We start from the raw sequence: 144179 nt of genomic DNA, 5'->3' as shown, positions 1-144179 counted from the left end.
CTCAGATTACAGTCTTGGACTAGATCTTCCCTGCTGATTTACAGTGGTATTGAAGTACACTGATAACTGTTGGGACACAATACACATTCCATTTACTGCTTTCATAGGGCATGTCTACACCATGCCTTACCCGGGGATCGCCCCAGGATCATCCCTGTGCGTCCACATGATACACAGGAGATCCCAGGGGCAGGGAGGGATGATCCCTCCATTTCCCCGGGATAACAGGGACGGCTTTAATCCTGACATTTCCCGCAGTCTCGGGATCGTCCCGAGACCATGGGAGGTGTGTGCGGACGTCATGGTTTCGTCCCGAATCCTTGCAAGTAAACGAGGAGTAAACCATGCTTATTGGGGGTGGGGTGGGGAAAGCAGAATTAATTTGTTTTTTAAAATAACAAATTAGTGTTGGAGTGTTCATACACTCATCTTCAATAATAATTAAAAAAACAAAAATGGCGGGCGCGACATCCCTCCCAGGATGTCGCGCACATCATCTGTCCAAAACAGAGGATCTTGTGAGCAGAATGCCACGAGATCCTCCCCCCTCCGTCCCGGAACGCTGGGAGGTCTAGACATGCCCTATGTGTCATTTCCTGCTTTTTAATTTCACATTATTCAAAATACTGCAATAAATACCATTGTGTGTCCTGTGAGGTATAAACGCGCAAGAGGGATATAGGGTTATCATGATGGGATTGTATTGATTTGACACCAGCTGTAGATCTGGCCTTGGTCAGCTTCTGACAACCTACCGTTAAGAGCCCTGCAACTAGTTCACCTAAAGATCCCTTTTAGGGATGCACAACAGTAGATGAGAAAGTTGTTGCGATTCTGACACTAGTCTATGGCACAGAACCTGAGAGGGTTTCTCAATCCTGCCCTCAGAGAGGGTGTTTTCTTAGAGACCTGGCTATATGACAGCAGGATTGCTTCTCATTTAATTTTAACCCAAATTTTAGTTGATTCGAATCTAGCTAACGAGCATCACACTGTAGCAACAACAGCGATTTATCTCTTGAATTATTATTTTTTGTAGTGCAGTTATTAATGCGCACGTGTGCACATATGCACATTTGCACATACGAGGCTATGGATTATAGACAAGACAAGCTATAAATTTTATCTGCAGAGCTCCGCAGATTCATAGAAGAGGAAAAGTGAGTGGGGAAAGGAACGTGGCAGCAGACGAGGATGCAAGCGGGGGACTGAACAGGTCTCCTCTCTCTCGCTGCCTGTTCACCCCTCTTTGTTTTCATTTGAAAAGCTCCATCTTAATTCAACATGAAAACGGCAGGAAGGAACGAGGCAGCCAGAGTGCACGATAGGTGGGAAGGCAGGAAATCAGCCAATCACTTTGTCCTGCCCTCAAAGTTACGCCCACCTGTCAAAATGCAATTTAACTCCCCTAAGGACACATAACTATGATGCGGTGCAAACTTGGACGTAGATCAAAAGTCGCAGTAAATCGCAAATGCAAATATGCGCATTAACGTGTTAAAAACCCAGCGCTGCGGTGAATGGACGGCTGTGACATGTGTCCTGAAACGCGAATATGCTCATTTAGGTCGGGGTAAACAAGCCGTATAGACAAGCCCCTGTTGTGATGGGCCAGCCTGCCACAACTCCTGGAATATAGGATTGTAACCTAAAATCTGTTTGTTTTGTTTTCATTTTCCAAATCTGCATTGCAATATGAACCCTACATTAGCTAGAATGTGAGTTCAGTTTGTAAGATGTCACAGCAGTTTTGATGTCTCGTAGACGGATCCTTCTCTGAGCTAACCTGGTTATTTTCTTCCCTAGTTTTTCCCATACATCCTTCTGCTAGTTGCAATCTTACTGTACCTGCCCTGTCTCTTCTGGCGCTTCACCGCAGCACCCCACCTTTGTTCAGACCTGAAATTTATTATGGAAGAACTCGACAAGGCCTATAACAGAGCAATCAAAGCCGCGAACAGCTGCCGTAATGGTGACATGAGGGACTCTGTCGGCTCAGTACCAGCTGTTAATGAGAACATAGCTCAGAGGTAATGTCTCATTCTTTTCCATTTTTCAGGTTCAAAACATACAAAAATTAAAATACACTTAAAGTGAAAAATATGTACACCACTCACATCCACATTACATAATAAGTAGAAAACCATGGCCAGATAGCTATTGAGCGGCAGGGCCTGTGTCAAAAGTAGGCATGGTTGGGCACCTGCTGAGGGCCCTCACCTCACCAGGGGCCACTGACAAGAGGGCCCTGTAGAAGCTCCTCCTCTTCACCATGGCAACCTGCTTGTTCACCTGCCTCTTGCTTTGGCCCAGACAAAGTTACTGAGAAGGAGCAGTAGATGCCACTGCCTACTTACTCCACTGGCTCCTGCCTGTCAATAAAGCAAGTAATGAAGAGGAGAGATACCCTCTTGTGACAATAGTGGTGAGAAGGTAGACTGAAGGAGGGGACCCATTGAGGTGTCTTGCCCAAGGGCCCTCAAAAGCCTGGAGCTGGCACTGATGAGAGTTGCAAACCTGTTTCCTCCAAAGTTATTAGGGATTTTAGTGGTTGTATTTTTGCATCGTTACTTTATCTTAATCTGTATAAACAACCTTGATTATACATACATACATACATACGTGTTTGTGTGTGTGTGTGTGTGTATAATCAATTATGCAATCACCTTGCCTCATTCACGGAATTTTATGGAAGGTCAAGATGATCTTGTCTTCCAGAACCCTCCCATACTTTTCCACCACTTCTTACATCATATTTTCTAATCACAAAACAATCCATTAAGAAGGGAAAGATGGAATAGACTCACAGTGCCTTCTGATTGGTAGCGTTAAGAGCCTTCCATCTGGAAGCACTCAGTGTTGAGCCATTTTATATGTCACAACTTCCTCCAAAAGAATGCTGGGAATTGTAGTTTGTTAAGGTGTTAATAATATTCTGTTAGAAGTCCGTAGTCCACCTGACAGAACTGTAATTCCCAGGGCTCCTTGGGAAGAAGGAAAGCAGTTTTAAGACTGTATGCTATGGGCATGCCACCACTACTCAGAGGTGAAGGGCAAAATGGGAGGTGCCCCCAGCTCTCTGCAGTGTAGGCAGGGTCAAACAATTACTGGTAGTCTGCCACCACCTCTTAATGTCCACCTCAGCCTGAACCAGGGGACCTTCAGACCTTACAGGACTCACCTAAGGCTTCAGAAATTGGGGGGCAAGCCAGCCCCCTCTATTGCGAACTCTAGGCCTAAAACTAGAGCAAAACCAAACAGAAGGCTTATGGAATTAGTGCTGAGGGTTTCCCTGAAAGAAAAACACACAGCTCTAAAGCCTGAGATTCAGTTTATTTATTTTTATTTATTTATTTATTACATTTCTATACCGTCCAATAGCCGAAGCTCTCTGGGCGGTTCACAAACATTAAAATCATAGTAAGATAACCAACAGGTTAAAAGCACAAATACACAATACAATATAAAAAGCACAACCAGAATAAAAACCACACAGCAAAATTGATATAAAATTAAAATATTTTATTTATTTATTACATTTTTATACCGCCCAATAGCCGAAGCTCTCTCTCAAGGAAATACAGAGTTAAAACAGTAAAATTTAAATTTAAGTTAAAATTAAGTGTTAAAATACTGAGAGAATAAAAAGGTCTTCAGCTGGCGACGAAAGGAGTACAGTGTAGGCGCCAGGCGGACCTCTCTGGGGAGCTCATTCCACAACCGGGGTGCCACAGCGGAGAAAGCCCTCCTCCTAGTAGCCACCTGCCTCACTTCCTTTGGCAGGGGCTCACGGAGAAGGGCCCCTGTAGATGATCTTAAGGTCCGGGCAGGTACATACGGGAGGAGGCGTTCCTTCAAATAACCAGGCCCCAAACCGTTTAGGGCTTTAAATGTCAATACCAGCACTTTGAATCGGGCCCGGGCCTGGACTGGCAGCCAATGAAGTTGTAAAAGGACTGGCGTAATGTGATCTCGCCGGCCAGTCCCTGTTAGTAAACGGGCTGCCCTATTTTGTACCAGCTGAAGCTTCCGGACCGTCTTCAAAGGCAGCCCCACGTATAACGCATTGCAGTAATCCAAACGAGAGGTTATCAGAGCATGGATAACTGTAGCTAGGCTATCTCTGTCCAGATAAGGGCGTAGTTGGTATATCAACCTAAGCTGATAAAAGGTGCTCTTTGCCACTGAGTTTACCTGTGCCTCCAGTGACAGTTCTGGATCCAAGAGCACCCCCAAACTACAGACCCGATCCTTTAGATAGAGTGCAGCCCCGTCCATTTACATAGGAGGAAGGGAAGGGGGTAAAATGTGTACAAATATCAGGGGGAGGGGGCAATAGAGAAACCCTCTGGAACAATGCTGCAGGCAAATATAACAAAGCAATACCTAAACCTATCCTATATTAAGTAAGGTTCTTCCAGTAGGACAGAGCCCAATCCAGGATGTAAGAAGTCCACAAGCTGGGAGGGAAGTTGGCACAGGTAGACCAAGACGACAATGAAGACCAGGACTGAAGACGAAAATGAAAATAAAGGGCAACTATAGTCCCCCTTGCTTTATATCCCCTTGTGAGGTGAGCCTCCATAGCCAATCTCTACCTGGCTGGACAATTTCTTTTGAGGTAACTCCCTGAGCCAATTGCTAGCTGGCAGCGTAGTCTGCTCAGAGACAAGCCTCCTTAGCTAGTCACTGTTGATTAGAAGAACCTCCTTGGCTTTCAGGAGGGTGTTGGGGGAATAAAAATCTCTCACCACAGCCCAACTGACATTGTTGACTAATTTAGCAAAAGTTCCATTCTGGCCTTGATGGGCCTGGAGTCTAGAAAAACACAGGTGGTTGAACAAGTGCATGCCAGCCCCTCTTCACGAAATGGAACCTGTTACAAGCGTCTCCGTCTCCGAACGAAAATGGATTTCTTGAAATCAGACCACTGTTAAGGATCAACTCACTTTCATTTTGGTATCTGTCCAAGTTAAGAATCTAGCAGTCACACTAAGCGTGTTTTCACCTGCTGTTTTCCTCTTCCTAAAATGATAGGAGGAGGGGCTAAACATTAAAGGCTACTAGAACTTGTAAAATTTTTTTGCATTGCCCAGAATTGCATGTTTTTAAAAAAGCCTAGCTAAAAAGACGGAATTGCTTACAGCAGGTATCAGCAGAGAGGGTAGACTTTTCAAAAGGCTACAGCTGAAAACCATAGAATTTCTTTCTGGATTCAATAAGGATTCCATTACTTCTATCCTCTGGGGATCAGACTTTAAAAATCAATTGACAAGTTCTTCATGCCAGTCAGGACCAGTAAAATTCTTCATACCAGTAAAAGCCTTTTGCATTACTTCTGTAAGAAAAAATGCCTTTAGTGCCATCACATAATACCGTTGTATGCATGCCTCTAGGATGCTGGCACCATTGTCATACGCCAGAAAGTACCAGATCTATCTAAAAATGTAATACTTCTTCTTGAGAATATTGCTGTATTCTCCATCTCTCCAGCAATCAATTAAAAATCCAGCTATGAATGTAGATAAACCCATCTACAACTTTGGACTTGTTGATTTGCATTTAGTTGAATAGATTGCCTCACAGATGGTATCTCTAATTTCATTACGTGTTCATTTTTTTTAAGCTCACTTTGCAAAACAGTCCTTCCTACCATTGTGCGTGTGTATGCTATATGCTTTTGATCAATGATCACTGAGGCAGCTGACAACAGAGAGTCCTTTCCCAATCTTCTGTCACGGGGCATTGAATTCTTTCTGATATGAGTGAGAAAAGAATTCCCTGCTTTCTAATATTCTCTTTGCTTTGGAGGGAGGAGGTGCAACCTCCCAGCCGCTATTGTTCCTCTGGCCTGTGGCCCAAACCAGTGTGTCCTTCCTCTCAGTTCTGCAGTTCCGCAGCAGTACATGTTGAAGAAGGACCGAGGGGACAGGAGCAGGCAGAAGTAACATCGGGGCCTGCTCCTGCTGGACTCTTCCCCCCCCCACACACACACAGGGCAAACTGCCATCTTGGCCCTGTGGGGAAGAAGAAGGACCGAGGGGACAGGAGCAGGCAGAAGTAACATCGGGGCCTGCTCCTGCTGGACTCTTCCCCCCCCCCCCACAGGGCAAACTGCCATCTTGGCCCTGTGGGGAAGAAGAAAGAGCAAGGGGACAGGAGCAGGCAGAAGTAACATCGGGGCCTGCTCCTCTTGGACTCTCCCCCCACCCCCACAGGGCAAACTGCCATCTTGGCCCTGTGGGGAAGAGGGAGGACCGAGGGGACAGGAGCAGGCAGAAGTAACATCGGGGCCTGCTCCTGCTGGACTCTTCCCCCCCCCCCCCCCACAGGGCAAACTGCCATCTTGGCCCTGTGGGGAAGAGGAAGGACCGAGGGGACAGGAGCAGGCAGAAGTAACATCGGGGCCTGCTCCTGCTGGACTCTTCCCCCCCCCCACAGGGCAAACTGCCATCTTGGCCCTGTGGGGAAGAGGAAAGAGCAAGGGGACAGGAGCAGGCAGAAGTAACATCGGGGCCTGCTCCTCTTGGACTCTTCCCTCACCCCCACAGGGCAAACTGCCATCTTGGCCCTGTGGGGAAGAAGAAGGACCGAGGGGACAGGAACAGGCAGAAGTAACATCGGGGCCTGCTCCTGCTGGACTCTTCCCCCCCCCCCCCACAGGGCAAACTGCCATCTTGGCCCTGTGGGGAAGAAGAAAGAGCAAGGGGACAGGAGCAGGCAGAAGTAACATCGGGGCCTGCTCCTGCTGGACTCTTCCCCCACCCCCACAGGGCAAACTGCCATCTTGGCCCTGTGGGGAAGAAGAAGGACCGAGGGGACAGGAGCAGGCCGAGGAAACATCGGGGCCTGCTCCTGTTGGACTCTCTCTCTCTCTCTCTCTCTCTCTCTCTCTCTCTCTCTCTCTCTCTCTCTCTCTCTCCCTCTCCTCCCTCCCTCCTTCCTTGACTCCTTTTCCTTGTGTGTCATGTCTTTATTAGATTGTAAGCCTGAGGGCTAAGTGTTGCTAAGTGTAAGCCGCTCTGAGAGCCTTTTTTGGCTGAGGAGCGGGGTATAAATATGATAAATAAATAAATAAATAAATAAATAAATAAATAAATAAATGTTGGGGCCAGAACTTTTCCTTGGGAATTCTGTTTGTGCTCAGAAACACAGCTTCACAATGCAGCTCTTACTTAGCAGAGTAAGTTTATTAGCTTCAGACTTCTTTACAGTTCCGTGTCATTGTGCAGAGTGACAAAAGCTATACACATATACATATATACACAGTTTTTTATCTATATTATATACAGCTGTGATTAGGCTAACCCAGCCTCAAGGATCTTTGGTATGTTCATATCATTAACACCATGATATCTTACAGAATCCTGGCAAGGTTCCCAGTACAGCTTCTATCTCATGGTAATTGCTCGTAGTCTTCCTCTGTTTAGCCTTGAGATAGCCACACACACAATTTTAATGACTACGCAAGCCTTTTACTTTCTTAAACTTAACAGTACACACACTCAAACACACCACCATTTTGGCTGTCCACATTCATTGAATGAAGGTAGGCCCTGTCCTACAAAAGTGCATGCCACTATAAAGGTGTTAGCATTTTGTTTGCACTGCAGCAGACTTAGCAGAGCTGCTGTTCCAAAATGTATCTCAAAGCATGACACTGATGCCTAGGAATTTTGAGCCATTTCCCAGTTTCCTCTGTGTGTGTGTTTGTGTGTGTGTGTGTGTGTGTGTGTGTGTGTGTGTGTCTTCTGCAGCATCTAAGACAAATGAAATCCTGATGTAATAGCTCTGGATATTGGCTTTTTGTTTTGTTTTGTTTTCCAGTTTTTGGGAGATATCTGACAGCTACTTTAAGTATCCTATTGTGGAACAGTACCTGAAAACAAAGAAAGGCTCCAAGAGCTTAATAATCAAGTATATTGTTTGCCGTTTGCTAACGCTGACCATCGTTCTGTTGGCTTGCCTCTACCTGGGCTATTATATCAGTCTTTCCTCAATGACCGATGAGTTTATCTGCAACATCAAAACCGGGATATTAAAGAATGACACAACTGTTCCAGAACGGTTTCAGTGCAAACTGATCGCCGTCGGTATCTTCCAGCTACTCAGTTATATCAACATTATCGTGTACTTGCTGCTCACGCCTCTCGTGATTTACGCGTTGCTGGTGCCGTTCAGGCAGAGCTCGGACATCCTGCAAGTGTACGAGCTTTTGCCAACCTTTGACGTTCTCAAAATCAAAACCAAGCGCTACGATGACTTGAGCCTCTACCTCCTCTTCCTTGAGGAAAATGTGAGCGAGCTCAAATCGTACAAGTGCCTCAAAGTTCTGGAGAACCTGAAAGGCAGCGGAGAGCGGTTTGATGCCTTGCAGCTGCTGATGAACCTGGGTTCAATTAAAATGGATGCTGTCGATGGCAGGTTGCCCCCAGTCAAACCGGACTGTGGAAAGAAAACTGAAGCTGAAGTGGCAAACAATGCAACAGAATTACAAGGTAAGGCTGCTTTGCTTTCATGGGACTTCATTTCACTTAGGGTGCAATCCTATACCATGTTTAGGCAGGAAAAAAAACCCTACAACTCACAGCATTCCCCAATCAACCATGGCTGGCGAACATTGGGAGTTGTAGGACTTCTTTCTGTCTAAACATGCATAGGATTGCATCCTTTAAAAATTACTAATATATCATAAAATCTATCACAGTGGTATACCAGTATCAGAGGCAGTAAACTTGTATACACCAGTTGTTGGGGAACATGGGTAGGAGGGTGCTGTTGCACTGTGTCCTGCTTGTGGTTTCCTGGTGGACAGCCGGTGGGCCACTGTGTGAACAGAGTGCTGGACTAGATGGATCCTTGGTCTGATCCAGCAGGGCTCTTCTGATATTCTTATACAAATTTTAAAATACTAAACTGGGATGTCGAATCTCTTTCAGTGCCAAATACAACTTCAGAAAAGCTCTCAGGAGGTGCATTGCAGTGGTGGACAAAAGGCAAAAGTGCAAAGCAAACATACAAAAATATATCAGAATATTTCATCTTAAAGCTCTTACTGCCAGTAACTAAGACCTGGGAGAGGCATTTTCACCTTTTGAATGGGGGTGGAAGGGAACACACACACACAAGCTGGCAAGGAAAGAGGGTGGGGCAAGGAAGGGGTGTGGACATCTGGGAAACCCTAGAAGGTCAGATTGGGACACCAGGCAGGCCAGTTTTGGCCCCTGGGACTGAAGTACCGCATCCCACAGGAGCATACAAAGGCAACACAGACTTCTGCATTTGCGTAGGGAAGTGTTTGGGAATGCATGCAAATTTTCCTAATCAATAGCCTGATCATTTGCACGTTCACTTGGAAGTAAGCCCTGCTGGATTCAATGAGACTGATTCTCAAGGAAATGGGCAAAGGATTTGCAACCCTAATGGGTGGATCCAGACTTAATAATACCTATTGAAATCAATGGGACTTAATTTAGTCATGACTGACTAAAGTCTCATTGATTTCAGTGGGTCTGTCCTAGATATGGCCAAGCCTAGATCCAACCTGACGTCTTTTAGTTTTAAATACCAACTCCTGTACAGAACACTATGGACAGTTACATAGTCCTTGTATACATCTGTCCTTTCTTTGTCTTGATTCACACATCCTAGTGCCCATCCTTATTGAGTATGTTCACATAGCTCTGATTTAGGGGATTGAAAGCACCACTCCCTGCCTGCATAAAAAAAACACCCCAAAACATATTTGGTCGCTGGGTTTCAGAGTAACAAGCCCCTTTCTTTGTGATTACACAAAAAGAATAAACAGTGTTTCCATTTGTCGTCGTCTGTTGGTCTTCAGATTTGGCAAAGCCCACATCGTCAGGCGAGGAAGCCAGAACCGTTCAAGAAGATGGCAAGCTTCGCCAGAGATTGCTGGATTCTTCTTGCTGATGGACCCAATTCGTGATTTATTGATTATGAGACACACTCCAGCGTAAGCCATATCGAACACGGGATGGTTGCCACCTTGTTGCATGGACCTCAGGGCAGATAATCGTTTACAAGCTTTTTATATACCTGTGTTTACATGCCTATGTAGCCTCCCATGTCTAAAGGAATGCCATTCTGGTGATGTGTATTCAGTCTGTTAGAGACAAGCTATAGAGAGGGAGAAAGGCTAAAGTCCATGGCATAAGTAGAACAAAGAGAGAAGTATACTGGAAGAAGTAAACAGACGTGAAAGGAAAAGGCGTAACACAAGAGAAACACTTGGAACCAATTTCGCACACGAGTGAATATCGATCTCTTAATTACTCCTTGTCACTCTGATCTGTTTGCTTGTTTACCTCTTTGCCCGGAACCTGCTCACAACATATCAGAAGGCCAGGAATAAATACAACGATAAAAAAAATACACAACAGGAACAATTGCAAATAGCCGTCCTGTAAATAAGCCAACGCATCATGAAAAAGTACTGATTGGTGTATAAAACAGCACAAATAAAGTGACCTGGTCGAAGTTTAATACTAAACAAGAGAGAGAATAAAGGTTAGCACGTGAAAATAAAATAATTTTAAAAAAATAACAGGAATAAAAAATTCACTGCCAACAAGTACAAATAGATCTGTATTGCACAAAGGTAACATGATGGTCATCATAATTAACCTCCACAAATTGGTTGAAAGATGCATCTCTTATTTGTTAGAATCATAGAATAGTAGAGTTGGAAGGGGCCTAAAAGGCCATCGAGTCCAACCCTCTGCTCAATGCAGGAATCCACCCTAAAGCATCCCTGACAGATGGTTGTCCAGCTGCCTCTTGAAGGCCTCTAGTGTGGGAGAGCCCACAACCTCACCAGGCAACTGATTCCATTGTCGTACTGCTCTAACAGTCAGGAAGTTTTTCCTGATGTCCAGCTGGAATCTGACTTCCTGTAACTTCAGCCTATTATTTCCCCCCAGCTCAACCTGGGCCTCTTCTCACAGTCCCTTCCCCCCCCCCCACACACACACCCCTCACCTGGGGAGGTAAAGAGTGCCACTTCTCTGCAGTAGAGGCTGGTGGCTCCGATGTCAGTGGGACAGTGAATCTGCTCCGGGTTTCAGTTGGAACTCTAAGCTACAGAAGCATTCTGGCTGGTTGTGACTGAAACCCGGGGGAGACTCCCCGCCCCATTGACATTGGAGCTACCAGCCTCTACTGCTTCTCCCGCAAAACCCACATACACTCTCAGATTTTGATATTACCCAGGCTCTCCCTCCACCAAGCAGCCCTCCCGGCATTGTCTTTAAGGGCAAGCAGGCTCTATTAGGCCCCAGTCAGGTGTGGTGGGGCTGGACAGGTCGAAACCCTAGTTTGTGTCTGGTTCTCACATGCATGTACACTTGGGTTTCTCTGCATTTAACTGCTGAAATCAAGCTGGCAAACCAGCACTTCAGTTACAACCGTTTCATTGGCTTTGATCAACACATGCAGAATGAACTGGCAGAATGTATAGTACAGGCGGAAGAGATTAGCTGTTCTGTAGTCTTGCGCTATAGTGCATGAACTTTGCACACACATGCACACACCCAAACCTTCGGGGACAGAGGTTGTCCTCTCAGTTGATTATTGAAACAAATATACACACCTGCTAAATATATACCTGCTACATCTTTTGCTACTGCCATGATTACATGGAGCTATGGGGGTGCTGTGAGCAGAAGGGGCACAGTGGTTCAGGTATTTCAGATAAACAGTTCTCCAGTTCTACCTGTACTCTGTGCTCAATTTTGGCTGTGATGTAACTGTTCAAGGTACATATATGCAAGAGATCCATCTGTTCAACCATCAAGGAATTTCCTGCAATCTTCTGTGCGGAGAATAGTTAGGTCTTCCACCAGCTCTCAGCATGCTTCTAGGGAGAGTTTCTTGCCATTCTCTCATCAAAGAATACAGTAAAGACAGCCGTAAAGCCTGTCCAAGACCGGTTTACTGTTTTGGGAAGGTATCAGATGCCAATCTGGGCCTCCTTTCCCCTGATGGCAGTTTGGCAGGGGCTGTTTCCCCATTTCTTTCCTTCAAAGAGCAAGCTTATTTCAGTGTCCAGATGTGCAAGGGCTCCAACACATGCACACTAATTCACACTCAGGCAGAAAAGCCCAAATCCATTTCAACAATCAATGAACATGCGACCAACACAGCAGCTGCCTTTCTGAGCACGTAAATTTGCGCTTGCACAGTCTGCATTCTTCAAAGTATGCACATGAGCTCGTAATGTTCTCAGTTTAAATCACAAGCAGAAGACCATACAGCTTCAGTAAAAAAACGTAATAAATAAATTTTCAGGGAAATGGGGGCAGCTCAACTTGAAAACATTGAAAAGCATTGCCAGCTGTGTAAATTAGGGCATGTCTAGAGGATGGCTTATCCCGGGTTTTGCCCCAGGATCATCCCTGTATGTCCACATGACGCACAGAGGATCCCGGGGGCAGGAAGGGAAGATCCCTGCATTTCCCCGGGATAACCAGGACGGCTTTAATCCCGACTTTTCCCATGGTCTCGGGATCGTCCTGAGACTGCTGGAGGTGTGGGCGGCCGTCCTGGTTTCGTCCCGGCTCCTCACGAGTAAGGGCGAGAAGCCGGGAACTGGGCATGGAGTTCCTCAAGTGCTCTGTGCCCATTGGGGGTGGGGAGCGGAATACTTTTTAAAAACAACAACTTACCTATATCATTGGAGCACTCGTGCTCTCATCTTCAATTAAAAAAAAATTGCGGGTGCAACATCCTTCTTCCTCTCAGGACATCTTGCGCTGCGTGTGGACTGAGGGGGAGGATCTCGCGATCAGCATATCGCAAGTTCCTCCCCTCCCCTGGTGTAGACATGCCCTTAGAATTCCGATCATGATATTTCCAAAGTTCAGCAACCTGGAAACCAAATCCTATAAGGAAGGGTATGAAACATTTGCTTTGTTTAGCCTGGAGAAGAGACGATGGCCATCTTCAAATACGATAATGGAGCAAATTTGTTTTCTCTGGCTCCAGTGGGTTCAAATTACAAGAACGGGGATTTTGAGTAAAAATAGGGAAGAACTTCCTGATGATACTAACTGTTCCAACAGGAACACACTACCTCAGAAGGTGGTGGACTGTCATTACAGTTTTTGAAAGCGGGGTGGGTAGGTAGACTTTATGACCTTTGAGATCCCTTCCCAACTCTAAGGGCTCATCTACACCAAGTAGGATATTCCACTATGAAAGCGGTATATAAAAGGCAAGAGCCACACTACTGCTTTATAGTGGTACTGAAGTGCACTGACAACTGTTGGGGCCCATGACACAGCTACACCAAGCAGGATATAACGCTATGAACATGGTATGTGTCTATGGGCCCCAACAGTTGTCAGTGCACTTCAATACCACTATAAAGCGGTAGTGTGGCTCCTGCCTTTTATATACCACTTTCATAGTGGAATATCCTGCTTGGTGTAGATGAGCCCTAAGACTTCATGAGAATTTGACAGAAATTTATGACAGGGCTAAAATTGGCCTTAACACTACCAATTGTTGCCTTCACCATTCAGTGGTGATAACCATTTTTAAATATATGTGCAACAATGTGGATATTAACTGTTTATAGAGAACATTTGGTAAAACCTTTGTATTTCTTAGCCCTTACATTTCTTCTTTTGTGTATGATATAGCGTGGGAGCATGACTCAGTGGTAGAGCACGTGCTTTGCATGGAGAAGATCTCAGGTTCAAGCTCCAGCATCGCTGGTAAAAGGATCTCAGCTCTCTGATTAAATAAGCTTCATGTGTTCATGTATGATATGATCATATTCAATTAGTATACTAGAATTGCATGGAATAGTTCCAGCAGAAGGAGTCAAGTGACGTTGTGAACCGCCCAGACAGCTTCAGCGGTTGGGCGGAATAGAACTGTAATAAATAAAATAAATGTGGGATATTGATAACTTCAAGTGCAAGAAGTATTACTGTGATGACATTTTAATAAAGTATACAAATGTGCTATGTGGCAATAGTAAAGCATTTCATGGTGTTAAATCTTCATTCCAAGTGGAATTGTATTGTATGAACTGTATTTAGTTCCTTCCAGTTTCATGGAAGCGGCCGTGGTTTTCAAACTTTCTACCTTGAGGAAAATTTGAGGGAGCTCAGCCTTGTTGGTTTAGGTCACAGCGGTAGGCAATCTGGTGCCTTCCACGTGTTTTATTTTATTTATTTATTTATTTTATTAGTAATACTTATATACTGCTTAATATAATATAATATCTAAGTGGTTCAAATATCGATATTAAAAAATCACCTTTAAATACATTTCCAACCACAGGAACAATACAATACAATACAAGGACCAGTAAGGTGGAGCAACATATGATTAATTGCAATTAATTACAAGCCAGAGAAAGCCTGGGTGAACAAGTGCATTTCCAGGTTCATTCCACATTTTCGACCTGCCGAATTGCACAGGAGTAGAGGGTGTTACAGAGAGCGGGCGCTACCACCAAGAAGACCTGCTTTTGAGATGTTAGGTGGCGACATTCTGCTGGTTGCAGAATGACCAGCATGGCCTCCTCTGAAGATCTTAAAAGTCAGTTTATTTATTTTATTTATTTTATTTATTTATTTATTACATTTTTATACCGCCCAATAGCCGAAGCTCTCTGGGCGGTTCACAAAAATTAAAATCATCATAAAACAACCAACAAGTTAAAAATACAAATACAAAATACAATATAAAAAGCACAACCAGGATAAAACCACGCAGCAAAATTGATATAAGGTTAAAATACAGAGTTAAAACAGTATAATTTAAATTTAAGTTAAAATTAAGTGTTAAAATACTGAGTGAATAAAAAGGTCTTCAGCTGGCGACGAAAGGAGTACAGTGTAGGCACCAGGCGGACCTCTCTGGGGAGCTCATTCCACAACCGGGGTGCCACAGCGGAGAAAGCCCTCCTCCTAGTAGCCACCTGCCTCACTTCCTTTGGCAGGGGCTCACGGAGAAGGGCCCCTGTAGATGATCTTAAGGTCCGGGTAGGTACATATGGGAGAAGGCGTTCCTTCAAATAACCTGGCCCCAAACCGTTTAGGGCTTTAAATGTCAATACCAGCACTTTGAATCGGGCCCGGACCTGGACTGGCAGCCAATGAAGTTGTAAAAGGACTGGCGTAATGTGATCTCGCCAGCCAGTCCCTGTTAGTAAACGGGCTGCCCTGTTTTGTACCAGCTGAAGCTTCCGGACCGTTTTCAAAGGCAGCCCCACGTATAACGCATTGCAGTAATCCAAACGAGAGGTTATCAGAGCATGGATAACTGTAGCTAGGCTATCACTGTCCAGATAAGGGCGCAGTTGGTATATCAGCCTAAGCTGATAAAAGGTGCTCTTTGCCACTGAGTTCACCTGTGCCTCAAGTGACAGTTCTGGATCGAAGAGCACCCCCAAACTACGGACCCGATCCTTTAGAGAGAGTGCAACCCCGTCCAGGACAGGGCAAACATCACCTCGCCGGACAAATGAACCACCCGCTAACAGTACCTCCGTCTTGTCTGGATTGAGTCTCAGTTTGTTAGCCCTCATCCAGTCCATTACCGTGCCCAGGCACTGGTTCAGAACAGTCACTGCCTCACCTGGGTTTGATGAAAAGGAAAGGTAGAGCTGGGTGTCATCCGCATATTGATGACACCTCAGTCCACATCTCCGGATAACCTCCCCCAGCGGCTTCATGTATATGTTAAACAGCATAGGGGATAAAATAGAGCCCTGCGGAACCCCATGGCTTAGGAGCCACGGCACAGAGCAATAATCCCCCAGCACCACCTTCTGGAATCGGCCATCCAAGTAGGAGCGGAACCACTGCAACGCAGTACCTCCAACTCCCAGCTCAGACAACCTATCCAGAAGGATACCATGGTCGATGGTATCGAAGGCCGCTGAGAGGTCCAGGAGAACCAACAGGGTCGCACTCCCCCTGTCTCTCTCCCGACAGAGGTCATCCCACAGGGCGACCAAGGCAGTTTCTGTTCCAAAACCAGGCCTGAAACCCGATTGAAATGGATCTAGATAATCCGTTTCATTCAAGAGTGCCTGGAGTTGTCCTGCAACCACCCGCTCAAGCACCTTGCCCAGGAAAGGGATATTAGCCACCGGCCTGTAGTTGTTAACATCTTCCGGGTCCAGATTAGGCTTCTTCAGGAGTGGTCTAATTACCGCCTCTTTTAAAGAGGCCGGCACCACTCCCTCTCTCAAGGAGGCATTTACAACCTCCTGGACCCAGCCGGCGATCTCCTCCTTATTTGATGTAATGAGCCACGAGGGGCAAGGGTCAAGCACACAGGTGGTCGACCGGACTTGGCCAAGCACCTTGTCCACATCCTCGGGCCTCAATAACTGAAACTCATCCAATAAAACTGAGCCGGACGGCGCTCTGAACGCCTCTACTAGTGGTGCTGCATTAAGTGTGGTGTCCAATTCATGACGAATCTGAGCGACTTTATCTTCAAAGTGCCGTGCAAACTCGTCACAGCGTGCTACCAAGGGTTCAACTATCTCACGCCCTGGCCCAGAGTGTAACAGGCCACGAACCACTCGGAAAAGCTCCGCCGGACGACACCGAGAAGACGCAATGCTGGTGGAAAAGAACTGCCTCTTTGCCACCCTCACCGCCACAGAGTAGGCTCGATAGTGAGCTCTAGCTCGTGTTCGATCAGACCCAGCACGAGTTTTCCTCCACCTGCGTTCTAGCCGTCTCCCCTCTTGGGTATATATAGGGGAAGAGAGTCTGTTGTTGGACTCAAGCTCCCATCAGCCACACTCAAAATGGCCAGTAGTCAGAAATAACGGGTGCTGTGGTCCAAGAAAGAGGGCCCGCAGTTCTCCACGCTTGCTCTAAACTATCCAAAACATCTGGAAGGAACCCCTGGTCCAGCAGGTAAATTGGAATCTACTGGGAAGTGGTGAGGAATCGGCAGCCTTCCAGATGTTGGACTACAACCCCCATCATCCCCAGTCATGGGTCATGCTGGCTGAGGCTGATAGGAGTTAAAATCCAACATTTGGAGGGCAGCATGTTACCCACCCTTGCATTTAGGGATAAAGGCTAGCAGCCACTGGCAGATGTGCCCTCTATACATATTTATTTATTTATTGCATTTCTATACCGCCCAATAGCTGAAGCTTTCTGGGCGGTTTACAAATTTTTTATCCATCTATACATCCATCTAATCTCCTCCTAAAAGCAATTTAACCCATTTGTCAGGGATGCTTTAAGGTGGATTCCTGCAATGAGCAGGGGGTTGGACTCGATGCCCTTGTAGGCCCCTTCCAACTCCGCTAGTCTATGATTTCACTGCTTTCTGTTTGTATATTCTGAATCCTGGATAACCTGGCATTCTGGCATTATGAGAATGGGAGAAGAATGTCTCTCCCCCCACACTTTTCTCACCTGCAGTTGCGGTTCTTTTCTAAACTAAAAAGCCTCCCATGTTTTGGCTCAGCTTTCCCCAACCCAGTGCCTCCTGGATCTGTTGCACTACAACTTCTATCATCCCCAGCTGGCAAGACACCCAGTAGGTGAGAGGCTGTTTGCACCTTTCCTCTGAGAGAAGCTGCTTCAATCCACTGATCCTTTTGGTTTCCCTTTTTTACATCATCATCATCATCATCATCATCATCATTATTATTATTATTATTATTATTATTAAATTATATACCCCATAGCTGAAGCTCTCTGGGCGGTTTACAAAGATTAAAACATTGAACCTTTAAGAAAACATATACAAAATTTAAAACTTGTAAAAACATAAAACAGATAATATACAAAGGCAATATCCATTTCTATGGCTATTGATCTAGGGTCAATTTAGAAAGCTCAACCTGTGCTGTTAAATGCCTGGGAGAAGAGAAAATCTTGACCTGGTGCCAAAAAAATAACAGTGTTCGCACCAGGCGAGCCTTGTTGGGGAGATCGTTCCATAATTGGCTCTAAGCCGCAGCTGACCCTGTTTTCAGACTCAAGTCCCTATTAGCCCCAGCCAGCATAGCTAATGGTCAGGGACAATGGGAGTTGTAGTGTAAGAATATCTGGCTGACTAAAGGTTCCCCTCCCTCCCCCTGCTCTAAAATATACTTTTTGAGAGAGGGACAACCAGAACTGTATTCCAAAAACTTAGGCACACCCAGGATTTCTATAAAGAACATGCTTTTTCACAGCTGCTGGGCATTGACTTCAAACTCGTACCTGTTTCATAAAACAACACAAATGAATACGAGCAACTAAGGACTTTTTAGAGTCATGTGTAAATCATCACTATATTTTTGATGTTCACGTTGTGAGTAATGTTGCTCAAGTAGCCAGAACTGCACCATCCAAGCACAAGAGGGAATTTATCAGCAGGCTCAGCAGAGATGTGGAGTTTCCAGAAATATCCCCCCCCCAAAAAAAAAAAAACTTTAGGAAAAAATAAAATGGGGGACACCCCAAAACAGACCAATGTAGACTGAACATGCTCCATGGGCATGGAATGCTGGCCCACTCTTGGAGGGGAGGAGGAACAGAAAACTGGGTGGGAAGTGGAATGGAATGGAGTATCTTTGAGGAGGGCATGGCTGTCTGTCTGGAACAATGAACAGAAACCACACTGCAATGTTTTTCATACAAGTGCTTTTCAGAAATGAATAAAGTATGGAGAAAGATTTAACAACTCAGGGCTCATTCATACTTGCATGAAAGCCTCCCAGTGCAGGACCAGCGTCAACAGGTGTCATGTCTAGCCCTGCACCCCCTGGGTTGGAAGAAGGTGTTTCAGGTGATCAATCAGAATCAGACTCTGAAGTAGAGGAGTCGGTGCCAGAAACAGGCCAGCCTGTACCAGTGGGGGAGAAAGCTTTCAAGAGCTCTTCACCAGCTGAGAGTGAACCCTCTTCAGAGCTTATGTTTTCAAGGACAAATAATACACAGTCAGTGGGAGGCCAACATTCTTCCAACGGGGAGAGCACGAAGAGTTTAGCTGCAGACCAAAACAGGCATAGCCAGAGAAAGTCAGCCCGGCTTGCAACCCGTCAGGAGCCGCCTCAGAACTAGTCTCTGAAGTTAATGTGTCTTGGGAAAATGCTTTCCCTGCTTCTTGAAAGGACAATTGTCTCGCTTAATTTGTATAGTTTTGCCTAAGGGAAAGTTCCTAGAGATTAGCCTCTCTTCAGGTGGGAAGAGATGTTTATTGCTTGAATAAAGCTTTGTGGATTACTTAGCAGGCCTCGTTATTGTCTCCCAAGAAGGCGGGAAGTTCTGAGAAACACATCAATGGGTTGGGCACCTGCTGAGAGCCCACACGCCTGAGGGGATCCACTGAGAAGAGCCGCCTGGGGCTGCTCTTCTTCACCATGGCAACCTGCTTGTTCACCTGCCCCTCTCTCTGGCCCAGACGAAGATGGGGGCGAGAAGGAGGAGCAGCAGATGCCACGGTCTCTTTGCTCCCTGCCTTTCTGTGTCAAGCCAGCAAGTGGCAGCCATAGTGAGAAGCAAGAGCTGCAGGTGACAATGATGATGAGAACGTAGACTCACTGCGGGAGAAGGTCCATTGAGGATATCTGACCCAGGGCCCCACAAAAACCTGGAGCCGGTACTGACCCAGAGCCACATAGGCTTTTGATCTGATTCAGCAGCATCATTCTTATGTTGTTAAGGATCTAGCTAGTGGGCGGCTGAGCTTCAAATGAACCAGGTAATATGAAAATAACCTGTAGTCATAGCTCTTTAAACGGCACCCTGTGTGTCTTTGACAATCATTTCAATTTATGCTTCTACCGCGGAGATATTTATTCTGCAGCATTAGCCAAATTGTTCTTTTCCACAGCTAATGTGCCAGAGAAAACCATCAGAAAGTTTCTGGAACTTATTCGAAAACGCTTTGAAGATGAAGGTGCACCGGAAAAATTACACAGAGGTCTGATCGCAGGGAATGAAAATCACAGAAATTAGAATGATTACAGCCCTGAGAACATTGCATATTCCGGCAAATGCATGGTAATTCCAGGGTCTCAAAGGCATCAATTCACCTGCAGCAGTTAAGGCAGATGCCAGCACTGATGACCTGGTGCCAAGACTCCCAGCTGATCCAGTCACAGGGTCAAGAGTAATGAGAACTATACCATTTCTTCTGACAGGCTACAAGCTGAATGTTTGAATGCTCCCTCATATAAAAGAAAAAGAAAAACACCTGGGAAACTTTCTCCCTGAAAAGCTGATTTTGTCTATACAGAGAGCGTTTTTTTATATGGGGAGGCAATCAAACTTCTGTAACACTAAATAAAATACGAACTCCTCCAGCTTCAGTCTGAAATGGTGTCGTCTATGATTTCCTAGGAAAGCCAGGTGTTCTTCTTTTTTCTTTTCTTTTTTCTTTTATGTATATATGGGGAACCTGGTGAAATTTCCTCTTCATCACAACAGTTAAAGCTGCAGGTGCCCTGCCCTCTTTTAAATCCGGTCATTCTAGTATAGCTCCTGCGCATTTAACTGTTGTGATGAAGAGGGAATTTCACCAGGTTCTCCATATATACGAATGACACCTGCTGAAATTCCCTTTTCTATGCAACTGTTAAAGATACAGGAGCCCTGTCCTCCTTTTCATATAGTCACCCTAATTTCGCTCTCTGGGTGGTTTGCAAAAATTAAACTTTACAGGGGACAGTCTGCCTTGGTTGTTGGTTTCTGGGAGCATCATCATAAACTGGCAATTGTGTGTGTGCCTGCAACGTGTTAAAAATTGCTTTCAATGGACAAGACTTTTGGTTTATTATTAACGCGAGACTGTGTTCTGTTTACACCAGGGGTGCAGAACCTCAGGTCTAGGGAGCCACGAACATTCCCCAGATATTCCCACCCCTTCCCATGGCCCCACCTCCTTTGGTCTGACTGCCAGCTTTTGTGTACTCCCCTCCCCATTCTAAAAGTTTGAAATACCTCTCCTAAATCTTAGCTATGGGTAGTAAGAGCTTTAAGCTAAAATACATGAGACTTTTTGGTATTTTAGTCATGCCCTTTTTGCTTTCAGCCCTGCCCACCACTGGAATGCAGTCCCTGAAATCTTCTCCAAAATGGAATTCGGCCCTCTGTCTGAATCAAGTTCGACATTCTTGGTGTACACTTATTAGAACCTGATGGGATTAATTAGTAATGATGCCTCTTGTTAGAAAGGCAATTAGTAGAGAGAGAAAAACAAAAAGACAAAACAAAATGTGTTTTTATCAGTCCCACATGCACACAGAACAATAAAAGAGATGGTAAGTAAAGGAAAGAAAACAGTTTTACTCACAAATATTCTTGCATATACAATGCAGGTACAGTGTAGAGTTTTTCAAAAGAGTTTGTTCAGTCCATTTTGTGTTCTAGTACACTGGTAGGAGCAAGAGAGTGAACACATGGGCTCAGCAATGGTCAGAGGGTGAAATGGTCAGAGGGTGGGGGAAAGGAAGGGGAAGAGCAAAAGGAAAAATCACAGGAAGACCATATTGTAGGCTATAAAAATCTTAAGGCTAGCTCTGGTCAAAATCCCCATGAATTAACATTCCCCCTTCCAATAACTTGCAGATGACCTTGCAATATTCACCCCATCCCAATCCATTCCAGAAGCTCTGGCATACAAATAAGGAGATCGAGGAGATGATGTAGTGGAGTTTAAGTGAAAATAACCAGGCCAGTATTGCAAAGTGTTGAAATTATGTGGACAGATTTAGACAATCTCTCCCGCAAGATATGTCTAGGGTGGCTAGTGACAAATTACAATTTTGAGCAATCACAGTAATGGAGAAAGCTGGACAAAATTATAAGAGCTATTGTGAATCCTTAAAGATTTCTAATGTGTCTTGAACAGGCCAAGAGACTTTTGAGTGAAAAGAAATTCAACAAAGCAGGAATTCATGAATTATATAATTTACTTATCAGTCACCACAATGACCCCATTAAATCAGAGCCACTGAGATGAAGTTTTTTTTATTTTTAAAGACAAGATAATGCTCTAATTTTGTCATGATCAATTCAGGCCTGTTCCCCCTAATGTGGGGGAAGGAGTTTCAAGCTATCAATCAGAATCAGATTCTGAACCAGAAGAAACAGGACTAGAAACGTCCCAGCCTACACAGGAAGTGGGGGAGGAGGTTCTTCTAAGCTCCTTACCAGCCAGGGATGAATCTTCACCAGATCTTATTAGTGAAAACGTTAACAGCTCACAATCTGTGGGAACTCAGCAGACTTCAGAGTTGTCCGATCCCAGAGTCCGTCGCAGATTCAAACAGGCAGAGCTAAAAGAAGGCAGCTCAGCTAACTTCTCGCCAAAGGCTTCTTCAGAAGAATCCTCTTTGAAGTTAAGGGACTCAGGGAAAAGACCATCCCTTTTGTTGAAAGGACAACTGTCTTGATTAGTTAGCCAAATTTTAGCCCAGAGGAAAGTTCCTAAACCCATTGGGTGACTTTGGGCCAGTCACAGACTCTCAGTCGAACCTACCTCACAGGCTTGTTGTTATGAGGATAAGATGGAGAGGAGGAGGATTATGTAGGCTGCCTTGGGTTCCTTGGAGGAAAAAAGGTGGGATATAAATGCAATAATAATAAAAAAAAAATGAGGAGGGAAGGCACCAAAACACCATGCAGACTGGAAGAGGAATCCGCCAAGTGCCTAAACACAATTGTTTAGCATTTATTCACAATTTATTTATTTATTTATTCACAATTGTGATGTAATTTATTCCCAGCCTGGCATGTTTACGGTATAAAAGAAAACTATCACAAGGGTACCTCTACAACAAAAACAAACACGATGTGTGCTAACTCCAGTATTCGAGACAGTAAGCCTGTGTGCACCAGTTGCTGGAGAACATGGGTGGGAGGGTGCTGTTGCACCATGTCCTGCTTTGTTGGTCCCTGGTCGACATCTGGTTGGCCACAGTGTGAACAGAGTGCTGGACTAGATGGACCCTTGGTTTGATCCAGCATGGCACTTCTTATGTTCTTATGAAATCCTGAATAACCCTTTGTATAATAATCAACACTCATTAAAACTTATTCCACAAAACCAAGCAGTGCAACAAAACACAATACAAAAGAGACAGATAATAAACAATATTCATATTTATCAAAACTCATACAGAAGTCTTTTAAATACAGAACCTTGGCCAAATCTACATACAGTCTTCGGGGTGCCCTGAAGGCGCTTCAGGGTGCCCCGAAACTCCTAGTGTAGCTACCTGTTCAGAAGAGACGGAGGAAGAGGCGGAGGCGGTGGCGAAAAGTTCCCAGGGCTTGGCGGCTTCGCAGGTGAGTCCTTGCCGCCGAGCCCAACTCCCCGCTGGCCTCCTGCTGCCGGCGAAAGAGCCACCTGGGTTGGAGAGCTAGGAGTTTCGGGGCGCCCTGAAGCGCCTTCAGGGCGCCCCGAAGACTGTGTGTAGATTTGCCCATAATTGAAAATAAACAACATACTCTAATGCAATAATGCAGCCTAAAGAGCCACAAAGAAAACAGATTCTTCTAAGGCTGGACTTGATAGGCCTTCTGTCAGATCCAGTATAGCTTTATTGTTTCCTTTTTTGTTGTTGTTATTTACAGTTTAGATATTTTTCATTTTCCATGCAATATAAACACTTAGCGCCCCTCTTTCGCCCATTGCCTACTCTTTAGGTTTACTTTCTTCATGCCATCCCGTGTTTAAGGAGTGAAGGTTTCACAGATCTCTTCAGCTACTTTGTATGTGACTACAGCTATGAGAATCAACTTTAAAATGCTAAAGTTTGCCAGCTGCTCTACCAAATCAACGTACTTATGCCGTTAATCGCTGCATTATATACAACATATGGCTCTGGGCGAATTCACACCCGACTGCCTACTGTTCTTCTGAAACCAAATCTAATACAGCTCACCTGGATTTTTCTCATTCTGCTGCTGTCTGGGTGGCTTCTATTGGGTGATATAGAAATGGAGCAAGTAAAGACATAGATTTAAACAAATAGGATTTGACATTTTAGGTTTGAACAATGGCTTTGCCTCTGTTCACCACTTAACAACCAAACAGTGTGGAAGGAAGAAGCAATATCTATTGTAATGGGCTAAAGTGAGACCTCTTGAACACGGCAATATGCCAGTTTGAGGGGTGGGGGGAGCCCTATTACATCCATTTATAGTGGCACAGTTCACATATAATATGTGCTTGTCAACATGAAAGAAGAATTTAGTCATCACAAAAATGAGTTAGTCACAACAAGATGCCTATTCTACTGGCTTTATACTTTAGCCCATTAAGTAGCATTCTAACAAACAATCAATATGGATCACTGTGAATAAAAGAAGCATCAACTTCTTTTATTCACAATATAGACGGTTACTTGCAAGTAACTCTCACAGTATTCAGTAGCGCTTAATCCCACCATGGACGTGTCTATAGGATTGCAGCCTGAATTCTCGTTCGTGTTCCGTTTTCTTCATCTAACTTCCTCTCCGCATTGGGAAGGGATACATTGTTATCGGCAGCTTCCCCCAACTGGGTGACCGCCGGACATATTGGACTACAGGCCCCAGTGTGTCTGGGGATGATGGGGTTGTAATCCAGGAAGCACATCTGGCGATTGCCCAGCTAAGGAACACTGTCTTAGAACAGACTGTAAAGGGTTCCTTTCTTCAGGAACGCAGCTCCACAAGCACTGATGGTTTTAGTTTAAATAATTGTGTCAATAGACACTAGGCAGAGGACAATAGGCACAGTCACCCTTCATGTACAGACTAGCGTGATTTTTTTTTCCTTTTAAAGCAATGAATCAGTGTCTTGTCCAGTGATTCGACTGGAAAAAATAAAGCAAATGTTTGTGTGTGTTCTTAAAAATCATCGTCATCATCATCATCAAACTTGAAGACCTTTTTATTCTCCCAGCATTTTAACAGTCTATAAATAAATTTTAACTTGGTGTTTTAAATTTGTAATTTTGCATTGCTGCTGTTTTTATCTGGTTGAGCTTTTATATTGTACTAGCTGTACCCTGCCACGCGTTGCTGTGGCTCAGTCTGGTTAAATTGAAAAGAAAGAAAAGACAAAGTGGATGTTTCTAATATGTTTAATTTCACAATGCTTGCGGATATACAATATTTTTAGTTGTTCCATTGTCTGTGTAGATATAGAGATTGTCTGGTTTGCCGACTCTAGAACACGCAACATATAATTGTCCATGTGAGAAGCAATCTGTGTCTAGATCTAAACCGCACAATTCTAAAGATTGGCCCTGAGCTTTGTTGATGGTGATTGCAAACGCCAATCGAATGGGGAATTGCAATCTCTTAAATTGAAATGGCATATCTGTTGGAATCATAGGAATGCGAGGAATGAGGACATCTTCACCTTTGAAAGGTCCTGTCAAGATTGTTCCTTCTATGACGTTGCTTAGTAATTTTTTTACTGCAAGCCACGTGCCATTGCAAAGTTTTGGCTGGTTGATATTTCGCAACATGATAATTGGCATGCCGATTTTCAATTGCAGTACGTGCGGTGGCATCCCTGGCATATCGAGTGGATTCAAAAATTCTGTTGGATAATTAACCGCTTCATCTGCTTCCACAACAGTGTCGATGGACTTGTATGTGACTGCCTCGCTTTGAATGTTAGATTGAATAATATTGTTAGATTGAATAATAATAAGTTCGTAGACGTTTTTGTTCTTGGCCGCAAGAATAGCTCGTTCACTCAGCCAATCGTGATTCTTATAATTGGTTTGAATATTTGGAAATACTTTTTCAACCAATTCTTCTTTTGACGTCACTAAATTACAGAAGTTATGAGGTAATAAAATTCGTCCTGAGGTCAGATCAACCGGCACCTTTCCGTTCCCAATTTCCAGCAATTGACGTGAGAATATCTCAGCTGATCGATCGTTTTACAGCTGGACACGCATATTTGTAGTTAATTTTAACGTCTTTACGTGTCGCCACAAAGTAGAGTATTTCAGGCAAGCATTTATTTCGTCCGCTGGTGTCGATCGAGGAATTACAGGTAATGTTTGCCTGAAATCTCCTGCAAGCAATATTAATGTGTTCCCAAATGGTCTGATGTTTCCACGCAAATCTTGCAATGATCTATCAAGAGCCTCGAGTGATTTTTTGTGTGCCGTGCATTCATCCCAAACAATAAGTTTGCATTTTTGTAATATTTTTCCCATGCCGGATGCTTTGGAAATGTTGCACTTGGGAGTTTCAATGAATTGTATGTTTAATGGCAATTTCAAAGCAGAATGAGCAGTTCTTCCACCAGGTAGCAATGTCACAGCTATTCCGGACGACGCAAGAGCTAAGGCTATGTCATTTTGGGATCGAATTGCTGCCAGAATCAATCTAATTAGGAACGTTTTACCAGTTCCTCCTGGCGCATCTAAGAAGAAGATTTCTCCAATCCCGTTATTGATGGTTTTCATTATTTGATCGTAAATGCGTTTTTGCTCAAGCGTTAGCTTAGGAATATTTGATTGCACATACGACAAAAGATCATCCGTGTTGTAATTTTGTTCACGATGCAATTCTACATCGAACGAAGCAGCAACGGTTCGATTCGGTGATGGCATTCCCAATTGATTGAGAACTTTGTTTGCGATATCTAAGCACAAATCTTCAATCATTATCAACGCTTCGTTGTAGATTTCTGGTGTGAAATCCATGTTTATATTTGAATTTTCTTTGCGTATTCGACGGAGAATATCTTCAGCCATGTCCGATTTATATTTCTCCCATAACTCTGTTGGAGATGAAGGAGAGCAGGCGGTCAATATGATTGCAAACAATGCACGAATTTGATTTGGATGTGACGTGTTGCACGCGTCATTAATGTATACATCCCAGTGTCGGTCGTTCTCCAATAAATTCAGAGCTTGACATGCACAGCGGAAAGTGGCATGTGTAACGCCGTTGACAATTCTCAATTGATGGAAAGACGTTGGACCGGGCACATTTACCAACAGCATGCGAAGAAAGAAGCATTCATCTTGATTGGGATGCACGGTGTACAGTCTGCCTATCGTTGTTTCTTTGAATATGCCAGGTTGTCCGTTGACTTGATCTGAAGCTGTAGAACGCGATTGCTGTGCTCGCAATCGTGCATCTTCAAGTCTGGCTGAACGTTGCTTGCCTGGTTCCTTGGCACGTATTTGAGGCATTCTTTTTCTTTTTTTCTCGTTTGCTGATGCCCGTTCTTCCTCAGTCTGATTTGCAATTTCTCGTCACAGTGCTTCCACTCTGCGAGTACGACGACCTAAGTGTGATCTTCTGTGAGGCATTATTTGGATGAAGTAAAGCAAATTGTTTGGTTTTTAAAAAAGGATGTTTTTACGGTGAGGAGGTTAGCGGAAACTCCTGGCAGTTACCTTTCTTCAGAATGTGTAACTGTCACAGGTGTGACATCTATATTCACTCAGCCAATTGTGAGAGAACATGCAAATAAGAGAGAAGGCAGAGGCAGTGGATTGGCCTACTGGTTGGCAATGTCACAGTGATCAGCAGGACTGGTTTTGAGGAGGCCTATTTCTTCGATTTTAAGACAAACTTTTGTCCCCATATAGAACATAGTTGCATATCAATGCTCACATATTCGAATGCAACGTTGTGTCAAAATTTCAAAGCAATCTGTGAAGAACTTTCGGAGATATAACGTCTGTTTCGAACGAACATTTACATTTTTATTTATATAGATTTTATAGTATGGTTTTATACTTTGAATGTTTTTAATTTTTGTGAACCGCCCAGAGAGCTCTGGCTATTGGGCGGTATAGAAATGTAATAAATAAATAAATAAATAAATAGTCATGCTTGGAGTGGACACAGTGAAATCCATAGGACTGAAGTTAATCACAAGTAATTTAAAGTATTTCCTTTTAAAGCCATCCAATCAGTAGCCATGACTCCATCTTGTGGTAGTGAATTCCATAGTTTAACTCTTGCACTGTGTGAAGAAGTCCTTCCTTCTCCCTGTCCACATTCTCTATAGCATGCATAATTTTGTACACCTCTATCATGTCTCCTCTTAGTCTCCTCTTCTCCAAGCTAAACAATCCCAGTTGATATAACCTTCCCTTGTAGGGGAGATGCTCCAGCCCCTTAATCATTTTAATTGCCCTTTTCTGCACTTTTTTTCAGCTCTATAATATCTTTGTACAACTCTATCATATCTCTCCCCTTACTCACCTTCTAAGCTAAACAAGCCCAGATGTTGCAACCTTTCCTCATTGGGGAATTGCTCCAGCCCCTTGATGATTTTCGTTACCCTTTTCCCAGCTCTACAATGTCCTTATGCATAATTCTTCCTTAATATCCTTTTTTTTTTAGGTTTGGTGACCAGAACGCTACACAATATTCCAAGTGGGATTGCACCATCTTGGCCATTTTAATTTCGATTCCTTTCCCAATTACGCCTAACATCGAGTTTGTCTTTCTCACAGTGGCTGTATGCTGGGTCAACATTTTCATTGAGCACCACAAGATTTCTTTCTTGTTCAGTCACCACTAGCTCAGGGCCTTTCTCTGCTGTTAGTCCGTAGCATTTAATATTCAGTGGTAGACTATCTTTGCACCTGGAAGTACCATTGAATAGAATTACCCTCCATGATTTGACTTCGTTTTTATTTATTTGGGGGAAGTCATCTAAGCTCACAGTGAATTTCATTAACTTGTGTGAAGAAGTTATTATCTTGTGTGAAGAAGTACTATCTTTTGTCTCTACAGTTTTACAGACCATCAGTTTAAGTGGGTGACTCAGTTACTGTATTATAAGAGGCGGCCGGGGGGGGGGACTTTCTCCCCAAGCTATTCATAAATGCCCCAAATTCATGACTTTGACTGTAATCCTATATACATTTATCTGAGAGAAAGACCTATTGAACTCCATAGGATTGCACTGTTATCATCATAAAAACACAGAGGTGGAAAGGAACTGAGTCATCTGATCAAGCCCCCTGTTGAAGCAGGAATATCCGCTGCTTATAATAGGCTCCTCTAAATGAACAATTTATTACATGCTCATCATTGGCCACTCATGGAAGGTTTGGGGTCGATTACATGATGTCATCATCGACCACAACTTCACCTGTAGTATCCCTGGAAATCCTGGTATGAAAAGTACCACTTTTAAAGTGGTAATAGCTGTCACTGATGGAACAGTCTCAGTAGAAGTGAAAGGAGGGGAAGTATTAAGTTCAAAGCATGTGGTTGCCTCTCTCCTCCCTTGTAGTGCAGCCCATAGCAATTGTGCCAAAGAACCAGAAAGCACAAAAGCACCAGGTAAACAACGTGATTTCCCTTAATGTAGAGACACTCAAGTTCTCTGAGACATGTTTAAAAAAAAAAAAAAAAAAAAAAAAGAAGAAGAAGAAGAAGAAGAAGAAGAAGAAGAAGGGTCTGCAGCCTCCCAAGGCAGTCTGTTGTTCTGTCAAACAGTTCATACCATTTGGAAATTCTTCCTACTGCTTAATCATTAAAAATAACACATATGGGGCCTGTTCAGACAACACACTAAGCCATGGTTAGGCTGGTTAGTGAGCTCTTTTAAACCATTGTTATGTAGCCACCATGGTTAGGAACGGTTCACATGACATGTTAAGCCATGGCTCACACGACATGCTAAGCCATAAAGTTTAGCTCAAACGCTTAATCACCATGGCTTATCATGTCATCTGAACAGGGTCATAGTGCCTTTTAAGCATGTGACTAACTTTGGGCCCTGTGTCTGTAAGGAACCATTTCCTCTCTCATGTCCACTCCAAACCTCTTAAAACCAACCAAGAGTGTTTCTTATGTACATTATCCATGGATTAACTTTGAATGACAAGGGCAGAACTATTGGTGGCGATTGCTGTCAAATTCTGTAACTTTTCCTCATATGTTTTCAAAGCCAAGCAGGAGCAAACTCAAAAGTTATCCTCAAATTATTTTTCTCCGAATTATTCCATCAGAAAGATTTGATATAACACAATCAGCATTTCTGTACCGCAAAATAATTGCTTTAGTATAGATTTGTGTAAGCAGGACTAACAATGTGGGTTGCCCTGAGGGAGTACAGGGCCAGAGTCTTGGACTTGTTAATAGGCAACCACTGTGTTCCCATGGCAACTTAAAGACCATATCGTTGTCCTCTGAAATACCTTTAAGGAAGGCATGATGTCCCCTGCATACACACACTCTCTCACTCTTTCTCTCTCTCTCATGGTAGGAGTGATGTGAACTAGGTTTCTGTGTGAGAAAAATAATGATGATAGACTGCTGGGCCTGTAGGGGGTGGGGGACCGCAGTGGTGTGGCATAGGGGGCTCAAGTTAAAGGAAGCCAGATTCCACCTGGACATGAGGTAAAACTTCTTGTTAGAGCAGTACGGCAATGAAACCAATTATCTGGGGAGGTTGTGGGCTCACTAGAGGCCTTCAAGGTGCAGCTGGACAGCCATCTGTCAAGTATGCTTTAAGGTGCATTCTTGCATTGAGCAGGGGGTTGGACTCGATGGCCTTATAGGCCCCTTGTTTGTTGTTTATTCGTTCAGTCGCTTCCAACTCTTCGTGACTACATGGACCAGCCCACGCCAGAGCTTTCTGTCGGCTGTTGCCACCCCTAGCTCCCACAAGGTCAAGTCTGTCACCTCCAGAATATCATCCATCCATCTCGCCCTTGGTCGGCCCCTCTTCCTTTTGCCTTCCACTTTCCCTAGCATCAGCCTCTTCTCCAGGGTGTCCTGTCTTCTCATTATATGGCCAGAGTACTTCAGTTTTGCCTTTAATACCATTCCCTCAAGTGAGCAGTCTGGCTTTATTTCCTGGAGTATGGACTGGTTTGATCTTCTTGCAGTCCAAGGCACTCTCAGCATTTTCCTCCAACACCACAGTTCAAAAGCATCTATCTTCCTTCGCTCAGCTTTCCTTATGGTCCAGCTCTCGCAGCCATAGGTTACTACGGGGAATACCATTGCTTTAACTATGCGGACCTTTGTTGTCAGTGTGGTGTCTCTGCTCTTAACTATTTTATCTAGATTTGTCATTGCTCTCCTCCCAAGAAGTAAACGTCTTCTAATTTCCTGGCTGCAGTCAGTGTCTGCAGTAATCTTTGCGCCCAGAAATACAAAGTCTGTCACTGCCTCCACGTTTTCTCCCTCTATTTGCCAGTTATCAATCAAGCTGGTTGCCATAATCTTGGTTTTTTTGAGGTTTAACTGTAACCCAGCTTTTGCACTTTCTTCTTTCACCTTTGTCATAAGGCTCCTCAGCTCCTCCTCGCTTTCAGCCATCAAAGTGGTGTCATCTGCATATCTGAGATTGTTAATGTTTCTTCCTGCAATTTTAACTCCAGCCTTGGATTCGTCAAGCCCAGCACGTCGCATAATGTGTTCTGCATACAAGTTGAATAGGTAAGGTGAAAGTATACAACCCTGCCGTACTCCTTTCCCAATCTTAAACCAGTCCGTTGTTCCGTGGTTTGTTCTTACTGTTGCTACTTGTTCGTTATACAGATTCCTCAGGAGGCAGACAAGATGACGTGGTATCCTCATACCACCAAGAACTTGCCACAGTTTGTTATGATCCACACAGTCAAAGGCTTTAGAATAGTCAATAAAACAGAAATAGATGTTTTTCTGGAACTCCCTGGCTTTCTCCATTATCCAGCGGATATTGGCAATTTGGTCTCTAGTTCCTCTGCCTTTTCTAAACACAGCTTGTACATCTGGCAATTCTCGCTCCATGAATTGCTGGAGTGATTCTATGATATCTTAAACCTGTAACATCACTGCTGCAGCAGCAACATCTGGATATCAAGGCAGCATTGAAACATATTGACTGTACTTGCAAAAAGATACTGTTTTCAACGACATTTTGGAAGCGGCTAAGAATCTGCCAGCCGAGAAGCACTATCCAAATTAGGGATGTACAGCATTTGTAAAATCAGTTCCGTCTGCATTTTGTGGATTGCCAGATACCCTTCATTCTATCATCTGTTCCTTTACGGAACAGGATTTTTCCAATTTTCTGAATTCGCACAAATCCCCACCACCACCACAAATGCACCTTTTCATGCTTTAGCCTATGGGGGAAATGCACATTTTTGGCCATTTTTTTTTCATTTTACTTATTTTCCTATAACTAAATTTTCATAAAATTCTGGAAAGTTTTAGAAAAACATTCCACAAGTACGCACAACTCAGGAAAAGCTGGTCCGCTGCGGAATCCATGGGTCAGATTAATAGAAATCCAAACTCTTTTGATTCCATTGCAGGTTTCTCTGACACCTCTAATCAAAACATCTTTGTAAACTCCTTAGACTTCTGGGAAACTAATTTTAATAAACTCAAGAGCACTTGTCATGAAATCCCACTCAGATAAGTGAGATTCCATGTCAAGAAAACCAAACAGGAAAAGGAGTTAAAGAGGTTTCTGGGATAGTATGTATTTGGCAAAAGTACCTGTAAAATGGATCTTGGGAGTTGTATAGATGACAGTGGGAGATGAGGCAGAGTATTTGAGGATGTGACACAAAGATGGGCATAGAAGAAGGCAAGTAGGGAGGCTGGGCAGCACCTGGTAATCTGGGGACATAAGGGCATAGCCCAGAGAGGCATGGGCGTTTTTATAAGGCCTACCTGGGCATGGGCCCCAGATTTTCTGAGCTGTGCCCTGGATCTTTAGAATCTCCCCAATTGCCAGCATATTACAAGCCTGCTTCTTCCATCTGAGCTCAGTAGCCTTGCAGTTACTAGGAGATCTTACTCCTTAGAAGACCAAATGCACTAGAGGGGAGACTGCCACCTTTCTTTCCACAATCTGCTCTTTCCCCCCCCCCCCTCACAGCCCCTACTTTTTTTTGCTCTTACAGGCCCCCTGCTGGGAGCTTGCTTGCAATGACATTTTGAAGAGGGAGAGGCAGGAGCAGGAACGGCTCCGTGTGAAATACTGACATTTCACATAGCATCTGATTTCACTGCCTCAGACTGGAACCTTTGTTTTCCACAGAAGTTCAGTAGCTTCAGCATTGCAAAGGAGTCAACCAGCCTCCACAAACTTCTTTCTCCCCCTCCGCTGTATTCCCCCCACCCCAAATAGAGCTGGACCATAAGGAAGGCTGAGCGAAGGAAGATAGATGCTTTTCACCGAGGCTCAGGTGACCTCGGTGGCATGGAGTGCCTTTTACAAACTCTGGTTGGTGGCTCAGCTACGCCCCTATCTGGACAGGGATAACCTAGCTTCAGTTGTCCATGCTCTGGTAACCTCCAAGTTAGATTACTGCAATGCACTCTACATAGGGCTGCCTTTGAAGACGGTTCGGAAGCTGCAGCTCGTGCAAAATGCAGTGGCCAGATTGATTTTGAGAACCAGAAGGTTTGATCATATAACACCTGCTCTGGTCACCTTGCACTGGCTGCATGTATGTTTCCGAGCCCAATTCAAGGTGCTGGTTTTGACCTTGGGACCACAATACCTGATGGAACGCTTCTCCCAACGTGAATATACCCGGTCACTACGTTCAACATCTAAGGTCCTCCTCCGGGTGCCTACTCCGAGAGAGGCTCGGAGTGTGGCAACAAAGGACAGGGCCTTTTCGGTGGTGGCCCCCAGACTATGGAACGATCTCCCTGACTAAGCTCACCTGGCACCAATGCTACTATCTTTCCGGCGCCAGGTTAAGACTTTCCTCTTTGCCCAGGCATATGGCGGCACATCCTAATTACCCACACATTTAGTTTTTAATCGGTTTTTAATGCTTTATGTGTGTATGTTCTGTGTTTTAAATTTTTAAATTTTGTATACTTGTTTTTATCTCAATTTTAGAATTTCTGTAAACTGCCCAGAGAGCTCTGGCTATGGGGGCACTATATAAGTGTAATAAATAAATAAATAAATAATTTTGAACTGTGGTGTTGGAGGAAAATGCTGAGAGTGCCTTGAACTGCAAGAAGATCAAACCAGTCCATACTCCAGGAAATAAAGCCAGACTGCTCACTTGAGGGAATGGTATTAAAGGCAAAACTGAAGTACTTTGGCCACATAATGAGAAGACAGGATACCTTGGAGAAGAGGCTGATGCTAGGGAAAGTGGAAGGCAAAAGGAAGAGGGGCCGACCAAGGGCAAGATGGATGGAGGATATTCTGGAGGTGACAGACTTGACCTTGGGGGAGCTGGGGGTGGCGACGACCGACAGAAAGCTCTGGCGTGGGCTGGTCCATGAAGTCACGAAGAGTCGGAAGCGACTGAACGAATAAACAACAACAAATAGCTAAAGGCCTCAGATTATAAGCTCCATCACACCTAGGAAGAAATGCTGGCTACCGTCACTTCTCCATCATCTCTCAGTGACTTCCTGACTGTTAGAGCAGTACAACAATGGAATCAGTTACCTAGGGAGGTTGTGGGCTCTCCTACACTAGAGGCATTCAAGAGGCAGCTGGACAACCATTTGTCAGGGATGCTTTAGGGTGGATTCCTGCATTGAGCAGGGGGTGGGACTCGATGGCCTTGTAGGCCCCTTCCAACTCTGCTATTCTACGATTCTATGACTTCCTGTTTGAAAACAGGAAGTAAACAAGGAGTACGAAGCCCATTCAGTTGGGCGTTGCAATCACACTGCTTCTCCCCCACACAGCAGGAGAAAGCAGAATCTTCCGGTTTAAAAAATATTTTGGAGTTTTTCTGGGTTTTCTTGCAGCGCAAGGAAGGCCAGAAGGGGCGGAAGGCTCGTGGGAGGCAGACGAAGTCTTCTGAGGGACCTCCGAGAAATCCATGAGTGCCCAGTAATGAGTGTGCAATAAAACGTTCATCTGATGGAACTCTATACCAAAAGGTGGATTAGGACTATGTGATTTCACGATCCAAGAAGTGCTGGGGCTTTTAAATACATTTTTCAATTTAAAAAGAATAAGGAAAAACCCTCAGCCACCTCACTTCATGAAGTTAATTTAAGTATGTGCAATCCTTTACAAACCCTCCACAGCCGCCTAAATCCCTCTCTCTGAAAAGACCCATTTCGCTTGGGGAATTTTCTCTCTCTCTCCACCACCCCTCCATTTCCAATCACCTTTCTTCTTCTTTCCCTCTTTCTTTCCATCCTGGTTCTTTTCTCTCTCTTCTTTATTTCACTCAAAGCATATCTTAGGGAAATTGTTTAGAGATGGTTCTTATTGGTGGGCAAGAGATGTTCTGAACTGTATTTGACTTTATACAAACAGGAAAGAGGGTTTGATTTTCTCCTTCTCCTCCTTACCCAGTTCTTTAAGAAAAGTGGGCTCACTTGGTTCCAGAGGAATGAACCTGGGCTATTTTGCTTGTCAGTTGCCATTATGAAGCCATAGGAAGGACCATAGCTCAGTGGTCAAATACATGCTTGCCATGCTGGAGGTCCCAGGTCTAATCCCCAGTATCTCAGTCAGGAAGTCTTCCCTGATGTCCAGCTGGAATCTGGCTTCCTGTAACTTGAGCCCATTATTCCAGGTCATAGAATCATAGAAAAGCAGAGTTGGAAGGGGCCTACAAGGCCATCGAGTCCAACCCCCTGCTCAATGCAGGAATCCACCCTAAAGCATCCCTGACAGATGGTTGTCCAGCTGCCTCTTGAATGTCTCTAGTGTGGGAGAGCCCACAACCTCTCTAGGTAACTGATTCCATTGTCGTATTGCTCTAACAGTCAGGAAGTTTTTCCTGATGTCCAGCTGGAATCTGGCTTCCTTTAACTTGAGCCCGTTATTCTGTGTCCTGCTCTCTGGGATGATGGAGAAGTGATCCTGGCCCTCCTTTGTGTGACAACCTTTCAAGTATTTGAAGAGTGCTATCATGTCTCCCCTCAATCTTCTCTTCTCCAGGCTAAACATGCCCAGTTGTTTCAGTCTCTCCTCATAGGGCTTTTTTTCCCCAGACCCCTGATCATCCTCATCCTGATCACCCTCCTCTGAACACGCTCTAGCTTGTCTGCATCCTTCTTGAAGTGTGGTGCCCAGAACTGGCGCAATACTCAAAATGAGGTCTAACCAGTGCTGAATAGAGGGGAACCAATACCTCGTGTGATTTGGAAGCTAGACTTCTATGAATGCAGCCCAAAATAGCATTTGGTTTTTTGTTTGTTTTTTGCAGCCATATCACACTGTTGGCTCATATTCCGTTTGTGATCTGCAACAATTCCAAGATCCTTCTTGTTTGTAGTATTGCTGAGCCAAGAATCCCCCCATCTTGCAACTGTGCATTTGATTTCTTTTTCCTATGTGTAGAACTTGACATTTATCCCTATTAAATATGGAGGAGCTCCATATTTCTCTTTGCTCTTCTGCTTCCCTGATACATGTTTCCCCCTCTCCCTATAGCAGTCTTCCCCAACCTGGTGCCCCCTGGATGCTTTGGATTTCCACTCCCATCAGCCCCAGCCAGTATGGATAATGGTTAGGAATCCTGGGAGTTGTAGCCGGAAACATCTGGAGTGCACCAGGCTGGGCACGGCTGCTCCATAAGATCTCCATCCCCGGCTCAGTGAAATGTAACGCTTCTCATTACAATAAGATACGTGTGGTGGGAGGATTCTTTTATTATTATTATTTTGTGTAACATGCTTGGATGGGTGCACACCAGCGATTCCAAGAACTACAGAGAAAATTACAGAACACTGATTCACTTATATATACACAAGTAGAAAAAGTGCCACAAACAGCAGCCCTTGGAAGCAAAAGCAAATGAAGTTCATCCAGGAAACCTAATGAGCAAGTGGTCCTCATGTGCAGCAGGGGAAATGGTCTCACTACTATTGCAAAATAACAATGGAGAGAGAGAAAAAAAACTGCCATGATCTAAATAGCAATTGTTCTTGCAAAGCCAAGTTTAGTTAGTAGGCCGTGGTTTTAATGTTCCAGTTAGGAGCTCAAGGATATCCAAGCCAACATCAAACATCTTTAGAAAGATTAACACAACTGAAATGTACAGTAAGTCTTCTAGCACTTGCTGGCTATTAGTTTAAAAGCCTTCCTTGGTCTCTAAATCCTATGGAGGCAGTACAGTGAAGTCACCAGACTAACTTAAAAGATACTGCTTCCCCCAGCCCTACCACTGCCTTTCTGGGGCTTTGTCCCACTGACAACACAGACTGGGTTCGGATGGCACAATAACCAATGACGGGTTAATTAAACAATGATGGCTTAATTAATCTATCAAGGGTTATCATGTCATATGGTGGGAGATTTTTTGACCCATGATGGCTTATTTGGCTAAAATAAGCCACTGTGGGTTATCTGTTGTGTGGTGGTCACGCTGGGTGATTTTGGCTGACTACAGAGCTGTGAGAACAGCTGCCGCTCTGCTCTTCCTTGGCTTACTGATTAGGAGCATGTTAAAGCAACCAAGCCAGCAGTGTAGAGGAGACAGGCTATGGGGTTTGGTCCTGATCCTGCAACCCCCTAAGGCGTTATAGGCAGCTCCCGTTTTTTGGTGCACCTGGGATTTTTGCTGCTTTCACAATTAGTGCTGGGGTTTTGTAGTGCATGGTGCGTCTCCTTAGTAGAGGAGACAGGGTATGAGGTTTGGTCCGAATCCTGCAACCCCCAAAGTGTTCTAGGATTCTCCCACTTATTGGTGCACTTGGGATTTCTTCTCCTCTTGAGTAAATGCACAGGGGTTTGATGGTGGATTGGATGCCTCCTGACTGGGGGAAGGCTGTGTATGAAGTTTTGTCCCAATTCAGTGCTTTAGAGATAAAACAGCACCACTGCTTGGCTGAGAGGACTGCAGCAGGACAGTGTGTGTGTGTGTGTGTGTGTGTGTGTGTGTGTGTGAGAGAGAGAGAGAGAGAGAGAGAGAGAGAGAGAGAGAGAGAGAGAGAGTAAGGTGACCATATGAAAAGGAGGACAGGGCTCTTGTATCTTTAAGAGTTGTATTGAAAAGGCAATTTCAGCAGGTGTCATTTGTATATATGGAGAAACTGGTGAATTTTTCTCTTCATCACAACAGTTAAAGCTGCAGGTGCCCTGCCTTCTTTTAAATCTGGTCACTCTAGTATAGCTCCTGCACTTTTAACTGTTGTGATGAAGAGGGAATTTCACCAGGTTCTCCATATATACTAATGACTCCTGCTGAAATTCCTTTTTCAATACAACTGCTAAAGATACAAGAGCCCTGTCCTCCTTTTCATATGGTCACCCTAAGAGAGAGAGAGAGTCAAATTACACACAATAGCTTAATAACCTACTCATAGGAGCTTATCAGCCCACTCATGTGGCAGGAAATCGTGGGCTATTTAAAAAATAAACTACTGTGTGTAGCTTATTAACCCATTGTGCCCCAAAGCAAGACCCTTTACATCAGTCATTCACAGATCTATCCAGACAATATCACTGTTTCAGAACCACAACACAGGAGAACAGACGGGTCTTCAGAAGAGTCAAGTGAGCGAGCCAAGCCACACACCAAAGGACAAGGCAGAACTTCCTCCAGAGATGGGGACCTGGAAGATAATAACAACTTTCACTAATAGGTCCACATGCAGCCCTGCCACAGACCACACAACGGGCCACTTTGCCACGTCGTTCAACGCACGGCAACCAGAGGCTCAACATAGGTTAAGTCAGTCTTGACTAACTGAAAATTGGAGGTCGTTGGGAGGCTGAGCGAGGCCTGCAAGCCCTTGCAGTCATCGTTTTTCGTCCAGGCTGTTCTGTAGGATAGAACTCCAGAAGACCGAAGCCTTTGCTCCCTTGAATCAGGAGTTTTCCGACACACGTTGAGAAAGGTCTTGAGTTCTGCCCTGAAATTCTCATTGAGCCAGCAGTAAATAAAAGGATTGTAACAGGTGCTGCTTATGGCAAGCCAGTGGAAAGCAAAATAGAGGCCGTTGTTGGTGCGGATGACTTGGCTGGAGAGAAGGATGACGTAGCAGTTTAAAGGGAACCAGCAGACGGCGAAGATCACCACCACAAGGAGCAGCATTTTAACGGTCATCCTTTTCTTCTTCTGCAGGGCGAAGTGCTGCTCTATTGTCACATCCCCAATGGCGTTCTGGAACCAGAGCTTCTTGGCAACAGTCATGTAGGTGACGGAGATAATGAGTAGGGGCAGAATGTAGAGTAAAATGAAGGTCACCAAGTCCAGGTACTTCCAAAATAAATCAGCTGGCTCGGGGAAATCGGGGAGGCACAAGGATCGGGTGACTTCTTCGCTGCAAATTAAGGGCAGGGACAAAATCAAGACAAGTTGAGATTCAGTTAGCGCAGTAAGAAAATGATGGAAACAGGTGTATTGGAGGACTAACCCCAAGGTCCACATCTCCTCTCTTTTGGCTCCAGCTGTGGGGAAAATGCTATGTCGTTTATCCTACAGCCTAGAGCTTCAGCTATGGGGTGGTATATAAATGAAATGAAATGAAATGAAATGAAAATAAATACATCATACAGCACTGAACAGGCTCCTGAGGGACTTTTCTGCAGCCCACTTTTGTTAGGTTAACTAAGAAACGACTACGATTCTAGCCCTCATGACTTCAGAGATGGGTTTTGGGCATTTATTTATTTAGTTAGTTAGTGATTTACAATATTTGTATGCTGATCCATATCTAACAGATTCCAGAGCGGTGAACACAAGAAGTACAATAGTAAAAAGAGAGAAATAGTAAAAAGAATTAAAACACTGTGTTAAAATGATTCAAAGCAGAATGACAATAAAAATCGTGGCTGGCCATTTAAGGAATGCTTCCTGGAACAGAGCTGTTTTTAGGAGGCGCCATAAGCAACACAGTGTTGGCCTGACCTCCAGGGACAAGGAGTTCCAAAGAAAAGGGGCCACTACGCTGAAGGCTCTTCTCCAGGTGGACTCCAATCAGGCCATAAACACTATGGAAGAACCAGAAAAAGAAGGAAGCGGATCCTTGTGTGTCTTCTTTTGCAATTTTGTAATAAATAAATTGTGTGATATGTTTCTTAGGTGCCCCTCAATTCAGATAATCGTATGGAAAGGAGGACAGGGCTCCTGTATATTCAGCAGGTGTCATTTGTATGCATGCAGCACTGGTGAAATTCCCTCTTCATACCAACAGTTAAAGCTTCAGGAACCTTGCCCTCTTTTGTATCTGGTCACTCAAGGATACAAGATTCAGGAGAAGCAGAAAGCAAATACAAGCAGTCATTTCACAAGTGCCCAGGAGTGAGAACTAATATATAGTAGTGGGGGTGTGATGTGACTTCCCCTGAGTGATGACGCTCTCTGTCAAAAGAAAGAAAGAAAGAAAGAAAGAAAGAAAGAAAGAAAGAAAGAAAGAAAGAAAGAAAGAAGAAATCATCCTCACCTATATTCAAAAGTGAATAATTTCTGATAGATAGCATGTGGAAGGGAGAAGCATGAGGCCATTAGCCATATGATGCAGATACACGTGAGACCTTGTGCAGTAGAAATCCGAGGCTTCAGAGGATGCAGTATCACCTATATGCAAACCATACCAACACAGTTATTTAATATAAAAAAACACAAACAGTTATTTTCACATTTTAGTTTTAAAATATAACAGAAAGCATCTTATTGATTGATTGCATATTTATACTGCCCAATAGCTGAGGCTCTCTGGGCAGTTCACAATTAAAACCACGAAATACAACAGATCAAAATATAGAAAGCTTTAAAAATGTAAATATACTATGCAAAACCAAAATAAACCCAGCAGTAGTTACAGCCCAGGGAAAGCCTGTGAGAAAAGGTGTATTTTCAGGAGATGTTTAAAGGATGTTACATTTTCCGCTTCCCAAACTGCATGAAAGAGGGTTTTCCAGGTGGTGGGTCTTCTACAGAGAAGGTCTTGTGGCACCTTTAAAGCTTAATAGGGCAGAATCCAATGGGGTCCCTGCTGATCACCAATTCCCATCTGCAACACCACTTCCAGAAGGGAGATTTAGCACTCCTGGAGGCACCTGAAAACAAGCAAAAATGCTCACTTCTGGAATAGGGCAGGTTAGCAGAATTCGTGTTAAGGAAGCTCCACCAACCTGTTCCAATCCAGAAATGAGTGTTTCAGCTCCTTTCGGGGCTTCCTCTGGGAAGCATTAAATCTTTGTTGCACAAATGGGAAGTCCCACTTACATAACGAAATTGTTAGTGCTCAAGAAATCAGAGGGGGGGGCATAAATGCCCTTCTACCCTTTAATCCGGCATCCTGTTTGCCACAATAGCCAAGCAGACATCCCTGGAAAACCCACAAGCAGGACATGAGGATAATAGCCCTCTCCCACAGTTGTTCTCCAGTGACTGGTATGGAGTATATAGACATCATGAGAAGTAGCCTTATCTTCGAAAAATTAGTCTAATTCCCTTTTAAAGGCAATTAACAAGACCACGTTAGGGTATAGGAAAACCACACAGCCAGTAATGGTTTTAATATATCCTAAGAGACTGTCCCCTGAGAGCCAATGTGGTGTAGTGGCTAAGGTGTTGGACTGGGAGTCAGGAGATCCGGGTTCTACTCCCCACTCTGCCATGGAAACCCACTGGGTGACTTTGGGTCAGTTACAGACTCTCAGCCCAACCTACCTCACAAGGTTGTTGTTGTGAGAATAAAATGGAGAGAAGTATTATGTATGTTGCCTTGGATTGCTTGGAGGAAAAAATATGGGATATAAATTACTGCATCTTTGGACACTTGCCAGGAAATATAGAATAGAGATCTACTTGTCCCACATTGCCACCAGTTAATTAGACAATAGTCTTTAAGGTGGTGCAGGGTGTCAGGCAAGTGGTGCTATCAGGGGTGTTGAACAAGTATTGTTGGTAGGGAAGACAACATGATCGTCAGGCCTTCTTTATTATACATATAGGCTTTTGGGGGGGGGCATAGTGTTTACTCGTCTTTAGAGACTCATTTCCCTAAGCAGAGATTTCAAGGGATACCTTTAAGCTCTGTCACCATCAGAAGTTGCATATTAATCGCTCTGCCTATATAGGCAATGGCTTCTGGGAAAATGGAATAGAACAAGGAGGGATGTTGGTGTTGAACTTCTTCCAGTCTGAGGGCAGCATTCCATTTCTAATCAGGAAGCCACATTCCAGTGCTGGACAGGGCCAGATACAAAAGCGGTGGAACCAAAAGCGAATGCGGTGAGGCCAGAAATACCAATATATTTCAGGTTAAACCTTGGGCTCCATCACACCGATTTTTTCCCCTCTGGTTTGTCTCTGTGTTTTTTACCTCCGTTCCATAAGCACATGAAGGGCTCCATCGCACACAGTCCCTTTCACGTGGGTTTTTATTGTTGGCCCACTCCACTCCACTCCGCCCCGCCCCTTCTCTTTCCTCCTCCCGTTCATTGGTTGTGGTACTCTGATGGGTGTGGGCTCTTCCCTACCCCCCTTGCTCTGGCTTTGTTATCTAGTCATTACTTTTAAGGTTTCATCTGGGCTCCGTTTCTGCGAGCAATGAGGGGTGTGTATGTGGAGCACTAAAAAGTCCATTCAACCAACTAACAAGTCCCTACAATGATGTGCTGGAGGAGGAAAACCACTCCGCCCTCCCCTTTCATCAGCAAGACTCCATCAGCAAGACTCCATCAACACATGCTCCAAACAAAGAAAAAAATGAGAGGGGAAAATTATCCAGACTTTCCCTGCACCAAAATAAAACACAACAAGGGGCGAAATGAGTGCAAAACCACATACCAGGAATGGCAAGTGTGCGATAAATCGCTGGTGTGATGGAGCTCCTTATTGCTAGTAACTAAGCCTTAGAGGAGGCATTTATCCTGGTTGTGCTTTTTATATTGTATTTTGTATTTGCGTTTTTAACTTGTTGGTTGTTTTATGATGGTTTTAATTTTTGTGAACCGCCCAGAGAGCTTCGGCTATTGGGCGGTATAAAAATGTAATAAATAAATAAATAAATTTCAACCTTTAGAACGGGAGGAAATGCACAAAAATCAGGAAACCACCTAATGATCAGTGGTTGGTGATGTGGCCATCTGGGAGAAACCCATAAGGATGGATTTGGCCCCGGGGCCCAAAGTTTTGCACCCCTGCCTTAAATGCTTTTAGAAGAAAAATAAATAATAATCCAAATTCACAAATTGCCGTTCACTGTAAGAAAGGACTCACCTGCCGTCTGTCCACAGCTATGGCTGTCAGGGTCAAGGCAGAGACATGGAGAGAGCAGTACTGTGCAAAACGGCTGACATGGCACATCTCTTTCCCGAATATCCACGTGCTGTTCACAAAGCGAGCCTGGGAGCAAAACAGATTTAGCTTTCAACAGTCACAATAGGTTTGCTTTGCTTTCTTCTCGTATAAAGGTAGGGTGACCATATAGAAAGGAGGACAGGGCTCCTGTATCTTTAACAGTCGTATTGAAAAGGGTATTTCAGCAGGTATCATTTTTATGTGTGCAGCACCTGGTGAAATTCCTTCTTCATCACAACCGTTACAGCTTCAGGAGTCCTGACCTCTTTTGCATGTGGTCACTCTAGTATAGCTCCAGCAGCTTTCACTGTTGTGATGAAGAGGGAATTTCACCTGGTGCTGCATGCATACAAATGACACCTGCTGAAATTCACTTTTCTTTACAACTGTTGAAGATACAGGAGCCCTGTCCTCCTTTCCATACGGTCATCCTAAATTAAAGGGGAGCATGTCCCATTAGCCCCCTTGCAGTGGCGGTTAGTTCTTCCAATCCAAATGGATTTTTGTCTTTCAATCTATTCCCCACTGCAAGACCCTTCTCTGCTCTTGTTTTCATTGTTCTTCATTGCAGTATTACTGAGAGCTGAGCAAGCTGCTCTCTCTCTCAGCCCACAATCTACAAGATGGGGAGAATAATACCTACCTTACAAGGGTGTTGTAAGACTTACAATGGGATAATCTATGCAAAGTGCTTGCTATACAAGTGCTACTATTTGTCAATGACAAATAATCATTTTATGAGTAACAGGATGCGTACATCATCATCATCATCATCATCATCATCATCATTTATATACTGCCCCATAGCTGAAGCTCTCTGGGCGGTTTGCAAAGATTATAGCTCTGTGTCCAGGAAATCAAAACTGGTTTGGGTTCAGCAAAGAAAGACTTCCATTGATTATTACATATTTCTTTCTATCTGGTTCAGGTTCAACTTGCTAATTGCAGGCACAACAGATAGAGTTTATTGGAATCCATGCCGAAAAAGCAGACTGAACTTAGATTTCAACCACTAAAGCCGAACAACCCATGCCAGTTTGACTCCTGAGTGCTATAGAAACGGTGAATAGTAATGCTGAAACAAACATGCCCCGCGTGGCATAATGAACAGAGTCTCTGGAAGCCAGGAGTTGATCAAACAGCATGAAGTTCCATTAAGCAGATGATAATTCATTCAGCAATTAGAAACTGTTTGTGAGGAGCAGCAAATTCAATGCATTCAGCTTGCTTGTTTCCAGATGAAGAAACCACTAAAGCCACTAACAAATCACAAAAGTATGTCACATATATGTTAGATATGTCTGCGGTGTATCTAGATAACATAATCTATTAACAGTGTGTTACTATGGGCTAAAAGCACTTTGCATCCATTATCTGAGTTATTTTTACACAATCTGGTAAAGTTCAGCTTTCATTTTTCTAGGGCAGGAGTAGAATGCATAAGATTTTACAGATGGATTGTACCTAGTGCTCCTGATACTCTGATGACAAAAAGTATTTAAAAAGTTTCAAATTGCCCATCTCAACCTGGTGCCCTCTAGACGTGCTTGGACTGCAACTCCCCCATCACCCCAGTCAGCACAATCACTGGTGGCCAGGAATGATGGGAGTTGTATTCCCAGCACAACTGGAGTGGCACAAACTTCTGGAATTCTGCTTTAGAACGTAGCAGGTTTATTACAGCATGAACATAACTTTCTTCTTCAATTTCACAAGACAGATATACATTGAATCTGTATGCTACAGGTTATCAACATCGATAAAAGTATCTAAACACTGAACAATTACCAGTTTTAAAATTATGGATTTGAAAGCTTAAAGCTTAAGAAAGTCCACTATTTAAAAAGAGAGAGGATTTTAGCAGGCATACTTGAAACTGACATATACCCATAAAGGGAGCGGAATAAGAAATCCAGATGCAAGCATGTGTTATTTAATCAGTCATCTCAGAAATAGACATTTGCCCAAAATTCTTACCAAAGTAAAGGGAGTGTTGAGAAAGGTGATCATTAGGTCTGCGACGGCAAGATTCGCAATGAACAGGCTGGTGGCAAAATGCATCCGTTTGTTTTTGATCACGACATGACATACTAGGACATTGCCAAAGAGTGAGAACACTATGATAAAGGAGTATGCTGCGATAAGAAGGGCTTTGACAATAAGATTTTGGGAACCTGTCCCGTATCTTCTCCCATCCAGTAAACTCTGCCAATCCGCAAGTGAATAGTTTGTCCAAGGAAAGAAAGTAGACATGTCTGGTATTTCAAACGATGCTTCTAAGCTTCCATTGACTGGAAACTTTTCCGATCTCTCAAAAGCGTTCGCCAAGTAAGCGAGGAAAAACCACATATAATGGGTAATCATTTCTGAGGGAGGAAATTCCACCCTTCTCTCTTTAGACTCAGAAATATCTCCTCTAAGAACAGCGTTGTGTGCTCAGTCAATGTGGGAGCAAAACATACTCTGTCTTTGTCAGGAGACAGCCTGTATGATTGTGAATAAAGTGAAGAAATTCTCTTGGCACAATACCAGTGGATGACCTAGATAATTGCTGTATCTTTGTAGGTCTCTCGTGCAATCAAGGCGCTTGCAGCTTGACAGTGTATTACCTCTTAGCAAGATGACTAACTAGACACTCCGTGCATTGATTTGCACAGTAGTTCTACCCTGACGTGCCCGTCTTTGTCTATGCTCGCTTCCCTCCGGAGTCTACTTTTTCTGCTCCATACTTCCTTTTTTTAAAAAGGAAAGAATTCTAGCATTTACAAAGCTGGCTTTCTTACGTCATTGTTACACAGCAGTAGCTCCTAGCTAGGTCCGTGTTTGCCATGCTGTGCTCTAGATGATACTCCCATTTCGAAGTGCATTTCCAAGTGAATTGTAGGCTAGTTTTAGCCTTGAGAAAGAACTCCAGCCTTCACAGCATTCACCAAGCCGAAGAGGATAAAACCCATGAAACAATTTCAGCAGCCTTCATCGGGAGCAGAAGTGGAGTAGTTTGTACTTCGTGTAAAACACTCAGCGTTGTAGAGTGCTCATTTATGCTTTTCATTAAAAAAACAATCTCAGGGAAAATTGTCCTCCACTCCCAATTAACAAAGGCAATGCCAACATTTTTAATTACGTTTAAATGTGTAGCCCTTGTTGCTTTCAATGGCATTTACTTATAAGCGTATGCACTTAGGAGTAGTGGGGGAGTTTAGGAGTAGGAAAAAAATAGTTCAAGGGCCAGGTTGCATTGAGTTCTGGACATCCAAGGGGCTGGGCTTGTTTCTTCTTAACAGCAGACTCTCAGGTCCATAGTAAACCCTTCTGAAGCTGAGAAGAGTTCCAAAAGATGGCACAGTGGTTTGCTGTTCAGAACCTCTGCAGGGGTGGAGGACCGATTAAGATGGTCCGCCCCAGGAGGCTGATAGATCCAAATGGTTTCCTGATGGCTCTTGGGGATTTTCCTGTTGCCTCGGCTGGTGATTCTGTCGAAGCCCTGGTCAATCTCTGGAATGGAGAAATGGCCAGGGCAGTGGACACGATTGCTCCTGAGCGTCCTCTCTCATGGACTGGAGCCACACCATCCCCCTGGTTTTCCAGGGAACTGATGGCAATGAAACAAGTGAGACAGAGACTATTGGCGGAAAACTCGGAGTGAATCCAGGCGAACATGGGCTAGAGCCTATCTGAAGGCCTACTCCGTGGCAATACGGGCAGCAAAAAACCTTTTTCTCTCTGCCACTATTGCATCTGCAAAGAGCCGTCCAGTGGAGCTGTTTCGGGTGGTCAGGGGCCTTTTACACACTGGCTCCCAAGAAGAGAATTTAGACCTTTCAACAGAGCACTGTGACCAATTTGCCCAGCACTTTGCATACAAAATTGCTCATATCTGCTCTGACTTGGATGCTATAGTGGATGTAACTCTAGCACCTGCTTGTCCAGTATTATGTGGACAGGATCCTTGGAGAGGTGAGAGCCACCATGTGTGTACTAGATCCTTGCCCTCCCTGGCTTATAAAAGCAGCTGGGGACGGACGGACTTGCTGAGTAGGTAAGTGGAGTGATCAATGCCTCCCTTCACCAAGGCAGGGTGCCAGCCTGCTTGAAGGAGGCAGTGGTAAGACCCACAATGAAAAAGCTTTCCTTGAACTGTATTGGATAACTACTGGCCAGTCTCCAACGTCCCATTTTTGGGCAAGGTATTTGAGTGTGTGGTGGCCTCCCAACTCCAGCGATTCCTGGATGAGATGGATTATCTAGATCCATTTCAATCTGGCTTCAGACCTGGTTATGGGACAGAAACGGCTTTCGTTGCCTTGGTGGATGACCTTTGCCAGGAATTGGACAGGGGGAGTGTGTCCCTGTTGGTTCTGCTGGACCTCTCAGTGGCCGCATTGCTGGGATGGGACTTGGAGGCACTGTTTTACAGTGGCTCCATTCCTTCCTGGAGGGGTGGACCCAGAAGGTGATGCTGGGGGATTCCTGTTCGACTCCTTGGCCGTCGGCCTGTGGTGTCCCTCAAGGTTCGGTTTTGTCCCCCATGCTATTCAACATATACATGAAACTGTTGGGAGAGGTTATCCAGAGTTTTGGGGTGTGGTGCCACCAGTATGCTGATGATGCCCAACTCTACTACTCCTTTCCACCCAATTGCAAGGAAGCTGTTCCTGCGCTAAATCGGTGTAAGTTGGCAGTAATGGACTGGATGAGGGCAAACAAATAGAAGCTTAATCCAGACAAGACAGAGTTGCCCCTGTAATTATTATTATTATTATTATTTATTTATAAAGCGCCATCAAGTTTTCATGGTGCTGTACAGAACAAACCTGGCCAGTCGAAAGGCAGATCTGGGAGTAGGGGTTCAGCTAGCTTGGGTGTACTTCTGGATTCAGCCCTGAGCTTGGATGCCCAGGTTTCGGCGGTGGCCAGGAGTGCATTTGCACAGTTAAAGGTAGTGCACCAGCTGTGCCCATTCCTAGGGATGTTGGACCTGGCCATGGTGACATGTCTTAGTTACATCCCGATTCGATTACTGTAACATGCTTTACATGGGTCTGCCTTTAAAGAGTGTTCAGAAACTTCAGCTGGTTCAAAGAGCTGCAGTGAGTGTTGACCGGGGCTAGTTACAGGGAGCACACAACTCCCCTGTTAAAACAGCTCCACTGGCTTCCAGTTTGTTTCTGGGCACAATTCAAAGTGCTGGTTATGACCGATAAAGCCCTATGAGGCTCGGGTCCAGGTTATCCAAAAGATCATGTTCTCCCTTACAAGTCTGCCCATGCTTTAAGATTTTCAGGGGAAGCCCTCTCAGTCCCACCACCATCACAGGCACACCTGGTGGAAACGCGGGAGAGGGCCTTTTTGGTGGCTGCTCCAGTGCTCTGGAACTCTCTTCCCAGGGAAACTAGACTGGCTCGCTCCTTGATGTGCTTTAGGAGGCAGGCAAAGACATTTTTGTTCTGGCAGGCCTTTGGCGAATAATCAGGACCTCTATCTGTGCTAAGGACTTTAAAAATTGTCATTTTAAATGTTTTAATATTGGAATATATTTAATATGTTTTTAACTTTGAATATTGTTATTTATAGGTTTTAAATGTATAGGTTTTAAATTTTGTAATGCCGCCTTGATGCCCAGCATTGGACAAAAGGCGAAATATAAATAAACATAAACATAATAATAATAATAATTAAAATATCCGGCAGACATAGGCAAGCCCTTGCATACCCCTAATGTAGCCCATTGAGATTTTGGCCAATCAATTACTACACTGACTGGGTTCAGGCAACACAATTACCAATGATGGTTTAGTTAATGGTTGGTTTTTTAACCAACGGTTGGTTATTTGGCTGAAATAACCAATGCAAATAAACAGCACTGCAGAGTTGACTATTTGAACCACCATTGGTTATTGCGTTGTGGGGAGGGTATCGTTGCTTATTTCCTTGGCCACCGTTGGTTACTTTGTCAGGCGCAGAGTCACAACGCAAGAGCGATCGAAGAGGTGGCTGTCACTCTAGTCCAGCCAGCAGGATAGATTTTTCGGCAGCAATGGCTGATGGGTAATTAGTGGGAGGACTGAGCAGGGAGAAAAAGTGGGGGATAAGTCAACTCAGCGACGACTAATAATCAACTCAACACTGATTCTGATCCACACCATGGTTGATTATCGTGTTGTGTGGGGAGTAACCCTTAGAGAAATATCTATGCAACTGAGATTGACAAGTATGCTCCATTAGGATAGGGGCATCCTAAAACACGGATTTAATTTCAAGAATAGATTTTATGCGTATTCATCAAAACAAGTCATAGTGTTGGGTTTTAATCATTTAGACCCTTTATTCATGAAAAAAACCCCACAACCGACAAACACTGTTGTCTTTAGGGTGAAAATACTCATTTTCAAATCACAGCTAGTAAACCATATCAGATCTGCTATGTCTGCAGACCCGTTTCCTCCTAGGCAAATGAATTTTTATATTGCTATGTGGAGAGAACAGATTTTCACTATACATCCATCCCCTTGGTAACATGGCACAGTCAAGACTCCTCAGCAATTGGTGCAAAACTGAGGTTTTCTACAACTATGCAGCCACTGCAACTAATACTTTCAGCATGCTTGTATGTTTCCATGTTTCTTTGGAAAAACATTTCATCAGCAAACACTATTGGCCTTGAGCTAGAGGTCATGTATGCTAATGCAACGTAATGTACATGTCTAAATTAAAACAAACCATAACTGTTTAGGGGAAGATGTTTCCTACCAAATCTATGAGTTGCCCTTTTTGAACTGATGGTGTTTCTACACCCATGACTTCTTTCTTCTGACTTCGTCAATATCAGCTGTAGTATCTAGACTAAATCAAGAAGGGGAGTCATATCTAGAGAAATTGGTTTTAGGCAATTAAAGGCCCACTGTTTTGTATTTGTTTACAAAAGACTTTGCATAGGTAATGGAACCCGACACCCAACTCCTTTCTATCAAGCTGGTGTGACAGTCAAGAAGACCAAAACAGGCTGAGATGCTCAGAGATTCTGAGGGTTCAAATCAGGAAAGTATCCCCACTAAAAAAAATAATCAAAGTAAAAGGGCACTGCAATGCAATCAATCCATGCATATATCATAGCTACCAGACCTTTCTTCTTATTGCAGCATAATCAAGAACCTCTATTTTGCTTCTGTCTTTAGTAAGATCAAACCAAATATCTAAATATTCTAAAAGAATAAATATGAACCCATTGGAGATCTTGATAAAATATACGGGAAAGAGAAAAACAGAATTTACGAAAAAGCCCATATTTAACAGTTCTGTATCATACACACAACATTCTTGGATCTCCAATATGATTCTCCATGACTATTTAAATATATATAAAAATATAATCACCAGATTGCATATAGACTTTCCATGTGAAAATACACTGCACTACTTAAAATTTACCAAGACCACATGGATCTTAAGAACTATGCCCATGAGCCATGAATTTATCCTCAAATACTCATTTTTGAACTAATTTTTCTGAATCATTGAAACAATGGATGTAATTTGGACAGAGATACAAAGCTAAGGAAAAAGAAAAACACGTAGTGTTGGACAGACCTTGACATCTTATTCATAAACTGCCTCAATTTACTATTTTCTATCCATATTAATAAAATTGATGCCAATTGTTCTAACAATTATATGCATCTAACTAGCATCAGCCATCTTTGGAATTCCTAGGAAAGCATTCTATGCACACAGTATAAGGTGTTATCGTAATGTAGTGGAAGCTTGTGACCCTCCAGAGGTTTTGGCCTACAACTTTCAACAGCCCTAGCCAGCATAGCCAATGGTGAGTGAGGAATGATGGGAATTGTAGGCCAAAACTACGTACATGTTCCCAAGGCCCCTTTTACTGAATCCTACTTTTAAGCTCGAGTTTCTGAATGATTCTGTATATCCAAGTCCTTAGCAGGCCCTTCTTACGCAAGCCAGTAACATTAAACCACTGATCTGGATTCAGGTTTCAATACTGAACATTGTCACCTCGGGGTCAGGTTTAAGTTATAGAGAATCCTCTCTTTGACTAAAGTGTAAGGCTTAAGAAATCTGTAGAGCAAGAGCAAAGTCTGTAGTCATTCTAATGTATTCTTCTGCAATACATAAAAACCGGAAATGGAGGGGGGGAAACCCTTTAAAAGTTTCTTAATAACAGGGGGGAAATATTTAGTTGTCGGGTGGGGGGGAATACTACACTATCTTCTTGAAAGTTTTCTTCTTTTTTTAAAGAGGAGAGAACATTTGGCTATTGAAACATTTCCATTAGGTTGGATTCAGGGTTCCCCTTCTGTCTGTGGAAGGGACTAAAATCCAGTAAACAGTTCTACTGGAGAGTAAGGAGAGCTGATTTTTTTGCAGATTCCCCACTCCAGACATTGTACTAGAACACACACACACACAGTTCTACAGAGAAGATTTCAGGAGATCCTGTGTAAGGGGAAGGAGGAATTGCAAAAATCCCCTCCACCCCTTTTTCGCAGGGACTCTTTATCCAATCTATTAAGTGTTCCCATTCATCTCCAGTGATATTGCATATACAGAGTAAGTAACAATTAATTCTCCATCAAGGAAACAAAGTGTTTCAAGGAAATGCATAATAAACAGTTAAATGATTTGGGGAAAGCTGCATACATCTTGAGGCAACTTCACAGAATTCTGGGGAACTTTTTTCATCTGAATTGTCAGTGAATCTATCGTCTGTTTCTTCTTGAAGTAGAAGTAGACTTGAATAAATCATCCTGTAAATTGATGACAAACATTTCATTAAGACATGAATAGTGTCACATTTTAAAGCAGTCCAATTTTAACAGATCAGTATCAATATACAACCATTTACAGTGAGATCTGTATTCATAAAAGAATTGAGTGTCATTGAGTTCAGGAATTAAGGTCTCTGCTTCATGAACATCCCTTTCAGAATCAATGAGCAAAACAAAAAACAAAAAACAACCAGATTAAACCTCAGAGAAGAAAGTTCTGAGAGATAATTTGTGGGATGATTTCCTTTCTTTTTACTATTCCTTTCAGCAATTGAGACATGCCTGAGAAATCTTATCATTTATCCTGACGACCCAAACAAACAAAAACGTCACTACATGGAAATATCTTTCATTTGTCAAGATGCGAGTCAACTAAGTGCCCTGAGACACTGCTGTCTGTGGTGGGTCAGCAATCCCTAGCAGAGGGACTTGCCAGCAGAGAACCTCTGCATATGTTCTAGTGGCAAGGACATAAAACATGAGAGGTGCAGACCAAGCAATCCCGTGTTCTAGATTGGCTGAGGTGTGCTTACTAAGAGTGTAAACCAGGGGTCCTCTGGGTTCCCCCATATGGCCCCGCCCCTTTCCTTGTCCCAGCCCCCTTCCTCCCAGCCCCCGACTGTTGGGTGTGGCTTCTCAGTTTTGGTACTGTGTTATCCCCATTCTAAAAGGTTGAAATGCCTCACTTTAGGCTCTGTTACCGGCAGTAAGAGCAAGGGGTTGGACCTGATGGCCTTATAGGCCCCTGTGATGTTCAGCTGCCTTAATATGCATTAAAAGTAAATATATGTGAAGTTAATGGGTTATATTATGCATAAAGTTCCAGGAAGTAAGTAGGCCTCAATGTACTTACAATTTCTATGCACAGGCTGAGTGTGAAAGTAGAAGGGGTGTGTGTGAATGCCTGAGTGCTGATTGGATAGTGGCAGGGAAGTGCTTGGATTGGCTGTGTGAGAGGTGGAGGAGCTGGAGAAATGTTGCTTTATATAGAGAGTCTGAGCTGACAGCAAGTAAGGGGTATGATGTGAGACAGAAGTGTAGGATCCTGTGGGAGAAGTGTATGATCATAACAGAGTGTGTGGGTTATGATTCTGTGAAGTGAAGGGTAGAAGTGGATGATTAGAAGAGAGTTAAAGTGTATGATTCTGTGAGAGGCAGATCCTGAATAGGAAGGTTTGGTGGGGGTTATTGTGCTTTAGAATAGATAGTAGTATTCTATAGTGGAACCTTTTAAAGAAAGAACTGATAGAAACCTTGTAAACGTACGCATTTGAACTGAGGAAACCAATAAGCTTATGTACACGCACTCACTCACGTTAATAAACTCAAATTACATGTAAACAACTTGTGTGGTCCGTGGAGGAGTGACTGAGGAGAGAACACTTAATGGTGGCAGCGGAATGGGAAACTGAGGGCTAGGTTGCTGGGCTGTGGAGCTGCGGGGCCTAAAGAATAAAGGCGAGACAAGAGCAGCAGCAGTAGGCCTAAACCCTTACACACGTCATCAGCACAGAGGGGATTGCGTGGTTCCGAGTGCTGGTGGCGTGGAGAGTCCTGTCAGCTAGTTTGTGGGCGTCTCAGGTGAAGCCAAGGCAACACAAGTGGGCAGGACATCACAGCCCCTTTCAACTCTACTATTCTATGATTCCAAACTCAAAGAATAGAGCTGTGCCTATGGGGCTGTATATAAATGCAATAAAATAATGAAATAAACTACAACAGTATTTTGGCCCTATCCCCTTTTAGCCTTTGGCCTCACGCACCACTGGAATGCGGTCCCCATCTGCTTCTTGGGAACTGAATTTGGCCCTTGGGCTGAAAGCCGTTCCAGCCATTAATTCAGCTGCTATGAGGCAGGTGGGAGCATGATGATCGAGTCATATAAGACCTATCCTACAACATTTACATGGTTACCAATTCATTTTGGGGCTCAATTTAAAACACTGGATTTCACCTTTAAAGCCTTAAATGGTCTGGGACCCAGTTATCAAACGACTGCTTGTTTCCCAACATGAACCAAACCAACATTTGGGATCATCTCAGGCCCTGCTCTCTGGTTCCTCTGAAAATCATATGGTGAATACCAGAGGCAGGGCCTTTTCTGTAACTGCACCAAGATAGTGGAATTTCCTCTCTGAAGAGATCTGGCAAGCCCCCTCACTTCCAGCTCGTAAGCATGCTTCGAAAGCATCCATATTCAGGAATATCTTTTATAATTATTTTAAAAATCTGCTTATATTTCATTGCTTTTATAAATCTTGTAGTCATCCTGTTTTTACTTGTATTTTATTGTTATTGATACTGTTATTGTTCATATTTTTATAAGTGCCTATTTTTTTTGTAAATGGCAACAATGGTAAAATATGTATAGATTTTGCAGATTTGCATCCTCAACCCCTATTATTATTATTATTATTAATTATTATATCCCGCCTTTTCCCCAGTATTGGGACTCAAGGCAGTTTACAAGATTAAAACGTATATAATCAAAACATATAAATTACAAAAGTTAAAATAGAATTAAACCTACGGTAAAATTAAAAACATGTTAAAAAATTTTAAAACTGTAACAGGTTAAAAAGGTGGGATCCAATACATTAACACAGGTCCAGTATAGTTCCAAAAGCCTGCTGAAACAAAAAAGTTTTTGCCTGCCTCCGAAACTGTAGCACAGAGCCTCCCTGGGAAGAGAGTTCCAGCATCTCTTGGAGTGAGAATATTAGATTTATTTTTATATAACAAGAGCCAGCCAGCCTGCCTACCTGCTCTCTGGTTACCCGATTTTTGCCAAGGACATGTTAACAGAAAATCAAGTTGCCTAGAGAATTACCTATTAACTTCATACTGAGTTCAGATCACAGTATTAGGAACCACAGAAGGACAGGGCGTGTAATAGCACAAACGTATATTTAATCTAGATTCTATGGATGTGAGGGCGTTAGCTTTTTCCTTTTTCTTGTAGGAGAAGTATGAGATGACTGTGTCTCAGATGAGAGCCTTAAGAGTACATGGTAGGTGACCAGGTTTTATTCCTGCAGATTAGTTTTAATTAATTGATTGATTTACAATATTTGTAGACCACTCCGCATCCAAAGGTTTTGAAGCAGTGAATGGCAAATGGACTCTGCAAATGTTAGGTTTGCCAGCCATCTCAGACAAGGACAGCTTTGGCCACAGCATCTATTGAATTAAGAATTAGGGAGATGGGGGCATGGTCAGAAACCTCTCCGGGTGTATTCTGTGTCTTGCTGAGGGGAAAACCCAGTCTAGAGACGGTCTTATGCACTGGATTTGTGTGATGAATGTGTCATCATGCTCAGATGGAGCAAATGCCGTACATCTCGGTTTCCCGAATCTTCCAGGAAGGGATGCAGCAGGTTTCTAGGTCTTTGATATGTTAAAGCCAAGGGCCTCTTATAAAAGAATGGATTCACTCAGTTAAATACACCCACACCACACTGCATAGCAATTATTGCCACTAGCAATTTGAGCCAATTCTACATGCAATGTACTGAAAAACAGGGATCATTTACATTAAGAACAGAGAAGTTCACCCACAAGTAATTGTCTGTCCCAAGGCATTACAGCAATCTAAAAAACATTTCCCAGAGAGATCAGTTATTTTTCCTTATCCACAGCTACTGCTTGTGGAAGAGCAAAATGGTCCAATTTCTGTAAACCGCCCAGAGAGCCCTGGCTATGGGAGCAGTATATAAGTGCAATAAATAAATAATAAATAAATAAATAAGAGTTGACAGTGGAGCAAATTTCGTATTTTTATTTTTATTTTTGGTTAATTGGACTATTTTCTCATACTGTTTCTTTAGAAATAATAAAATGCTTTTCAATTATTATTTTTTTTAAAAAATCACAAACAGAGAAAAATACCATCATATAATAAGGGGCTGCCCTTAAAGCTGTTCCGGAAGCTGGAGCTAATGCAGAATGCTGCAGCTCGGCTGTTGTCTGGAGCTGCTCATTTCCAGCATGTAACTCCTCTGCTGAGAGAACTGCACTGGCTGCCTATTCGCTACTGGGCCAGGTTTAAGGTTCTTGTACTAGTGTACAAAGCCCTAAACAACTTGAGACCAGGATACCTGAGAGAGCGCCTTCTCCCCCATCAACCTGCCTGGTCACCTGACAGCATGGCCCTGGTGGTTTCACATGGACCTATCAACTCATTGGAATCCACCAGGGAAGAGCCTTCAATGTGGTGGCCCCTATGGTGTGGATTCCCTACCTCCGGAGGCCAGGCAGGCACCAACTTTGTATTCCTTCTGGTGCCTCCTGAAAACGTCATTGTTCCAGGAAGCCTTCTCTTCATGACCAGCTGTGGTTTAATGTGCACATCATTTCTTTTAAATGTACTTTGGTGTTTTTATTCTTTTATTCTATTTGTCCACTGAAATTCTTGAATGGGGAGCGGTATATAAATATTGTAAATAAAAATAAATAAAACACAATCATATAATTTAAAAACTGGTAAAGCCATGATTAAATTCAACAATAAAAGATCCAGCAATTCATCTCACACAACAGAAGAAACAAACCCCCAAGGCTCAAAGTCTGAATGACTGCCTAAAAAGAAAGCTCTTAACGGCACACTTGAGCCGGCGAAAACTCCAGACCTGCCAAATCTTGGAATTCTAAAGGTGCCACTATGAAAAAGGCTCTACTAGCTATGGAGGACATTCTTACCTCCAGTGAAAGTGCCCTCTGCAGCAAGGTCAGGAAGACAGTCACACTACTGTGTTGCGCATTAGATAATCGGCACTAAATACTGGCTTCCTGTAGGAACTTATTAAATCCCCATTCCATCTATATTAGCCAGCATTGAATAAAGGGATAAATCTGAAAATGCAACCAAGGTGCTCTTTCATGAAGACTATTACACAGCAGTGGCAGGCAACTCATAAATTCTGGCAACACACCCAGTTGTCAGGTTTAGGCCAGCCCTGTCAGTAAGCGTGTGAGGAGCTGTCTAAAACTTACACCCAAACAAGAGTCATACGGAAATCTGGAGAAACAGAAACAGAGTAAGAGTGTTTTCTGGTGCCAGCTAGTATATTTTTAGGCAGTTATTTGCAACTCCCAGCATTCAAACCAATAATCAGCCACCATAATTTAAGTTCTTATCCTTCTAGAATTGTTTCTCATTTTACTTCTTTCTCTGCCTGGCCTGCAAGCAAGGGAAACCTTGGCTGAATTGGATTACTGGAAGGCAACATTGAGTCCTACTGGAACTGAAGCATGGACATTTAAGCACATCTTTCATATAGGGCTTCTCTCTACATTTTCTAGTAACTGCTATTGATCCTTTTCAGACACAGTGAACACAGAGCACCAGGAAGCTGGTACACAGCGCTTTAAAAAAAAGGAAGTTAGAGAACAAGTAGGATTGCTACTAAACAAATGTAAGGAAACGTAACACAAAACATTGTCCATTGATATTTTGCTTACAGATTAAAGGAAATATGGTGAAGAGAAGACTTATACCTCATCTGATTCAAAGTTTATTCCTCTTGGTGCCTGGCTCTGTGAGCAGCTTCTGCTAGATGCTGATGTGCTCGATAATCTAAGCATTATAAAAAGGATATGGTTGTCACCATCAATGAAAGACACTACAAATCATAGACCTTATACCGATTGTATTGGCTTCCAATTTGTTTCCAAGCCCAATTCAAGGTGTTGATTCTTACCTATATAGCCCTAAATGGTTTGGGCCCAGGATATCTGAAAGATCGCCTCTACTTCATATGAACCTGCCCGTAATTTATTATCTCCTTCAGAGAGTCTGTTGTCTGTCCTGCTACCAAGCTGATGGGTACACATGACCCATCACCCTGACTGTGGAATTCCCGCCTTATGACAGTTTGGCCCCATCTTTGCTTAGCTTTAGGCAGGCCCTTGTAAACACGTTTTTGTCCCATCTGGATTTCATTGGGTTTTAAAACTGGATTAATTTGCTCTTTGGTTTGTTTTAAAGATGGTTTTGTTTTGCTCTGTCTTTAATATTTAATTTGATTTGCATGGGACTGTTTAAAATATGTATATTGCCTTGGAAGCCCTGCTAAGCAGAAAGGCAATTAGCTAAGGGAAAGATTAGCCAGATTAGCTAAAGGGAAACCAGTTATTTCTAGGGATGGATGAATCCGTTTTGTTTCAGTTTCTACAACTTTGAAGTGCAAGTTTATTCTATCCCATATCTGCACCAGTCTGCAATTTTTTTACTGAAGTCCGTGTTAAAATTTTGTATGCATTTCTCCTAATGTATGCATTTTTTCATTGGAGAATGGCTTCGCAAAATTCAAAATGAAAAAATGCAAGAATAATTGCGTCCCAGATTGTGGATTAGTTCTGCAAGTGCGAATTAGAACAGTTTATATTAAAATACAAACTAAACAAATTTCTTTCCTTATCTCTACTTTATCTTTGGGCTAAAAAATAAAGCTGTTTTACATTTTGGTCTGAAACGCAAACCTCAAACTAATTCCATACACCCAAGAAGCTTTGGACTTTCTCAAACAACAGCATTTCAATACTACATGGCAAACCCTTTTTTGAAACTGAGAAGAGTTTCAAAAGTGGTTTTTGAAATGGCAATGCAGAAGGGTGGGTGAGAATATCCTCCTGTTTAAAGGAAAACGATAAAAAAATATCCACAGGGCATGCCTAACTCCTGGAAAACACTTGGGAACGATTGTTTGAAACTGGGCTTTTGTAAATACCCCACCAGGTCTCTGATAAAATACAAACCACAGATAATAGATTAGCATTGTATCTCAATCTTAACACAGTGAACATTAAGTTAAACTGATTAACCATTATTTCTGCGCACTTGGAGGCCACCTCCCCTTCTTCTCCCATACCTGGTGCATTCCCATTTTTCTTTTTCCTACACACTTTCCAAACAACCTGCAAGTTCACGGAAATGATTGCACCAACCTTAGATTTGCGGTGGAAGAGGGAGTAAAGGACCCTTCTTCCAAATCAGAGTCATCATCTTCAATTACCTAGAAGGGAGGAAAAGAATAATGGTATATATTGGTATTTCCAACACCTACCCACCCACCCTGGTTTTTTTTCCCCTTTTGTTGCCTGCTCACTTTGTTATCACCTTCTCTGCTTTTCAGACTGATTTTAAGATGGTTCTAGATAACATTCATTCTGCATTATGAGCCATCTACTGGTGGGAAAGCAAACTATACATGTTAAATACAAGGATCTATGGTTTTTGACTGGCTTTGCTGGCCAAGCCAAATATTGCCATTGCCAGTTTCCCATTCCACCAAGGCAAGCACCATTCTGCAAAGGAGCACTCTGGCTTGGGTGCTGCCACTTGAAGGTGCTCTAGCACCTTTCCATAGCAGTGTCTGAACCCCTCCCCTCTGGCCTTTTCCCAAGTGAAGGGCCAGTGAAGAGAGCATCCAGTTGGGCGCCATTCTCCTGCCAGCCTTTCCGGCCTAATGGTGCTTCTGAGCAGCGTCCAGCAGCAGTATCGGGCATTGTTGTCTGTCGGTTTGGCCAAGGCTCTCCAAGTGCCTTGTTTATGCATTATGCTAAACAGGCTTCCTTTGAACTTTGGAGCTGGAGACTAAGTGCGGAGTGCCAAGCAACTGCTGGGGAGATCTCTGCAGTTCCAAACAGCTGGCTGCCTCTCATGCCGGCACCATACTCGCCATGGTGAGAATTTTTCTGCGTTGCAGTGGTTCCGCTCCTACTTGGATGGCTGATTCCTGAAGGTGGTGCTGGGGGATTATTGCTCTGTGCCATGGCTCCTAAGCCATGGGGTTCCACAGGGCTCTATCTTATCCCCTATGCTGCTTAACATATACATGAAGCCGCTGGGGGAGGTTATCCGGAGATGTGGACTGAGGTGTCATCAATATGTGGATGATACCCAGCTCTACCTTTCCATCAAACCCAGGTAAGGCAGTGGCTGTTCTGAACCAGTGCCTGGGCACGGTAATGGACTGGATGAGGGCTAACAAACAGACTCAATCCAGACAAGACGGAGGTACTGTTAGCGGGTGGTTCATCTGTCCGGCGAGGTGATGTTTGCCCTGTCCTGTACGGGGTTGCACTCTCCCTAAAGGATCGGGTCTGTAGTTTGGGGATGCTCTTGGATCCAGAACTGTCACTTGAGGCACAGGCGAACTCAGTGCAAAGAGCACCTTTTATCAGCTTAGGTTGATATACCAACTATGCCCTTATCTGGACAGAGATAGCCTAGCTACAGTTATCCATGCTCTCATAACCTCTCGTTTGGATTACTGCAATGCATTATACGTGGGGCTGCCTTTGAAAACGGTCCGGAAGCTTCAGCTGATACAAAACAGGGCAGCCCATTTACTAACAGGGACTGGCCGGCAAGATCACATTATGCCAGTCCCTTTACAACTTCATTGGCTGCCAGACCAGGTCCGGGCCCGATTCAAAGTGCTGGTATTGACATTTAAAGCCCTAAATGGTTTGGGGCCAGGTTATTTGAAGGAACCCCTCCTCCCATATGTACCTGCCCAGACCTTAAGATCATCTACAGGGGCCCTTCTCCGTGAGCCCCTGCCAAAGGAAGTGAGGCAGGTGGCTACTAGGAGGAGGGCATTCTCCGCTGTGGCACCCCGGTTGTGGAATGAGCTCCCCAGAGAGGTCCGCCTGGTGCCTACACTGTACTCTTTTCGTTGCCAGCTGAAGACCTTTTTATTCTCTCAGTATTTTAACACTTAATTTTAACTTAAATTTTACTGTTTTAACTCTGTATTTTAATTTTATATCAGTTTTGCTGCGTGGTTTTTATCCTGGTTGTGCTTTTTATACTGTATTTTGTATTTGTGCTTTTAACCTGTTGGTTGTTTTATTATGGTTTTAATTTTTGTGAACCGCCCAGAGAGCTTCGGCTATTGGACGGTATAAAAATGTAATAAATAAATAAATAAAAATTATTGAAGCCTTGTTAAATACGTATGCCCAATATCTACTGTGCATCAGACAAAAAGGGAATTTTGCAATATGTAGATCAGTAAAGTAACTACTCACCTCCGAATAACTCTTGGCAGGCATATTTCGGGAAGGTTGCTGTCTCGACGATTTAAAAGCTAGAATAAATCAGAGTAAGAAGTATTATTGTAGGGTACCAATATGCACAAAGCTCTTCTGAAGAATTTGTTACATCCTAAAAAAAACCCGCAGACCGAAGTGGTTCAAAATGTCAATCATGTTTTGTAAAGTAAGTAATTGACATCAAAAAGCTTACAGACTTTGAAACACACTTCGTGCTACAAAGACTGGGATTCTGAAGGATTACCAAACAGACAACTTATTGATGTCTGACAATCACAGATCAGATGAAGAAGAAGCCCATGAAATACACAGTACGTGCGTGAAAAATAGGCAAGCGCTAATGAAGTTTCAACACTGTGCTAAATAAAATGGTGGGGGAATGTGTGATGTACAAATTTTTAAGGAAATGTCAAGAAGCATGATCATTCAAATTAGAGTAAAAAACAGTATATTTTAGCAGCATTATTTTGAAAAAGCTCTAAAGACACCCAATTCTTTTATGTACAATTACTTAACCATGGTTAAGGCATATGCTGACACCAGCCATAAACATGGTTAAGGCTAACCAATGTTTGATCTTAACCAGGATTTGAAGCTGGTTTTAAAACTCTGGTCAACACTGAATCCTAGTCAGATTTAGCCTTTTTGAGCTGGAACAGAGAAGGCGCTGGTGAGAATCAGCCCATTATCCCAGGGGCCCAATTCCAATCCCTTAACCATGGTTAAGGGTTCAGGAATGTTTAGATATGCACCAACCGCAGGTCAGAGAGCTACAGAAAAGTGCCTAACTATTATTATTATTATTATTATTATTATTATTATTATTATTATTATTATTATTATTTATATAGCACCATCAATGTACATGGTGCTGTACAGATTATACACAGTAAATAGCAAGACCCTGCCGCATAGGCTTACAATCTAATAAAGTTGTAGTAAACAATAAGGAGGGAAAGAGAATGCAAACAGGCACAGGGAAGTGTAAACAGGCAGTACAAGCTTTGCCTTCCTACCCATGCAGTTTTTCATTCTGTAACTTGGAATGGATGTAGGCACTCAACCATTTCCACGAAATATACTGAAACAACTGGCATAAACAATCTCCTCTTTATTAAGCTGTAATGGAAGGAGCGGCCATGAGATATTTTAATCAGCTTCCTTTAATTAAACCAATTTTTAAAAACGAGGCCATTTATTTTCAGCTACTTTCCCTTATTTGTGATGATTGTCCAGATGGCAGCCAAATTGCTGCTCTCCTCTTCAGAAGGATCATAATACAGGATCACCATCGGACAAACTGACCTTTTTAATAGATGGCCGTGCAGTATCAGGCAGTTGGGATTAATTTGTGGGCACTAAACATTCTTTTGAGGCAGTGCCCACATTTCAGAATTATGCAGCCCCACAAGAGAAGCAACAATGTGTTCTGAAACAGTAATTAGACCAAGCACAGGATTCAGTTCTCAAAGAGAATCTCAAAGAGAATACTTGAAGGCAGGCTTTATTTTCAAATCAAGTAGTAAATTCTGGCTGCATCTAAATACATGGAATGTACCTCAACCTCATCAGAAATTTTCTGCTTGCACACTTAGCTTCAACAATCCCAGTCATTTGATGCTGCCCCTACTCCCATTATGCATGCCCCATCCATTTCCTCTACCTTTTTTTTCACTCCATCTACATGGCTAATACTATTTATTTTATTTATTTAAGGATTTTTATGCCGCCATTCAGCCAAAAAAGGCTCTCACGGCGGCTTACAAAAGTATTTCTTGACAGTCCCTGCCCACAGGCTTACAATCTAAAAGACATGACACAAAAGGAAAGGGGATTGGGAGGGAGGAGGGGGAGGGGGAAAAGGAAAGCAAATTCAGGCACTACAATCTTAGTTGCAAAATTGTAACTTACTAGCCTTTTCCAACATGATGCTTCCCAGATGTTTTAGACTACAATTCCTGGCATTCCTGACTATTGGCCATGCTATCTGGGCCTTATGGGAGTTGAAGTCTAAAACATCTGGAGGACATCAGATTTGGGGAGGCTGGCTTATTCTATCCAATACAATAACTAGGGAGAATAGCTAGGGAGAATGCAACCACTTTGAAAGGAGAAGGAGGAAAAGCTAGAATTTCACTAATCTTCTAGAATTCTTTGAGAATATCAACAAACATGTAGACCAGGGTGATGTTTACTTGGACTTCCAAAAGGCTTTTGATAAAGTCCCTCACAAAGACTCCTGAACAAACTTAGCAGTCATGGAATAAGAGGAGAGGTCCTCTTATGGATTAGTAACTGGTGAACAGAAAACAGAGAGTAGGAATAAATGGTAAATTCTCCCAATGGAGGGAAGTAAATAGTGGGGCTCCACAGGGATCAGTATTGGGACCAATTCTTTTCAACCTCTTCAAAAATGATCTGGAATTCGGAGTGAGAAGTAAAGTGGCCAAGTTTGCCGATGACACCAAATTATTTAAAATTGTTAAAACAAAAAGGGATTTTGAGGAGCTCCAAAGGGATTTCGCCAAGCTGGGAGAGTGAGCATCCAAACGGCAGATGCGGTTCAATGTAAGCAAGTGTAAGGTGACACACGTTGGGGCAAAAAAACGCAACTTCAAGTATAACCTGATGAGATTTGAGCTGATGGTGACCGAACAAGAAAGAGATCTTGGGGCTGTGGTGGACAGATAAAAATGTCCACCCAGTGTGCGGCCGCTGTAAAGAAGGCAAACTCCAGGTTAGGCATTATTAGAAAGGATATTCTAGAGCTGAAAAAAAGTGCAGGAAAGGGCAACTGAAATGCTCAAGGGGCTGGAGCAGCTTCCCTATGAGGGAAGGTTACAACAGCTGGGATTGTTTAGCTTGGAAAAAAGGGAGCTGAGGGGAGACATGATAGAGGTGTACAAAATTATGCATGGTGTGGAGAATGTGGACAGGGAGACATTTTTCTCCTCCCATAATACTAGAAGCTGGGGTCATCCCATGAAGCTGATTGGTGGGAGATTCAGGACAAATAAAAAGAAGTACTCTTCACACAGTGCATAGTTTTCATGACTATGTAATGATGGCTACCGATTTGGATGGTTTTAAAACAGGGTTAGAGAAGAAGGCTATCCATGGCTTCTAGCCCTGATGGTTGTGTGCTATCTCTAGTATTCGAGGCAGTAGGCCTATATGCACCAGTTGCTGGGGAACATGGGGGGGGAGGGTGCTGTTGCACCGTGTCCTGCTTTGTTGGTCCATGACCAACAGCCGGTTGAACATTGTGTGAACAGAGTGCTGGACTAGATGGTCCCTCTGTCTGATCCAGCATCAGGACACTTCTTATGTTGTTAGAATTGTGACATAGATACGAGGACAACCTAAATAAAAAACTAGGAAAAAACGTAAACATATAACAAAAAAGGGTTGCAATTGTCTGCACACTTAGGTGAGTATAAGTTCTCACTGAAATCAGTGGGACTCATGAATAAACACAGACAGAAATCAGACATGATAGCACTCTTCAAATACTTAAAAGGTTGTCACACAGAGGAGGGCCAGGATCTCTTCTCGATCCTCCCAGAGTGCAGGACACGGAATAACGGGCTCAAGTTATAGGAAGCCAGATTCTGGCTGGACATCAGGGAAAACTTCCTGACTGTTAGAGCAGTACAACAATGGAATCAGTTACCTAGGGAGGTTGTGGACTCTCCCACACTAGAGGCATTCAAGAGGCACCTGGACAGCCACCTGTCAAGTATGCTGTAGGGTGGATTCCTGCATTGAGCAGGGGGGTGGACTCGTTGGCCTTTTAGGCCCCTTCCAACTCTACTATACTATGATTGGGCTGCACAGTTGAAATCTTACACACGCATATGGAAATAAGTTGCATGGAAATAGATAGCACTTAACGACCCTGTTCAGACAACACACTAAGCCACGGTGGTTAAGCATTCTGAGCTAAACAATATGGCTTAGCTTGTTGAGTGAACTATGACTTAGTGTGTCATGTGAACCATTACTAACTACAGTGGCTACATAACCACGGTTTAAACACATTCACTGACCATTCACTGCAAAAGGGTTATCGGCCTAACCATGGCTTAGCATGTTGTTGGGACAGGCCCACTTTTGTGTAAACATGGATAGCTTCAGGTTCTAAATTGACTTCTCTTTCTCCCTTCCTCTGCTTGCCCATTCCTTATGTGATGGAGATTGTAGGTCCTTTGAGGATAGTTACCCAAACTGAATTCTTTGGACGGAGTGGCCAAGGCAAAATATCTCATATCTCATTCTTCTTATATTAGGTTATCAGGAGAGTTCCTGCTCTCCTTATAACCCAATGAAGCCCCATAGGAAAAAATACTCGTCAATTAACTTAGCGACATCAGCCATGTTATTGATACCTCCACCAACGTCCTGTTATGGCTAACATAGGCCTGATTTCAAAGTAATGGTAACCAAGTTGAATTTCTTTTAAAACCTTGGGTTACCATGAATGAGCGAGTGACTCGATCGCCCCCCACTTAAGTTTCTCCTGCCAGAAGAAGAAGCTAAACAAGCCAGGGATGCATTACATCTGAACTTACAACTTTGGCTGGTCTCTGCCCTGTCAAATCAGAGTTTGAACCCAGGAACAAACCCTGTTTTCCAACTCTGGGGAGAGACCAGCCAGAGTGCAGGGTTCAGACACAATGCTACTAGGCTAACAGGAAAAGGGCTTTCTCCGCTGTGGCACCCCGGTTGTGGAATGAGCTCCCCAGAGAGGTCCGCCTGGCGCCTACACTGTACTCTTTTCGTCGTCAGCTGGACCTTTTTATTCTCTCAGTATTTTAACACTTAATTTTAACTTACGTAAATTTAAATTTTGCTGTTAAATTTTACTGTTCTAACTCTGTATTTTAATCTTATATCAATTTTGCTGCGTGGTTTTATACTGGTTGTGCTTTTTATCTTGTATTTTGTATTTGTGTTGGTTGTTTTATTATGGTTTTAATTTTTGTGAACCGCCCAGAGAGCTTTGGCTATTGGGCGGTGTGGTGGGACCTGAAAAATGTAATAAATAAATAAATGCTAACCAAGCCAGAGATGGAGCATCCCTGGCTTGTCTAGCCATTTCCAAGGGAAGGAGGAGCCAATCAGGAGCAAACAACAGCTGGTTTACTGTTGAGTGCCAACCAGGTCAATAGCTCTGGTCTCTTCTCTTATTCCAGTAGGGATGCAGAAGACAGAATCAATATTCTGGTATTTCCCTTTTCCCTTTCAACAACCTTGACAGAAAAGCAGCAAGTTCTACAATCAGTTTTCTTGATACCAAACAAAAGCCTCACCGTGAAACAGTTAGGAGAATTAAACATAAAATATGCTGTTCAAACTCAAAGGCAATGAAGACACCACGCTGGCTTACATACAATGACCTTCGCAGCTTAATAAGCAGACTTTTCACTCCAGAAAATTATTACAATACTCCACACGGTGCATTGTCAACTCCCTATTGTGCGCTTCCTTTGTTCTAGCGGCTCACACATCTCATCCATCGTAACCACCCGTAGGGGAACAACTGGAAGTGTTGAAGGGAACGTATCTCGTACTAGCTGCTGCTGCTGCATAAATATGCCTTTTATTTTACATAGAGAATTTGCACACAAGCCCATAAATCAGCAGATATAGAGGCAAACAGTAGGAACACACATTTTTGTGTAACAGCAGCTGGATATTTAACTCTCCTCCCCTTGCTATACAATGAAAGTTAACCTTTCAGAGGCTTTGGGTGACAGGCAAATCTTTGGCTATAGATACCCTCTTAATTTAAAAGTTACTCGTTATCATCAACAGGCTATCTAATAGAAACAAAAGCACAGGGACCAGACCCCGCAACAAACTCAGATGCCAACTCTGTCCCAACTGCTCAGGCGACAAGATTATAAGACCTAATAACATTAACCACAACATCAGTGGTTCTTTCACATTTATTTATTTACAACATTTCTATACCGCCCAATAGCTGAAGCTCTCTGAGTGGCTCACATGCTCTTCGTCCAACATGTTCGGCATTCTAATACAACAAATATGTTGTCCAAGCAAAAGAATAAATTGACAAAAATCTCATATCAGAAAATCTCATAATTAGAAATCAGTGGGAAAACGTTTTAACCTCCCAGAACACTCTCTTGCCTATATCGAAGTGCCTAATCCTGAACAAAGGAATTTCAAAGCGAGACTCCCCTGTGAAACCATTGAACAACAACTAATTTAAAAAGTTCAGCTTTATCACTTGTGGCCTGAATTGAGATAACGAGTTTCGATCCAATTGCAGGAGTTGCAATGGCTACTAGCCCTAATGGCTATGTGCTACCTCCTGTATCCGAGGCATTAAGCCTATATGTACCAGTGCTGGGGAACTTGGGTGGGAGAGAGCTGTTGCACCGTGTCCTGCTTTGTTCATCCTTGGCCGACAGCTGTTTGGCCACTACATGAACAGAGTGCTGGACTAGACAGACTCTCGGTCTGATCCAGCATGGTGCTTCTTATGTTCTTAATTAATTTAGCAATGCCACATTGCTTGTGTTATCATCAACACTGGTTTCGGAATGCTCACCATGCTTGTTTTACCTACATTTAATCTTTAACAGAAATGTTACAGAATGTATTTTGTGCATTTGATTTCCATCTGATCTCACTATTTTCATTTTTCTCTACACACACACACACACACACACTTGCCGATTAAGGATAAAATTTCATGCACTGAAGTGTACTGTAGTCCACAAACAATGATGCTGTAATACAATTGTTAGTCTTTAAGTTGTAACAAGACTCTTTGTTGTTTTCCATGCAACCGTAATGGCTATCTCACTGGAAATGGCCACTTATGACATTAATTGCACATCAAAAATATACCAAGAAGATTTTCTATACCAAGAAGTACCATGAAAACATACAATAATTTTAGACATGCATGACAGTGCTATATAGGATTCACTTGCATTCTGAACTTACAATCTAAGATAGACATATTCTTTGTAGGCGTGGGTACAGGCTTATACGTTCTACTGCTATTCATCTGGCCTTGGCCAATGCTTCCTGTAGGAATAGTAAGACAGATATTCAGATGATTACATTCTCCATCACTCCACTGTGATATAACAGATAGTGTGCTGTAAGTAAACAAGGAAAACCTGGTTTCAAATCTCCACTCAGTTGTAACTTTAGGTCAGTCACTACGGGTGCAATGCAATTCAAAAACCATGGTTTGTTTTAAAAGTCTAAACCTAAGCCTACCTGGAAACCAGCAAATATCCGAAACTACAGTTTGAAGCTGGTGTGCAAACCACAGTTTGCGCTTACTGCTTTTTTCCTATGTCAATTCATAATTATTGGCAAAACATAGTTAGAACCACTGGTCTACAGGACTAAACTGAAGAAGCTGAAACCTGAACAGATGGGAAAGAAAACCAGACGAGCAGCTCAAAATGATGGTTTGCCTGTTATACATCTGGGCACTCAAATTAAGCTATGGTTAGCATGAACAATTTTGTGCTGACGCTGTTCAGACAGCACACTATGCCACGGTGGTAAGCACATTGAGCTATCTGATTGATTCATTCACTGACTGCATTTCTATACTGCATCCCCCACCCACCCACCCAAAACACTCTGAAAAAGCAAGCTCTCAGCAGCAGAAATTGCTTCCTTGGATCATGGAAGCCACAGCTGTTATTTTAAAGAGCCAAGAGCAGTGGCCAGTGTGAGGCTTCTTGCAATCAAGAGAGACAGAGGTATTTGTCATTGGGGCCAGGGAGTCAAATTTTCTCACACAGGGCTGGGGGCGGGGGGGAGAGAAAAACCAGGTCAGAGGAGCAACCATTCCCTTAACATACCTGCTCTTGTTTCCAAGATACAAAGCTGCACGTCTGAAACTGACTGCAGAAAGGAAATATTCCTAAGGAATACCTCCAATTCGTTAAGGGTGCTCTCCATGGTCAAAAGAAACTTCCACCTACAAGGACACTTGAAGATCAATAAACTGCCCCCTTTCTCTCACAACACATTGTGAACATCTAAAGTCCTCCTCTGGGTGCCTACTCCGAGGGAAGCTCGGAGGATGGCAAAAAGAGAGAAGGCCTTCTCTGTGGTGGCCCCCGCAACTGTGGAACAATCTCCCTGGCGAGGCCCGCCTGGCGCCGACATTATCTTTTCGGCACCAGGTCAAGAGTTCTCTCTTCTCCCAGGCATTCAGCAATATGAAATGAATCTGGGCCTGTTTTTTTATGCTCATAGTTTTTAAAGTTGTTATAGTGGTTTTAAATGTATGTGTATATTGTATGTTATTGTGGCTTTTAATTTTTGTATATTGTTTTTAAGCGTCTTAATATTATGTAAACCGCCCAGAGAGCTTTGTCTACAGAGTGCAATAAATAATAATAAATATATGAAATCAATATCAGCTTTTTAGCAGTTGTAGTAGAGTATACGTCTACTGGCCTCCTTTTCCTCGTCGAGACCCTCCTCTGGCTGTGGCGTTCTGCCCTCTTCCTCCTCTTGCCCGAACTCTGCCTCTCCCCCGGCTGGGTGCTGAAGAATCATCTGAATCATTATTAGCTCTCAGATCCATGAGGTCGTCATCACTAGAAGCATGATCAGGTCCCTGAGATCGGTGGGCTTTGGCGCGGTTTATAGCCTGAGAGAAATGAAACGGCCCATATTAAAGACACGGGAATTGTCTTTAGTCATGGAGCAGAAATTAAAGCTTCATCTGCATCTGGCAAGATACTGGTTGGAAGACAAAAAGTAAACCTCGGGTGAACGGAGTTATTACTGAAGAAACAGGATGTCATCAACGAATATGAAAGGGGAAGATTATTGAAATGAAAGCCAAAAACATTGTAATATTCATTTTAGAAATAACAGGAGCTATCACCCCAGGATGATCAGGGGTCTGGAAACAAAGCCCTATGAAGACAGACTGAAACAACTGGGCATGCTTAGCCTGGAGAAGAAAAGATTGAGGGGAGACATGATAGCACTCTTCAAATACTTAAAAGGTTGTCACACAGAGGAGGGCCAGGATCTCTTCTCGATCCTCCCAGAGTGCAGGACACGGAATAACGGGCTCCAGTTAAAGGAAGCCAGATTCCAGCTGGACATCAGGAAAACCTTCCTGACTGTTAGAGCAGTACGACAATGGAATCAGTTACCTAGGGAGGTTGTGGGCTCTCCTACACTAGAGGCATTCAAGAGGAAGCTGGACAACCATCTGTCAGGGATGCTTTAGGGTGGATTCCTGCATTGAGCAGGGGGTTGGACTCGATGGCCTTGTAGGCTCCTTCCAACTCTGCTATTCTATGATTCTATGATATGCATGATGAATTTCTCTTTCTAAAGAAATTTAAGACAATAAGGTGAAATACATTGGCTTGTCCAATTAATCTCATTTTCTTTCCGTTTTTGAGCATACGGAAATTACCTCACGAACTTCCTCGTCCTCCTCCATGGTATTCTTTTTTCTTGACTCTCTAAAACGTTGCACCTGCATCAAAGTGGTAAAAAATAACGATGTAGCTTAATTTTAAAACATGAATTCTCTGGGCCAATCTTTTTCGGTCTATTTCCTCCAGACCTTCCTCCTACCTGCTCTCCCTTCCTTCTGTCTCGTATTTTTTATTAGACTGAAGGATGTATGCGGCAGCAACCAGCCTTTCATTATTAAAAATGATTACTTGTTTTTGTATCCACACATGAAAAATCATTTGCCTTATTATTTAAAAATAAGTGAGACTGAAAAAATTGTTTTGGAAGAAGTGCTAGTTAAGCACATAGCCGATAGCTCAGGCATAAAGGGTGAATTATACTTTGATTAGTTCAATGTTGGCAGTTTCATATAGGTAGTCAGAATAATGAATACATTATATACTTAATAACCACCTGTAATAACTTAGACCACAATCAGCTAATTTTCAAGCAGTCCTCTTCAAGATAATGGTGTTGGTCTAGAGTAAATGGACCATGGATTACAACCAAAACAAAACACCCGGACTGAAGCAACACAGCTGGATATTACACGAAAGGAGAATAAAAACGATATGCAATAGTGTATTTTCTTTCTAATTGATCTGACATACATAAAGACATGCACATCATGATTATTTAAGATAACATCGGATATTTTGGACCATTAAGAAAATGTCCATTCAGATTATCATATCTAGCTTAGTAAGACAGGATATGCATCTGTATTGTGCACCAGCATGAAACCTATTTGCATGAGTGGGGAAACAAGCCAGGAAGCCACGGTTAACTATACCTTCCAAGTATATGCAAATGACGACCTATGGCTAATGGTTTCCAAACATTGCAGAGGCCACCAGTGAGGGAGGAAGCAGCAGCCAGGCACCTCTCCACCGTGCCTGGGTCCAGCTCCAGCTCAGAGCCCCCTCCCTCCTGCTACCAACTGTCTCTGCAGAGGCCACCAGTGAGGGAGGAAGCAGCAGCCAGGCACCTCTCCACTGTGCCTGGGTCCAGCTCCAGCTGAGAGCCCCCTCCCTCCTGCTGTCACCTGTAACTGCTGAACTTTGCAACTAAGATTATAGTGCCTGAATTTGCTTTCCTTTCCCCCCTCCTCCTCCTCCCTCCCAATCCCCTTTCCTTTTGTGTCATGTCTTTTAGATTGTAAGCCTGTGGGCAGGGACTGTCAAGAAATACTTTTGTGAACCACTGTGAGAGCCTTTTTTGGCTGAATGGCGGCATAAAAATCCTTAAATAAATAAAATAAATAAAACAAGCTATGATTCAGAACTATGGCTTCTGAATCCTGGCTTGGTAGGAAGCCATTAACCAAAGTTTCCTGGCTCAGCCATAAAAGAAAACTATGGTTAACTGCAGCTTCCTGGCTTGTTTTCCAGCCAACACAAAGGGGCTTTGTGTGAATGCATGAAGTTCATGCATGCTCTGTCTTATTAAGCCAAGATTTGACCATCTGAACCAGGCCAAAGTCATCCTAAAGAAAAGTGGATGGAGGTGTTATATTGCCAGGTAACATTTGTGAAGTTCACTCCCTTTCTCTCTCTCCTAAGTGTTTACCCACTGACATTTCAAGGACAAGTGACTCAGTACAAACCTCCTCATCAATTTTGGCCTCCTCTGCATCGATATGCCGCTCCTTCAGAAACCGCTGTGTCTTTTCTAGCTGGAATTTTACCAACTCTTCAATAGCATCTTTCTCCTCTTTGTCCACAAACTCTTGCACTGCTTCTCCCATTCCCCTTTCAGTCAGGAGGGAAAGCTGCACTTTCTTGGGAGAGACAATGACAAGAGTATGGTATTAAAGACCCTCATATTTATTTAAAACAGGTGGCCTTAGTAGTGGCACTACTTAACTAAGGGAAAATACTAATAAGAAGAGCACAAACACAGAGATACTTAAAACTAAGATGCCATTTTTTATTGGGGGTGGGTGGGGGGCTTTGCAATTCTTGCCTACAAAAGCACATGCTATAAAAAGGTTTGCATTGGTTTAGATGTAATACAAAATCCATAGTTAGTGCAAACTCTAGTTTAGACTCCAAACAATTATTGTGTTCCAGATGGTTGCCAGACACCCAAATATTCTGCTGTTTATGACGTGGAAAGGAAGGCTTCGTTCCTGCTTGGGAAAGCACAGGAGAAGTCTGCAATCCTGAAAATAGCTTATTTATTTATTACATATTTATACTGCCCAACAGCCTAGGCTCTTTGGGCAGTTTACAACTAAAATTATGAGATCCAATTTAAAACTTTAAAAACACATAAAACCAGAATTCGTTACAGTCCAGGGAAGGCTTGTTTAAAGAGGTACATTTTTAGGAGGCGTTGAAAGATATTGCATTTTCCGCCTCCCAAACTGCACGAAGGAGGGTTTTCCAGAGGATGGGTGCCACTACAGAGAAGGCCCCGCGGTCGAGGTTCTTCATGACGACATTCTCTTCATATCGGAATGACGAGCAGGGCCTCCTCTGAAGATCGTAAATGTCGCCAGGATGTGTATAAAGGAGCTGCCTCTCTTTGCTCACAAGCTCAGCCACCAGCCTCCTTCCATTCCTCACATTCATCTGCCTCCTCCTTTCCCCCCACTACTAAGGCTTCTTTTTCTTATCCTCCCTGCTGCTAGTCAATCACACTAAACCATGCTTTTAATGTGTCTGCCTTAATAAGTAGACTCGGCCTTAATAATTAGAACTGTTCGTTTATATGAATAAATTAAACCCTATAAAATGCCTACTGCCTTAATCTGATCTTTTGAATGTATGTTTTAATTCCTCTCAAGAAATTACATCTGGGTCAAGCAGCTGTGTCTTTAACCACCAAATCCCTTTAACCCCTTAAGGTGCTAAGCTTTGGGAGTCCTCAGTTCTCAATGTTAAAAGATGCCCTTAAGTGTCAAGGTTGCATGTCTGAAAGTGCACACTGAGGCATACAAAAGGACACTTGATAACAGGATGTACAGGCCAACTATAGTTTATGCAGTTTTACTCTTCTCCCACCTCCCTCAAGAATTTCCAAATGCTATCAAAAACAGCACCCTCATATCACTGTTGGATAGTTTCATTGCAATGCCAAATGACAGTTTGCCCAAACAATGATTTGCAAATCAGTTTCAAATCATGGTTTGGTGGCCAAATGGTATTAGTTCAGGCAGCACAATAACTCATTGCTTGGTGTTATACAAAACCATCTCCTTGTTATCCTGGGTGCAAGATTTTTGCTGAAACAGATTAACACTACTATTCTTCTGATTACTGCTTTCCCTAGAAACAAATCAAAAGAAATCCACCAACCCCTGTAATTTCAATCCTCCAGGAATGAAGAACCAGTGGATATATGACTTTGAGGAACAGAATGTAACTGCAGTTGAGTTAGTAATTGGACCTAAAATACAACCTGAGATATCAAGAACAAAATGACACCTTAAATCCTGAAAAAGTTTACCTTCTCTGCTGTTTGGAAGTATTTTTTCACAAGATCCTCTACCCTTAAAGTTGTTCCCTCAGATGCAGGCTTGCGGACCAGCTTTCCAAAGTTAATCTCGTCTTCTAAAAAATTAGAAAGAAAACATTTTAAGAAAACATTTTTGCCCACAAATGACTATTACAATAAGACAAAATGCAGATCTGAATTCTTACAGTTCAGGCTCTATGTGTGTGGGTGTCTGCAAGTGTGCCAGGAACTAGCACAAGAAATAATTTGTTACGCTTTTAAAATATTACAAAATACTTCTTTTACATACACACACACAAAACTCTGACCTATTACCTATAGATCAGTTATAAAAGGATTTCATTTAAAGCTTCCACAACCTTAAACAAGGAGAAACATTTATTACAAATATTTCTGGCTTAAATTCCACTCAAATTAGCTGAAACAAATGAAGAAAATAGAAGTTTGTTAACTTTTATGGATGAAAGTAAGACAAGTTTTCAAGCAATTACATATTTTCATTTCAGAAACACGGAGAGCAAGGTTAGTTAAAAAGAGTTATTAGTTTATATGATTCCTATTGTGAAACTACTACATTCATCTACCCCTTAGATATTCACATACACAACCTTGCATAATATGGAGATCTTTCCTTAATTGCCTAAACCTTTTACAGTATCAAATAGTCTTCAGCTATATAGAGAACACAGATCAATGTGACCTCAAAGCTGAAGAATTTAATTTTCAGCTGGCATTTTTTTAAAGCCGTAGAAGCTGCTCAAAGAAGCAAAGATTTACACGTTAATGAGTTCTGACCTTTTAAAAACAAAAATATTTTGAGAAAAGCCATCCATAGCAACTTTAATTATGTTCTTGAACTACCATTCTTTTGGGAACAAGCCTCTTGGGTAAATTAAATTTCAGATTGTCAGGAGTATTTTAATAATCACGATGTGTTCTTGTGCATACTACATATTCATTAGTGTCCATGAAACATTTAATATAGAACATTTGCCAACAGTTATTAATCTACTCTTAAAAAATCTAGGCATACTTCTTAGTTTCATTTAAGAAGTGGCCATAATGAGACACGAGCATTTAATGGGAAAGATTTTGACTGATACATGCAGGACATGCATCAACTGCATGTGGTTTAAACCAATTATTGTTTTATAAGACTTTAAAAGGCAGATAATGGCATCTTTTCATGTTGCGCCTTAGTCAAACTACCCTTAAAATCAGCCTTCCTCAACCTGGGGCGCTCCAGATGTGTTGGACTACAATTCCCAGAATGCCCCAGCCAGCTCTGCTGGCTGGGGCATTCTGGGAGATGCAGTCCAACACATCTGGAGCGCCCCAGGTTGAGGAAGGCTGCTTAAAATGAAAGGCATGTAACAAGTTGTTTTCTGAAAATGGTTAGGGCCTCACAAGCCTGTTAAATAAAATAATTTCGTATTATTTAGTATAATAATTTTGCCTATGAGGCAACTTAATACAGCAGCATTTCTGATCAACCAGACTTAAAAAAAAACTTTGCATCTCTGAAGTGTGTGAGTGTGTACACATGAGAGGGAGAGCAAGAATGAATACAAAAAGAAGTGCAGCTTTCTCTATGCACCCAATGATGCAAGTTAATGGCAGGGAATGCTAGTGAGTGTTAACCGCACACAACTATTCCTAACTCCACCATCTATTTAAAGATTGATCCACCAGCTGAATGACACCCTACCAACTTCCCAGGGCTGATCCCAAGTCAGGAAGCACTGCTGACACCGCCTGTGCAAAGCTTTCCAAGGAGAATCCCATTACAGCCAGTGGGGTTAAAGTTCATGCAGTGCGATCTACTCCTCCTTCCCCACTAAGGACAGTAGCTGTCACGTTCTCTCCACTCCAGATTCTAATGCTGTTTCATCAACTGAAGGCAGGTAAAGAATGAAGATGTGCAAAAGAGTAATGTAGAAGGCATGCTCCTGTACTCTTGCACAGTGTTCCCTGTGGACTTGCTGCTAGAGGCATGAACTGGCCACGCCCTTGTTGCATTGACTGTTTCATCAGTATTATGTCAGCTCTTTCAGAGCTCTTGCAATCCTGCAGTACCTCCACACCCATCTTTTGAGATCTATGTTGTCTACCATAATCCTAGATAATTTGCCACAAAAGACAAGGAAATCTAGATACTTAAAATGATAGAGTTAAATAGAATTTAGAGACCCTAAAGGTTTTCAGAGTTTCCTCTATTAAGTGCCAAAACACAATAAAAAAACACACTTTTTCTATCAAAGTTTATTGTGTCTTAGCGAATTGCCATTATACACAAACACAGGGAGGAAAACAATACAATTTAGAAATCTACTAATAGACCATTAAGAGTTGAATAATTTCCCATACAGCCTTTAAACTTATGGCACGTATTTGTAGAGCGTGGACAAGAAATTTAGATGTTCTAAAAGATACATACTTCTCAACATCAGACAATAGGAAACAAACCTTAACAAGGGGTGGGCTTTCCTTTCAACGATCATAACAGTGGATGGATATATTTGGTTCTAAGTTCTTTATAAATAGAGCATTCTAGCAGTCCGTGAATAGTATCTTTTCTATCACCTACTTCTCACCCAGGGGTGCAGAAGCTCAGGCCCAGAGTCACAATCTAGCCCTCCAACGTTCTCCAGAAGGTAAATTCTCTGAAATGGAATTCAGCCCTCAGGCAGAATTAAGAGGCTCAACACTCCTGTTCTATTTATTCCCTGTTCTTGAAGTCCCATTTTTTGAGATCCCACTGCCTGAATGTACAGCTCTTAATATGCAACTTATGAAGATGGCAGTACTTAAGGGCATCCCCTGAAACCACTGCTTAGGAACATGAGTCTCTAAAGACAAGTAAACATTATGCTCCAAAGACGTTCTCTACAAATAACACCAAAAGCCTTTATCTAATGTTATTTTCCCTATGAACAATTCATGTTATTAACAATTCTCTGAAGAATCTACTCAGGTAAACATTGTGTTCACTATTATTATTTTTACCATTTTTCTCTTTTTGCTCTCGATGCCTGAAAAAATGTATGATATCTTTTGGATTAGCTATCCTATCCATGTACTTTTGGCTGAAACGAACAGCGCTGAATGGTTCGAAGCCTCCACTGTAATCTACCTTCAAAGAAAATAAAACAAAAGATGTTAAGATCTGCAACTAGGCATCTAATTTCTCCCCCAAAATCCATCAGTTTAATATAATGCAATTCTTAATATCTAAGTAGCCTGGTGTCAATATTACACCATACAGGACTCTGATTCTTAATAACTGATCAGGCTCTTATGTCTGGCACATCAGGAAACGTTTTCGACATCCACATTGATAACTGTACTTCTTCTGCTTTTTAAATAGCAAGTGGAGGGAACAATTCTAAGGGCATAGGATAATTCGGATTCCTGGATATGAGGATGGACACAGCGCTTCGACCACGGATCCAGACTCCCTGCCCCCTTGCAGCCAGCACAGAGAGAATCGTGCTGGCTTCCTCCTTCCCTGAGGTCACAAAGGTGACCTGGGGGAGGGGGGATGTTAAAAAGAGTGGGGAGGGGAGGTGTGGGGATGTATCCCGAGGCTTCCCCAGCCTCCTTCCCTCCTGCACCACTGTGCCCTAGCTAGACTGGTGAAAAAGCCCATCTAGCCAAAATGTAGAGTGGGAGCAACATGGAGGCAAAGGCTCTGCATAGGATGCCCATAAGCCTCCGAGTTCATCGCCATAGGACTGCACCCTAAGTGGATTTAAATCCATTATTAATGGCTTCAATCATAGAGATCCTCAATCCCCACTCCATGGCATGCACAAGCAAGTTCATCTACTGCCACTCCATGAAGCAAGACAAAAGCCCTAAAAGGTATGTCAAGAAATGATTTAAAAAAACAAAACAAAAAACACCTAACACTATATACTGCTTTTAACTAGATGTTTCCTATACAGATAAATAAAACTTTGAGTACAAGGCTTTAGATTTAAGGATTGCCATCTTACCCGTAGTCTTATTAAAGGCTTCTCTGGTTGTCGGGGATTTCCAAGACGTTCTCTTTCTGAGTTGTCCAGCATAGTTTCAACCTTTAAAAAAAGAAGGGACATAAGTGGCAAGATACAAAAGCTGCTATTTCATCCAATTGTTTACCATGAAGAAAATGTCATTTCCTGCTTTAACAGCTTCCCTCTCTTATCCCTTTCCTCTTTATTCCTAGTTATTATTATTATTAGCCTTTTCCTCTAATGAACTTTGGCTGGCACACCTGTCTATCCAGTGTGCATGCTGTGACCAAGGGAAAGGAAGGTCAAGCTCTGGGAGCTTGACCCCAGTCAAGCTCCCAGAGACCTGAGACCTGCCTGAAGATTGGCTGGGACCTTCTGGTGAGTCCCGATACACAGTTTAAGGAACATTGTGCAAAGAGATTCAAGAAAGCTCTCTGCATAAAACACTAGTCGAGTGTTTCCCCTAAGTGTCAAGTTGCACAATGTAACAGCCATTTATTTATTTATTACATTTCTAATCTCCCAATAGCTGACAAGGACCTCAAACGCCAGTTCCAAGATACCGTATACTACTAGCAAATGAACAAGCTGATGTGATTAAGTTTTTACCACGAATACCCTGCTCAGACAAAGGTTCAGTTCAGACAACACGTTTCTCAACGTGGTTTTAGAACTCCACAGCAGAGTTTTTACACCACCATTGAAAAACGTGTTGTCTGGTGGCAGAACACCACACAACGGTGGTTTTTTTTTTTGGAAAACACTCCATGCAGAATATCCACAGTGTGCAGAGGAGAGGTTCCTGCACAACCGTTGTGTTGCATGTTGTGTGAAGGACTCGGTGGAGTTTTCCGTTGATTTTCCCCACTGGCTACAGAGTTCCCTGGCAAGAGCAGCAAAAGGAGCCGGGATTCCCTGGACCAGGGAAGGATGGAGGAGGAACTGTCAATCTAACGTTGCAATGGATTTTACTCAACTCCACAGTAGCCCACAGACACACCGGTGGAGTTAGAACATGTTGTGTGAGGAGTACCCCCTAGAAACTCAACCGCTGAATGGAGTTTTCACACTGCATTGACTAATACATTATCTGAACTAAGCCCTTATGTTGCAGAAGGATGAAATACTGAGATATTTCCTGTGCTATATCGGAAACCAGACCAAGTAAAAAGTTACACTACAGTTAGGACAAGACCATCTCCTGCATGCTTCAATGTAAATCATATTTATTTTTTAAAATTACCTTCTCCATACAGAAAGCTTGTATTGCTTGTGTTACTTTAGGATTGTCATGGTTAAATATGTCTGGATGGTCAGCAAGAACAATGTCCTCAATGTAGAAAGGTCTTACTGTCTGAAGAGGAATCTTCTGCATATTCATTTTTTTGCCTTTGATACGCAGCAGGCCGACATGCCTGGAATGCATTGAGTAAATCTATTTAAGCCATGGGAGTGTGGTTAAAATCCCACAATATAAAACCAGAGCTCTTGCAACTGTTATGTTCACAGAAAGCAACAGAAAGCTATTATAACAACAGCAGCACAGCAACAAAAACATTTTTAGAGCCTTAACAGGTAGACAAGAAGTACAAGGCCTATGTTGATAAGGAATTGACATTCGTAACTATCAAAATGTTTCTGCCCCTCCTACAAATGTGTAGTGAATAGGGAAGATGTACAAAAATCTCTTTTGCTTACTCAAACTTAACTATACCAGACCATTGCAGCTAACAATGTTGCTTTCAACTTTTACTTAATAGAAGTTACCTGCCATCTGCAAGCCCTCCCACTCCAATGCTCTGTCGCCTTCCCATGCAACTTTTATCATCACACTGCATCTCCTGTGCCATTTGCTCTGATTAAAGTTTCTTCCCCAGGACAGAGGACCAAGCACTTCTCTTGAATTCACTATCACCACCATTATACGATAGGCCCTTCCCTCCTCAAGTAACTTAGCAGAGTAGCAAACAGCTTGAGGGGCACACAAGGAATCCGTTTTTAACACAAGTCTTCACACACACACACACACACACACACACACACACACACACAGAGAGAGGCCTATCGTACTATTTCTTAAGGAGAGGAGAAATGTGGCAGATTCTCCACTCCACACCTTGGAGACCAAAGATCTCCTCTGCACTTCTAAGTCTCTGAATGGACTGCTCCAGAACCATTCGGGTTAAGGGTTGCCAATCCTGATATACTTTCTGCCTATACACTAATAAATATAATAAAAAGCTCTATGTAAAAATTAAGAACTTACTTTTTGGCAGCTTCTCCTGGTGACAAAGAAGTAACCACTGAACTTCCTGGCTGGGAAACATAGAAAAGCTGTTGCTCATTTCGAGTTGGAGATATTTTACATTCGTGCTCATGACCCCAAATTACAAGATCAATAAAATCATCTAGAAACTGTTCTGGAATATAATTTGTGGCTCCATGTTTACTCCTGTGCCAAAGGAAACAAATACAGTTGCAGAAATGAAAATGATGTTTTGCACACACTGAAATTTATGTTAAAAGTAGTAAGTATTCCTGTATTATTTAATTCCACTGTCACTGCTGCAAAATATGGTATATCAGGAACAATTTTTAAAACTTAAGAAAAAGCTCCAACCACGGTCTCCTTTGGTGCAGAAAGAACCACATTGACTACGCTCCAAGACTGGGAACTCGACCTTGGAGCAGGAAAGAAGGGGGAATTCCGATGGGCAGGGCGGGGAGGAGACTGGAGATGCCAGGATACAAGCTGTCCTGAGGCCTCTCCAGCCTCCTTCCCTCCCCCTCTGAAGCGCTCCAGCTAGATAGGCGAAAAAAGCCCTTCTGGTGCAAAATGCAGGGTAGGAGGACAGGGAGGTTTTGACCACCTCCACCAGTCCTCCTACTCTGCATAGGATGACCATAAGCCTCCAAATTTGGAGGCATATGATCATTGCAAGAGGATTGCACCCTTAGTGAATTAACTTTAAAGAGGGGTGGGAAAAGAAGGGCCCACTGCCTTACTGAACAGCAGTAGTACCTGTTCTGGTGAATAACAAACAGATTAAACCAACTATCTTCATCTTCTTTTGGCCTCAGCATGGTTACTTGCTTATTCACAAACATTCGGTACAGCCTCTCATCTGGAATAGATCCTGGAACAGATGTAATTAAGAATGATCATGTAATGGCCTTTTAGTGAGCAAACATGCTGGAAAAATGCACAGGAGTGTAGCGAGATTGCCAAGGATCAGATAAGATTGAAAACCGCCTTGCAGTTTGCCTCCAGCATATTACCTGGAGCAAGAACAACAGTCCCTGGAGGAGAAGCTAAGTGATAAACTACACTTTCTTACAGTGTCACTATTGTCACCGCATGGGCTGCACTAAGTTCACTGTTCATAATTTTAAAAAAACCCAACTCAACACAGAACAGCCTTAGGGTGGCTGCACCCATGACTGACTGCTAGCATAAAAGAGAAGAGACAGGCAGCAACCAAAGCAGGGCAATGTGTCCTAGTAAGAGAAATGTAGTAAATTGTGCACCTGTGAGAGCAGTTGAGTGACCGTATGGGACAGGGACTTCTCTGCAGTGGCCCCACACCTTTGAACAAGTTACCATCGGAGGTCCATCATTTTAAGAAGGCCATGAAAACATTTGCCTTGGCCTTCTCGATATGATATCTGTTGTAGCTATTATTGCTGTTGTTGTTGTTTTTATTGTTGTTTTTATTGCTGTTGTATTGTCTTAATGTTTTTAATTGCATATTTTAGCTGTTTTTATGTATTTTGTTACTTATAGCAGTGCTATGGCATCCAGGAACAGGAGGCAGCTGACTGTTGCCAGAACACTTATGACCAAAGCTGACTAAAAACCTGGCTACTGATCCAAAGTGGAGTCGCGATCACAATTGCTACATTCCTCAATGGAAATAACCAACTTAAGGACATCTGCTAAAAGAAATGTAAGCACTGAACACAAGCAAAGCAGAGAAGCAAACTGACGATGGACTTGCAGGCCCAAGCAGATGCTACTTCTACTCCCAGGATCAGAAAACTAATCCTAAGAAATAAAATTCACTGTCTTTATTAAATTAATATTGAATGGATTTCTAGCCTGCCTTTTAGGGTGAATATCTTCCCTCTCTGGAAGGTCAGTCCAGTTGTACCTCCAAAGTATCATGCCTTGATTAAAGCCTTGCAAAAATTGTACCTAATCCATAGAGAGCAATTTTCGAATTGCCTTTCTGAAGCAAAACAGGACTAACATCTATCTTCTCTACAGAAGGTGACCGTCCAAAATGATTCAAAAGTCCTGCGCAACTCAAGATGTCCAAAGCACAAAGAGCATCTGCCTGTAAGATATATGGAGGAAGAGAGACAATCAGGGTTTGGTCATCAAAAGTTGAGGCTGGAAAGGCCTAGGGATACTTCTTAAGCTCGCCTCTCCAGTGTTGTCCCCATCCCTCCCCTCTCATGGGAAAGCCCCCCTCACCTCCTCTCCGAGTTCACTGTTGTGACCTCGGGGAGGCACCACGCCAGCTGCGAGGGGATGGGAAGCTTGGATTCCTGGGTCGGAGGTTGAAGTGCTGTCACAGAATCACAGAATAGCAGAGTTGGAAGGGGCCGACAAGGCCATCGAGTCCAACCCCCTGCTCAATGCAGGACTCCACCCTAAAGCATCCCTGACAGATGGTTGTCCAGCTGCCTCTTGAAGGCCTCTAGTGTGGGAGAGCCCACAACCTCCCTAGGCAACTGATTCCATTGTCGTACTGCTCTAACAGTCAGGAAGCTTTTCCTGATGTCCAGCTGGAATCTGGCTTTGATCTTGGATCCAGGAATCCGAATATCCTATGGCCCCTCAGATGCTGCCTAGAGGCCACAGGATTGCTCCCTAAACTAAATAAATTGCATGATAAATACACCTGTTGCCATTAGGAAATCATGATTTACCCTATGCTAATAAAGGAACTGAATTATATGGCTCCATCAAATGTATTTTCTATCTCATGTAATGAGTGTGTGCTTTCCTAGTAACCAAAAATCATTTAAAAATTTGAGTGCAGCTGTTTCTGATTAACAAAGTAATCCACCAAAGCCTTTTCATAAATGAAACAAGAGTGCAGTTTATCTAGAACACAATGCTACAAACACATACTCAATATCACTAAGCATCTACGTGTAAAAGTCTGCTAGATTCTGAGGGTTTATCAGCATATCTAATTAATACTAGCTGTACCTGGCGTAACATACGCCGTTGTAGCATATCTTAAAGTTTATTAATTAAATATCATCGCGGGGGTGCAGGCTGCTTGGAGGCTGCCGATACAGCGCCGTCTGGCAGACCAGGGGGGCAGGGAGGTCAGGGGGAGGGGGAGCAGGTGTCCCCCTCTCCCCAGGGTTCCTGTCAGCCTTGGGCTGCCTGCCCAGCTCACGAGATTAGGCCGGGGCCTCAGCTCGCAGCAGGCGAGCGGCTTCCCACCCGTGCCTCGCTCATGCTCCAGACCGTGGCGCTGCCCCCTTCGTGGGGAGGGGGGGGGGAAGTGAAGAGGCAGAAAGGGGGGTAGGAATACCTTGGAAAGCCCAAAGGAGTCAGGCCAGGGGCTTAGCAACCTGTATCAGCTGACGTTACATGTTGTTACTGTTGCTTAGCAACCTGTATCAGCTGAAGCCTTTACGGAAACATACCTAAGCGTTTTATATATATAGATAGCCAGTCCTCTTTTCTCCTATAACATCCTTACCCCTGTGGGATCATCATGGTTGCCATGAATACTGAAAACTGGAATAGAAATGTTGAGATTTCCATCTTGGTAGTTCACCCAGGGAAACCTGAACAGGAGAGCAAAGTTTAAGAACTCTATAGAAGTTATTGGTGGACAGAAATATGACGACTCATCACATTGTTTCCTACATGAAACTAAATCCTATATGAAAGACCATGGAAGTGTTCATATTCTATTTAAACACTATAGGTTGCATTCAGGATGCTCCCACTGGATGAAGGTGGAGAGGCAAGTTTAGCTGATTCCTCCTTTCCCTTGCAGCCTCCTAAAAAGCTGCTCCAGAGGGTTGGGGAACTGTTCAAATCATGTGGGCAGGGGAGATTGGCAAAAATAACTTTCCAGCATCCTTCCACCTGGAGCTTCAAAGGATCTCAGCCCTTTCCGCAAACAGAAGGAGCGCCTCCATTTGCAGACAGTGATGCCTTCACAGCAGGTGTCCACAAGCCCAGTCAGCAGAGCAAGCAGGAGGATCCCCAAATTTTGTAGTAATGCATCCTACCATCTAAAGAGAGAAGCTTTATTACACCATTACGTCCAGAATCTAGTATTACTATCTCCATGTCAGGCATTGTAAGAAAAGGAATTGGGAATAAAACGGCCAGTATCATACTGCCTTTATACAAATCTATGGTGCGACCACACTTAGAATACTGTGTACAGTTCTGGTCACCACACCTAAAAAAGGATATTATAGGGCAACTAAAATGATTAAGGGGCTGGAGTATCTCCCCTATGAAGGAAGGTTACATCAACGGGGATTGTTTAGCTTGGAAAAAAGGAGGCTAAGGGGAGACATGATAGAGGTGAACAAAATTATGAATGGTATGGAGAATATAGATAGGGAGACATTTTTCTCCTTCTCTCAAAATACTAGAATCCCAAGAAGCTGATTGGTGGGAGATCCTGGACACAGCGCATAGTTAAATTATGGAACTCACTACCACAAGATGTAGTGATGGGCACCAATTTGGATGGCTTTAAAAGGGGGTTGGATAAATTCCTGGAGGAGAAGGCTATCAATGGCTACTAGCCCTGTGTGCCATCTCCAGTATCCGAGGCAGTACGCCTGTGTGCACCAGTTGCTGGGGAACATGGGTGGGAGGGTGCTGTTGCACCATATCCGACTTTTCATCCCTGGCCGACAGCTGGTTGGCCGCTGTGTGAACAGAGTGTTGGACTAGATGGACCCTTGGTCTGATCCAGCATGGAACTTCTATGTTCTTAACTGCACCACTGTTGGTTGAAGGGTCATTTTAGATCCAACTCTATTAAAAAATGTTTTTATAAATAACACATTCAGCTTTACAGTAAAGATACTTACTTGCTAAAACCAAAGTTAACTGACTGGTCACTCAGAATCTCAAACTGTACAGGGTGGTCACCCATACAGTATTTCCTTAATAATTCTAAGCAAGTGTATAATGTTTTCCGGGAGGGCTTGTTTTCATGAAAGAGATCTCCTCCTAATAAAATAAAATCCACCTATAGAAAGAAAAGAAATGTCCCTTAAAATGGTCTTTTGTATTTAATGCTAAACATACACAACTCTCAGAAAGGCTTTAAATTACTTCCGAACAAAACCCAAGTGCTAAAAATTAACCTTGCTTTCCCAGTATTAAACAGTTTCGAGAAAGTCCTTTGATTGAGAACTTGGAAGTACAAATACAAATTTGATTCATGGCTACCCTAAATGGGTTTTAGCCGAACTGGAAGTACAAAGAACATAAAAGAAGGCACGTTTATCAAAGAATTTGCAGCTATCTTTTTTAAAGAAAGCATATTAAAGTGCCCAATGAGTACTATTCAATGTTGAAAAAATAAAATATAAGTACATGTTAAACTGAAACTTGAAAAAACTAAAGATGGGCCTTAATTATTTTGAACATTTGCAGCATTGCTGCACATCTCTGAAACCAATTAAATGATATCCAGAATGTGTAATCCTTCATGACTACCCCAATCTTCGCTAATACCAGAAGCCATTCAGGATGGTTCTGCCCACTCAACACTACATATGTCAACAAACCAGTAATCGATGTGAAACGCAAGAAGTTTTGTCAGCACACTAAAAATAGCCATTTCTAGGAAACATCTGGTATCATAATGCTAATTTTGCTAAGTGATATTAAACCAGCTTGCCTCATTATCTTGAGCAAGCTTCAAGATTTCATCGAAGGTTACGAATGTATCATTTCCGCGTGCAGCATCCTTTTCCAAATACCCAAGATGGATGTCAGTCGCAACTAAAATTTTAAATGTGTCGTTTTCTTCTTCATCCCTAAAGTGAACGGGGAGTGGGGTGGATTGAGAGAACATAGTAACTATATCATCTACGTTTTCAGCACTATTTTTCAGTCATAGCTTGCATTCCTTCAGCGCTACAAATATACAGCCTCATGCATTTCATGGGATTCACAAAATTCTATGCAAGCAAACATTAGCACGGTCTTCGTGCAAAGCACAAAAGGAGCTTAAAGTGGATAGAGCTATTCACAGCCCCTTCCACTATACTTCTGCAGGCCATGAACGCTGTCTTGTTCTACATCGCACCAATGTAATGTTCCACTGTGAAAAGTTGGGCATATACCGGGTTGTACAACTCAATCCTACGCATGCTTCCTTCGAAGGAAGTCCCAGTGAATTCAAGGAGATCTTACTCTCAAGAAAGCCCTAGAGCAGTGTACGTGGAATAGCAGTTAGAATGTCCTACTGAAAAACCCAGGTTCAAAGTACTACAAAGGATGACCTTGGGTGAGTAAAAGTCACTTTCCTTTGGCCTATCCTCCTATCTCACCAGAATTTTGTGAGCATAAAATGGGGCAGAAGCAGCATGAATGCTGTCCTGAGGTCTCTGGAGGAAGGGTAGAATATAAATGTAATAAAGAGATGTAGGCCTGGCCTTATACATGATCCAGAAGCTGCAGTTAATGCAGAATCCAGCATTGATGTATGATGTACCTAGGTACTTCCAAATAAATCTATTGTTGACAGAACAGCAACTGGTTGCCAATTTGCTATCCAGACAAGTTTAAGGTTTTGGTATTAACCTATAAAGCCCCAAAACAACTTGGGACCAGAATATCTGAGATGATGCCTTCTCCCATATAGACCTGCCAAACTGCTGTAGTTTTCATCACAGGCCCTCCTGGTTGTGTCACATACACAGACATTCATCTGGCAACAACGAGGAAGAGGCCCTTTTCTGTGGTAGCGCCCACTCTCTGGAATATCCTCACCTCACCACCCAGAATTAAAACATGTGCTAACCCTGTTCCAGTTTAGGAATAGGTTGAAAACATTTTAATTCACCTTGGCATTTGCTGATCTATGATACCTGTCCTTAGGATTTTTAATTCATGATTGCTCATTATATTGTACAATTGTTTTAGTTATAATTTATATTTTCATTGTAATTTTATCACTGTAAACTGCCAGGATATGTTGTATGTAACATGGATATAATTTTGTATATAATTACGTAAGAAAGGCATATGTTGGGTTCAGCCATTTCTGAAAGTAATTACCAGCACCTTCAAGTTTGCCCAGAAAGCAACAGGCAACATATTGCAGATGAAAAATCCACTGATTCTGTGTACTTACTCTACTCCTACTCTACTCCTGCTCTGACAAGAGGCAGGCCAGAAATTTGTAAATTAGTGCAAAGAACTTTACAATACTGCAGCAGCAAGTAATTGATTAGATATATCATAGATTTTCTTCATCAAGTTTCCCTCCCCGTGCCTGAAACAAAAGTCCTTCAAGGTTATCGGAACAAGTTTTATATACTAAAGGTAAAATAGGCAAAATACTCTCTTCTAGTAAAAGTGCCTCGCAATAGGAGCTAAGCAGAAGCCAGGCATGGCATGAAAGAGAGGTTCATACAATATGCTAACCCACCATGGGTTATCATGTTGTTTGAACACAGTGCGTTTTCCACAGTGTGTCTTGTTAACTATGCAGTGTGGTTTATTTTTCTTGAACAAGCAACACTGGATGGTTAACAAGGAACTCTGTGGAAAATGCACTGCATTCCAACAACACGATAATCCACCCTGTGGAAAAATCACTGTGTTCAGGCAACATAACCCACACTGCAGAAAATGAGCTGTGTTCAAACAACACAAGAAGCCATGTTTCAACAACAATCCACTCTGGGGTGGTTAGTGTGTTGTGTGAACCCAAGGATTACACTGTGACTGGAGAGAAGCAATTACAAATTTTGGAGCCACTATGGAGATACAGGAAGAGGAGGTTGCTTTGGAACAATCCAATTACACCAAATGCAGAAGAAGCAGAACTGTCCATTCCCAGCAAAAATAAACTGGAAGAAAGCAGTGAATTATGCAGACACACAGCGGACAGCTGCTGTGTACCTGACAGGAACTTTTAATTATTATTATTATTATTATTATTATTATTAATTTATATAGCACCACCAATGTACATGGTGCTGTACAGAGTAAAACAGTAAATAGCAAGACCCTGCCGCATAGGCTTACATTCTAATAAAACCATAATAAAACAATAAGGAGGGGAAGAGAATGCAAACAGGCACAGGGTAGGGTAAACAGGCACTGGGTAGGGTAAAACTAACAGTATAAAGTCAGAACAAAATCAATTATATAATTTCTTACAGCACACTTGCAATTCTCTCGCAGCACAGACTTTGAGTATTGCTGGTTTACAAGATCTCAAGGAAAGATTCTCTTTGGCATCACTTATATTCAGCTAGTATTTCTTGCTTTTAAGAAGGAATCCCTTACACCAACCATGAACACAAACTTGTGAACTGCCCAGGGAGCTTCGGCTATTGCTATAAAAATGCAATAAATAAAATAAATAAATAAAAATAAATAAATATTTTATTTATTTATTTATTTATTACAGTTCTATACCACCCAATAGCTAAAGTTCACAATATGAAGAACTGGAAGGGCGACATAGACCTATAAAGAAACCACAACTACTTGATTTCATCCAGACTGAAACAGGTGATTCCCATTTGCACCCAAAAGGAGATAAAATAGTGAGGGTGGGTAAACTTACATGGAAGTGCCATGACTCATCTTTGCAATCTCAACAGCTCACAAATCCACAGAGTGTCTCAGGAGAGAGCTCTGCTATATTGTCAAATGCCAAGAGATCAAAAAACAGATTCAGAGTCAGGACCTAGGAGAAATGATCCAAGAGAGGAAAACAGTAGTACGACAAATCTTGTGGCCAAAGTGTTGAGTTAATATATGTTTTCATTTACAAATTGCTTTTCCGTTCAACAGACTCACAGAAAATCAATAAAAACAAACAGCATGCATGTCTAAGGTAATTCAAGGATAATCGTGATCTCAGCCTTTTATCACTATTTCTCTTTTGCAGAAAGCACCAGCAGTGCCACACTGCTGTCGCTGCCTGTTTCTCCTGAAAAATTCGAACAGGAAAGGAAAGAAACCCCCGTCTTTCCTCCACAAAGACTTTAAGGGAGGGATTCATTTTTATTTTATTTTTGCAGGAGGCAGCAGCAAGATAGGCAGGAGAGAAATCACCCCTTTTTCCCTATAACTTTTCCATAGAAACGGAAGTGGTAGGTTCTTTCACTTTCCTTTGAGAATTTGCAGGCGGCGGCAGCTTTCACGTTCTGCAAAATAACACACACAGAGACACCTACATCTATTCCGAGTTGGTTGAGTAGCAACCAAATAACGAGTTTGGTTATTAAGCCAAGCGAAAATCTGAATACTCTTTCAGGAGGAACTATGGTAGGAGCAATGAATCATGTAATGGGCAACCTCTGTGGATGAACAATTCTACAGAGTTCTTGGAATAAGAGTTATTGAACAATCCCAATGGCTGAATTATCCCAATTGAATGAGAGACTTATCTTGAAGGATGCATGAGTGAAGCAAGTTTATTTATTGGAGAAATATTTTTAACACTATTTGATAAAAATTTCCAAGGCAATTTAGATAAAAATCAGGCTAAAAATCACTGTTTCAGAGAGAGCAATCCTATGGCCCGTAGAAAGAGTCTGGGGGACGGGGCGGGGGGGAGGTTAGTTCAGATTTCTGGATCTGAGGTTGGGGCTCCTTGTCCCTTCCTCCTACACCTCAAAGCCAGCCGGCTGCCTCCCTATGGTAGCAAAAGCAACCTTGGAGGGAAGGGAATGGCTTATGCCATATCCCCAGCTTCCTTTCCTCCCTCTCCCTGATGCCTCAGCTAAATGGGCAAAACAGCTTGTCTAGCGAAGATACAGAAGAGAAATAGCACAGAGGCAAAGATTGCTTTGGATGGTTGTTGTATATAGGCTCATTGCTTTGCTCTGGGTCTTGCTACTAGGTTGATTTCAGGGTATTCCTTTTGCAGCACTCTTGGGGAGAGCATTCCACAACTGAGGAACCACTACTGAGAAGACCCCCCCCCATGCAGAGACACTGTGGCCAACCTCCTCGGTGGATAGATAATTCTGCTGCAACCTTGGTGAGGGGAAATGATCAGATTTATCTCATGACATTACGCCTAATGGAATGACATTTAAATATAATAGCTCAATACTCTGAGTTTTAAGATAGCCATAAAGACTAATCTGTTCCGGCAGGCCTACCCCAATGAATTTTAAACCTAAGAATTTTAAGATGTTGTGATTGCTATTTTAATATCATATTGGTTTTATACGCTCTTTTAACCAGTTTTTTTGTATTGTTGTATTTAATGTTGTTCCCCTCCTCGATCCAGAGGGAGAGGTGGGTAAGAAATAATCTCATAATCTCATCTCACACTATTGCCCCGCTCGTGCTCTTCGCTCCTCTGATGCCATGTTTCTCGCCTGCCCAAGGGTCTCTACTTCCCTTGCTCGGCTTCGTCCATTTTCTTCTGCTGCCCCTTATGCCTGGAACGCTCTTCCAGAACATTTGAGAACTACAAGTTCAACCGCAGCTTTTAAAGCTCAGCTAAAAACTTTTCTTTTTCCTAAAGCTTTTAAAACTTGATTTTGTTCTGACTTTATACTGTTAGTTTTACCCTACCCAGTGCCTGTTTACCCTACCCTGTGCCTGTTTGCATTCTCTTCCCCTCCCTATTGTTTTATTATGATTTTATTAGAATGTAAGCCTATGGGGCAGGGTCTTGCTATTTACTGTTTTACTCTGTACAGCACCATGTACATTGATGGTGCTATATAAATAATAATAATAATAATATTAATTACTATTATTATTTTAAAAAGACCTCCCCCCGCCCCCTAAAAACACCCCACTTTTGACCAATACCTTTATTAGGGACAACCCAAAATTTCACAAAAGTGTGCAGCTTTTGTAGCCAGACGCTTATTTAGCAGCAGGCATAGGTAGAGCAATGACTCATGCAGAAACATTGCAGGCAGCCTCCTGTTTGTGGGGACTTCATATGAGAGCCCTTTAAGGCGCAATCCTATGCATATTTAGACGGGGGGGGGGGGAGTCCTTACAGCGTTCCCCAGGCAGCCATGCTGGGAGTTGTAGGGCTTTCCCCCTGCCTCAACATGCATAGGATTGAGCCCTTAATTACTGTCTTCGTTGCAACGCACACGGTTTTGGAAGAACGGCTTTAACAATAATGTAGTAACTAATTATAGTAATAATAAAGCTTTAACTCGGCCGTCTCTGTCCCAGTGGGCCGGACCGTCATTTCTTACCGGTGGACCTTTGGACAGCGCTTCCCTTCCCGCCTTCTCACCTCCTTACACCTCAGGCCTACCGCGAACCGTCAAGCCACGCCACACTTTCGGTTTCCATAGCAGCAGCCGCGGAAGAAGGATGGCCACACCCCCTCGCGCGCACCGGTGGAAGAGTAGGCGCCAGAGGGTTTTTCTCGCGATAACTGCCGGAACTCCCGCCCATCTTCTCATTCCCCCCCCCCCCCCGTTCCAGTCGGCTCAAGAACTGCAGCCCATTCCCATTGCGCAGTCGCGGCCACATCCGGGGAGAGTGAGAGGAGGGCCGAAGAAGGCCGGAAGTCTGCTCGGCTGGAGAGAAACAAGGCTTGCTGGGGGTGCTGCCGGTCACTTCTTGGGCCCGCCCCTTGCCTGAAGATGAGGTGAGGGAGAAGCCGGGGAGGCGGGGTTTGCCCCTTCCCCACTTAGAGCGGAGCTGGGAGGGCTCTCGAGAGGAGCAGGTTTCATCCGGGTCTCTTGCCTGACATGGGAGCATCTGTCCATCAAGTGCCGCTTGCAATGCTGCAAAAAGAGTTTTTGAAAACGTGATGCATTGTATTGTATTACATGGGTTCATTTGGAGAATTGATCGTGGACCTGCAACTTCAGCAAAGGAGACGCGGTAGGGTTTGCAGGATGCTGCTACTACTGGCTTTGGAATAACTGAGCGACGTGAAGATCACACCCCAAAGCCTTCGTGAGAAAGCTTTGAGCAATGATGATGGTTATGGTGATGCTCGTAAGGGTTTGGCTTTTTTATTTTTTATAGGTGTAGATATTCATCTTGGAAGCTTTCCAGGCACTGAGCCCAAACGCATTGTAATGCCATCCACGCTGGGTTGCAGTCCAGCACATCTGGAGGGCACCAGGTTGGGGAAGGCTGCATACTATTATTAGATGGTTTTTGTAACTCCAGGCCGGAGGATGGAAAAGAGCCTTGCCTTGCTCAAGCCACGGAGAAAATGTTGCAGCTCTGCCTAAGGATGTAGGCTGGGCTATGGCAGAAATGACAGCAAGTAGGTGAAGGAGACTGGATGTAAGAGTAGCCAGGTGTGGTTCAAAAGTCCAAAGGAAAGCAAATAGAAAGGCTGTTCTCTGGAGGCCATCAGGTTGGGGAAGGCTGATGTAAGACATTCACATCCATCTGGAGCCCAATCCAGTGTGTGTTTATTCAGAGAGAAGGAGCCTACTCAGTTCACTAAGCTATAACCTGTGAAAAGCGTCTGATGTAATAGACTACAACTCCCATTACTCCCCACTATTGGCTGTGCTGGCTGGGGGATGATGGGATTCTGCCTGGTAACAACTCTCCAGGGTTTCAGACAGAAGACTTTCATAGGTCTTATTAGAGATGCAGGAGATTAAACCTGTGATATTCTGCGTGCAAAGCAGGTGCTCTGCCGCTAAGCTACAGACCTCTATGCAGAGGGATGATGTAGTAGAGCAAGTAACAGGGACATAGGAAGCTGCTTTATATCAAGTCAGACCATTGGTCCATCTAGCTTAGTATTGTCTCTCTGTATTGACCTGCGGCTTTCAGACTGGTCATTTGCAGCTCCAGCTGGGTATGCTGGAAACTGAACTTGGAACCTTCTGCATGCAAAGCAGGTGCTCTCCTATTGAGTTATGCAAGTGTACACCTGCTGCTGCTGTTCTTATAGTATTATTGTGATAATACTAAAACACTGCCGGTTACTACACCTTAATTATTTCAGTTTTTTAGAATGATGGGGTGGGGCGGAGGGAGGGAATTGTACAACAGCTGGGAAGCTGCCTGATGATTGGCAGTCAGAGGGAAAGGAGTGGGGTCAGGGGAAAGGTGGCATGGTCACCTGGGGTACCCCAGAGGTTCAGATTGGGACCCGAGGTGGGCCAGAGGTTCAACATCCCTGCTATAGAAAATTGACTTTTGAGTATTTCAGAATGCAGATGGTTCTGAAGATACCCAAAGCCTCGTGATCTGAAAGTACATGCCAGGCTGAGAGCTTTTAGTATAGCAGTAAGGTTGTAAATGGTGATCAGAAAGGTAATCCTTGCATCCACCAGAAAAAGTTTCCAATACACCCTGCTAAAAGAATAACATATTTTAAAAGCTGCTGGCAACGTAGGCAGACAGAAATTGTGTCTTGCAAAATGTAACCAGTCTCCATCTGGTGCTGGGACGTAGCATTGTCAAACATGCGTTGGAGGGTAGGGGTTGCAGAAATGAAAAGAATCTGTTTCCCCCCTGCAAAAATCACTCCATGGGCAGCAGACACAAAGAGTTGTTTGCTTTAGAGCATGGAATGAGAAAGCTGAGCCTTGCTGGCTACTGGAAACTATGCTAAGTCAAAATGTGTGGACCCCTGGCCAAGATTCTCTGCTTATCAGCTGATCATATCCTGGCCTTGGTATATTTCTTTCATGTAGCGTTGGCTTTAAAAGTAAAAACTTCTAGGGATCTTCTTCAGATTAGTCTATAAGAAAGTCAGCATATTTGCTTCTCTTCAGAGACCATCCTTTGAGTCTTCCTACTTTCTGAGAAAAGGTGTAAGCTACCTGTGGTTTGGAACAGCTTCCTAAGAGAATTATGCCTCGTCTCCTTGATGTCTACCTTTAGACTGCTGGCGAAGGTTATTTTATGCAAACAGCCTTGTGTGGGATTCTGATGTTATGCATTTTTTGATGTTATAAGTTGCTTTGTGTTTTGTTGTGGTTTTAGGCTGTATTTTATCTTATACTGATAGCTTTCTAAGCTTTCTTGTGTAGTTTGGTAATATAAAAAGATAGGGCATAAATCACTAGTGGTAATCACAATAATATTGGAAAGGGAGGAGAAGAATTCCTTCTAGCCTAAGTTTGTCCCTGAGGGCCACAGGATCACCACAGACTTCTCCTGTATGACACCCTTGAAATGTCTGTGCTTTGTGTGATGCCATAAAATGTGTTACTTATACAATACCTATTCATCTTATCTGACCTTTTATGGGAGGCATAAGCCTTTGATATATACCAAGATTGAGAGCGGAAGGTCTTCCTAAAACCTGTTTCACAATCTGTACTACCTGTTCCACCCCACCCCACCCAATTCTACGCAACTATTAAAGATGCAGAAACTCTGTCCTGTTTTGTCCTTGTCACTGTATTAACACATTCTTATTTCCCCCACTAAAGGTTGTCATGATATTGCTGCCGCCTCTACTATTCTTCAGCTTTTGTTAGCAGTTTTTGTGTGTTTGCAAACTCTACTGACGAATTATCAGGAATTGAAATGAGCTAGAAAGAGAAGTGGAAATATTTCTCCTTATTTGCGGCTTGAGTGTCCAAGTCTGCAAAATGAACGACAGTGGCAAATCTGCTGAAAAGAACACAGAGGAGGAGCCAAAAGATTATAAGGACTTTGCTGAGAGCTTTAATCAGCTTGAGTTGTTGGAAACCCACAGACATCTAATCCCCACTGGAACACAAAGTCTTTGGTCTGGAGACTCCGATGAGGAAGATCAGGAAGAAAAAACAGAGGAATGGTACCAAGCTCAAGAGAAAAAGCTAGAAAGCAACCCAGACAAACTTCTGCTTTGGGCAGCTGAAAAAAATAGGGTATGTCAATTGGGATGTTCATAATTGGGGATGTGAATACTGTCCTAATAAGCTCAGTGTCACTAGGCAGTACCTTGCACTGCCACTGTGCCTCCATTAATTCCATTGAGCCAACAGGACCTGCCGCTACTACAACAGGAACTAGCACTTCCAGAAACACTCAGCCCTGTTCCAGAAATGAGCATTTCTACATGTTTAAAGGTTGTTTCAGGAACTCTTTGTTCCTGTTGTGCTAGTGGCAGGTCCCACTGATGCGCAGACTGACCACTCGGACTGGGTTCAGACGACACGATAACCAACAGTGGGTTAAATAATCAATGGTGGTTCATTGTGTTGACTGTCAGGACTTTTTCACACCATGGTTGGTTATTCGGCTGAAATAACCAACGCTGTGCAGAGTTGATTATTTGAACAATGCTGGTTATGTTGTAGGCACTGTTGACTATTTTGTCGCACACAGTTGGTTATTTTCAGTGACTACAGAGTCCCTGGCGAGAGCAAACAAAGCGGCAGCTGCCGCTCTTTTCCAGCTAGCAGAACTTGCAATGGCTGATGGGATACCAGTGGGAGGACTGAAGGGGGAGAGAGGGTGGGAGATGTGTCAATCAAACACATAGTCAGTTTGACATTGGCCTTAATCCACACCACAGTTGATTATAATCATGTCGTGTGGGGAGTACCCCCTTGATAATCAACCGTGGAATTGACTATTAACCTATCATTGACTATTGTGTTGTCCAAATGCAGCCTCTGTCTTGCCTGATCTTACCTAGAGTTTGAAGGGGGATTTGATCTCTATACTCCTTGCTTTAAATGTCCATCATCAAAATAACAGCAACAATACTACATTTGAAGGTTGTGCATACAAGTCAAGACCAACATTATTTAATAGATTTATAGCCCACTTTTCAGGATAAATCCCTTCACAAAGCAGATTACAACAGAATTAAAAATACAGAATACATGATACATTTTGTCTTGGCGTTTTCTGTGCACCGTAATGAAAACACTGTATTGCCTGGTATAATAGGCTTCAGTGTGACGTCATTTTATCCTTGCACCAACTCTTGCACAGTGGTGAGCCAGGATGTTGTAGTGTTTAGAGTGTCGGACTAGGACTGGGGAAGACCTGGGCTCAAATCCTGCTCAGCCATGAAGTTTACTGTTAACTTTGGGCCACCAAGTATATTGCCCTTTGGGGAAAAGTGGGATTGGAGATAAGTGGAAACCTGTTTTTTCTTGAATTTCCCAAAAATCTGGGGGAGGGGGAATGGGGTTGAAAAAAATGTTCTCCCCCTACCCCATCTTTTCTGGGTTTATTTTTCCCAGCCCTTCACTTCTCTAGGTGGGATAAAAATGTAAAAATAAACAAACATTGTGTTCACTTAGGCTGGGAGGAAATGAACTTTATAGCTGAGCGGGATTTGTGGCCTGGGTCTTCAGTATCCAAACTCACCACACTGTATTTATTTATTTATTACATTTATATACCGCCCCATAGCTAAAGCTCTCTGGGCGGTTTACAAAGGTTGAAAACAGTGAACATTAAAAACAAATATAAAAATTTAAAACTATCAAAAGCATAAAAACAACAATATGCATTTAAACAACTATTCTGGGGTCAGTTAAAAACTCAGCATATGTTGTTAACTGCCTGGGAGAAGAGAAAAGTCTTGAGCTGGCGCCAAAAAGATAACAACGTTGGCGCCAAGTGAGCCTCGGCGGGGAGATCATTCCATAATTGGGGGGCCACCACTGAAAAGGCTCTCTCCCTGTACATTGCACTCCACCTAAAAGTAATGTATCTAGTTAGTTGGCTTGCTATAATGGATTTGTCTCTTTTTCTCCCTCACAGCTTAACACGGTACAAAGGCTCTTGTCTCAAAATCTTGTTCCAGTAAATGTCCAAGATGAAGACCAATATACCCCTCTCCACCGTGCTGCCTATAGTGGACACTTAGAAGTTGTACGAGAGCTGATTGCCCGCGGCGCAGATGTTCATGCATTGACAGTGGATAGCTGGACCCCACTGCACAGTGCCTGTAAGTGGAACAACACAAAGATAGCCTCGTTCTTGCTTCAGCATGGTGCGGATATCAATGCTCAGACCAATGGCTTGCTGACTCCCCTGCACCTTGCAGCAGGAAACAGGGAGAGCAAGGAAACCCTTGAACTCTTGCTCATGAATCGCTATTTGAAGCCAAACCTCAAAAACAACTTGGACGAAACGGGATACGATATCGCTCGAAGGACTGATATATATCACTATCTGTTTGAAATTGTTGAAAATTGCACAAATTCTGTGTCAGATTCTTAGGAATTGTGAACATTTGAATGTTGAAACTGGGCCTTGGTAAAAAAAAATTACACTTCGTTATTACACTCAAATTTGGTGCTTTCAACCCCACTTCTCGGCATAGCTTTTCTCTATGAGATGCTGAAATGAGGTCTCATTTTGTTACGAGGTCATTATTTTTATAAATTAAATTACACTACCCTTATACTTGTGAAACATTCCACTTTTACTTGAAAAACATTGGAGGAATTGTAAGTATCCCATGGCATGACTACAAGAAATTTTCACCCAAAACATCACAGGTGCGTACACTAGTACAATTGACATTGCTCCAAACATTGGCTGGTTCTTCTTTTCAAAACGATGGAAATTTAATGAGAGCTAATTGGTGACTGACAGACATGCTTGAACAGAAAGGAACATGGGAGACAAACTGCCTAAACATACAGCCTTTTGCCAGTACTGAGGTTAGCAGCTGCTTCTCAACAGTGGATAATGGCATCTTCTCAGCTGTTACAAACATCGCTAACCTGAAATCAATAGTGCAATGTGATGGTCAGATTTCAAAGGCCTACTCTGGTGCAGTATGGTATATCTGTCTCAAATGACCTGCTTACCTTCAAAACCTAACATCTTGTGCTCTCATTTTGCTTTTTAGTCACAAATGAATGCCTACACTTGGAAATGTTAAGTTGGGAGTATATTATTTACTTTAGATGGATCTATAAACAGGATTCTAGATCCTTGCTAGATTCTGCTCATAGATTCGGCTCTTGCAAAAAAAAAAAATCCTTGTATAATGCTGCTATATGTAGGCATTTGACAGTGGTAGCTTTCTCAAAGGTAATTTGCACAGCACCAAACATTACGGCTGGCGTGATCCAAAGACGCAAGTACTATGAGATTCCAGGGCTTGCTTTACTTAGTCGTACCCTAGTTTGTATGTATCGTTACTTTCCTTTTTTATGTTCTCATATACAAAATGACATTTGTGAGCCCTTTGGTGTCATTCATTAATAATATGACCAGTAGTCTGAAGTCATTTATATATGTTGAGTTACCAGTCCTGAATACTCTTAGAGCTGGTTCACATAATACTTCAATAAGATATGAGCTTGGGCAAAAAAAAAAGTGTATACAATGTGTGTTGTCAAAAGATCTACACCACCTTTCCCCAACCTGGCACACTCCATTTGTTTTGGACTACAACTCCCAAGATTCCTAACAATTGGCCATGCTGGCTGGGGCTGATGGAAGTTAAAAGTCCAAAATATCTAGAGGGCACCAGGCTGATTCACGCATATTGCTCCCCCCACCCTATAAATCATAGGGGCTTGTACAAGGAAGAAACTGGGTACAAGCTCATGGATTATCATTTGCATGCATGGTGTGAATTTGTAGTGCATGAAATGGCATACCTGTCTGTTTCTGCAATGAAATTGGAGAATGTTCTTAGTTGGAAATTACAGTGTCTGAAATGATTATGGACTCATGAGAATAGGACTACCATGTACCCTGCTGCAACTCAAATAATAATAAATACTTTATTGCATATTAGCCAGGTAGGCTATTTGCATACAAACAGAATAATTGCACACCCAGCCGCCAACTCACCGCAGCCGAAAGAGTAATACAAACATTAATAACATCGTAGACGGCCAAGTTGTCATATTTACGTTAACTATATTAACCAACATATGGTATCAACAGGATATAATTTGATCCTACAAGGTAGTCAGGAGCTTCCTCATCTCCAGTGCCCGATGTACAAACTTTGCAGTCCTAAATGATATATAATTATCAGAGCGTAACAGAAGTATTTGAGTTGCCTTTTTGGACGGCATATAGTTAAACCTAGGAATTAAAGGCTCAAGATATTGCTTCCTCAATTCCGCATACATTGGGCATTCAACTAGAAAATGTGTCATATCCTCGATTTTGGGGCAACCAGCTGGGCAGTCTGCTTTCACCCTAGGATGGGTCCTATAACGCGCCTTCATCAACGAGTGAATTTAACCTGCACCGGGTGAATAACCATCTTAGCTCATATAAAGTAAGAGGTTAAATATAAAGGGGTCGCAACTCAAATATGTCTTATATGCTCTTCACTACTTCAAACATCTTGTGTGAACCAACCCTAAGTTAAAAGTAAATCCCACCGAAATGGGACTTTGTGGCTTGCCGTAGTGTGCTATTTCTCCATTACTATAAACGTAGAGTCAGTCCTCTCGTTGAGGTTAATCCTGGAAAAGTAGCTTGAAGGCTACAACAATCAAAAATGATAAACTAAAGCCAACTTCAATCTAAGTTCGAGTGGAGTAAGTGGCTTGTGTACTAAAACTTGAAGCCCTTAAATACTGTATTCTGAAGCCCCAGATGTAATTACTACTTACAAGCATGGAAGTCCTCTTTAAGTCAATGGATTGTTCTTGTTTGTAAATGTGGTTAGCTGCAAGTCATTACAATGCAGACAATAAACTACTTGCGTTAACATACTTAAAGTTACTAGTATGTCATCGTGTTTACTTGTCAGAGGACCTTGCTTCTCTCTGATGTGTTGCTTATAAGCATGCCAGTTTTGCTAAAGTCAGTAAAATACAGTTTTCCTAGAATATACTTTTTAGAAAGTACGAATGGATTCGGACAACACGCTAACCAAATAGTCAACGCTTGGCTAATGTCTGTCAGGACTTTTTCACACCATGATTGGTTATTCGGAAGAAATAACCAACGCTGTGCAGAGTTGATTATTTGAACAACCGTTGATTATCGTGTTGTGTGTCAGGAACCATTGATTATTCCGTTGCACTCAGTTGGTTATTTTCAGCGACTATAGAGTCTCTGGCAAGAGCGACCAAATTGGCGGCAGCTGCTCTAGTCCAGCTGGCAGAACTTGCAGTGCCTGATGGGATACCACTGGGAGGATTGAGGGGAGAAGAGAGGGTGGGGGATGTATCAATTAGTCAACTCGACGCTGACCTTAGTCCACACCACGGTTGATTATAATTATGTTGTGTGGGGAGAATCCCTCGATAATCAACCGTAGAGTTGACTATTAATCCACCATTGACTATTGTGTTGTCCAAATGCAGCCTGCTGAAAATCTATCCTGCCAGCTGGACTAGAGCAGCAGCTACCGCTAAACCGCTCTTGCCTTGCGACTCTTGGCTGATGAAATAACTTGCGTGGCTGAGGAAATAACCCGCAGTACCCTCCACAACACAATAACCGATGGTGGGTTAAATAACCAATGAACTATTTAAACCACCTTTGGTTATTGTATTGTCTGAACCCAGTCATTGAAACAGGTGGGATATAACAGAATGAACTGCTTAGCATAAGGCTGTACGTTCTTTCTTTTTTCTAAGCACACATCTAAATAAACATTTCAGGGTTTAACATCTAAGCCATTTTAAGTAACAGTGTACTGACTCACGTGGCTTGCAGAGCACTGCCTTAAGGTTGCACTACAAATGTAAACCACTTTGAAACCTGTTTAGCTGTTACAGTTTCCCCCAAATGAACACAGAATTGTAGGGTTGCTTTCCTTAAATAATTAAGCAGGTTTGAAACTAATTTAAATGTGTAGTGTAGTATGTCTTCAGGTAGTGCAAACTAGCAAAGATCTACTGTAACAGAATACTGTAAAGCACTAGTGCATTATAAGAGAGGAAAGAACTGGAGTATTTATTATTGTATGTAATTACAAATACAAATGCTGTCAAAGTTCACTTTAAAGTGTTTTTTATCTTTGTGAGATAGTTGCTAACTTTTGAAAACTGCATGAAAAGTGAAACTGAATGTAACACCTTATATAGGTAACACTTGAAATAAAGCATTTTGTAATTATGCTGTGAGTCTTATTTAAAAATAAAATATTTAACACACTGAAACTTGATTGAGTCTTTTGTTAATTATCTGTGGGTAAGATAAGCACAGTATTCTGGCTACTACTGGAGTTCTCATAAATGTTGAAGATAAATGTCTTTAAAGGTCTGTGTAAAGGGGAATGCATAATTGTATGCATTTCCAGGTGAGAGTTTGTAAAGAAATGGGTATGGAACCTATGGCCCTCCAGATGTTGGACTCAACTCCCATCAGCCCTCAGCAGAAAAAACATAAGAGCCATGCTGGAGCAGACCAAGAGTCCATCTAGTCTAGCACTTTGTTCACACAGTGGCCAAACAGCTGTCACCCAGGAACCCAAAAGTAGGACATGGGTGCAATAGCACCCTCCCACCTATGATAGGAGTTGAACATCATCTAGAAGGCCAGAAGTTTCTCACTCCCTGTTCTAGAAGTTATACCACTTTTAGGAAAACTGTTGTGCTGTTCTTTTGCAATCAGGTTGCATGTATGTGCCAACATTTCATTGAGGGTGTGAAAGAGGCTCACTAACGGCTGTTGAAAATTGCTGTGGTTGTGTTCAGATTATCCAGAGCAGTGCGTGTGTATGACAGAGAGATTAAAGGTGCATGAACATATGCTCTTTTATACTTCGGATTGTTCCATTGGATTAGTGATGTGTTTTGATTCCTGAAACATAACCTGGGACTTTGTGCATGCAGAGCATATGCTTATAGGCCTAGCTAGGGTCCTTCCCCATTTCCAGTTGCAATGTGACTCCTTGGACCCCCAGGAAATGTAGCAAACTGCTGAGTTTCAAAAAAATGTTTGTGATGCTGCATATTGACTTGGATATACAGTGGTGCATTTCATGGGGGGAAATATGCTTTGTACCTTCACCCTACGTGAAGTTCAAGATACTGAAGACTGTTGGTATGTGTAGAGAATACTGACCATACTATTAATTGGATAGCAAATATATTTGTACTACATCGGTTGTGCGGCTTTGTAAGTGCTATCTATCATTTCAAGAAGAAATGAGCTAGTGTTCCCCTACAAGAACATTTCCAAAGGGCTAACCTCATAACGTACGTTCACCCACAATTCTTATGCAATTAAGTGTATGCAATTAAGTGTGTTTTAAGTAACTCCATTACAAAACAATGATATGCAATGCAATCTTATGCATGTTTACTTAGAAGTAACTCCCATTAGGCATAGTGCACAGCATTACAGCCTAAAGTATGCTTAATTGTGAGCTGGAATTAGGGGGAAGGGTATGCAACATGTCCATGGGCACCAATGTGCCCTCAGACACTTTTCTTGGTGCTCTACATCTCCCACTTTAAAAAATCAATATATTTACTTGCCAGCAGCTGAGGTTTCTGTTGGTGATGAAAACTGGATTCAAAGAGGTTTAGTTTGTAAGTCTCTCAGACCCCCACCTCTACCTTGCATTCAATCTTTTGGCCAGGTTCCTTATCCTTTGCCATCCCTCCCATGGCAGCCATTTTTTGTTAGTGCCCAGGAGAATTTCTCAAAATTGCCAAATGTGTCCAAGGCCCCCAAAAGGTGGTCTACCCGATTTAGCGGGTTGCCAGCCAAACCCCTCAGGAAGTGCTCCTGCAAGTGCTCCTCCTGTTAACAGCTGCAGGATCTGCAAAGCTGAGCCAGCGAAGCGGGAGTGGAGATGCCTTGAAAGAGAAGGCTTTACCTGTTGATTTTCTGCCTGCCTGTTGTGCAGCTATGAAAGGGGGAGGACTTGTTGACCCTTACTTGCGAGTAATAGGCAAATGCAAGCTGCAGCTGCCCTCTCGCTTGTTGAGGCATTTGCAGAGGCCGGCGGTCAACAGCAACCTTGCCGGTTACCATGACAACACCCAAAAGGCCTAGGCCTTGCTTCACTCCAGGCCTAGAGCTACTCCGATGCTCGTCCTTTCCTTTACCCAGGGCCCGGGGGGCGGCGGAGGGATGTTTTCTTCTCCATCATCATCGTCCCACAAAGGCTCAATTAAAGGCTCACCGAGTGGGGAGGCAAATCACGAGCTCGCCCGGTGCTTTCTCCCCCGCCAGCCTCCACGCTCCCTCCTCCACAACCTCGGGCTCCTATGGCAACCGGCCTGCGCGTCCCACTTGCTTGGGCGCGGCTGGTACAGGCAGTAGCAGCGATAGAAGACGAGGCATGATGACCGCGTCGGCCGGGAACCAGCTGGAGCCGAGGGCTGGGGACTCGGGAAGCCGGATCTATGCGGAGTACAATGAAGGGGTTCAGCCCTGTGAGTGTAAACGGGATGGGGTGCGGGGAGAGCCTTCCTTCCCGCCATGAAAAGATGGGGCGCAGCAGCCACGTAGTCACGAACTCCCCCCCTCCTCCTACACGCGCATCCTAGTTGAGAAGAGCATTAAATTCTTCACTGACATCCTTCCCTTTCCCCCGCAGCAAGGAGAGAGGGAGGCGCTGCTGCTGGCTGCCATCTCGGGGGGGTGGGGGGAAGACACCCCTTATGCAAAATGGGGGGGGGGACTGCATGCATATTTGAATCTCTCCATCCAAATTGGCGATTATCTATTTGGTTTGGCAAGGGCGATTTCCCTCACTTTAAAACCAGGGTGGGGGACCTGGGGTACTTCACAGGTTGCTGGATTCCAACTCTCATCATCCCTGACCATGCTGGCTTGGACTGATGGGAGTTGAATGGCATCTAGAGGGCCACATGATCCCTGCCATAGGGGATCCACCTTACTACCTATGCTCATCCCCAGCACAAGGTGGTAGTGCTTATTCCAGCTTTTTGTTCTGCTTCCTGCCTTTCGTGAGGTCAGTGTTCATCCCATGGGAGTTTGTACAACTTGACCAAGAAAGCTATCACCATGAGGGACTCTATTCATTTTGCTGAAGAGCCGCAGCCTCCCCTAGACCTGGTGCCCTCCAGATGTATTGGACTACAGCTCCCAACATCCCCCGGGCAGCTTGGCCAATAGCCAGAGATAATGGGAGTTGGAGTCTTAGCAACATCTGAAGGACCACAAGTTCTCCACCCCAGCCTTCCCTGGAGAGCAACCACCTCTTCTTCCCAAGCAAATGGATAACAATTGCCAATTTGAATGGAGGGGTCAAATAATGCATGTAGTTCCCACTCCAGAAGGACAGGGAGAGAGCAAAACCTGGGGGATGCTGGAAGCTGTAGTCTAACACATCTGGAGGACACCAGGTTGAAGAAGGCTGCTGTAGAGAGGTATCATCCTTAACATTCATCCAATACCCAATTATTACAAATGCCATTCTACCTGTCACAGTTATACTAATTAAAAGGATCTTCCCAACTGCACTAGACTAAGCTTGTTTTTCTCAAGGGGGACTTTCATAGTATAATACAGCTGGTTTTCAGACCTGATCACATTAACTACCACCATTTGTAAACTCAGTGGGGTACTCAGTCTGTGAGCATTGCCTACTCCCAAGTATTTCAGCACAGCTTAACTAAATACATTATGGGTTTTATATAAGAAATCTGTAATGTAGATCGTCACTTTTAACGTCTGTGCATGTGCATATGCCCATCCTTGAAGTTATACTTAATTCTCAGCTTCCTAGTATGTATATGCTATATATCGAATACATATAGGTATGCGTCTTTATGTACGTGTGACTGTTGGATATGATGCTGTAGGCAGGTTTTATGAAGTTTCCTAGAAGTACGTTGGTCTTAAAAGAGCCATTTTTATTCACCATCATACTAGTGCAGCTGTCCCCAATCAGGTGCCCTCCAGATGTGAATGGGCAAGATGAGAGTTGTTATCCAACAACTTGTCATAAAGGCAATAAATCTCTCTCACTGTTGATCCTGAGAAACTGGTATTCAGTAGTGTACTGCTTCTGAATATGGGAATTCTATCTAACTCTCCTACCTATAACCACTGATAGACCTATCCTCATGAGCAGGGACAGACCAATACATTTTGCTGTTTGAGGCAAAGGGCAAGATGGCACCAATTTCCATGTTCAAAAGCTGACCGGCCTGGCAGTTGAATCTTTCTGCAGTCCTGGCGATGGGACTTTCACTGCACCTGAAAGCAGCAGCCTAGCTTAGAGAGTGCAATCAGGCACGTACAGGTCTCTCCTCCAATTCCTTGCTACCACCTCCCATCATCTGCCTCCGGAAATTACCGCCTCATTTTGCTAATGGTAGGGCCAGCCCTACTCCTGAGTTTTTCAAATCCTAGGTTAGATTAGATCACAGGTAGGCAACATGCCCATTGGATATTTTGGACTTCAACTCCCAACAGCCCCAGCTAGCATGGCCAATGGTTGGAGTCTAAAACATCTAGAGGACACCAGTTTGGGGAAGTACTTTATTTTGTCTGTCCTGCATCTGCTGCCAACCAATTTAATTAGATGCAGCCAAATTCTAGTAATATGAGAGAGAGAGAAATGCAGGTTGCTTACCTGTAACTGTAGTTCTTCGAGTGGTCATCTATGCATTCACACATATGGGCTTTGCGCCTGCGCAGAGACCAGACCGGAACCTACTATAGCTGAGTGGAACGTTTTTGGCGGGAACCCCTCCCCCCACGCTACCGCGCATGTCTATGGGGTTCCCGCCCTTACCTCAGTTTACAGGAGTCCGACATTGTGCCCCCATAAACATGAGTGTAAATAAAGTAAAGTACATTCCACAAAAAAACTGTCATTTATAAGTCTCACACCACCAAGTGGGGATGGTGGGTGGGTTGTGTGAATGCATAGATGACCACTCGAAGAACTACAGTTACAGGTAAGCAACCTGCATTTCTTCTTCGTGGTCTCTATGCATCACACATATGGGCGAGTAGCAAGCTGACATACCTTTGGAGGTGGGTTGGTGCATCATCTGAAGATCTCTGAAAGCACTGTCCTCCCAAATGAGCAGTCCTGCCTCGCACGGGTGTCCAAACTGTAGTGCTTGACAAACGTGGATGGAGTGGACCACGTTGCGGCTCTACAGACGTCTGCCAAGGGAACACCTCTGGTGAAGGCCACCGATGTTGAAACAGCTCTGGTGGAATGAGCCGTCACAGGTTTCACTAACTCTAATTTAGAAATAGAGTAGGCCAATTCTATTGTCTCCACTATCCAGCGTGACAACCGCTGGCAAGAGACAGGGAGTCCCTTAGAAGGCTCACCATAACAAATAAACAATTGCTTTGTTTTCCTTAAAGTCTCTGTTCTGTCTTTGTAAAAAGCAAGAGCCCTTCTTACATCGAGAGTGTGCAAGGAAGACTCAAGAGGTGTAGTTGGATTAGGGAAGAAGGCAGGCAAAGTAATATGCTGGGACAGATGAAAAGTAGACACTACCTTAGGTAGGAAGGCTGGATCTGTGCGTAGCACAACCTTATCCTTATGAAAGATAGTGTATGGGACATCTATCCTAAGAGCTCTAAGCTCACTTGCCCGTCTTGCCGATGTAATGGCTACTAGAAAGACAGTCTTTAAAGTAAGTAGCCTAAGGTCTGTCGACGCCATAGGCTCGAAGGGTTTGCGTGTCAGTGCTTGCAGCACAACTGACAGGCTCCATGGAGGTACAATACTTTTCACAGTTGGTATTGTGTTCTTAAGCCCTCTCAAAAATTTCTTAGTTGTTGGGTGGGTAAAGGGTGTAAACCCATCTATGCCTTGGTGAAAAGATGTAATTGCAGCTAGGTGCACTCTGATGGATGTAAGCTTAAGTCCCTGCTGAAAAAGCATCACAGTTTTCCTTGTGGAAGGCTTTAGTGCTGCCAATATAATGTGGTCCACAGTCAAAGTTCTAGTTTCAGAGGAGGAGTGGTTGTTATCCTCCATGCAGTCATCTTGAGGGTCGACAGATCTGCGTGTCGAACCCTGCCCTGGTGTCGAGACAGTAGCTTCGGTGTCGACGGGAGCCTGATATAATCCCCTCTCGATAGCCGAAGGGCGTGAGCGAACCACGTCTGTCGAGGCCACCACGGAGTGATGAGGATGCAATTGGAGTTGTCCATCTGGATCTTGGCTATCACCCTTGTCAATAGTGGGAAGGGAGGAAACATGTACAGGAGATTTCCTCTCCAAGTCCTGGTGAAAGCGTCTCCTAAAGATTGCTCTCCTCTTCCTGCCCTGCTGCAATACTTGGCACAAATTGCGTTGTCTTCGGTAGCGAAGACATCGATAACAGGACGGCCCCAGTACCGAAAAAGGCTCTCCCGCACTTCGACATCGAGCTCCCACTCATGGTCGACATGGAAGGACCTGCTGAGAGAGTCCGCAACGACGTTTTCCTTGCCGGCTACATGGATCGCAGTCAGGTAAGTCCTTCTCTTTATGCACCAGTTCCATATTCTGAGTGCAGAACGGTTCAGGGGGTGTGATCTTGTTCCACCCTGTCTGTTGATGTATGCCACCACTGTAGTATTGTCCGTTGCGATCAAGACATTTCGGCCCTTGATCATCTGTGCAAATGCTTTTACTGCATTTTCTACTGCCAGGAGTTCGAGATGGTTGATGTGATGCTCCCTCTGTGATCGAGGCCAACGACCCTGAGAGGTTAAAGAGCTGCAATGGGCTCCCCATCCTTCTAAAGATGCATCCGTCGTGATCGTTACCGAAGGCGCGTCTTGTTGGAATGGAACGCCTTCGAGAAGAGTCGACATCGAGAACCACCATCTCAGGGATGCCCTCACTTGCTTCGGTATCGAAAGGTAAGTCCGTCGAGCATTGTGCCTGAGATCGAAAGTCCTCAAAAACCAGGCCTGCAATACCCTCATTCTGAGTCTTGCAAATTTTATGACTGCCGTAGTAGCTGCCATCAAACCTAAAAGTCTCTGAACTGTCCATGCCGAAACCTTTCGGCGGCTCTCGGCATCGATGGCTAACTGCCGTAAGGTGATCGCCCTGGTTGACGGTAAGTATGCCCTCCCGTCTCGAGAGGATAGGGTTATCCCTATGAAGTCCAATCTCTGCTGTGGAGTCAAAATGGACTTTTCGTGGTTGACCCACAGCCCCAACGAGTCCAACAGGTTGAGGGTGGTTAGTATATCCGACTGGAGCGCCTCGCTGCTGTCCGCTACGAGGAGCCAATCGTCCAGGTACGGATACACGTAAATGCCTTTCTGCCTTAGGTGGGCGCATACCACCGCCATAACCTTCGTGAAGACCCTCGGCGCCGTGGCCAATCCGAACGGAAGAACGGTGAACTGGTACTGGGACGCACCGATCGAAAACCGAAGGTAAGCTTGATGCGACTTCCTGATGGAAATGTGGAAGTACGCATCCTTCAGATCCACCACTGCGAACCAAACTCCTTTCTGTAGAAGCTGCAGAATTGAAGTAACCGTTGTCATACGGAACTTCCTCTCACGCCGGAAAAAGGAGGGAGGGCATCGAGCTCGATGGCATAGCCCGAGTTGATGATAGTGAGCACCCAGGAGTCTGTTGTAATTGACTCCCATTGATGGTACTGGGGTGCTAAGCGGTTCGCAAAAGGGAGTGGATCTGGAGCTAAGGAGTCAAACCCGCTGTTTCTTGCTGAAGTCGGGTTGCCTCTTGTCTTGTTGGTATCTGCCCTGGTAAGGCCTCTTCCTCTGCAGCTGTTGTTGTTGCTGCCGAGGTTGAGGCTGGTATTGGGGCCGATGCTGTTGCTGTTGCATCGGAGGTCTCCATTTCCTCGAACGGTATTGAGGCTGAGAGGGAAGAGTAAACCCCATCTTCTTGGCTGTTGTTCTAGCCTTGTAGATGGAGTCCAGCGTCTCATCAGTCTTACTGTTAAATAGACCTTCCCCATCAAAAGGCATAGTTTCTATCCTGGACTTAGTCTCATTAGTTAAATTTGAAGATCTGAGCCAGGCGTGTCTTCTTAACGATATGGCCCCCATCATTGATTTTGAATGACAGTCCACCTGATGTCGAGCAGTGGACAATTGTTGTCGAGCGATTCCAGTAGCTTCATTCTGAAGAACTCTTGCTACCTCTCTTTTATCCTCTGGGAGGTGATCACACAAGTTACCTATCTTTTCCCAAAGGAAAAGTTGATAACGGGCCATAGTCGCCTCATATGCTGATGCTCTGATACCTAAGGAGGATGAAGAGTAGACTCTTCTACCAGTAATGTCCAGCTTTCTGCCTTCTCTGTCAACCGGAGCAGAATGTGCTTTCTGGGACTGGCCCTGTGCTGACTCAACTACTATTGAGTTCGGCTTAGGGTGCTGAACTAAAAATTGTGCACCGTCCTCTTGGACTTTATACAGAGTTTCCAGGCGTTTCGATGTTGCCTGGGTCGACGTCGGCGTCTTCCAAGTTAACTGCGCTGCCTGCTTTAGCGCGTGCGGGAGAGGGATCGCTATCCTCTGGTTCGTGGTAGTCTGGAACACATCGTAGATACGATCTACTACAGCCTCATTAGCTTCCTGGGTCTCTATTCCCAATGCTCTGGACATTCGCAGGATATGGTCCGAGAACCTAACCATGTCGTCTGAGGGGGAGGAAGGGTCTCTATCTTGGACCTCATCCTCCGGTGACGGAAAAGAAGGAGCGGCCGACACACCCGATTCCGAGTCCGAAGGATAATGTTCCTCGGGTGACGATACGGTGATTAATCGTAAATCATCCGTTGATACCGCAGGAATCGCCACAGTCGACGCCGACAGTTGTTGTCGAGGTGTCGATACCGATGATCTTTGAGGCGCTGGTGATGGAGGCAAAGGAAAACGACACACCCTAGTTGTAGGCGGGGGAAGAGCATAGTAATCCTCCCGCGGATACTGTTGTTCCTGAAAAAACCTTTGGGGGCGGTATCCCTCCCATTGGTATTCGTCACCCCTCGCCTGAGGATCAGAGTAGCGAGAGGCTGCCTCCCAATCACGGCGTGGTGTTAGCCTTGGAGATGGCAACAATGGAAGTTCTCGCGGTCGAGGGGGCTGGTGAGAAGACGCTGCCGACATCGAATCCCTCAGTTCGCCCTCTGAAAGGCTAGGCGGACGAGTCGGTACCGCTGGTAACGAATGTGGCCTCGATACCGAGGGTGGTCTCGACATCGAGGCGGCAGATACCGAGGGCGGTTTCGATACCGAGGCAGTGGGAGCAGCGGGTGGAGTGGATTGACTCCTAACCGGCTCTACTGGAGGAGGCGATGCTAAGGAGGTTCTCTCCGCATCCCTCTTTCTCTTCTTTTTCTTCTTCTTCTCAGTCTCAGAAGAAGGAATTGGAGTTCTGGCTTTTTTAGAGTCCTTTTTAGCCTTTGAACTCAAGAAAGACCGACCAGGCGTGAGGGGTATCTCAGCCCTATGAGCTCTGGTCTGCACTTCAGTGCTTTGGTCTGATGATTTGACCGGTGCGGTCTTAGTAAGTGCCGTCTTATGAGTCACGGACTTATGAGCCGCAGTCTTCTCCATTGTCGGGGCCTCCGCGGCCTTGAGAGCCTTCTCCCAAAGAACCGAGCGGAGTCGGTCTGCTCAATGTTTCCTGGTCTGTTTTGTAAAGGCCATACAATGATGGCAGGTCTCGACAACGTGCCCTTCACCTAAGCACAATATGCAAAGGGAGTGTCCGTCCGATGGAGGGAGCTTAGCCCCGCACTTTACGCACTTTCTAAACGGTGCTTTTAGTGCCATACAGGCCTCAAGCGACGAAGTCGCTGAGGAAAATCTAAACTACAAAAAACTATTTTTTTTTATTTTTTTTTATATAGGATAGATAAAGGAGAAGAAACGCCGAAGCGAGAAAAAGAAAACAAGAAAGAAGAGAAAGAATTAGAGTAAAGAAGATATTTTTAAGACACAAACGCTAAGAGGTTGGTTCTATGGTCTATGCACGATGGCGGACGACGAAGAACTGAGGTAAGGGCGGGAACCCCATAGACATGCGCGGTAGCGTGGGGGGAGGGGTTCCCGCCAAAAACGTTCCACTCAGCTATAGTAGGTTCCGGTCTGGTCTCTGCGCAGGCGCAAAGCCCATATGTGTGATGCATAGAGACCACGAAGAAGAACCTTCTCTCTTTCTCTCTCTCTCTCTCCACTCCCTGGTGACAGAAAGTGTCTCAGCTCTTAACATGGTCTGCCATCAGATTCTGTTGCTACAGATCTCTTCAAGTCTTTTGTCTCTTGATTGGCAACTTGAGGGCCAGTCAGCATCTCTTAGTATGCCAGAATTTGGCCCAAGGGCGTCCAGTTGCTTACCGTCTAATTTAGATGAAGGTACATTAAGTCTAAAAACTCTACACAAGTCAAAGCTCTACATCTACTTCCAGTTCAGCCAGATCCATATGTTTTGCAAAAGTGTGTAAATAACATGGTGCTAGTTGAATAGGTCATTGCGCTGCTATAGTTCACTCCCAGCTTCTAACGGCCATTTAAACTTGAAAGTCTACAAAAATCCAGAGAAGCCTTGTTATCCAAGTATTTAGACCTTTTATAACAGGCGTGGCCAACTTGTGACCATATATTTGGGGCTCCAACTCCTATAATCCCTATGTTGGCTAGGGTTGCTGGGAGTTGTTGGCCAAAAAGTCTGGATGGACACAGGTTGCCCATTCGTTTTATAAACTCATCGGCAATCAGCAAGTCTGTGTGTGTACTCTGCATTACAAACAAACCGCCTAGAGAGCTTCGGCTATTGGGCGGTATAAAAATGCATTAAATAAATAAACAAATAAACAAAGCTAACAAAATCATGAGCCAAGAAAAGTGGAATTCTGCAACCAGTATAAATTACGCAAAGTTGCCCTGCTTTTCTTATTTGTATAATATGTTCTTTAATGATTGCCATTTTGTACAATTCATGTTGGCTTTACTAGTCATGGGAGAAGGCAAGGAACTATAGAGGGTAAAGCCTTGCCTACAACGGACATTTTTTTCAAAGTCCCTTTTTGGCTTCTGAGATTTTAGTAGGCATCATCCACACACCTGCAAGCATATCTTCACAAGCATAAGGGCTTTGCCCCTTATATAAAAAAGAGAGAGCCAAGGTTCTCAGGAAAGTGAATTTTGTGACTATTTTCAAATTCCAGGCTTTTTGCTCCACAATTGCAGCATTATGCATATACCGAGTTATCATTCCAGGTGGCTTTTCAGACCATCAATGAAAAAATATTTTGTTTCAAAAACATGGTGCACATTTCATTTTATACAGCACCCTCTGATGCCCCAAAAGGGAAAATAGGTTCACTGTTCCTTTCTCACGCAATCCGCCACGCCATGGCACAGTATTTGGAAAAGGCACAGTGAACCTATGTTGTCTTTTTGGGCACCAGAGGGCACTGTATAAAATGGAATAATATGCAGCAGTTGTTTGAAACAACATGCTTTTTCAGTGATGGTGACACCCCACCACCACCCCAAGGCTCCATTCACTTGCAGAGGGGGTAAATAGCTTGGTGGTTGCTTCAGTATGGCTGTGTGGGTCCAGTGGTGCCTGCAGGAGACCCCTGATATAGATAATGCTGAAATGGGCAGACCAACAGTCTGACTTGGTATAAAGCACCTTCTTGTGTTCACTAGTTTGTCATGAAAACTATGTTAGTGATTCACTACCTTGAATGGAAGGTGGTTACAGAATTCAACATTGTTTTTCCATATCTACAATATCACGCACTTGAGAAGGGAATACAAGAATTGCGTAACTAAGCTATAGGAGCACTATTATATTTTATTATTATTAAATTATAATTATACTATTAAATTATATCTTTCATCTCCAGAACTTTCTCCTGATGTTCACGATCGTATCTCGGCATGTCTTTCAGATATCTCAGCTTGGTTGCTTTATCGTCGTTTGAAACTTAATATGGCAAAGACTGAATTGCTTGTTTTTCCTCCTAAACCTTCTCCTCATCTCTCATTCTCTCTTACTGTCAATAATGTTACACTTACTCCAGTCAAGGAAGCTTGTAGTCTTGGCTTTATATTTGACTCCTCGCTCTCCTTTATTCCTCATATTGAGGCAGTAGCTAAATCCTGTCGTTTTTTCCTGTATAATATTGCCAGGATTCAATCATTTTTGTCTGTCTCTTCTGCCAAGACTCTTGTTCATGCATTGGTTATTTCTCAGTGCATTGGTATGTCCACATTTTGAAAGATCCAATTTCCCCCAAATTGTCATACAAGCAATAATTTTTTTCCTAAGGGTGCTTCCAGACGGAGCACTCCTAGCACGACCAAAAAAAGTTATTCTGTCTTTTTTTCTTTAACGATTTCCTGTGGTAAGAAAAAAAGATGGAAGATGTAAATTTGGAAGAAGCAGTGGGAAAACAGGAGGATTACAAGTAGAAGCCGATGCCATCTTGACCCCCTGAAAAGTTCCGTGAATGAGGCAGGGTGATGGTGTGATAAAAGCCTAATCTGGAAGTACCCTTAAATATTTGAACATAAAATCTTCACTTCTCTAGGTGGGATAAAAATGTAAAAATAAACAAACATTGTGTTCACTTAGGCTGGGAGGAAATGAACTTTATAGCTGAGCGGGATTTGTGGCCCGGGTCTTCAGTATCCAAACTCACCACACTGTATTTTTTTATTTATTACATTTATATACCGCCCCATAGCTAAAGCTCTCTGGGCGGTTTACAAAGGTTGAAAACAGTGAACATTAAAAACAAATATAAAAATTTAAAACTATCAAAAGCATAAAAACAACAATATGCATTTAAGCAACTATTCTGGGGTCAGTTAAAAACTCAGCATATGTTGTTAACTGCCTGGGAGAAGAGAAAAGTCTTGAGCTGGCGCCAAAAAGATAACAACGTTGGCGCCAGGTGAGCCTCGGCGGGGAGATCATTCCATAATTGGGGGGCCACCACTGAAAAGGCTCTCTCCCTGTACATTGCACTCCACCTAAAAGTAATGTATCTAGTTAGTTGGCTTGCTATAATGGATTTGTCTCTTTTTCTCCCTCACAGCTTAACACGGTACAAAGGCTCTTGTCTCAAAATCTTGTTCCAGTAAATGTCCAAGATGAAGACCAATATACCCCTCTCCACCGTGCTGCCTATAGTGGACACTTGGAAGTTGTACGAGAGCTGATTGCCCGCGGCGCAGATGTTCATGCATTGACAGTGGATAGCTGGACCCCACTGCACAGTGCCTGTAAGTGGAACAACACAAAGATAGCCTCGTTCTTGCTTCAGCATGGTGCGGATATCAATGCTCAGACCAATGGCTTGCTGACTCCCCTGCACCTTGCAGCAGGAAACAGGGAGAGCAAGGAAACCCTTGAACTCTTGCTCATGAATCGCTATTTGAAGCCAAACCTCAAAAACAACTTGGACGAAACGGGATACGATATCGCTCGAAGGACTGATATATATCACTATCTGTTTGAAATTGTTGAAAATTGCACAAATTCTGTGTCAGATTCTTAGGAATTGTGAACATTTGAATGTTGAAACTGGGCCTTGGTAAAAAAAAATTACACTTCGTTATTGCACTCAAATTTGGTGCTTTCAACCCCACTTCTCGGCATAGCTTTTCTCTTTGAGATGCTGAAATGAGATCTCATTTTGTTACGAGGTCACTATTTTTATAAATTAAATTACACTACCCTTATACTTGTGAAACATTCCACTTTTACTTGAAAAACATTGGAGGAATTGTAAGTATCCCATGGCATGACTACAAGAAATTTTCACCCAAAACATCACAGGTGCGTACACTAGTGCAATTGACATTGCTCCAAACATTGGCTGGTTCTTCTTTTCAAAACGATGGAAATTTAATGAGAGCTAATTGGTGACTGACAGACATGCTTGAACAGAAAGGAACATGGGAGACAAACTGCCTAAACATACAGCCTTTTGCCAGTACTGAGGTTAGCAGCTGCTTCTCAACAGTGGATAATGGCATCTTCTCAGCTGTTACAAACATCGCTGACCTGAAATCAATAGTGCAATGTGATGGTCAGATTTCAAAGGCCTACTCTGGTGCAGTATGGTATATCTGTCTCAAATGACCTGCTTACCTTCAAAACCTAACATCTTGTGCTCTCATTTTGCTTTTTAGTCACAAATGAATGCCTACACTTGGAAATGTTAAGTTGGGAGTATATTATTTACTTTAGATGGATCTATAAACAGGATTCTAGATCCTTGCTAGATTCTGCTCATAGATTCGGCTCTTGCAAAAAAAAAAAATCCTTGTATAATGCTGCTATATGTAGGCATTTGACAGTGGTAGCTTTCTCAAAGGTAATTTGCACAGCACCAAACATTACGGCTGGCGTGATCCAAAGATGCAAGTACTATGAGATTCCAGGGCTTGCTTTACTTAGTCGTACCCTAGTTTGTATGTATCGTTACTTTCCTTTTTTATGTTCTCATATACAAAATGACATTTGTGAGCCCTTTGGTGTCATTCATTAATAATATGACCAGTAGTCTGAAGTCATTTATATATGTTGAGTTACCAGTCCTGAATACTCTTAGAGCTGGTTCACATAATACTTCAATAAGATATGAGCTTGGGCAAAAAAAAAAGTGTATACAATATGTGTTGTCAAAAGATCTACACCACCTTTCCCCAACCTGGCACACTCCATTTGTTTTGGACTACAACTCCCAAGATTCCTAACAATTGGCCATGCTGGCTGGGGCTGATGGAAGTTAAAAGTCCAAAATATCTAGAGGGCACCAGGCTGATTCACGCATATTGCTCCCCCCACCCTATAAATCATAGGGGCTTGTACAAGGAAGAAACTGGGTACAAGCTCATGGATTATCATTTGCATGCATGGTGTGAATTTGTAGTGCATGAAATGGCATACCTGTCTGTTTCTGCAATGAAATTGGAGAATGTTCTTAGTTGGAAATTACAGTGTCTGAAATGATTATGGACTCATGAGAATAGGACTACCATGTACCCTGCTGCAACTCAAATAATAATAAATACTTTATTGCATATTAGCCAGGTAGGCTATTTGCATACAAACAGAATAATTGCACACCCAGCCGCCAACTCACCGCAGCCGAAAGAGTAATACAAACATTAATAACATCGTAGACGGCCAAGTTGTCATATTTACGTTAACTATATTAACCAACATATGGTATCAACAGGATATAATTTGATCCTACAAGGTAGTCAGGAGCTTCCTCATCTCCAGTGCCCGATGTACAAACTTTGCAGTCCTAAATGATATATAATTATCAGAGCGTAACAGAAGTATTTGAGTTGCCTTTTTGGACGGCATATAGTTAAACCTAGGAATTAAAGGCTCAAGATATTGCTTCCTCAATTCCGCATACATTGGGCATTCAACTAGAAAATGTGTCATATCCTCGATTTTGGGGCAACCAGCTGGGCAGTCTGCTTTCACCCTAGGATGGGTCCTATAACGCGCCTTCATCAACGAGTGAATTTAACCTGCACCGGGTGAATAACCATCTTAGCTCATATAAAGTAAGAGGTTAAATATAAAGGGGTCGCAACTCAAATATGTCTTATATGCTCTTCACTACTTCAAACATCTTGTGTGAACCAACCCTAAGTTAAAAGTAAATCCCACCGAAATGGGACTTTGTGGCTTGCTGTAGTGTGCTATTTCTCCATTACTATAAACGTAGAGTCAGTCCTCTCGTTGAGGTTAATCCTGGAAAAGTAGCTTGAAGGCTACAACAATCAAAAATGATAAACTAAAGCCAACTTCAATCTAAGTTCGAGTGGAGTAAGTGGCTTGTGTACTAAAACTTGAAGCCCTTAAATATTGTATTCTGAAGCCCCAGATGTAATTACTACTTACAAGCATGGAAGTCCTCTTTAAGTCAATGGATTGTTCTTGTTTGTAAATGTGGTTAGCTGCAAGTCATTACAATGCAGACAATAAACTACTTGCGTTAACATACTTAAAGTTACTAGTATGTCATCGTGTTTACTTGTCAGAGGACCTTGCTTCTCTCTGATGTGTTGCTTATAAGCATGCCAGTTTTGCTAAAGTCAGTAAAATACAGTTTTCCTAGAATATACTTTTTAGAAAGTACGAATGGATTCGGACAACACGCTAACCAAATAGTCAACGCTTGGCTAATGTCTGTCAGGACTTTTTCGCACCATGATTGGTTATTCGGAAGAAATAACCAACGCTGTGCAGAGTTGATTATTTGAACAACCGTTGATTATCGTGTTGTGTGTCAGGAACCATTGATTATTCCGTTGCACTCAGTTGGTTATTTTCAGCGACTATAGAGTCTCTGGCAAGAGCGACCAAATTGGCGGCAGCTGCTCTAGTCCAGCTGGCAGAACTTGCAGTGCCTGATGGGATACCACTGGGAGGATTGAGGGGAGAAGAGAGGGTGGGGGATGTATCAATTAGTCAACTCGACGCTGACCTTAGTCCACACCACGGTTGATTATAATTATGTTGTGTGGGGAGAATCCCTCGATAATCAACCGTAGAGTTGACTATTAATCCACCATTGACTATTGTGTTGTCCAAATGCAGCCTGCTGAAAATCTATCCTGCCAGCTGGACTAGAGCAGCAGCTACCGCTAAACCGCTCTTGCCTTGCGACTCTTGGCTGATGAAATAACTTGCGTGGCTGAGGAAATAACCCGCAGTACCCTCCACAACACAATAACCGATGGTGGGTTAAATAACCAATGAACTATTTAAACCACCTTTGGTTATTGTATTGTCTGAACCCAGTCATTGAAACAGGTGGGATATAACAGAATGAACTGCTTAGCATAAGGCTGTACGTTCTTTCTTTTTTCTAAGCACACATCTAAATAAACATTTCAGGGTTTAACATCTAAGCCATTTTAAGTAACAGTGTACTGACTCACGTGGCTTGCAGAGCACCGCCTTAAGGTTGCACTACAAATGTAAACCACTTTGAAACCTGTTTAGCTGTTACAGTTTCCCCCAAATGAACACAGAACTGTAGGGTTGCTTTCCTTAAATAATTAAGCAGGTTTGAAACTAATTTAAATGTGTAGTGTAGTATGTCTTCAGGTAGTGCAAACTAGCAAAGATCTACTGTAACAGAATACTGTAAAGCACTAGTGCATTATAAGAGAGGAAAGAACTGGAGTATTTATTATTGTATGTAATTACAAATACAAATGCTGTCAAAGTTCACTTTAAAGTGTTTTTTATCTTTGTGAGATAGTTGCTAACTTTTGAAAACTGCATGAAAAGTGAAACTGAATGTAACACCTTATATAGGTAACACTTGAAATAAAGCATTTTGTAATTATGCTGTGAGTCTTATTTAAAAATAAAATATTTAACACACTGAAACTTGATTGAGTCTTTTGTTAATTATCTGTGGGTAAGATAAGCACAGTATTCTGGCTACTACTGGAGTTCTCATAAATGTTGAAGATAAATGTCTTTAAAGGTCTGTGTAAAGGGGAATGCATAATTGTATGCATTTCCAGGTGAGAGTTTGTAAAGAAATGGGTATGGAACCTATGGCCCTCCAGATGTTGGACTCAACTCCCATCAGCCCTCAGCAGAAAAAACATAAGAGCCATGCTGGAGCAGACCAAGAGTCCATCTAGTCTAGCACTTTGTTCACACAGTGGCCAAACAGCTGTCACCCAGGAACCCAAAAGTAGGACATGGGTGCAATAGCACCCTCCCACCTATGATAGGAGTTGAACATCATCTAGAAGGCCAGAAGTTTCTCACTCCCTGTTCTAGAAGTTATACCACTTTTAGGAAAACTGTTGTGCTGTTCTTTTGCAATCAGGTTGCATGTATGTGCCAACATTTCATTGAGGGTGTGAAAGAGGCTCACTAACGGCTGTTGAAAATTGCTGTGGTTGTGTTCAGATTATCCAGAGCAGTGCGTGTGTATGACAGAGAGATTAAAGGTGCATGAACATATGCTCTTTTATACTTCGGATTGTTCCATTGGATTAGTGATGTGTTTTGATTCCTGAAACATAACCTGGGACTTTGTGCATGCAGAGCATATGCTTATAGGCCTAGCTAGGGTCCTTCCCCATTTCCAGTTGCAATGTGACTCCTTGGACCCCCAGGAAATGTAGCAAACTGCTGAGTTTCAAAAAAATGTTTGTGATGCTGCATATTGACTTGGATATACAGTGGTGCATTTCATGGGGGGAAATATGCTTTGTACCTTCACCCTACGTGAAGTTCAAGATACTGAAGACTGTTGGTATGTGTAGAGAATACTGACCATACTATTAATTGGATAGCAAATATATTTGTACTACATCGGTTGTGCGGCTTTGTAAGTGCTATCTATCATTTCAAGAAGAAATGAGCTAGTGTTCCCCTACAAGAACATTTCCAAAGGGCTAACCTCATAACGTACGTTCACCCACAATTCTTATGCAATTAAGTGTATGCAATTAAGTGTGTTTTAAGTAACTCCATTACAAAACAATGATATGCAATGCAATCTTATGCATGTTTACTTAGAAGTAACTCCCATTAGGCATAGTGCACAGCATTACAGCCTAAAGTATGCTTAATTGTGAGCTGGAATTAGGGGGAAGGGTATGCAACATGTCCATGGGCACCAATGTGCCCTCAGACACTTTTCTTGGTGCTCTACATCTCCCACTTTAAAAAATCAATATATTTACTTGCCAGCAGCTGAGGTTTCTGTTGGTGATGAAAACTGGATTCAAAGAGGTTTAGTTTGTAAGTCTCTCAGACCCCCACCTCTACCTTGCATTCAATCTTTTGGCCAGGTTCCTTATCCTTTGCCATCCCTCCCATGGCAGCCATTTTTTGTTAGTGCCCAGGAGAATTTCTCAAAATTGCCAAATGTGTCCAAGGCCCCCAAAAGGTGGTCTACCCGATTTAGCGGGTTGCCAGCCAAACCCCTCAGGAAGTGCTCCTGCAAGTGCTCCTCCTGTTAACAGCTGCAGGATCTGCAAAGCTGAGCCAGCGAAGCGGGAGTGGAGATGCCTTGAAAGAGAAGGCTTTACCTGTTGATTTTCTGCCTGCCTGTTGTGCAGCTATGAAAGGGGGAGGACTTGTTGACCCTTACTTGCGAGTAATAGGCAAATGCAAGCTGCAGCTGCCCTCTCGCTTGTTGAGGCATTTGCAGAGGCCGGCGGTCAACAGCAACCTTGCCGGTTACCATGACAACACCCAAAAGGCCTAGGCCTTGCTTCACTCCAGGCCTAGAGCTACTCCGATGCTCGTCCTTTCCTTTACCCAGGGCCCGGGGGGCGGCGGAGGGATGTTTTCTTCTCCATCATCATCGTCCCACAAAGGCTCAATTAAAGGCTCACCGAGTGGGGAGGCAAATCACGAGCTCGCCCGGTGCTTTCTCCCCCGCCAGCCTCCACGCTCCCTCCTCCACAACCTCGGGCTCCTATGGCAACCGGCCTGCGCGTCCCACTTGCTTGGGCGCGGCTGGTACAGGCAGTAGCAGCGATAGAAGACGAGGCATGATGACCGCGTCGGCCGGGAACCAGCTGGAGCCGAGGGCTGGGGACTCGGGAAGCCGGATCTATGCGGAGTACAATGAAGGGGTTCAGCCCTGTGAGTGTAAACGGGATGGGGTGCGGGGAGAGCCTTCCTTCCCGCCATGAAAAGATGGGGCGCAGCAGCCACGTAGTCACGAACTCCCCCCCTCCTCCTACACGCGCATCCTAGTTGAGAAGAGCATTAAATTCTTCACTGACATCCTTCCCTTTCCCCCGCAGCAAGGAGAGAGGGAGGCGCTGCTGCTGGCTGCCATCTCGGGGGGGTGGGGGGAAGACACCCCTTATGCAAAATGGGGGGGGGGACTGCATGCATATTTGAATCTCTCCATCCAAATTGGCGATTATCTATTTGGTTTGGCAAGGGCGATTTCCCTCACTTTAAAACCAGGGTGGGGGACCTGGGGTACTTCACAGGTTGCTGGATTCCAACTCTCATCATCCCTGACCATGCTGGCTTGGACTGATGGGAGTTGAATGGCATCTAGAGGGCCACATGATCCCTGCCATAGGGGATCCACCTTACTACCTATGCTCATCCCCAGCACAAGGTGGTAGTGCTTATTCCAGCTTTTTGTTCTGCTTCCTGCCTTTCGTGAGGTCAGTGTTCATCCCATGGGAGTTTGTACAACTTGACCAAGAAAGCTATCACCATGAGGGACTCTATTCATTTTGCTGAAGAGCCGCAGCCTCCCCTAGACCTGGTGCCCTCCAGATGTATTGGACTACAGCTCCCAACATCCCCCGGGCAGCTTGGCCAATAGCCAGAGATAATGGGAGTTGGAGTCTTAGCAACATCTGAAGGACCACAAGTTCTCCACCCCAGCCTTCCCTGGAGAGCAACCACCTCTTCTTCCCAAGCAAATGGATAACAATTGCCAATTTGAATGGAGGGGTCAAATAATGCATGTAGTTCCCACTCCAGAAGGACAGGGAGAGAGCAAAACCTGGGGGATGCTGGAAGCTGTAGTCTAACACATCTGGAGGACACCAGGTTGAAGAAGGCTGCTGTAGAGAGGTATCATCCTTAACATTCATCCAATACCCAATTATTACAAATGCCATTCTACCTGTCACAGTTATACTAATTAAAAGGATCTTCCCAACTGCACTAGACTAAGCTTGTTTTTCTCAAGGGGGACTTTCATAGTATAATACAGCTGGTTTTCAGACCTGATCACATTAACTACCACCATTTGTAAACTCAGTGGGGTACTCAGTCTGTGAGCATTGCCTACTCCCAAGTATTTCAGCACAGCTTAACTAAATACATTATGGGTTTTATATAAGAAATCTGTAATGTAGATCGTCACTTTTAACGTCTGTGCATGTGCATATGCCCATCCTTGAAGTTATACTTAATTCTCAGCTTCCTAGTATGTATATGCTATATATCGAATACATATAGGTATGCGTCTTTATGTACGTGTGACTGTTGGATATGATGCTGTAGGCAGGTTTTATGAAGTTTCCTAGAAGTACGTTGGTCTTAAAAGAGCCATTTTTATTCACCATCATACTAGTGCAGCTGTCCCCAATCAGGTGCCCTCCAGATGTGAATGGGCAAGATGAGAGTTGTTATCCAACAACTTGTCATAAAGGCAATAAATCTCTCTCACTGTTGATCCTGAGAAACTGGTATTCAGTAGTGTACTGCTTCTGAATATGGGAATTCTATCTAACTCTCCTACCTATAACCACTGATAGACCTATCCTCATGAGCAGGGACAGACCAATACATTTTGCTGTTTGAGGCAAAGGGCAAGATGGCACCAATTTCCATGTTCAAAAGCTGACCGGCCTGGCAGTTGAATCTTTCTGCAGTCCTGGCGATGGGACTTTCACTGCACCTGAAAGCAGCAGCCTAGCTTAGAGAGTGCAATCAGGCACGTACAGGTCTCTCCTCCAATTCCTTGCTACCACCTCCCATCATCTGCCTCCGGAAATTACCGCCTCATTTTGCCTAATGGTAGGGCCAGCCCTACTCCTGAGTTTTTCAAATCCTAGGTTAGATTAGATCACAGGTAGGCAACATGCCCATTGGATATTTTGGACTTCAACTCCCAACAGCCCCAGCTAGCATGGCCAATGGTTGGAGTCTAAAACATCTAGAGGACACCAGTTTGGGGAAGTACTTTATTTTGTCTGTCCTGCATCTGCTGCCAACCAATTTAATTAGATGCAGCCAAATTCTAGTAATATGAGAGAGAGAGAACCTTCTCTCTCTCTCTCTCTCTCTCCACTCCCTGGTGACAGAAAGTGTCTCAGCTCTTAACATGGTCTGCCATCAGATTCTGTTGCTACAGATCTCTTCAAGTCTTTTGTCTCTTGATTGGCAACTTGAGGGCCAGTCAACATCTCTTAGTATGCCAGAATTTGGCCCAAGGGCCTCCAGTAGCTTACCATCTAATTTAGATGAAGGTACATTAAGTCTAAAAACTCTACACAAGTCAAAGCTCTACATCTACTTCCAGTTCAGCCAGATCCATATGTTTTGCAAAAGTGTGTAAATAACATGGTGCTAGTTGAATAGGTCATTGCGCTGCTATAGTTCACTCCCAGCTTCTAACGGCCATTTAAACTTGAAAGTCTACAAAAATCCAGAGAAGCCTTGTTATCCAAGTATTTAGACCTTTTATAACAGGCGTGGCCAACTTGTGACCATATATTTGGGGCTCCAACTCCTATAATCCCTATGTTGGCTAGGGTTGCTGGGAGTTGTTGGCCAAAAAGTCTGGATGGACACAGGTTGCCCATTCGTTTTATAAACTCATCGGCAATCAGCAAGTCTGTGTGTGTACTCTGCATTACAAACAAACCGCCTAGAGAGCTTCGGCTATTGGGCGGTATAAAAATGCATTAAATAAATAAACAAATAAACAAAGCTAACAAAATCATGAGCCAAGAAAAGTGGAATTCTGCAACCAGTATAAATTACGCAAAGTTGCCCTGCTTTTCTTATTTGTATAATATGTTCTTTAATGATTGCCATTTTGTACAATTCATGTTGGCTTTACTAGTCATGGGAGAAGGCAAGGAACTATAGAGGGTAAAGCCTTGCCTACAACGGACATTTTTTTCAAAGTCCCTTTTTGGCTTCTGAGATTTTAGTAGGCATCATCCACACACCTGCAAGCATATCTTCACAAGCATAAGGGCTTTGCCCCTTATATAAAAAAGAGAGAGCCAAGGTTCTCAGGAAAGTGAATTTTGTGACTATTTTCAAATTCCAGGCTTTTTGCTCCACAATTGCAGCATTATGCATATATCGAGTTATCATTCCAGGTGGCTTTTCAGACCATCAATGAAAAAATATTTTGTTTCAAAAACATGGTGCACATTTCATTTTATACAGCACCCTCTGATGCCCCAAAAGGGAAAATAGGTTCACTGTTCCTTTCTCACGCAATCCGCCACGCCATGGCACAGTATTTGGAAAAGGCACAGTGAACCTATGTTGTCTTTTTGGGCACCAGAGGGCACTGTATAAAATGGAATAATATGCAGCAGTTGTTTGAAACAACATGCTTTTTCAGTGATGGTGACACCCCACCACCACCCCAAGGCTCCATTCACTTGCAGAGGGGGTAAATAGCTTGGTGGTTGCTTCAGTATGGCTGTGTGGGTCCAGTGGTGCCTGCAGGAGACCCCTGATATAGATAATGCTGAAATGGGCAGACCAACAGTCTGACTTGGTATAAAGCACCTTCTTGTGTTCACTAGTTTGTCATGAAAACTATGTTAGTGATTCACTACCTTGAATGGAAGGTGGTTACAGAATTCAACATTGTTTTTCCATATCTACAATATCACGCACTTGAGAAGGGAATACAAGAATTGCATAACTAAGCTATAGGAGCACTATTATATTTTATTATTATTAAATTATAATTATACTATTAAATTATATCTTTCATCTCCAGAACTTTCTCCTGATGTTCACGATCGTATCTCGGCATGTCTTTCAGATATCTCAGCTTGGTTGCTTTATCGTCGTTTGAAACTTAATATGGCAAAGACTGAATTGCTTGTTTTTCCTCCTAAACCTTCTCCTCATCTCTCATTCTCTCTTACTGTCAATAATGTTACACTTACTCCAGTCAAGGAAGCTTGTAGTCTTGGCTTTATATTTGACTCCTCGCTCTCCTTTATTCCTCATATTGAGGCAGTAGCTAAATCCTGTCGTTTTTTCCTGTATAATATTGCCAGGATTCAATCATTTTTGTCTGTCTCTTCTGCCAAGACTCTTGTTCATGCATTGGTTATTTCTCGGTTGGACTACTGCAACCTTCTTCTCACTGGCCTTCCTTTTTCTCACATCAGTTCATTAGTTTCTGTTCACCATTCTGCTGCTAAGATCATCTTCTTGGCTCGCCGCTCTGACCATGTTACTCCACTTCTGAAATCTCTTCATTGGCTTCCAATTCACCTCAGAATCCAATATAAACTTCTCTTGTTAACCTACAAAGCTTTTCACTGTCTAGCTCCTTCCTATCTTTCCTCTCTCATCTCACACTATTGCCCCGCTCGTGCTCTTCGCTCCTCTAATGCCATGTTTCTCACCTGCCCAAGGGTCTCTACTTCCCTTGCTCGGCTTCGTCCATTTTCTTCTGCTGCCCCTTACGCCTGGAACGCTCTTCCAGAACATTTGAGAACTACAAGTTCAATCACAGTTTTTAAAGCTCAGCTAAAAACTTTTCTTTTTTCTAAAGCTTTTAAAACTTGATTTTGTTCTGACTTTTATACTGTTAGTTTTACTCTACCCTGTGCCTGTTTGGTACATTCTCTTCCCCTTCTTATTGTTTTATTATGATTTTATTAGAATGTAAGCCTATGCGGCAGGGTTTTGCTATTTTATTGTTTTACTCTGTACAGCACCATGTACACTGATGGTGCTATATAAATAAATAAATAATAATAATAATAATTTATATAAAACACAACACTTACCATAAACATTTTGTTTGCCTTTTTGATGTCATCAGCATATGATTTTTATAATATTTTATCCTATTAGTGAGAAGAATTTTCAATTTGATTATGCAGATTTTTTTTTTACTATGAGGTAATTCTGATACAGTGGGATGAAATGAGGTATACCATTTCGGAATTCCTTGGCATATCCCTTGAAATTTTCTTTTATAAAACAGGGAAGAAATTTGTCTATGTTGAACCACCTAGGAGAGTTAAGGAAGTACTTGAAGAAGAACTTTATTTCCGGCGGGATGAGGTTAGAGTCAAACACCCTTCAGAAGGTAAGCTCTGTCGCCAGTAAAAGTAGGGGGAAAACAGCAATTTGTGAAAATTATATCTGAACTGTTTATGCTGAGTCTGTTGTGTTGTGAATATCAGGTCTGCTTGAGAGAATATATAAAACGGGTAAAAAACGGTAGCCCTTGAGATGGTGTTGAACTACAGTTCTCATCATCCTTGACTGCTGGCCATCCTGGTTGTGGCTGATGGGGGTTTCGCCCCCACCCAATATAAAATTAGATGTTGTGGGGAAAAGTAAAGTTTTGTTTATTTGCCACATTTGTATTAAACCCTTTCCTAGGGGCTTGGATTATGCTTGTGGTGTTAACACATTTGTTAACCCTTGTGGAGTAAGATTGAGAGATGACTCCTCTAATCCAACTAGGGCCATGCACACAGGGAAGCAGGCATTTGTATTGATATGCATAGATAAGGAACGCTGTAAAGAAATGGAGGAGGACTTCAACCCATTCTTTCTTCCTCACTTCCTGCCCCTGAGCAGAGAAGAATAGGATGACCATGTGGAAAGGAGGACAGGGCTCCTATATCTTTAACAGTTGTATTGAAAAGGGAATTTAAACAGGTGATATTTGTATGCATGCAGCACCTGGCGACATTCCCTCTTTTTCATCACAACCGTTAAAGCTGCAGGAGCCCTGCCTTCTTGACCAGATACAAAAGAGGACAGGGCTCCTGCAGCTTTAACTGTTGTGATGAAGAGGGAATACAAATGACACCTGCTGAAATTCCCTTTTCTATACAACTGTTAAAGATACAGGAACCCTGTCCTTTTTTCCATATGATCACCCTAGATAAGAAGAGCCACGCTGGATCAGACCAACGATCCATCTAGTCCAGCACTCTGTTCACACAGTGGCCAATCAGTTGTTGACCAGGGCAACAGGACATGGGCTCAACAGCACTCTCCTGCCCATGTTATCCAGCAACTGATGTATATAGGCTTACTGCCTCTCATACTGAAGGTAGCACATAGCTATCAGGTAGCCTTCTCCTCCAGGAATTTTTGAAAACCCTTTTTAATGCCATCCAAATTGGTGGCCATTGCTACATCTTGTGGTAGTGAATGCCATAGTTTAATTATGTGCTGTTAAATCATCGTTTAAATGAGTGATTTAAATCACCACGATTAAAATCAATCCACACTGCAGAGTTCCCAGGTCTAAACCATATGGTTGTTTAGTCCTAATTTGTATCCTTTCTGTATTACCACTGAAAGAAGATATGTGAGGCTAAATCTTCACATTTGTGCTTGTCACAGGCTGTAAAGTGTCATGCAGTTTCCTTCCTGACCTGCAGTTACCTGGCTATGTTTATCAGTGGGTGGATTGTACAACTATTTCTATTTGTGGATATTACACATAAGAAATGGAAGGGCAGATTGGATCCTTGATTCTAATAATGCTGTTTGTATATTACTGACAGTGGCTCTGGAAGGAATTTGGAGCTTGAAAAGGAATTTCCCTGTGGGAGGTTTCAAGCCGACATCGCAGAATCAAAACAGCTTGCTTTCCCAGCCTAAGTACTACTCCAGGCATGCAGTAATAAGAAGTAAGAATGCGCTAACGCCTTCGTTTCCCACCAACCCCAACAAAAACATGCCACTTTGAAACAGCAGAGTGAGTTATGCGAGGGTCACGTCACACGTCAGTGAATGCTGGCATTCACTACATTTGCCTGGGATGCTCAACTTTCACATGTAAATGCCAATGTTTGTCAGGTTTTGAACCTCGAGGTAAAAAATTATGGGTAAACGTAACAAACAAACACTCACCACGCCATGTTGGTACTCCATCTTTGTTTCAAGGAGCTCAGGGTACTTGACATGTTTTTCTATTTTATCCACACTACAGCTTTGTAAGGTAGGTTAGATGGAAAGAGAAACAGATACCTATCTCAAGATACCCACTAAAAGTCCTGGCTAAATTATGCATAGGCTTGCACGTTTATAGACGAACACTCTAGCCCCTACGTCACGCTGGCTCCTTCTTATGACTTCCAAATACTACATGCAAAGCAGCCCTCAGTTTCATCATTACTTGTCTTGGATTGCAGTGTGGCTTTTTAGTTCCATTTCATTTTGTTGCTTCATGTCAGAGATGGCCAACTTCATACATTTTAGCACCCAGTTCAGTAGGGTGACCGTATGAAAAGGAGGACAGGGCTCCTATACCTTTAACAGTTGTATAGACAAGGGAATTTCAGCAGGTGTCATTTGTATATATGGAGAACCTGGTGAAATTCCCTCATCACAACAGTTAAAGCTGCAGGAGCTATACTAGAGTGACCAGATTTAAAAGAGGGCAGGGCACCTTCAGCTTTAACTGTTGTGATGAAGAGGAAATTTCACCAGGTTCTCCCTATATACAAATGACCCCTGCTGAAATTCCCTTTTCAATACAACTGTTAAAGGTACAGGAGCCCTGTCCTCCTTTTCATATGGTCAGCCTACAGTTCAGTGATGTGCTACGTAAGAGAGGTTTGAGGTAGTACCCAGAAGGACTGGAGCATTCTCCCCTAAGAACTGAGGATTTGTGGGGGTGCCTAGTTGTCTACACTCACAGACTGTCGATGGGGTGATCAAAATAATCTCAACATACAGGTGAAGGCCAGCTTTATTCTGGGAACTTCCAGGAGAAAAATCAACTCATTTGCTTCAGAGTAGCCCCACTTAAGTGAAGGAGATCACTCCAGAGTAAATGGTTTGTAATCCCTCTCTGAGGCTATCTTGTTTGTTTATTGCATTTATGTCCTGCACTTCTTCCAAAGAGCGTAAGGCAGTGTACGTAGTTATTCCCTCCCAAAACAGATACTTTGTTCTTAGAACAAAGAACCTGTGAGGTAGGTTAGGCTGAGAGAGAGAGAGGCTGACCAGCGGCCCATGGTCTCCTAATGAGCTTCCTGGCTAAGCAGGGATTTGAACCCAGCTTTTCCTACTTCTAGTCTGATACTTTAACCACGTTATCACAGTTCAGCTGTAATCTACATCAATTTACCTGGGAGGCAGTCACACTGAACCCAGTGGGACCTGCTTCTTAGTAGACATTATTGCACAGTTAGTTCTAAATGTCTTCATTTTTACTTAGTTTTCCTAATTGTTTCAAAGAATCCCAGCTTACATAAACGCCTACAGCTTCCCTTAAACCAGTGACCCTATAACTTCATGTCCTTGTTGACAGGTTTCACGCACATACACACATTTCAAGGTGTTTTGTTCCTGATTGTTTAAATTGTAAACAATTTTGATCCCTAACTGAAAAGGATCTGTGGTTGAGAGGCATGTCTGTGACTTCCCTAAATGGGTTTTGAAACTCGGTTTAGAAATAACTGCCTGATTCATCACACTCAGTGATCTGTTCATGCGTATAGTTGGAAATGTCCCACAGATAAAGTATTTACCAATCTTCATTTCCATATTTCCCGTCCCCCTCTAGGATAGCCCCTGTGAAAAGCTGCGTCTCCTCTGATGGAAGTGACAGGAGCAAGGCAAAGCTACAGTTGTTATTTTTATCCCAGTGCAGAGTACTACATTTTAGAACTTGTACAATAGCTTGTAAAATAAACATTGAAGCTTTGACTCCATCAGTTTATTTGTGTTGATCTCCTAGCATCTAACTTTATTTGCAAAGTATTCCAAACTCAAAATGATCAACATCTCCAAATCACCCATACAAGCTTCTCCCTAGGGTGCCTTCTCCTATCGGAGGTCAGCTATTATTGCAGCTATTTTTGTTTTTGATGCTGCTACTCTAAATCATGCAATCATAAAACAGTAGAGTTGGAAGGATCCTATAAGGCCATTGAGTCCAACCCCCTGCTCAATGGAGGAATCCATCTTAAAGCATGCCTGATATGTTTGTCCAGCTGCCTCTTGAATGCCTCTAGTATGGGAGAATTGTATAGGAGCACAGCTATATCATTCCCTCAAGTTCTTTAACCATGATGTTTGTCTTCTTCCCACTGATCTTTTTCCTTCAATTTTCCTTTGTATAATAAGTTGAAGTATGATGTATTTTTCTCCTTGAATAATGTGACCAATATATTGTAATTTTCTTCTTTTGATGTTATTTATTAATTCCATTTGCTTGCTTACTCTATGTAGTAGTATGTCTTCATTTGTTTCCCCGATATCTTCAACATGCATTGGTATGTCCACATTTTGAAAGATCCAATTTCCCCCAAATTGTCATACAAGCAATAATTTTTTTCCTAAGGGTGCTTCCAGACGGAGCACTCCTAGCACGACCAAAAAAAGTTATTCTGTCTTTTTTTCTTTAACGATTTCCTGTGGTAAGAAAAAAAGATGGAAGATGTAAATTTGGAAGAAGCAGTGGGAAAACAGGAGGATTACAAGTAGAAGCCGATGCCATCTTGACCCCCTGAAAAGTTCTGTGAATGAGGCAGGGTGATGGTGTGATAAAAGCCTAATCTGGAAGTACCCTTAAATATTTGAACATAAAATCTCTAGAAGTGTTTATACATTTCTAGTAATGTGCTAGTTTGAAGAAGACTGAAACAGACAAATCCTTCCATCATGCCACATATCTAGCCTCGACCCAGAGCCTAGTTATTCCCCTGTCTTGTTTCCTTCATGTTATCTTCTCTTGCCATGGCTTAAGGCAAAAGTAGAATTACACACATATATGGCATCTTTCTCTTGGCCACAATCTGCCCCTGCTGCAACCCAATGGGCTATTTCTTTCTGCAACTCTTCTCCTGCCCTGCCCATCACTCTGCAACATGGTGATGGCCTCTCTTTATGTGAGTTGTTGGGTCCATCTTTGTTGAAAAACACTTTGTTCTATGAGGACTTTCAGACGGGGCGGGGGAATCGTGTTTCCTTGCTCTGCTTCCTTCTTCTCTTCCACATTTAAAATGAGCTGAATTACATGGGAAGAGTGAAGCGACCACATGACTTGTAATGTAAAACCTCCCAGTCTGTTCAGTTTAATGGGACAGCGCCCTCTAGTGAGTGTTTTATAGCACAATTTCCGACTGCACACAGCAGGAAATCCTGACAAAACCCAACATATTTCAGAAGAATCAGGGTTTCCGAGATTTATTTTTTTACCGAAAAAACGGGGAAAGGAGTGGGAGAGGTGCAGGAGGCCCACGGTATCGTCAAGATGATCTGCGAACATCCGTGAGTGGCCAGTCATGAATGTGCTATAAATCACTCGTTTAAAGAAGCCTTATGTCACTCTTGACAATGGACTTTTCAGTTCACAGATTCCCTCTGCTGGTGGCAAACTGCAACGCCAGTAGTGAACAGATGTGCCAAACATACTATACCTTTTACAAGATATTGTATCTGGAAAACTAATGTTCATAAATATTCCAGGGTAGTTATTGGGTATACTCCACCACATATGCATCCTTGCTTTTCCAACAGAATGGAAATCCCAGGGAAGTTCAGAACCTGAAATTAAGGCCGCAAACCTAAACACACATTTGCCTACTTTAATTATGCTGCTTTTTCATTATACCTTCTTAACAGATGGCCCATAACTCTTCTGGAAATGTCAACTTGACCTGGATGGTCAGTCTCCCTTATTAAGTCCTAGCCTATTTGTTTTCTTCTATATCAAGAGGTCTTGAGAGTTAGAAATTCCAATTAAGCATTTCCTTGATGATATAAGAGTTTTAGCATAATAGCACATTTGGGCACATACGTTATTCCAATCCCATCATGCAGTTCACTTGCAAGAACCAAGCTACATATAGGGCAGGTATATCAAGGCTTTGGGCCTTGTTTTCTCAGCTCCCCCTTAGGGCCTTCCAGGCCCATCAACCACATTAAGCTTGCTTTGCCATCAATAGTTCAATCTCTCTTTCTCTTCTACAAGCATCTTTCTCTGCATAACACTAACCATTTGTTTCAATTCTATCTTTCTGACAGCATTAGTAGTAGATTTAATACAGCCTTTGCACCCTACATAAAGCCCTTGATGGCTAAATTTAAAACTGTCTTGTTTTAATTGGATTTTACTGTTCTAACATTTCATATTGGTTTTAATACATCAATGGTTTAATTTGTTTTAGAATTGTATATTCATTGTTCTATTTTATATGTATGATTTTATCTGTATGCCACCCTGAGATCGTTGTGATATAGGGTGGGATATAAATCTTTTAATAAATAAATTAAATACATAGGAAACAATATGCCATCAAGCACTTGACTATCAATGAGTGGACTTTGAGATTTTATTTCCTTCTCTGGCATCGCTAGCTTTCCTGATTTTACTTTCAGGAAGGTGGTCAAGCACTCTAATAGCAGGTAATAACACAGGCACATAACGTCCCCATCCAAAGGGGAGGTTTTTGTATGCTTTATTCCCACAGACAAAATAATAGCCTGCTAAGGCAGTGAACCCATAATTGCACTGAGGTCTCATGCGTATAATATCCTGGAAAAGAAGGACTCGAGTTAGGTAAACATGTCCCATGTTCAGCCACCATTTACAACATAAGTAATATCACATTTACTTCTCCTTACCCTAAAGGCAGAACCATTTCAACCTCAACAAAACTTCCCTGGTACTTTGGCATACAATTGGATAAGGTGTGATGTAGTGGCTAAAGTGTTGGACTGGGAGTCAGGAGATCCGAGTTCTAGTCCCCACTCAGCCATAGAAACCCACTGGGTGACTTTGGGCCAGCCACAGACCCTTAGCTCATCCTACCTCACAGGGTTGTTGGAGGATTATGTACACTGCTTTGGGTTCCTTGGAGGAAAAAAGGCAGGATATAAATGCAATAATAAATTAAAAATATATATTCAGTTTTATTCCTGCCCATAGCATAAAAGTACAATAAGGCAATTCCACATAGGAGGAAGAAAATAAGGATCAACCAGAACCAGGGGGGCAAGATATTTTAAGTTACTGGGCAAAGTCCAGCAGACTTGTTTGTTGGGTGCATGTTCTGGGGTATGCAATTTATGTTTTGTGTTGTCTAGGATTGAAGTCCGTTGCCTCTAGGATAGGGACTTCCTTGTCGTACGCTGCATAGATCTAGGTAGGTAGACTGACGCTTCATGTCAATATTGGCAACAACCTGTCTTTGTTAGTGACCTCTTAGAGTATCACTTGAGGCAGTCACTAGGAGGGTAGGTTAATATGTACCCTTCCTAGACCTCAGGTTGTATGCTGGAGTGCTGGTCTCCTCTCCTCAGGCTGAGGGAGGTCCTGGGTGTCTTTATCCTGGAACCCAGGGAGTAATGCTGAAGCAGAAGCTGTAACCATGTCAGGGACGCCTGGATCCAAGAGAGGCAGGACTTTCTTACAATGCAAGACATGGATCCTCATGGCAGATCTTGGGAGTGCCATTTAATTTTGAGGTACCATTGGGGAGGAACCATAGGTCAGTGCATGTAGAAGGTACCAAGTTCAATTTCTGCCCTCAAAAAGGACTGGGTAGTGGGTGACAGGAAATCATCTGCCTCAAGACCTTGGAAATTATACAAAGTGGTTAAATACACAATGGAGGTTCTAGTGTCAAAATAGGATAGTGTAAATCTAGGGGGTCACAATGTATTAAGAGCAATAACAGTCATAAACTAGAAACATTATCAACTGAGGAAGGAATGCCCAGGAAACTGTTGGGGGGAAATAAGTAGCGTTGTACAAATTCCTCCATGCAGATAAACGCAAGCGTGAGCTTTGAATCCTTAGTGCTTTATTTTAGAGAAGTCTTTCAAAACAAAACAACCAGGCTGGTATCATCAACTGATAACAAAGTAATTGTCTCACCATAAATCATAGCAAGCATAACAGCTTTACAGTTCTTCTTGGCAAAAGGTCTCTTTACATCAAAACAGCATACTCTCTTCCCTGGCAGCAGCTTATACCACACCCTCAAGCCTCCACACAGTGCTGTGAAAGAGCGAGCCTTTTACTTCCTTCACTCAATCACCAACAGGTGTTCTGAGCTTGCAAGTCTCTGCCAATAATCTGACATTAATTACTGTTAAGGTTAACAAGAAAACCTGACAGAAACATCCAGTTTTCTGGGCTAAAACACATATACAGCTCTTGAGACAATGATTAATTTGTCACTGACATATCAGTTGCATATTATGTTTATTTGCTTTTCTTTACATTATTTATATACCACTCCATATCTAAAATAGATTCTGGAGCGGTGAACATAGGAATAAAATAGTAAAAAGATTTTTAAAATATATATTAAAACAGCAAATTAAAATTGATCAATTTTCTATACCCTTCATTTCAGTGAAGGGTTACAGAAGAAAAATCTGTAATAGTTGCACTCATGTCCTGCTTGTGGGTTTCTCATGGGCAGCTGGTTGGCTACTGTGTGAACAAAATGCTGGACTAGATGGACCCTTGGTCTGATCCAGCATGGCACCTCTTAGGTTCTTATGATTAGAGCTTTATGTCAATTCTACTTTGAACATGGCTTGGCTGCAAGTGCAGCTTTTTCAGCACTGGTTTTATGTGTACGTGGTAGGGCCTTCCAATCAATGAAACAAGAACATAAGAAGTGCCATGCTGGATCAGACCAAGGGTCCATCTAGTCCAGCACTCTGTTCACACAGAGGCCAACCAGCCATCAGCCAGGGACCAACAAAGCAGGACATGGTGCAACAGCACCTTCCCACCCATGTTTCCCAGCAACTGGTGCACACAGGCTTACAGCCTCGAATACTGGAGATAGCACACAACCATCAGGGCTAGTAGCCATTGATAGCCTTTGCCTCCAGGAATTTATCCAACCCCCTTTTAAAGCCATCCAGATTGGTGGCCATCATTACATCTTGTGGTAGTGAGTTCCATAACATAACAATGCGCTGTGTGAAGAATGTGTGGTGCAGCCTCGAGGACAACACCACATGGAGAACATTACAGTAGTCCAGTCTTGAGGTTATCAAGGAATTGAATCACAGTATGTATTTGGGAGTAAATCCAATTGAAAGCAAAGGGGCTTACTAAGTAAAACTGCATAGGACTGAACTGCCTTTGTGACAAATCTCTTAACTCACCTCAGTCGTGTGCATGGCTGTTCTCTATGTCATTAAGGCTGAAACATGTATCCGCATTACAAACTATATCAGTTTAATACCAGATTAATTGTCATGGCTGCCCTCAAAGAATCCTGGGAATTGTAGTTTGGTGAGGGTGCTGAATGTTAATGATCCCTAACCCATCATTCAGATCTAGTTTGCAAGGTTCCCCCTGAGAAAAGGAATTACTATTGAACCCATTTAAACCTGTAGTATAGATGTGGCAATGGCTGTAAGTACCAGAAGAGTAAAGTAACAGGAATCAGCCTTTTTGTGGAATTTGGAGCTTCTTCACACAAGCAAAACAAAGGACGCTCATGACTGGCCACTCGCAGAAGTTCACGGGTCCTTTTGATGACGTAGTTTGACAGTGTTGTTTGATGAAGGTGCACATCTCCTGTGCCTTCCCCTGGTAATTCAGTTCTTTAAACAACCCTGGATATCCTGATTCTGCTGAAATGCTTTGGGATTTCCTACCATGTGCAGCCGAAGTTGGACTGCAAAGCACCCACTACAGGGCACTGTCCCATTCAGGGCTAGGAACACTGACAGCAGGGGAAGTTTTCCATTATAGACCACGTGGTCACCCTGTCAAAGATAAAAATCCACTCTGTTTTATTGAGCATAATACAGCTGTATGGAGAAAGTTCTACAGACAAAGAAATTCTCGGCAGTGTGAAAAGCAGGTATATTTATACACAGTAGCATCTTAGCAGTTAGCAAAGTTATAAACCAAAACAAAGACAGAGCAAAGAAAACTTCTTCATTATACCTTATTAACAGATGGCCGATAACTCTTCTGGCAATGTCAGATTGGCCTGGATGGTCAGTCCTTATTAAGTCCTAGCTTATTTGGACTTGACAGTTAGAAATCCCACTTAAGCATTTCCTTGGCGATATAACAGTTTTAGCATTACAGCACATTCAGGCACAAACATTCCGATTCCATCATGCAGTTCATTTGCAAAAACCAAACTACATATAGAGGCCTACATATACAGCAGGTATATCAAGGATTCTGGCCTTGTTTTCTCATTCCTCTCTGCCTGTGTAATGCAGCCCATTATTGTGCAAGAGCAGCCGAAAGCAAAGCCCTGGTAAGGAATCACAATTTCCCCTTAATCTAAAGAAGCTTTTCATTGGTACTTGTACAGTAATACTGTGCTAGAGTAGAAGTGGTAGGTTAGGAGGAGATAATTCAGCATCAGAGGGGATGAGCAAGATGATACTCCCAAAAATAAGGCAGTGGTTTCTACATACTTGGGGGACATCCTAGGCACACACAGAACTTCATACACTTATGAATTAAAGAAATACATTTTTAAATGCCTGGCAGAAACCTCAGCTAACAGAACGTTGATGCCAGCTGAACCTACAGAGCATGGGGTGGGGGAGGGGAGACAGGGTTTGGTGGGAGACAGTATTGACTGGCAGCTGTCTCCAGGGCTACAGAGACAGTTTTCCGAGCCCTAGAAATGTAAAGACTGAATGTGCAACCTCAAACCATGTGCTGTACCACTGAGCTATGCCCTTTCCCTATGACATTTGTACTCTTGTTTTTAGAATTGTATTTAACTTACTATCATCATCATCATCATCATCATCATAGAATAGCAGAGTTGGAAGGGGCCTACAAGGCCATCGAGTCCAACACCCTACTCAATGCAGGAATTCACCCTAAAGCATCCCTGACAGATGCTTGTCCAGCTGCCTCTTGAATGCCTCTAGTGTGGGAAAGCCCACAACCTCCCTAGGTAACTGATTCCATTGTCGTACTGCTCTAACAGTCAGGAAGTTTTTCCTGATGTCCAGCTTTTTCCTGATGTCCCTCGTCATCATCATCATCATCATCTCTTTTCTCATTCATGGAAGTTTTTCTAGACAGACATGATGGGCATTACCAGGACATGCTGTCTGAGTGCTTTCTGGATGTTGGTGCGGATATATGTTCCGTTTCTGAAGGTTTTCTGTATAGTTTTTTGATGTGATGCTGGTTACTGATGTGAATTATTATTATTATTATTATTATTATTATTATTATTATTATTATTATTATTTCTGTAGGCAGGTTTGGCAAAGAAAGGCAGGATATAGATACTAAAATAAATAATACAGACCTTTTCACCTGAAATCCTATTTCCCTTGTTGTCAAATATATATGGGTCAGTTGGAAGTATTCAGTGCTATTGAGGGAAAGGCACTCTGCACATGCTTCAGATATACATTGTTATCTGTTCCAAGATGCCAGAAATCTGGCAATGAGAGCAGGATGTGGGGCTGAGACCTGGAGGTTGCCTTCAAGGTGCCAGGTTGCCACTGCTTTTGAGAAAACCCTATGCTTTCAGTGCTGCAGGGCAGCGATGGCTAATCCTGATGCAGAAGGCAGCTCAGGCTTTCCAGTGGCCACTTGGCTTGCCAAGCACGCCCTCTGCCAGGGCTTCTAGTGACCAATCAGGGGTTGCCTTCCCCCTACTGTCTGTCTCGACACTCGAGCGAGATCAGACAGCAGAAGGGCTGTGTTCACCTCGCTCCAGCATAAAAAAGTCAGGGTAAGTCCCCCAACTTTTTAAATCTATCACTTTGCAGGAAATCTCCACAGTAGCTCCTGCATTGTATAACCAACGCAGTGCCACCGTGAAGATTTTAAAACATACGGACAGCCCGTGGCCCAAAATTGAGGTGAGGGGGTAAGAAACCAAAAGTAAGAAACCTTTTGGTTTGCTTTTTAAAAATGTATCTTAGGACATGGCAAAACACTTGTTTAAAATGGCCATTATAATGAATTTAAAATGTTTTCATGTTAGGATAATCAAAGTGTTCTGTTTGGATTAACTTCATTTATTGTATTTCTATATGACCCTATAGCTGAAGCTCTCTGGGCAGTTCACAAAAATAAAAAAAACTGCATTAGATTTTGAAATGAATTGGTACTTAGTATAATGGTCCTCCGGTTTGTATATTCCTATTCTTGTATTGCTATTCTTGAGTTGTAAGCACTTCGGTGCAACTATGTGGACAATAATTATTATTTGCACAGCATTTATTGAGTGCTGTCCTAGGTTTGTCTATTCCAAAGTCAGCCCCAATAGGACTTACTCCCAGGTAAGTGTGTGTGTAGGTTTACAGACATAATCTTCCTCACAACACCTATTTACATCTGAGTGAGCATTTGAGCCCATTTCCCAGGTCTAAGCCCAGTAGTGAGCAGTGGGTTTTGACAAAAAAAAGTGTTGTGTTTGCATAAAAAAAAGGGGAGGGGAGAAGACTTGAAGCATGTATAAAAGCGAAGCTTTATATAGCCGGAGAGTTTATTTTAGAACTAAATTGGACCTTCTTACAGAGGCATTTATACCTCTAAATACCAGAAGCAAGGGACAAACAAGAAAGTCAGACTGTTAGCATCAGATTCTGTTCAGGAGCTTGTGGTTGGAAAACAAGATACCGGGCTAAATACAGTCTTGGTCTGATCTAGCAAGGAAGTTCTCAAGTTCCCATTATGAATGCAGTTCAAAATGCTGGAAGGTGGCCAGTTGTCAAACCCAGGGGCTGCTTATATGGCACCGGGTTGCTGCTGCCTTAAGTAAAACCCTGCGCTTTCTCTGCAGCAGGGTGACAGCGGCTAATCCCGACACAGAGGGAGGGCACGGGGTTTCCGGCGGCCATTGGCATGCCCTCTGCCATCTGTCCAGGTGGACAGCGACTAATCAGGGATCACCATCTGCCTAGAAACACCTCCACTGTGACTCTGGAGTTAGGTTAGATGGCGGATGCGTTATATACTCGCCTTGATCCAGGGGGGGAAATTGTGGTAAGTCCCCGACTTTTTAAAGTCACAGCTTCACAGGAAGGCTCTGTGATGGCTGTGAGATAGCTGCTGTGTTGTATAATCAATGCGGTGCCACCTCACAGACCATCTAAGCAGCCCCCCAGATGCCAGATGGGTTTAGACTTTAGGCTAAATTCAGGCTCTTGTGAGCTGCTAATTCAAATCTTGAATTTGTTATGCTGGGTCTTCTGCTTTCTGTGTAATTCCAGTTTTCTACTATGGATTGTTGCTGATGTGATGATTACTTTTATATCCCACCTTTTTTTGTCTTGCAAAGAACCCAAGGTGGCTTACATGGTTCTCCTCCTCTGCATTTTATCCTCACAACAACCCTGTGAGGTAGGCTAGGCTGAGAGTCTGTGACTGGCCCAAAGTCACCCCTTCCGAAGAGTCTTATCATTCATGAATGCTATAATTTGGCCACAGGAGTCTCTCTCGGTCTTCTGCTCTTCCCAAACCACAACAGCATTCAGTGCATCTAGGACTGGACCCAAGAGCCAAATTGTAGAGTCTCGCAGCCCAAAGGGCTCCCGCCTCCCAGACACACCTGGAGAATTATAAGTGATGAAGGTACTACCAAACACGTGTGGCATGGTTACCTGGAGCCTGCTAGGGTTGGCACTGCACATCATATTATTTATTTATTTTTATTTTATTTATTTATTGCATTTTTATACCACCCAACAGCCGAAGCTCCCTGGGCGGTTCACAAAAACTAAAACCATTCAAAGTATAAAACACAGTATAAAAACATGATTTAAAATACACATTAAAAACTGATTACAAATATACCATGCATAATTAAAACATCTTTAAAACATCCTTCCTTTCCTCTTTTTAAAACATTGGGGGCAGGGGATGTTTATTTAATTATGATTTTTTAATTATTCCCAAATAAATTGTTTTGCATCAGGGCAGCAGAAATAAATTTATTGCTAAAATGCTGAGTTTTTTTGTGGCTTTGGATTCCTACCCCCCTCCATTTTGGGACTCTGTAATGCTTGCTTACCTTGATATTGTTTTAATAATATATATTATTAGACACATTTAGGTTACATTATGAGAAAGGTGGAAGGGGTGTGTGTGTGTGTTTTGCATGTGTGTATACAGTTACTCACGCTCACACACATTTTTATATATTTGTTACATTTATATCCTACCTGTCCTCTAAGGAGAACAAAGTGGTGTACATGGTTCTTCCTGCCATTTTATCCTCACAACTACCCTGTGAGGTAGGTTTGACTACGAGAATGTGAGGAGGGGCCCAATGTTACCTACTGAGCTTTATAGCTGAGCAGGGATTTCAGCCGGGAGATTCCCTCATCCTGCTCTGACATTCTAACAACTATACCACACTGGTGCCAAAGAGATAAAATGGGATACAAGTCTAAATAAAAGCTACCAGATGGACTCTCGGAACCTCTATCTATTATTCTTGAGAGATTCTGGAGAATGTTTGACATAGCAGAGGTCTGGCAGAAGGCAAATGTTGTCCCTGTATTCAAAAAGAAAGCTCCAAGAAATTATAGACCAGTTATCTGACATCAATACTTTGGAAGATTCTAGAGCAGCTTATAAAGTGCTTAATCTGTAAGCATTTTGACACCAAGGCAACGATCGCTGGGAAGGAGGCCTGCCAGCCTAATTTATTTCGTTTTTTTGATCGGGTAACTTCCTAGGTAGATTGTGGAATACTTCAGCAAGGCATTTGAGTGTGTTTAAACCATGGTTATGTAGCCACCATGGTTAGGAATGGTTCACATGACACACTAAACCATGTTTACCTCAAAATACTTAACCATTTTGGCTTAGTGTGTTGTCTGAATAGATTATAGCTTTAAACCAAGAGAGATTAGCAGAATGAAAGACAGAGTTCTACGGCAGCCCCTTCCTCCTGTTGCTGGGCATCCCACCCACCCCCAGGGAATGGAGTGGACAGACCTCTCCCTCAGGGACTATAAGTATGCCAGGGGAGTGCCTTTAATCAGACAGGGCACACACAATGTGACTGATTCTGACAGCCACATAACTTTGTTTGAAGGCATCACTGTGTCTTAACTAAGTACTATTCCAACCTATGCAAAGCTGGGTCTGTTTGCTAGTCTATATAAATAAAAATGTAAATGTTCGTTCGAAACAGACGTTATATCTCCGAAAGTTCTTCACCGATTGCTTTGAAATTTTGACACAACGTTGCATTCGAATATGCGAGCATTGTTATGCAACTATGTTCTATATGGGGACAAAAGTTTGTCTTAAAATCGAAGAAATAGGCCTCCTCAAAACCAGTCCTGCTGATCATTGTGACATCGCCAACCAGTAGGCCAATCCACTGCCTCTGCCTCCTCTCACATTTGCATGTTCTCTCACAATTGGCTGAGTGAATATAGATGTCACACCTGTGACAGTTACACGTTCTGAAGAAAGGTAACTGCCAGGAGTTTCCACTAACCTCCTCACCGTAAAAACATCCTTTTTAAAAAACCAAACAATCTGCTTTACTTCATCCAAATAATGCCTCGCAGAAGATCACACTTAGGTCGTCGTACTCGCAGAGCGGAAGCACTGCGCCGAGAAATTGCAAATCAGACTCAGGAAGAACGGGCATCAGCAAACGAGAAAAAAAGAAAAAGTATGCCTCAAATACGTGCCAAGGAACCAGCCAAGCAACATTCAGCCAGACTTGAGGATGCACGGTTGCGAGCACGGCAATAGCGTTCTACAGCTTCAGATCTGCTTTGTTCTCAACAGAATGAACGCGACAGGCTGAGAGTGGCTGAAAGACGTCAACGAGAAACAGCACATCAGCATCAAACACGACTCCGTGGTAAACAATCACATGATTACAATCGCCTTGCATTCCGGTACAACCCAGCTGATGATTATAGTTTGAGGCGGCATGTTCTCATCGACACTGTGACTGAAGTGTGTCCTTATTGCAAGGCTCTTAAATTTAATGGAGAAACAAAAGGAATGTGTTGCGCTGCTGGAAAAATTAAACTGCCTCAACTTGGAGAACCACCAGAGCCATTACAAACTTTGCTTGCTGGATATACCGCAGAATCAAAGCATTTCCTATCTAACATCAGGAAATACAACTCATGCTTCCAAATGACGTCGTTCGGTGAAGAAATCATCACAGCTCCATTTATGCCAACTTTCAAAGTCAAACGACAAATTTATCATAAAGCCGGCTCCTTCCTTCCATTTCAAGATAGTCAACATAAATTCCTACAAATGTATTTCATTGGTGATGGCAATGAATTGAATGCACGCTGCGGAATTTATACCAGCATAAAAAGGTCCATTGTTTCAAAAGTGCAACAGCTACTTCACGAAAAAAACAATTTAGTACATTTGTTCAAAACAGCAATTGACATGATACCATCTGATACACACAAGATTGTTATTCATGCTGACAAAATGCCTGCTGGAGAACATGTGCGAAGATTCAATGCTCCAACTATAGACAAAGTGGCAATTGTTATAGTCGGAGATCAATCTTGACAGGACCTTTCAAAGGTGAAGATGTCCTCATTCCTTGCATTCCTATGATTCCAACAGATATGCCATTTCAATTTAAGAGATTGCAATTCCCCATTCAATTGGCGTTTGCAATCACCATCAACAAAGCTCAGGGCCAATCTTTAGAATTGTGCGGTTTAGATCTAGACACAGATTGCTTCTCACATGGACAATTATATGTTGCGTGTTCTAGAGTCGGCAAACCAGACAATCTCTATATCTACACAGACAATGGAACAACTAAAAATATTGTATATCCACAAGCATTGTGAAATTAAACATATTAGAAACATCTGCTTTGTCTTTTCTTTATTTTCAATTTAACCAGACTGAGCCACAGCAACGCGTGGCAGAGTACAGCTAGTAATAAATAATTATACTTCAGTGTTAAAATCATTTCATCTCAGTAATCATAGAATAGTAGAGCTGGAAGGGGCCTATACGGCCACCGAATCCACCTTAAAGCATACCTGACAGATGGCTATCCAGCTGCATTTTGACTGCCTCTAGTGTGGGAGAGCCCAGGACCTCCCTAGTTAAATGGTTCCATTGCCGTACTGCTCTAACAATCAGGATGTTTTTCCTGATGTCCAGCCAGAATCTGGCTTCCTGTGACTTGGGCCTATCATTACTTATCCTGCATGTTTACAACAACCTTGTAAAACACATTGTGGTAAATAACTGGCAAGGAGTCCAACTGCATGAAGATGAGGCATCCCAAAAAGGTCGCCCCGTCCTAGTTTTATTAAGAACTAAGTGGTTACATTTCTTGTTTACAAGCTATGATTGGTTGTTGAGTACAGCATGTTAATGCATGATTACCTCGTGCACAGAAGGTGCTGTTAGTGTGTGTTCAGCATGAATATACCATATAAAGGTTAAGGAAACGCGTGATCATGGTGCCTTCAGTACTGTATTGTATTCTTTGTGGGTCTTGCGTCAGCACATTCTTGGCATGGTTAGCCAGTGCCAAGATGTTCCTTAGCAAGACATATCTTATCATTGTCCTCAGCACATCTCAGTATGGTCTGCCAATACTGAATGTGTGCCAGAGAGTAACAACAATAACCCCTACACACATCAGTATTCATATCTCTCTCTTGCCATGGCAGGTGGGAGAAGCTGAGAAAAGGCCTCCATAAGTAAATTCATGGCAGGTGTAAAATCTGAACCCAGGGTTTCCTGGTTCATTGCACTGGTCTAGTGCTTTTCTTTACAAGCATCTAGAATAGGGGTGTGCACGGACCCCCCGCTCCGCTTCACTTGCAGATCCGCCATTTTCCGGATCGGGCTGCTCCGCCCCGCCCCCGCTCCGCCCACTTCCGCTCCGCTCCGCTCGGAGCTCCGGATCCGGATCCGGAGCTCCGTTTCCCCCCCCCCATAGGCTTGCATTGAAAGCTAAAAAATTATACAACTTTTTTTCTGTTCAAGTTAGAATCCTCATGTTTGGCACCATGACACCTCATGGGGATATACACATGCACGCCAAGTTTCAAAGCAATCCCATCATCCCCTGATTTTTGGCGAATTTTTGAAAATCGGGCACCCCACACACAACATCCCTGCGAGGTGGGCAGGGGAGGAGGGAGGGAAGGCAGGCAGGCATGCAGCTGGCATTTCTGGGGGCATAAGGAAGTGAGCCAAGGATAAGCCAGTAATGCATATAAAATGGAATAAATCAATAAATAAACAAAGGAGGGGTGGAATTAAAAGCAGCAGTGTTGCTCAATAAACAGCAAGAAGAATTTTTTTAAAAAGGCTATATCTGTCTTTTACCAGCAATAGGGGGACGTGCCCGGGGGAGGGGGAAGTAGCTGCCAGTTCAAGACAGCCACCAACAGCTCTGAGAAGAAGTAAAACGCTCACTTCAACTCATAACAGGCATTGCTCCACCACTGAAAAGTGACCATTCACTTCAACTCATGATAGGCATTGCTCCACCGTTTTACTCTCTTTGGAAGGCTCTAATGGCCTTCCAGTGCAGGAGAGAGTGGGGGCACGTCCACGATGAGATGCCCTAGGGGAGCTCAT

The 144179-nt window shown here is 43.1% G+C and overlaps 6 protein-coding genes across 9 annotated transcripts in view; 4 read left to right on the top strand and 2 right to left on the bottom strand.

Annotated features, from left to right (window-relative positions):
• The window catches only part of PANX1 (pannexin 1), a 23092-nt gene extending 12414 nt beyond the window's left edge, over positions 1–10678 (top strand). For both annotated transcript variants that reach the window (XM_063127154.1, XM_063127155.1), the window contains exons 3-5: positions 1807–2030; positions 7828–8498; positions 9842–10678. In XM_063127154.1, coding sequence (XP_062983224.1) covers positions 1807–2030; positions 7828–8498; positions 9842–9933 — 987 coding nt within the window. In that variant the 3' untranslated portion in view covers positions 9934–10678. The remainder of the gene's footprint in view (positions 1–1806; positions 2031–7827; positions 8499–9841) is intronic.
• A 27849-nt stretch (positions 10679–38527) lies between these two features.
• Positions 38528–45508, bottom strand: GPR83 (G protein-coupled receptor 83). Its single transcript, XM_063127743.1, has 4 exons — positions 45122–45508; positions 43064–43189; positions 40278–40411; positions 38528–39155 (listed from the first exon to the last, which is right to left on the bottom strand). The coding sequence occupies exons 1-4, from the start codon at positions 45506–45508 to the stop codon at positions 38528–38530; spliced, it is 1275 nt and encodes a 424-aa protein (XP_062983813.1).
• Positions 45509–51588: 6080 nt separating this feature from the next.
• MRE11 (MRE11 homolog, double strand break repair nuclease) lies at positions 51589–91493 on the bottom strand. Of its 2 annotated transcripts, none has more exons than XM_063127133.1 (20): positions 91377–91493; positions 88760–88882; positions 85853–85991; positions 85035–85195; positions 83672–83759; positions 82141–82282; positions 80968–81082; positions 80212–80397; positions 79189–79360; positions 77946–78026; positions 76954–77080; positions 73939–74042; positions 72092–72265; positions 70442–70504; positions 69456–69655; positions 67975–68054; positions 60970–61028; positions 58879–58946; positions 57430–57508; positions 51589–51912 (listed from the first exon to the last, which is right to left on the bottom strand). In XM_063127133.1, exons 2-20 carry the CDS (start codon positions 88777–88779, stop codon positions 51865–51867), a joined length of 2106 nt encoding a protein of 701 aa, XP_062983203.1. In that variant the 5' UTR covers positions 88780–88882; positions 91377–91493; the 3' UTR covers positions 51589–51864. The 2 variants fall into 2 exon arrangements, with proteins under 2 accessions (XP_062983203.1, XP_062983204.1); XM_063127134.1 differs by having other exon boundaries at positions 91418–91493.
• A 197-nt stretch (positions 91494–91690) lies between these two features.
• LOC134399753 (ankyrin repeat domain-containing protein 49-like) lies at positions 91691–97337 on the top strand. Of its 2 annotated transcripts, none has more exons than XM_063127849.1 (3): positions 91691–91777; positions 94548–94970; positions 96826–97337. In XM_063127849.1, exons 2-3 carry the CDS (start codon positions 94710–94712, stop codon positions 97285–97287), a joined length of 723 nt encoding a protein of 240 aa, XP_062983919.1. In that variant the 5' UTR covers positions 91691–91777; positions 94548–94709; the 3' UTR covers positions 97288–97337. The 2 variants fall into 2 exon arrangements, with proteins under 2 accessions (XP_062983919.1, XP_062983918.1); XM_063127848.1 differs by lacking the exon at positions 91691–91777 and adding an exon at positions 92327–92410.
• Positions 97338–111288: 13951 nt separating this feature from the next.
• Positions 111289–114526, top strand: LOC134399659 (ankyrin repeat domain-containing protein 49-like). Its single transcript, XM_063127741.1, has 2 exons — positions 111289–111294; positions 113994–114526. The coding sequence occupies exons 1-2, from the start codon at positions 111289–111291 to the stop codon at positions 114453–114455; spliced, it is 468 nt and encodes a 155-aa protein (XP_062983811.1). The 3' UTR covers positions 114456–114526.
• A 5923-nt stretch (positions 114527–120449) lies between these two features.
• C5H11orf97 (chromosome 5 C11orf97 homolog) lies at positions 120450–129491 on the top strand. Its single transcript, XM_063127847.1, has 4 exons — positions 120450–120556; positions 125649–125753; positions 127195–127320; positions 129204–129491. The coding sequence occupies exons 1-4, from the start codon at positions 120463–120465 to the stop codon at positions 129206–129208; spliced, it is 330 nt and encodes a 109-aa protein (XP_062983917.1). The 5' UTR covers positions 120450–120462; the 3' UTR covers positions 129209–129491.
• Positions 129492–144179: the final 14688 nt, after the last annotated feature.

Source organism: Elgaria multicarinata, chromosome 5, assembly GCF_023053635.1.
Source record: "Elgaria multicarinata webbii isolate HBS135686 ecotype San Diego chromosome 5, rElgMul1.1.pri, whole genome shotgun sequence".
Lineage (NCBI taxonomy): Eukaryota > Metazoa > Chordata > Lepidosauria > Squamata > Anguidae > Elgaria > Elgaria multicarinata.
This window is presented reverse-complemented; position numbering and strand designations above follow the sequence as displayed.

Bases quoted from the DNA above. Each gene is read 5' to 3' on its own strand.
- C5H11orf97 (XM_063127847.1), top strand. From the start codon at position 120,463: ATGATGACCGCGTCGGCCGGGAACCAGCTGGAGCCGAGGGCTGGGGAC. The intron at 120,557-125,648 runs GTGAGTGTAAAC...TTTATAAAACAG, and splicing joins CAATGAAGGGGTTCAGCCCT to GGAAGAAATTTGTCTATGTT. The intron at 125,754-127,194 runs GTAAGCTCTGTC...TATTACTGACAG, and splicing joins AGTCAAACACCCTTCAGAAG to TGGCTCTGGAAGGAATTTGG.
- LOC134399753 (XM_063127849.1), top strand. From the start codon at position 94,710: ATGAACGACAGTGGCAAATCTGCTGAAAAGAACACAGAGGAGGAGCCA. The intron at 94,971-96,825 runs GTATGTCAATTG...TCTCCCTCACAG, and splicing joins GGGCAGCTGAAAAAAATAGG to CTTAACACGGTACAAAGGCT.
- MRE11 (XM_063127133.1), bottom strand. From the start codon at position 88,779: ATGAGTCATGGCACTTCCAT. The intron at 85,196-85,852 runs GCAAGCTGGTTT...TTCTTTCTATAG, and splicing joins AGCTTGCTCAAGATAATGAG to GTGGATTTTATTTTATTAGG. The intron at 58,947-60,969 runs GTGAGTAGTTAC...CCTCCCTTCTAG, and splicing joins CTGCCAAGAGTTATTCGGAG to GTAATTGAAGATGATGACTC.
- GPR83 (XM_063127743.1), bottom strand. From the start codon at position 45,508: ATGATTACCCATTATATGTGGTTTTTCCTCGCTTACTTGGCGAACGCT. The intron at 43,190-45,121 runs GTAAGAATTTTG...TTTTGCTCCCAG, and splicing joins TCAACACTCCCTTTACTTTG to GCTCGCTTTGTGAACAGCAC. The intron at 39,156-40,277 runs GTGAGGATGATT...CTTAATTTGCAG, and splicing joins TTATTCACTTTTGAATATAG to CGAAGAAGTCACCCGATCCT.